Genomic DNA, 125527 nt, shown 5'->3' on the forward strand with positions numbered 1-125527 from the left:
CATTTTAAGCTATTGTGCAACCACCTCTATGTATACTACATAAACACATGTAAGTCAGGGCAAAAATATTTTTTGAAATCAAGTTAACGAGCATTTTAGATGCTTGCTTTTTAGAATATAATTTGGTATTTTTCTGGTTCCAAGATGGCAAAACCCCTTGCTGAAAGGAGTACTTTCAGGGGCAAGGGGAGGGACTTCTGGTGGCAAAGGTCAGGGGTTAGGGAGCGGGACTTCTGGTCCCAAGATGGTGATGGGAGGGGAGGGGCACCTGTCAATGGGTGGGGCTACGCATGCCGCCCTTGACAGCTTGCCAAAACTCGGTAAGCAGCCCTCTGCCCAAAATAATTGCCTGCCCCTGAGCTAAGCCTACAGAAGCACTCTTCTGTAAGCATAGACACATCCACGTAAGGGTTTGGACAGCATAGCTTTCTCAGCTAGAGGGTGTGATATTTTTTTTTTTTTTTAATGATCTCAGTAATAGATCTGGTCTGCATACGCTTTTGCAGACATGCTCCAAATGCATTTTAGAGCAGCTGTCCTAGAGCTGGAGCTCAGCCAAGAATTCATTGTGGTATCTTTCCCTCACCCACAGGACTATATAAGGAAGGGTTGATCCACAGGATCAAGAAGGGCATTGATACCTTTTCTAAAGAAAAAATCAGTTACGTTGGTGTGACTTGTTTTGGGACATGAACACTGTAACGTCATTCCAGTTATCCCTAAGCTTGTTTAAGGTAGCTCTTGAAGGCCACTGGACTGTTGTGAATATACAGCAATAAGTGGAAACAGTTCTTGAGTCAGGACTGTACATTTTGCTTAAGAAGTGGAAAATCTATGCAGCTAGTTTTTTCTGCAGCCTGATTTTGTGTCTGTCTTTTTACAGGAAAAGCTTCTGGTAAACATTTGTGGGAAAGGGATCACCAAAAGGCTTCCCATAAAAAGCAGATAGCTTTAGAGAAGTCTCCCATTAAATCATCTCCACTGCTGGTAGCAGCAATGAGAATTCTGGTGTAGATGGGCACTGACATTCTCTGGTGTTTTAACTATTGGGACTCATAAACTTGTTTTAATCAGGTAATAATATATGAGAGCTGTATCTAGACTAATAGCCTATTTCTAGCAATGGTAGAGCCCCACTGAGAGATTCTGGACCTTGTTTTATTCAGGAACTCACTCTTCATGCCTGTGGTTTTCTAGAGATTGCCAGACAACAGAATATTTTCAGGACTTTATTCATGTCTGAACAGATAAGGGATATGGAAGTAGGGATTTGTTTTGTCCAGAGGGCTAGCATTTGGCATTGTTTACTCAGTGGTTGGATTGGTCCTTTTTCTGTGAACCATTAATTGTTAACTTGTATTGTGTTTTTTACAGCAGTAGGTCAGCAGAGTGTATTCAGATCTAGTGACTGGAGGCTGTCCGTATGAATACATTTTTTAAAAACTCCCTTGAGATGTGGCTTAATTTTGGATAGCTTAACTGGATCTGTGAAGGTAGGGAAGCAGCTAGACATTTCTGTAGAAGTTATTTTTTGAAGCAACTTTGGGTACTAAATCCTTAGTCAACAGTCTTTCAGATATTAAAAGTTCACCTTGGATTATTAATTGCCAAAATTTCTGGAATGTATTGATTCAGTGCCAATACAGGTGGCTTGATGATTTAAAAACTAATTTCCTAATCTGTAAAAATAGGGATAATAATACTGATCTCCTTTGTAAAATGCTTTGAGATCTAGGGATGAAAAATGCTATAAAAAATCTGGGCATTACCATTTATCAATGTCAACAGTTGTTTCTTATAGTTTACTGAAATAATCCAAATCCTTGGAGCATTGTACTGGGTGCCTGTTCCTCCATTTCTAGCTCCTTCTCCTTCTGGAGGCTCACTCCTTTTCCCCAAATTACTCAACTTTTATATATATTTCTTGTTGGAGCCAGGAAGATGATGCCAACTAAAGTGGTAGCAGTCTACCGATGAGGCCCTGTTCAATACTTATTTAGATGAAACATAAATAGCACAAGATTTCCCACCTTTCCCAATGCCAAGCTAAGATCAACAGCTGGATGCATAGGAGCTCATTGCCTTGGAGACAAATCAGGGTGGTGGTAATTTGTTGTTTATAATAATTAAAAACTATTTCATTGTGATCAAAGGTGAAATTTGGGAACACATTTTGCAAAGTACTGTACAAATTCACAGGAAGACATATTGGGCTGCTGGTGGGCTCTTGTCTGCTTCACAACCTCTCTTTCTATTACAGTTATCTCCTCCTCCAATTACTGAGTTAGTTCTTTAGTCTTTTGTGGCAGGTCTACATCACAGTGGCAGTGAGTCCCAGCTAGATCATCTCCAAGCACACCTCATCAGCTGTTGCTCACATAGCCCATCCATATCTGAAAGTCAGCTAGTGAGGCTGTTCTATGATTGTCCTCAGCAGCTATTCTCAAGTACCCTCAAAAACTGAGATCATGGGAGTGTGTGCAAAGACATGCATCAGAGGGCCTTCATAGGTGTCAAAGCCCACAGGGGTGCCATGCTTAGTGGCTAGAGCTGAGGTGGACTGGACGTTGCAGAGGTAAGCCACAGTTTGGAGCAACAAAGGGCAGATCTGACTTATAAGCCAGAGGGTCAGAAGTCAGGAGCCAAGCACCAAGGCAGGGGACTAACCAGGGTCAGGTTAGCTGAGGACAAACTGGAGTTCAAACAGCACGCCAGAGGGTTTACAGGAATCAGAGATCAGGAAGTGAGCTCAGGTCAAACTAGAGCCCAATGTCCAAAGTGCTGGCTATGTGGTCAGGGGTACTAGGCAGTAACCAGGGAAGTCACAGAGACAGGAGCTACTCAAGGACTGAAACCAGTATGTTGCACAGCAGGGCCAGGGTGCTGCAGGAATTCCTTGAAAGGAGCACTAGAAGCAATCAGGGGGAGGGGGCTGGGGCTCAATTGGCCCTGCTTAGTGAACTGAGTGTGGCTGACCTCAAGTTACACAGGCTGTAGTGCAAGAAGCCTTACAACTGGCATACTTCCAGGTTTGGAGAATTCCTGTGCAAACAGTGGGTTGGGTGAGCTCAGGAACAGCCCAACTGGAATGCTCTACTCCTAAAATATAGGCATAGCCTTTTACTCCTGAGTGCTAGAATTGTAGAATTATAGCATTGGAAGGGGCCTCATCTAGTCCAGGGATGTCTAGGTCATTTGGGCCATGGGCCAGATCTGGACCATGGCACTTCTCCTGGGCCAGATGATCTACCTCTGGCAGTGGGGTGGTAGCTTGTTGACACAGCTTCTGGAGCTGCTGCTGTGTTAGTACAGTTCCAGAACCCAGGGGTGACTGCTGCTGCCACTCACTCTGTTTTTGCCCTGCTGCCTATTTTAGTGGCTAATGGTTACTGAAGACCCGGAATTTAGTAGCATACAAGGGGGTTGGGGGATGAGCAATGGTGGTGTTCAGTCCCCAGTTTCCAGAACTATGCTAATGTGGTGGCTACAGTAGCCACACCAACAGAGCAACTCTGGCAGTCACAATAGCAGATCCAAGAAAGAGGCAAGAGGGGTATCCCCCCCCCCTTGGCTGTGCTGTGTATATGCAGAGAGCTCTGAGCTTGAAGCTCCATGTGAGCAGTGAGCTCTGAGCTCACCAGCTGATCAGGACAGGGGCTGGCTAGAGCCTTTGTTTTTGTGAAGCTCTGGAGCCCTGGGGGTGAGCACTGCTGCCACCACCCACCCACTCATGTATTGGATGAAGCTAGAACACTGCTCTGTGATGGGACCCTGGGATTCATAGATTCATAGATGTTAGGGTCAGAAGGGACCTCAATAGATCATCGAGTCCGACCCCCTGCATAAGCAGGAAAGAGTGCTGGGTCTAGATGACCCCAGCTAGATACTCATCTAACCTCCTCTTGAAGACCCCCAGGATAGGGGAGAGCACCACCTCCCTTGGGAGCCCGTTCCAGACCTTGGCCACTCGAACTGTGAAGAAGTTCTTCCTAATGTCCAATCTAAATCTGCTCTCTGCTAGCTTGTGGCCATTGTTTCTTGTAACCCCCGTAGGCGCCTTGGTGAATAAATACTCACCAATTCCCTTCTGTGCCCCCGTGATGAACTTATAGGCAGCCACAAGGTCGCCTCTCAACCTTCTCTTGCAGAGGCTGAAGAGGTCCAGTTTCTCTAGTCTCTCCTCGTAGGGCTTGGTCTGCAGGCCCTTGACCATACGAGTTGCCCTTCTCTGGACCCTCTCCAGGTTATCCGCATCCTTCTTGAAGTGTGGCACCCAGAATTGCACGCAGTACTCCAACTGCGGTCTGACCAGCGCCCGATAGAGGGGAAGTATCACCTCCTTGGACCTATTCGGCATGCATCTGCTGATGCACGATAAAGTGCCATTGGCTTTTCTGATGGCTTCGTCACACTGCCGGCTCATGTTCATCTTGGAGTCCACTAGGACTCCAAGATCCCTTTCCACCTCTGTGCCACCCAGCAGGTCATTCCCTAAGCTGTAGGTGTGCTGGACATTTTTCCTCCCTAGGTGCAGCACTTTGCATTTTTCCTTGTTGAACTGCATCCTGTTGTTTTCTGCCCACTTGTCCAACCTATCCAGGTCTGCCTGCAGCTGTTCCCTGCCCTCCGGCATGTCCACTTCTCCCCATAGCTTTGTTTCATCTGCAAACTTGGACAGAGTACATTTGACTCCCTCGTCCAAGTCACTGATGAAGACATTAAAGAGTATCGGTCCAAGGACTGAGCCCTGCGGGACCCCACTGCCCACACCCTTCCAGGTCGAGACCGACCCATCCACCACGACTCTTTGGGATGCTATGGGACTGCGACCTAACTTGATTTGCAATGGGATCTGGTACAGACATTCAATAAAGTGCACTAACCTAAAGTGCTTTAGTCTGATACCACATTCATCCAGGATTATCTTACATCAGGATCTGCCATTTTTAAGGTGCTCTATGTGAACATCTGTTTGGTTATGGCCCTAGAGTGCTTTCTGCATGCTTACCATGTGGTAAGTGTTATGTCTGTACCTAGCCTAAGAGTGGATCTAATTCTAGGAACTCGAATCTGAACTTATGCATGCTGAAATTCACAATTCAGTGATTGCATTTTGGTTGTCCCTCTTTTGTAATTTACCATTCAGTCTCTTCAGATATGAACTAGAAAGGCTTTAATCAAAATCTTTTGCTTTGTTAGCAAAGAAAAGCTTTTTTTCAGACCAACCATTCTGAAATCAACTTTGTAACCAGAATCATAGCAAAATGTTTTTTTTACTATAGTTTAGTAAAACTTATAAAGGCACTATGAATTCACATAGAGAGATGATTGCAAGTTGTCTTAAATTTTGAAAAGGTTTTCTATGTTTATTTCTTTTCTATGGAAACAATGTGCTTCTGGTCCATAGACACTGTGTGCATTATAATAACCAACAAAAATATTGAATTTCAAGCACTGATAGTAGCGGAAACTATATACCCAGTATTTGGTTTAAATAATCCTAGGTTATAGGTCCCAATAACATCAGCTTTATCACTCTCTTCATAGTGCAAATAAGAGTCTGTCCTGTTAACACTGCTGTATCTCACACTGTTGAGTCATGCTGTATAGATAATTTGTCATGCACGTCTTTGCTTTCAGACCACAGATCATGTTATCACTTTACAAATATAGCATATTAGTACATCTAGAAGGCTAGTCACGCTGTGGGGTTCAAACAGATTTGGCTCACTACGAATTATGTTTCTGCTGTAAACAACCTCAGAGTCCCCAATTAAATAACCATAGTCTATACGTGGGAGCTCTGGACTCTAGTGTTCTTTAGTTATAGGTAAGTGGTGATTTTGTTGATTACTGAGTTTCATTGGATATGCGGGGTCAGGGAGGGAAGTAGGAGTGAAAAGTTGTCATCAGGTCTTCATTGGTGCTGCTGAGCTATGAAAGACTTATGTGCCAATGTATATGAGAAAAAATAACGGAAATACAGAGCATTACATCCTAAGAGATATATCTGTTTTATACTTTAAAGATAGTTGCTACACTCATCCCAAGTGTAATTCCAGTGACCTCAGTAGATTTACACTTGTGACAAATTCAGCCCAATATGTTGTATTTTTTTATGTATTAGGAAAGCTTGTAAGACACTGGCTGTCTGCTCACTCTGTGACTCCACTGTAATAAACGTTTGCTATTACATCTCAAGGACATATGTTGGTGTGAAAATGATTTTCAGCAAAAAAAAAAAAAAATTGTTGGAGAGATTGGTCATTTATCTTTGTTGTCTGTCAAAATTTAGAGTAGAATTTAAAAAGAGTTATAAAACTTCGGCCTCTGAAGGCCACTTAGAGCTAATCTAACACAGGTAGAGGAAATCTAACCAGCTAAATCTTTGTGAACAAAACATATCATTTCAAGTCAAATGTTGTCTTTATTGTTATTTCTACTACAATTATTTATTTGGTGTCCATCTCTTGTTGTTTACTCTATGCTAAAAGGCTTTCCCCCACCCCTCAAATATGGGGGTGCATCGACACAAGATGTTTACTGCAGTGTTGCCTAATTAGCTCCAGAGTAAAACATCACTGTGATACCTGCAGGGCTATTAGGCCAGAGTAAACTAATTAACTCTGCCATAGGATACTACTGCCTGACACAAGTATGTCAATTTACCCAAAGAACCTTGTTTGACTATGTCCTTAGACCAATATGTCTACAATCAATACCTATCCTATAGTGGAGTTATTTACTCTTCTGCAACACATGTGTGGATAATGACTGGGGCTGATGACCAAGGCTGGCTAGCCCTGCACTGTACCACCCTTGTACCTCAGCCAGCCCCTCTGCAGCACATTGAGCTGGGTTGGAGCAGCTCTGGGCTGGAAGCCTGACCCCCAGGTTCCCTGTCAGCTGGGGCTGTGCTATCCCAGCTCAATGTGTTGCAGTCCTGGGTGCATGTGTAAATGCTGCACCCAGAAGCAAAAAACGCCAGCGCAAACTGCGGCAGAGTTTATTGCATAGCGTTAATATCGTGTGTAGACATGCCCATGTTCTCTGAACCTCAGAAGCAGCTAACAGCATTCCCGGGAAGATCAGTGATGAATGTTAATGCTTATCTATCACTGAGCTTCTCATCAGTGGGGCAAATCCTAACTAATAGCTTCATCCCCTTTGTACCTCTCAGACAGCATAAAGGGAAGAAAGCTGCTATTATTGGGGAAGCTCTCATGACAGCATAAAACTGACATGGTCAGTACCATGCCAACACTGCTCTTCACACCCCAAGACACTGGGAGTGTTCCTGGGAAGGCTATAGCTAAAACAGAGGTTTTAGTGGAACCCACTCCACTCTCATTTCAAATAGTGTAGTGGGCTCTAGGGGATTGATCTAGCTGGCATAATTTAGGTATTGTATCTGCTGTAATTTGGAGCAGAGCTCTCATATATATTCTGTCTGTTCTTGATGCTTTTGCTGATTTTTATCATCATAATATCTAAATGCCTAGGAGCTGCGTAAAGGCAAACTGCTGCCCTGATGTTCAACCAGATACCTGAAGTATCCTTTCCAGTTACAGTAACTAAAAAGGACATGAGGCCTGATTCAGAAGTCTGACAGGCATTTTATTTTACACTCTCAAGGCAAGGTGAGAAGAGAGCAGGGTTAATCTTATCCATGAACATAGAACCATGGGGAATTTAGGGCAAAATTTAAGATATTGCAACCTTTAAAAAGGGACTGAACTGGACTCTGGCTGGCCCCAAAAATGTGACACCTGTTCATAGGTCCTGCATTAAGTAGAATATGGGCAGACTTGAGAATAAGATCCATACTCTTGAAGCAATTTGGGGTTAAGTCAATTTTCTGATTAAAAAGTGATGGCATAAAATAGGCCTGAGGCATCTGTTGCCTTAATGTTAAAGTTTTTTTATTTAATCAAAAGACATATTTTAGTTAAGGTATCCATAATAAAATCATCCTCAAAATATTCAGCCTTATTCTTCTATTTTTGTTTTTTCCTTCTGTACTCTGCTTCAGGTATACCAGGTGTCTCTCAATATTTATGAAAACTAGTCATCTCCTAAGTAGAATTCATGAAGTAAGAGTAGAAATTACATATATGAAAACAGTAAGATGTTTCCTTGGTTGCATTGCAGAAGAAAATATCACGTTGAGTAATTTGTCAGCTCATTGAAGTGTCAGGGGATGGATCTGAAATAAATTCCCTTACATTTGTAACATTTATCATGCTTGATGGCAAACATATTAGTGTTACAGGAGTTGAGAAAGTGTAAGGAATACTGTAATTCAACTGCTAATTAATCCATAATTAAAGACCTAATTAATGAATAACCCTGTAAAAAACTGTCTGAGAATCAGAATGTGAAAAATATAGTGATAAAGGGAATCTTGTTTATGAGATTGGTTAATTTTTTACTAGAATATAAACTGATTAATGAAAACTGTCACTTAGACATTGTACCGAGCGGATGGACAAATTAGAAAAATGGTCATAGAAAATTATATGGGAGTCAAGCCCAGTTTGCATATACAAGTATCTGAATGTTTTTGTTCTTACTTATGCTTAAACTAGCACTAATTTAATGTATAATGGATAAGCTAAAAGAAGATGTATTCTTTTTATTTTAGCCATGATTTAAAAACAATGGGTATTTTTACATGTGCTTTGAGGGTACGTGCTGTGGGGGAGGTGCTTTAACTAGAGTAGCTCTTGGAGTACTGATACATGAAATATGGAGGATAGTTGGAGCATATTAATTGCCACTCTCTGATGTACTGTAATTGTAATTACAGTGCATTGGAGCAGCCTCCCGACTCATGTACAGGTACACAATGATTTATATAGCTAAGTCATTTACATCAACTTTATCTTTAAATAAATGTATACTTTAATAATGTGGATTTTATTATTTGTCTAAGATTCAAAAGTGGTTTGACTCATTACAGGTGATTGGCTCTGTGGATGTGGGGAAACTGGTGGATGTGGTGTACCTTGATATTAGCAAGGCTTTTGATATGGTCTCCCACAGCATTCTCACTGGCAAGCTAAGGAAGTATGGGCTGGATGAAAGGACTGTAAGGTGGATAGATACCTGACTGGAGCATCAGGCTCAGATGTCTAGCTGGCAGCCGGTATCAAGTGGAGTGCCCCGGGGTCGGTCATGGGGCCAGTTTTGTTAAATGTCTTCCTCAATCACCTGGAAGATGGCATAGAGTGCATCCTCAGCAAGTTTAGGACTTAGGACAGAACAATCCCATGTACCATTACAGGGTGGGGGCTGACTGGGTGGGCAGCAGCTCTGCAGAAAAAGATCTGGGGGTGACAGTAGACAATAAGCTGAATATTAGCCAACAGTGTGCCCTTGTTGCCAAGATGCCTAATGGCATACTGGGCTGTATTGGTAGGTGTGTTGCCAGTAGGTCAAGGGAAGTGATTATTCCCCTCTATTCAGCACTGGTGAGGGCACATCTGGAGTACTGTGTTCAGTTTTCGGCCCCCCACTACAGAAAGGATGTGGAGAAATTGGAGAGAGTTCAGAGGAGGGTAACAAAAATGGTGAGGAGGCTGGGGGACACGACTTATGAGGAAAGATTGAGGGAACAGGGCTTATTTAGTCCAGAGAAGAGAAGACTGAGGGGAGATTTAATAGCAGTTTTCAACTACATGAATGGGGATTCAAAAGAGGATGGAGCTAGACTGTTTTCAGTGGCAGAAGATGACAGAACAAGAAGCAACAGTCTCAAGCTGCAGCAAGAAAAGTTTAGGTTAGATATTAGGAAGAATTTTCTCACTAGGAAGGTAGTAAAACACCGGCACAGGTTACCCAGAGAGGTGGTAGAAGCTCCATCCTTGGAGGTTTTCAAAACCCGGCTAGACAAAGCTTTGGCTGGGATAATCTAGTTGGGGCAGGTCCTGCTTTGAGCAGGGGGTTGGACTAGATGACTTCCTGAGGTCCCTTTCAATACTAACTTTCTATGATTCTATGATTAAGGGGTTTAGGATTCAGTATGAAATGCAAAGAGATTAATTTATGACTTTAGCCACAAAGAAAGCTATGCTGGCTAGTCCTTTAGAAAAAAACATGGTTTACCAACCTTTAATTATGTAGGGCCTAATTGTGACTTGTGGTACACACCTATCACAGGAGTAAGAAATATGCTTACACATCTCTCCATCCTTCTGTGTACCACTTCAGAGGACCTTCAGTTGTACAGTATACCTCTCTGCTTTCTCCTTCCTGGGACCAAGTTGTTATTTTCTCCTTGATTCATTCAATGGTGCACTGAAGAGGGGTTGTGGTGGTTACTAATTGATTGTTGAAATATTCCAGCCACAAATTATTACCCCTCTGAATAAGATCAGAAAGAGAGTTATGGTTCCTTGCTCCACACTTCCTTCTCAGAGATAGTCCTGAGATAGCACAGCAGCGCACTTTCCCCAATTCTGAGCTGCATTCTTTTGTGGCAAAATGAAATCCTCTTTGGATATGTGCAGATATATGGGGAGGTTAAATTGAGCTAAAAATGGCCACTGGATCTAAGGTAAGTTGGGATGTGGGGGGGGGGGGGGGGCTAGCCTGGGGGACTAGCATGGAGGGATTGGGCAGAATTGGGGCATCAAGCAGGTTTGAGGGGGGCAGGGGGCCTAATAGGGCCCATGGGGGTGATTGGGGGGTAAGGTGGGGTCCATGCAGGGATCAGGGTTTTGGGGGGCTAGCAGGGTACATAGGGGGGCCAGGGGGGCAGGTGAGATCTGCAGGGGGGCTATGAGGATCTGTAAGGGTGGGGAATGGGGAGATCAGGGTGTAGGCAGGGTCCATAGGTGGCTTGGGGAGATTGGAGGGGCTAGCAGGGTCCACAGGGGAGTCTGGGGGGGTGGCAGGGGCTCTCTCCCCCCTGGACCAGGGGCTATTTTTAGCCCCTTGACTGCCATCACCCCCAGATCAACAGCCCCCCACACTCTCCCCCACCCCTTCCCCCACCCCAACTTACCCAGAGATGCTGGGATGAGGAGCTCAGACAGAACAGGTCATCCTGCTTGAGTCCCTGAAAAACAGTTAAAAGGTTGGGTGGGTCATCCTCCTCCTTGCTGCTTTTCTGTGACTCAGTCTTACAGTTAAGATGATGGTGTGTTGCAGAAGTAGATCAATTGATGGAGATTTTCAGGATATAAACAGCATCGAATAGTATCACACTTGAGCGGCTAAATCCATTCTTGCACCCAGTAGGTGGAATAGAATCTGACCCAACTTGTCCTCTGGCAGCAGGGCTCTGAAGCTGATGGGAAAATGTACAGGTTAGGATTGGAAATTTGGAGCAGGTCTGTGAAGAACCAGACTAGCAAAGCCTGGAAATATAGCCCTAAGGAGAAGAACTGTGAAACTCTGCTTCACCCCAAAAGAAGGGGAATATTGGTTTAGAGATTCTAGATGCGAGTGGCTGATTCTGGGAGCTAAAAGGGAAACAGAGGGCACAGCTACACAAGGCATTATGTCAACACAGTGATGAGCTACATTGCTGTAGCTTGTTCTTACAGCACCATAGCGTTGGTGGGCACGAACTGTGATGTCAGTGCTGCTGTGCAGCAGCTTGTTGCTACCATGCAGTAGCCTGGGAAAAGACCTGTGCAGCATTCAGACTGCTCAGCAACATCAGTTACTATTCAGTTATTTAGTACTTGCTTAACAAGTAACAACTGTGCAGTCTGGCGCACACGTAGATGCGCCCAGTGGCAGGTTGCTTGAAGGGCCATCCTAGGCCATGAAAGACTGCAGCTGTCTTCAGTTCTAAAATGTCTGGAGGAAAAATAAAACAAAACAGAAAACATGAATTTAATTCCTATTATATCTGGAACACAAATATGAAAACAACAAAAGCAGAAAGAGTGAAAATCCCAGAAATTCAATTTCTATGGCCTGCAAACATGACATCTTTTTGTAAATAAATGTTTATAATGGCACTTTCAAAAACTTACATAATTTTATACTGGAGCTGACAGGATGTCTCAACTTAAGTATTTAAAAATCATGCACACCTCTTTAAAGTACAGTCCTTATTCAATGTCCTCCTGAAAATCAGGAGATGGTTATGTAAAGTTTTGAAAAACAACCATGAATTTTACTTAATGAGTCAGCTTCTTGCACCAGGGATGAATTTAGCATAATGTGTTACATCTAAGGATATTGATTAAAACCTACTAAATTATCTGGGTAGGGGTATAATGGGGCATGAAATTATCAGCTACCAAAGCACCCTGTATACAGAGCTGCTTTGTCCACAGGTAATGCTATTGTAAATCATGCCTTTACTTTCCCTTTATGGTCCTGAATCCTTTCTTCCCTGGAAGGCACTGTGATTTCATTATGGTATATTACCAAAAGCCTTGCTTTCATGATCTATCTCACTAATACATCATAAGACTGAATGAACATTATAACAATGCATCATCTGAGAAAGGTACACTGATGATCTACAATATAATTCAGAGGCAGATGTCATCCAAGGAATATGGTATTCAGCTGCAAACTCAATACAGTTATTAAGTAAAATTTTGCAGGTATGAGGGATATATGCTTCTCTGGCCAGGACCTCGGTTTAATGGGAAAAGAACAGTGAAAACCCACACAAGATGAGACATATTTTCATTATTGTTATTATTATTTCAAGATTGTTCTCCCCTGCCACAAAGGGCAGGGCATGTGACATTAGGTTTAAACTGCAGCAAAGCAGCAGCTTTGGAACAAATCAGGAAAAAAAAAATACTGCCTGTAAGAACAACAGTACAATTTAACAACCTGCCCAGGGAAGCTGGGAAACAATTGGAGATTTTTCAAAAAGGGGTGTCTGTCTGAAATGAAGAATTTGTTGTTCTTAACAAATTTTGTCAAGGAGCTGGACTAGATCACCCTTGAGGTCCCATCTAACCCTATGATTCTATGAATTGCATGATGAAGGGACAAGAGAAAATGCTGAGGATGAGGAAGGTACTGAAATGGGTAGGGAGTCGAGATTGTAACCAGGTAATGATCAGTTCTGATTTTGTGATATAGGAAGGTATGTGCAGATGGAATGAGGCCAAGGGGATGACTGTTGGGAGTGGGTGAGCTGAGGGGGCCCAAAGTAAGAGGGTGCTTGGTAGCATACATTCCTGAACTTTCCAGAGCATAAATTAATGCTCCACAGACTTCATTTTCCAGCATAGAGTTTAGTGCTTGGGAGTGCATGAAGGTAGAACTATTTGATCTCTCTGGAGCAATGCTTCCTATTTTAAGTTTTCATGAAGAGAAACTTTGACAGCATATTACAGCCCCAGATCATACATGCCCATTTCCCTGGATTCTCCCTCTGCATGTGTTGCTATGGAGCTATACCCCTTTGTCCCATGGGCTGGGGACAACAGGATTTAGATGTGTAATCTGATTTTCTTGATATTTGTTTTCCTTAATGCTTTTCTGAGCCCTTCTTTTGGAAATAGATATATATATATAATATCATATATAGTTTAAAGTTTTAGTTTTAGTCATATAGAGTTTAAAGAGGTCAAATAACAAACACTCTATGGACATTTCTTTATCTCAGTTTTTTTATGCTGTCCTATACAGTTGTAATATATATGCAGGCAAGATGCAAGAATGATGGCATGTTGATAGTGATTATCATGTTGAAGGAATTTTAATGGTTTCCAGAAGTAATATTTTCTTTAATCATGTTAAAATAACAGCAACGTGGTTCACAATACAGTTGCTAGATACACCAACATCCTTTGCAATCTGACTACAACCTGAGTAGGTACAAGAGGGGTAGAACAGTCATAATATGCTCATTTGGCCTAAAATGCTAAACAGGGGGTGCATCTACATGTGCAATTAATGCACCTTAAGGTTACTGTGCATTAAAATATAATGCAATAAACTGTGCCCAGGAATGTGTTTACGTGTGCACCAGTATGGGAGCAGTTGAGTTCAGGGCTGCTGCTGTCCCCCTGCCTTGCTCTGCCCCTCTGCAGCAGCTGTGGGAGCTCTAGGCTCCTCCAGGTGCCAGCCTGGGACTGGTAGGGGGCACAGGGGCTGGTCCCAATCTCCACGGGGTGGGGAAGAGCTGTTCCAGCAGCTGGGACCAGGGTTTGAATTATGGGAAAGTTGGGGGAGGGGGGGCTGAGCCCTCCCATAAGAAATGAGAGAGCCCCCTGGAAGATTTGAAAATCATCACCTGGGGGGGTCTCTGATTTTATTAGGGCATTGTGATGGGCAGCCCAATATTTTTGCAGACAAATTGGTATTTGTACCTTAGCAATAGATTAAGTTATTCCTGGGTATTAGAGACTGACCTTTTAACCCAGAGTTAGCCAACCTGTGGCACATGTGCTACAAGTGGATTACTGTGTCCCAGCCACATGAGGATTGGGTCGGGGCCCAATCTCCATGTGGCTGGAATGCAGCAGTCCTGGAAGCTGGGACAGCTCTCCCAGCCATGTGGAGATCGGGTCAGTGCCCATTCTCCACATGGCTGAGATGCAGCAGTCTTAGCAGCTGTGACAGCTCTCCCAGCCATGTGGAGATCAGGTTGGTACCCAATTTCCATGTGGCTGGGAGACTTGTCCCAGCTTCCAGGACTACTGCATCCCAGCCACATGCAGATGGGGTCGATTACTGTGCACTTGTCCTTGTTGAATCTCATGAGATTCCTTTTGGCCCAATTCTCTAATTTATCTAGGTCACTCTGAATCCTATGTATCTCCAATATGTGGGTGAAAGCTGGGTGAATGCAAATTTCTCCACTGAGATTATCTGCATTCTCCACAAGGTGCTCCAGGGCCTGATAGATGTTGATCAATCAAGACCAGTTGTTTTATACTCTGTCTAGGAAAGCAGGGGTGGTTGTGGCAGCAATGGGAAATACTTTAAGGGAATTGACAGTACTTTCACCACCATTAATTGAAGGTCTCAGACTAATGGTTACTTGTCAAGTTGGCACCAAGGCTCAAAATCCTCTTGGACACTGTACCTCCAAACTGCTCAAGTGACAGTTTCCACAGTCATTAAAGTTTGGCTCATTAAGAGAGATTAGACCTTCTGGAAGGACTCTGCTGTTGCTCAGCCACTGGGGGTAATGAGTCTTGCCACCTTGCTCAAGTGAAGCTCCCTAACCTAGTCCAGCCCATCTACTAGTACAGGAAAGGAAAGGATGGTCTCTTAAGCAGCAAACAGCCTACTATAAATTGACAGTCAAGTAAGTGTTAAGGCATTGCATCTGATTATAGACAAAACTTTCCATAAAGAAGGAAGGTCATTGTTCTCATTATTTTGCTACTAATGGGGTTTTGATTCTGTTGTTATCAGCAGTTGGCTGAAGAAATACTGGGAACTATTTGATGCTTCACTGTTAACACACATAAATACAAATAAACAACAGACGCTGCTTTATGATCAGTAAAAGTGGAGTTCATACAATCATCCAAAAACTGGCATACAAAACATTTGACCTATCCATATGTTAGCATTAAGAGTGTCCTTCATTTTCATAGTAGTATGTAGGACATCTGTTACTGACATAACAAGTAAGGAGTGCGAACAGGGATATATCCTTTCAGAATACATACTGATAATTCCTAACAGTTTTAGCAGGGGAGAGCAAGATATTTTACTTGATAAACCACTGATTATTGTATTTTATATGTTTTCTATCAGAGAGAGATTTTGTAGGTTAAGAGGAAAAATATTAAGAAAAAGCACAAATAAATGGAAAAATAGGAGGCGGGGAACACTTCCCCTAAGAGTTCTAACTGAAGGACGAATAGTAAGTGGCCCCCAAGGAAAAACTGGAGACTTGGAAACAATGGTGAAAGTCAGAAGTTGGGGAAAATTAATCACCAAAAGCTTGAAAACACTTACTAAGATAAAGGGCTATTTTTTCAACAGCCAATTGACAGCTCAAGTCTTTTTTTTTTATTTTACTAACGAACAGTGTAATAAAAGTGGCATCTAATGAAATCTCAAGTGAAGTTAAAAAAAGGGAAGAAACAGCAGTTTTTATCTTGGTGGAAGCAATTATTTTTAAAAGACTTTCAGATTTCAGTTTTATAAGATTGCCTCATATTGGCTCAGTGAACCATTTTATGAACAAGTAAGCATAACAAAAGACCTCTATAGATAGATTAGCTGCATTTCATGATAAAAATCAAGTCAAAATGATTACATCTTCAGCAATGACTCCAAGCAAGAGTGAATAGTTTTACTAGTTTTACCCAGATTTATGGCTCTACTTGTGTTAGTGATTTAGTAGGTAGCTTGCTTCCTTCTTTGACAGTACTGAACTAGTGCCCCAGAACAGTGCTAAGAGGCACTATGCTCTTGGATGTACTGTCTATTTAATAAGATGTAAAACCAAGGTCTTCACCCCCTTGTGGTCATTAAATATCCCACAGTGCTTTTTTGCAAGGATTGAAGCATTAACACTCATGTCCAAGTTCCAACACAGTTCCTATTAAAGGCAATGGGAAGTGTGCCACTGACTTCACCAGAAAAAGGCTGCAGATAATAACTGACTGTCTCTGTAGTTATAATCAAATACAGCATGCCGTACTTCCTGACTTCGGCTCAAATTCATCAGGGTAAGCACATGACTAAATACTTTTCCAAAATGAAGTCTCAAATCTGTTCAAAGGTATTGCTGTATTCTGCTAAACAATTGCTACATCTCACAAATTCTTATTTGTACCTCAGCAATAGATTGTTATTCCTGGGTATTAGAGACCTTTTAACCCAAAGTTAGCTAACCTGTGGCACATGTGCTACAAGTGGCACAGGCAGTTTTGGTGTGTGACACACAGCAGACTGGGGAGGGGACAGGGAGCACAGCTGCAGACAGAGCAGGAAGCAAAGCAGCAGATTGGGCAGGGAGCACAGGACAGGAAGCAGAGAGCAGTGCAGCAGTTCAGGCAGAGGAAAGGGATTGGAATAGCACTCAGTGGCTGCATCTACACATGAACTTTACTGTGGAATAGACTAATTAGCTCGGGAGTAAAATACCACTGTCTACATGTGCAATGCTATTAGGTTTCGGTATACTACTTTATGCGGCAGTAAGATAATAATGTTGGGAACAGTTCTATCTTCTAATTTACTGTGATTAAACACACATATAGATGCTGACCATGGGTGTAAATTGTTCCCAACCAGCCCAGCCAGTTGGGGGCTAGGATCTTGCCTGCTGCCTAGCCATACAGCTTCACACTTTCAGCACCCTTGTGACCCAGCCAACCCCCTCCTGTTGCTCCTGCTACCTGGAGCCCTGGGCAGAGCAGTCCTGGCATAAACTGCTATGCCCCAGCTCAAATTGCTGCTGTCCCAGGTGCACATGTAGATGCTGTACCCAGGAGCACTATACTCTGGATCAAACTGCTCCGGAGTTTATTGCTTTGCATTAATTGCACGTGTAGACATACCCAGAGAGGATTTGGAGCTAATCAGTAGCATGCCTGCCAAAAACGTTGGTTCCCACTGCTTTAACTCTCGTTCCCATGATGAGCCCTGACCCATAGAAATAGTTTCATTGATTGGAATGGGTCTATTCACCTGATATAGAATTTATTGCATGCATTAAAGTTAATAGAAAGGGATTCCACATATATTAAATGCTTTAGGATCATTCAGGATTTATATGCATTTTATAAATATAAATGTTGATGATGATTATTGATAAAAAACATTTCAAAGTTTCTTTTGTTGGAGGACAGTTAATTGGGTTCATATTTGGGGGTGAAGGGCAGAATTTTTACTTTGAAAAGGGATAAGAGCAGGAAACTCCATGAAGTCAAATAATCTTTTAACTCTTGTTAATGGGTGCTTAGGTAATACAGTGATAGGAGACTGGTATAAACCCCAAAACAGAGTTGTACAGGTGTTGTATAGGCAAGAGTTAATATTTCTTATTACTTTGTTTATTTTTTTTCCAACGAAAATGTAAGGAACTGGATGAGTACATTTCATTACTTGTGTTCATTCTTTCTTCCCTTCTCATGATGAAGTTTTAATGATCATTTGTTCTTTCAGGAGAAGCTTAATGTCAGCAATATGGGGCATCAGGTGATAATATTTGATTTTTCTGCCATAAGAGGCTTGTGGGAAATTCGAGTAAAGAAGCACAAAGACCGGCAAAAGGAAGAGAAGCAAAGATTAGAAAAAAGCTCATTAGAGAAGTAAGCTAACTTTCTACTTTCATATTTAACCAAATCTATTGACACGTTTGTTCTTTTCACTGTGTACAAAGTGTAGTCAAATGATCCACAACAAACCATTTTAGTTTGATTGGTTTTGATTTGTTGAAGCTATTTGCTACCTTCCCTTAAATGACTATAACAGAAATAGAGCATCAGCTCTATTTATATTGCATTGTCTTATTTGTCGCTGCTTTCTGTAACCTGTGATTTGCTAATGAGATATTTTGCTTGTCTGTTGCACAGATTTAATTAAAAAATTAGAATAGTTTTTTCTCTCGTTTGTTCTTGCTCATGGAAAGTGTAATATAAAAGTATTGTATTTATTATGCAATCATTATGAAAATATACCTGTGAAATTCAATCATAGGAAATACTTTGTGGTATTTTGCCATGCTGACAGCAGAAACAAAAGGGAATAAAATATACATACAGCTAGGGTGTTCCAGAGTTCCATAAAAAAGGAAAAAGAAAGCAGAACAAAGGAATTATCTAAAGAGCTTTTTCTTGTCTCAACCAAAATGCAAAACAAAAGGTCTGAATATAATACTCACATCTACTGATCATACTATTCCTTTATTATTCTTTATTAATGGTTTCTTTAAACTGTCTTTCAGTTTCTTTGTGTTCATCCCCCATTAGAGGCTGTGAAATATTATATTGGTTTGACAGTGCTGGAGATGTAGTGCTTAAGTACTTTTATTGGTTCTTTTTTAGCTCAGTGGAAGGAAAGAGAGACTAGAAAGGGGTGCTCTGTTTACCAGGGCCCCCCTTAGAGTAACTAGGAACAAAGGCCATAAACTGACGGAGAGCAGATTTAGGTTCGACATCAGGAAGAACTTCTTTATTGTCAGGGTTGCTGGAATCTGGAATGGGCTTCCAAGGGAGGTGGTGCTCGCCCCTACCTACTTTGGGGGTCTTTAAGAGGAGGCTAGACATGCACCTGCCTGGGGTCATCTAACCCCAGCACTCTTTCCTACCCAGGGCAGGAGGTCAGACTCAATGATCTACCAACGTCCCTTTCGACCCAAACATCTGCGAATCTATGAAAACAATTTCTCTACTGTAACGTACAAAGGTAAATGGTGCCCTTGCTAAAGGGATAGGATGGCAATTGGAATCCCTAGACTCTAGGCTATACCTTTTGTGTACACATCCCACCTGCTTCCCCACCCTACCACTGGCCTGGATTGAGTCTCCTGCCCCCCACCCTCCCTAGCATCCCAGATCCCTGTATACTCCCCAGTCCCACTTTGTGGCTGCCCATGCTGTCTATCCCAGGGGAGCAGGCAGAGAAGGGTTAACCTGCCTGCCTCACCACTGCTGCCACTGCTGTTGCTCTATGGATCAGGTTCAGTCTGGAGAGGAGCATCAGCCCAGCCATGGTGGCAGGGGCTGAGCAGGCAGGTTTACCTTTCGCTGCCTGCTCCCCTGGGATGCGCAGCTCAGGCAGCCACAAGTAAGCAGGGTAGGGGGCAGTGGGGAGCCCAGAATAGAAGGGGGAAGTATATTTTTACCTTTCACTCTTTCAGGCCCCTGCTGGCCTGAACACGTGACTGCTCCACACTCAAGCTAGCACTAACACTGATCAACATTTCTGCAGCTCAGTGTTAATGTGTAGCAAAGCCCTAATAGTACAGGAGAAGACAGACCAAACAGTTACCTCAGAACAGTCCTCTCTGCTATACTTTAGTTCAGCATTTTCCAAACTACTGGGTTTAGGACCTATTCTAGTAAAGCCAAGCACTCTTGTGCCCCCTCCTTCAGCAACCAGGTCTCCCTACTGCTGATTGCATCTGATTCCTTTACTGGTGGTAAGTGGCATCTGGGAAAAGTGGGGGTGGGGGGAGCAAAGTAAGGGGTGCCACTGATTGCCACTGAGATTTACACAAGCCCCTGCCAGGGACCTTTTGTACCTCCAAAGGGGGTGTGCCCCACAGTTCGGGATGCACTGTCGTATATGACTCAGTGGTGTTGAATGTCAGTTTTCTAAACCTGCCTCACTACAGATCATTTTCTGATATAAACAGGTACAGAAACAAACTAGAAATGGCATGTATTACGGAAATTCAATAGCACAGAAAAAGAGGGCACCTTAATATAGAAAGGGGTAGGTTTTTCCTGCTGTAATGCAGCTAAATTTAGCTCCCTCACTTTTTGCCAGTTGATTAGGGCAAGACACAGACCTATCCCATGAGTCATCTTCCAGCAACAACAGTCTCTCCCTCTTGTTGCCATCTGTGGTTGTTTATCATTATCATTTATTCAGCTCAAGTAGTGGCGCTGGGTGGGCTATTCTGTCTAATCATTTTGCACAGTATTTTCATTCATCAATGAGATTTCTTATCCCTTTTCCCTCTTTTCTGTACCATTAGGTGTTTTCCATTGTCTTCTGTAATAATTGACAAGTGCACTTCCTACATTCATATAGGTTTTATTTTTTCTTTTAGCCTACAAGTTGCATATAATATTTTGTCCCATGATACTGCACCAGATTCCATTGCTTTTACTATGCTAGGAAGCATAATTTGCTGGGTTTCTTGCATACTTAATTCCTGTGCAACCGAGCAAGGACATCACACTATTGCTAGATATATGTATTTTTTGTATGGCCAAATTCAGCTTTTAAATTTCACTGCTTATTGCAATCAATCAGCGACCTGCATTTGACTTTCCTAAGGCCACTTCACATGAGTCAATGTCCTTGTAGCATGTCTGTAGCAGTCACTGGGCCTTTGGCTTGGAAGGGTCAGATTGGAAGTGATTTCTTTCATTTGTTGTGATGCCTTCAGAGGCTGGAAATTATTTTGCACCTTTCCGAAGAACCTTCAAGTATAGCTAAAGACTTTTTAACTCAGATGCCTAAATGCCTAATGTAAGCCACCACCTTTTTGAATGGATTAAAAATTTAGGGCTAAATCCTATTTCACTTTTTGGCACCTAAGTGGCACTTACAGAGTGATATAAGTACTATTCTTGGTGCTTACGCACAGTTTGGATTCTGTTTGCACTTGCATAGTGGTGTTTGTTATGTACCTCACTTCTGAACAGACTCAGAAAGATACACTGTTGTGCTCATAGGCTCTGGGGAGAATAGAATTGCCTGGGCACATACTTTAGAGAACAACAGTGAGGGGGAAACTAAGAGGTGGAGGAGTTCTGGCCCTTGTTCTGGGTGGCTTTTCTGCATCTTGCATTTAACGTTAATTAGATAAAATAGATGAACAAGAATGGGATAATTTCTGCTCAACTGGGGAGAGAGATGGAACCAAGGACCCTGTGTCCTCCAAAGTAGCATCCACTTCGCTGAGCCATGTTTCCTTTTGCTTGCTCTCTTCCCTCTAGGCCCCATATTTCCCATTCCTGGCAGTCCAGTGCAGGGCAAAAACATTCATTTTATAAACTGGCCACTTCACTGGCACACTTTGCTTAAACTGGAGCTCAGAAAGAGCTGATGAGGCTGGAGACTGAGCACTGGGGATGAGGGGTCCTGTTCTGTTTTAAGATTCAAGAAATATGGCCACCCTACTTATGCATAATCATAGACCTCATGTTGAATGAGGGAAAAGATGTGAGAGACTTGAACAACTGTATTACTGGGAAAGTGGTGAAATTCCTATAATTCAGGGTGTTTAACATTAGGCTGGACAAAGCTCTAGAAAAAAAGTACTTTTAAGGGAACAACCTATTTTGGCAGGGGGATGGACTGGATTATATCATAGTCTTTTCATTTATAATGGTACTGTTTAATGATTTATATATTATTAAGGCTTCTGGTGGGGCAGACAACTTGAATTGCTTTTCCAACTGCCCTCTCTGTTTTCCCGAGCAAGCTACAGCTCATAAATGGTCTCAAGACCAACTCCTCGTAAGTCTCACTGGGAGTTAAAGTGCTAATATGCAGCTAAATAATGTGATCCTCACTTGCAAAAAGCTCACAGTGAGGTCAAGGGAGTTTTGTTTGGGTAGAGACAAAAAAATAATAACGTGAAGATTCAGCAATATTCTTACCGTGTTATAAATAAGATATTTCTACAGTTGTACTCCCTTGAAATTTCAGATTGTACTAAGAGGAAACCTTCCCCAAGCTATCTGAGTTTTGGTCACTGGACTCATTTGGGCAGAATTAACTCTGTGCCTCTCTGAAGTTATACATGTAAAAATATGATAGTTAAAGTGGGAAACCCATTCACCTCAGGTTCAAGTCATCCTCAGTGGTTTTCAGTTCAGGCTTCAGACCTGTAGCTCTATAGCAACAGAATGGTTATGTTCCCATGTAGCTGTGCTTCACAAACAAAGGACATGAGGTGCTGAGTATAAAAGGAAGGAAGGGAACAAGCAAGTGGGATAGTTATTACACCCTCAGTGAAAGGAAAGATTTGTTGTTTTATTTAATGTGACTAACTCAAATATAGATTTTGAACTTGTTTGGTTTGGATAGACTACTTGTTTCACTGTGGTGAGAGAGCCTCAATTGTAGCAAAGCTTTATTTTATGAAAATTCTTTGCTTTAGGGAGAGAATTCAAGGAATGGAAAGAAAATTACTTTCAGTATCCTTAGCAAGACTCCATATGTTTGCCAAGGCACTTCAAGATTATATGATAGTATTTTTTTGTACTTGGGCAGAAAGATCTATGTGAAGTGGCTCTAGAAATGAAGATGGGTGGCATTACGTAAGAAAAACTTTTGAATACCTGAATCCTGGAGCACTTAAACCAGTAGGTAGCTTCATATTTTGTCCCCAGTTTCACCATAACTTTTTTAAAAAGTTAAGCGTTTTTTTTGTATTCACGATTCCTCATCCCATCAGATGAGAGAACACTACATTTTCAAATTTGTTTTAAATTGCAAGTTAGAGGGAAGTAAGTATTCTATGTTTACAGCATGGATGTGGAAGACTATAAACATTCTAGAGACTAGAGTCACAGCTAATATATCCCAGAGGGAATGGGCTTGGGTTAATGCTGTGCTGATGTTTAAATAAAGAGATAATCACTAGGGCTGTGTGAAGCTTTGGTCCCTGATTCAATTTGGAGGAGATTTGGCCTAATTTGTTTGCCGAATCTCTGAATCAAATTAGGAGACCCTTTAATTGCTCTGAGTTGATTCAGAAAGATTTGGTGATTTGGACATAGACACAGCTTTTAAAAATGTTTTTTCTACATACCTCAAGGTAGCAGGTGGCTTGTGAATGCTGCGATGTTGGGGCAGATGGAGTGTCCCACAGGAGCACGGGGGGCTCCCCAGCGTGGTTGGCAGCAGACCTGGAAATGGACCAGAAGAACGTCCGGTTCACTTCCATGCCCACTGGGGAGTGTGCAGGCCCCCCCCTCCCCCCTGCCACCGGCTAGGCAACTGGTGACTCCAAGGTCTGGGGGGGCACCCAGTGTCCCCCTGTGGCCGATTGCCAAGCCGGGGAGTGTGTGGGGGGTGGGGCCCAGAGTGCTCCCTGGTAGACCCGGAAGTGGACTGGAAGTATATCCGGTCCACTTCCAGGTTCACCACTGAGCACAGTGCCCCCCCACCCCCACGCTCCTGTGGGACACTCTATCCATCAGCATCGCAGCATTCATGAGTTGCCTGGCACTTTGAGGTATGTAGAAAAAACATTTAAAGGTGTGTCTATGTCCGAATCAGAGGGTTCCGATTTGATTCGGAGAGATTAAACGGTCTCCTGATTCCATTCAGATTTGGAAATTTGGCCACCGAATCAGGCCAAATCTCCGCCGAATCAAATCAGTGACAGAAGCTTCACACAACCCTGCTCTCTACCTGTCTGCTATCTTTGGTGGGGATGAGAGGGAAAGTTTACAGCTTGATATCTCTTATCCCAAAAGATTCTAGCAGGCTCTACCTGTTGGATGAACAATGTGCTATCCCATTAAAAAAATTCTCATTGGCATTTGCTCACTTTTAAGTGCTTAAAAGTTAAGACTGCCCAAACCATCAAACTAATGTTCAACCATGTAGAATGCTATGGATACTTGGAAAACTGCTGCAATGCAATACTGCCTACTGCCAAAACAGGTTGTGCATTTGGATTGATGGATCTTATGCAGCATGTAATTTGCACAAATGCATGCAGCTGGGGGCTCCAAGGTGACAACTGTTCCTCAGCTGCAAATCTGCACAAGAAAGGAGAGCCATGGGAAAAGAAGATGAAATAACTATTCTAATTTAAACTAGGAGAGGAAACTTGTTAGTAAGCCATCTTTAAACTGGAATTTAGCCAAGATCAACAGATTTACCTTTGTGATCTTTTAATAACCCAAAGTGGTCAGGGTTCCAGTTCTAAACCTCATCCAAGAAATGAAATCCTCACAAGTACATGCTGGGTTATTTTTTCAGTACTGATTCTGAGAAAAGAGTATGATCTAATGAAAGACACCTCTGCCTAAAACACTTGTTTTCTCCTTAAAGACTCCCTATCCATCCAATTAGCTGGATTCATATAATGCTGGGGAAATATTAGCTGTTGAAACTTTTGGAGAAAACCAGTAGTATCCTGTCAGTAATAATTCTGAATTTCTTATAGACTCTGAGGAAGTAATTAGTCACAGTCTTCTTTAAAGTAGATTATTCTTCATTGCTTTAAAGTATAAAATAGAATGAAGCTTATATAAAGAATTGCTGAAAAATAAATTCAATTAAGAACTGACATGACTAGAGAATCTAAAAAGGCAGCTATAACAAACCTTTACGTCTGAATAAGGAAAATAAAATATTTTATTTAAATATTATATGTTTAACCTTTCCTCCCTATAAGGACATCAGAATAATGAACATGTTTGGGGAAGGCTCAGTTTTTTACTGAAAATAAAATCAGAAATAACTAGAACCATAACATTTAAATATTCAGAATCTGTGCTGTTTCTGTGCTGGCCCCAGCAGTATAAAAAGCTGCCCTGGCAAGAGCTTCTTAGGAGCTTCTGGGGGTCCATGTTAACTGGGAAGATACAAATAGACAGGAGCTTCTGGGGCCTGGCCAATTGGTATCTGGGGACACTAGCCCCTTGTGCCAGCTGGACTGCTGAAGCAACCTTGAGAGTTCCCTGCACCCTTTACCCACTGCAGCAGTCTGGCAGTGGGGGCTGCTGCCTGGATATGACCTGCTGCCACCTGTGACAGCATGTGGCCCCAAGGCTGCGTACCTCCCAGACCCAGACAGGGACCACATGGGCACAGAAGAGGTGTCTGTGCCTCTGGGAAGGCTGCCAGTGGGTCATGGCTGCACAGTTGCCGTTTGTGCGGCACTGCTGCCATGTGTGCCCCTGTCCTGCCATCTGGGCAGCAGTCACCTGGAAGATGTTCTCAGTGTGGTGGCCTGCTTTGAACAGTCAAAGCATGTCTTCCTGGCCCCAAATAGCCAGAAGTTCAGCTACCTCATTTACCCTCCAGCTGGGTCCGAGATGCCAGCCCTGAGCAGGCTATTTTGCCTGGGTCTTGCCACTTGCCTCACTATCAGGAATCCTCGTGTTACCTATTTAAAAACTACAAATTCTCTGATTAAAAAGTCCCAAATTCACTCTTTAAAATACTCCAAAATCCATATTCTTGCACAATTAAAACAAAAGACCACGAGAGAGAGAGAGCATGAGAGAGAGCAAGAGATATCAGTTGGTCAATGTTTTATTGCTATATTTACAATTTTAAAGCAATTTGGAACCCTACCAGTGTCTCTATAATCACAATAAAGTAAATTCTAAATATCTGTATGCTTTGATGTTTGCTGTTGGCTTTCTTATCATAGAAAAATTAGAGCTCCCCCTGACCCCTTCACAAACCAGGATGTGGGGACAGCTGCCCTTGCAGCCAACGATCCTTCCAGCAGGCCTCATCCTGTCTGGTAGCTGGGCACACTGGGTGTGTGATGTGGGGATGTGAAGTTTGCAGGAGGGGGGTGGGAAGAGGTATGGGGTGGTGTGGAGTGTGGGGATGGTGTGAGGTTTGCCAGAGGGGGGTGTGTGGGTGGGTGGTGTGGGGTTTGAAGGTGTGGGGTTTGGGGTTTGTGGGTGGGTGTGGGGGTAGTGTGGGGTTTGAAAGAGGGGATGTGGGGGTGGGGTGTGGGGGTGCTGCAGGGAGTGGGGGGTGGAGGACGGGTGTGGTGGCCCCCTCCACAATCCCGACATCCCCCCACACCACCCCCACAAATCCCCTGCCACTCCCCTCCAGCACTACCCACACCCCCCCACATGCTCTACATCCACACCACCCCCTCCCCCCCCCCAGAATCCACCCTCCAACCCCCGTCCCTGCTTGCCTTGGACAGCACCCAGGGTGGGGTCCTGCCACTGCCTTGTTGCACTTCTGTTTGCCCTGCGTGCAAAGGGTGTGTGCTGGGGCAACTGAAGCATGGTAGAGATGCTCTGGCCAGATACCAGAGCGTCTCTGGAGGACCCACCATTGGTTTACCTCAGGGGGACCCACCTGTCCTGCTTTTTTTCTATGGGTTATTTTCTGATACCTGGATTTCCAGGCATCAAATTTAGAGTTGGCACTGCAAATATGCAGTACAGGGAACATTTTTTTGTTCCCAGTGTGCCTCTTGCGGTGTCTCTGTTTGAGATGCCACAAGAGGCATGTGCGGGCTCATCTGGATGTGCCCAGTGAGGTTATAGCAGGGTAACAGAAATAACACTTGCTGTCAGGGCTGGATTAATGCATAGGCAAATTAGGCACATGCCTAGAGCCCTAAATGAGGAAGGAACCCAGCTGTGCTTATTTTACATGTTATAATTATTGAGTGAAAAAAAAGTAATATAAATATACAATATTAAGTAGGGGTCCACGAGTTTGTTTGCCTAGGGCCCACTAAAGTGTTAATCCAACCCTGCTTGCTGTAGTAGTCTGCATATACCTTTTAAAGCCTGCTTCATCAGGGTACTTAAATACAAAGTCTCCCTTCATTGAAGTCAAGCAAAGTCCTTACCAGCTTGAAGATTAGCACATGTTTAAGTGTTTGATCACTCCTGGACAACTTCCTTGCTCAAAAGAAATATTCCCCTTTTCATGCTCTATGTGCAACTGTAACAGCCTTAAGAATGACCAGGCTGGTTCTTTAGACCCATTAAAATGACAGTTATTTCTTTAAAACAAATTTAAAACATTCAGTTAGGGATTGCAGAAAAAAATAAATATCTTGCTTCAGGATAATAATTAGTTGATATAAATTAATATTAGGAATTTCAGGTTCGTCATCCTGTGACCCACTTAGCTGTCCTGTCCTTGATGAAATTGTGGTCCTGAAATTTCAAGGGCCTTTAAAGGAATACAGAATTTTCAGACTGGAAACTCTTTTACTTTAGAACAATGGCGGCAACCTTTTGACCCTGTACCCTCCCTAAGCACTACTCCAATACCCTACCCTTGCTGGATCTGCTGCTCTGCTTTCTCCTTTCTGCCTTGTGCTCCCTGGCCAATCTGCTTGCTCTGCTTTTGCTTTCCTGTCCTCTCTGCTGCTGTGCTGCGTATCCCTCCCTTGGTCTGCCATGTGCTACACATAGAGGTTATCCATGCTTCAGGGAATTGTTAACAGTTTTAGAGAGGATTGGATGTGCCAAACAGGCTTTTAAAATAAGGAAATAAAGATTTTCCTGCATCATTTTCCCATTCATATAGAGGCTTCTTTTCTTTTCTAAAGATGCACACAATAGCATTTTATAAGAGATGTCATAATACAGAATCATTTTTATATGAGGATGGTAACCAGAGAAAAAGTTGGATCTACTGATCACAAGGATACTATTTTTTAGTCCATTTTCCTAAACATTCTTTAAGAAATAGTGGCAATTCTACGCTTTAAAATTGACTAGTTAAAGTTGAATGATGAACCTACTTGGAAAGATCCCCTTGGTCTGATCTCACCTGTAGCATACAAATTGCCAATCGATCCCTACACTTAATGATGTATACCAGTTTATCTACCAAAGGTCCCTGAGCTTTTCCCCCTTGGCATAAGATTAGAAGAGCATGCTGAATAAACTAACCAACCACTGATTTATATGTCATTTTTCTAGGCCAGGAAGGCTCATATTGATTCATTTGCGATACACCCCTCAGGATAGAAGCAATGGTTGCAAGTGATTAGGAAATCAGCCCTTGGAATATATCATGTCTTTATTCTGATACATATTGTACAAAATCAGACATGTTTGTTGCCCCTATATTTATTTACTCTCCAGCCATATGAAATATATCTGAGTGAGGTCCTTAATCTGGTGAATATGAGATCATTTTTAGTAACTCAAAAGAGCAAAATCTCATAAACTGGCATTAACATTCTGTGTCAGTTTTTTTCTTTGTTCTTATATTCATGCTGATTTTCTCACTAAATGTGTGACCATCATATTTACTGTTCTTCTGAGTTCAGGAACCAGTTTGCTGATTTTTTTTTCAGTGATTACATTAACAGTGGTTTGGATTTTCTTTATTTAAATTTCATTTTACTTATCTAACAATCTACTGTTGTCCCTCTGGATTTGTATTTTGCACATTTTATCAGTAAAAGTGATGGAAAACAATAATTCCTGTTTCATTAATACTTTCCTTCTCATCGCAGTGTAAGGAGTTAGATCTAAATCTTCTACTTCTCAGGTTTTTACTGCATAGTCTTGGAACTATACCTGAGCTGGGAGTAAGGACTAGCAGGGAGGTATAGGGCCAAGACCTTGTGGCCTGCTCCTGAGCTAGGAATGATGGTCCTAATCTTTGTATATGGGATTTAGTCCCATTTCTGGAATTTCACCAGCTAAAAGTGAAGCAGTTGACCACTTCCTTGGACAGCTGAGTAAAGCAGGAAGAGTAGTCTAATGAAGTTTTTATTTCTGTGGTAGAGAATGAAGGATTTCTATGGTGGTATGAGGCACAAACATAGCAGTAGCATCTAAAGCCAGGATCTAAATCTAGGATTTCAGAAAGTCTCTCTCCTTTTAATGGTTCAGATCTTATTTTTCTTGTTCTTTCCCTTTTTTTTTCCCTTCTGGGATTTATTTTACTTTACTCTGCACACTTCAACTCCCACCCACCTCTTGCACAACAAAACAAAAAAAAGGCTTTTACAGTTAATTAGCTTCACTCACTGCTAGAAAAAAAATTAGAAACAACATGTAGGTGTCTAGAGTCTATTTTTCTTACAGTGTATTAAAGTGGTATTTCCTAGATTTTCTTAGTACAGCCTTTGTGACCTCTTTTCCCTAACTCTCAGTTTCACATTGTTTGCTCCTTGTTCTGCAAGTGATAGCTGGCTTACCTATATAGGAAATTGCATCACTATAACTTGAAATAACTTTTAAACGTGATACTCAACTTTCTCATATAGCTGTGTCGAAATTAATATTCAAATTGAAATTAACAATTTCAAAAGACACCCCTTCTGTCTTTTTGATGAACCCAATCTCTTCACTTGAATAAAAAAAGTCCAGAAGAATATGATACAATTCCAACTATTCCCACAGTCAGTAAAATATATATATCTGCAGTTGCAAAACTTGGACATATTTTCCAGGACATTTAAGGTGTTCATTATATTCATACATTTGTAATTTGTTAAGTAAGAGTCTGTTCAGATTATTTCCTATGTGTATAGGATCAGGAACTTCATGTGCATATTTCCTGGGCCTGACTGTATTGTCATGTGCATAAAAGATCCTGCTTAATGTTACCATTTAGCCTTACAAACTCAAGCACGATTCTCAGGTCAGACACTTTTAATATGGCCCATAAGCATACATTTTAAGATTCATCCAGTAAGTATATAAGAATAGCAGCAAGGACTTCAAGCTTTTGTATTCTCTTATTTTAATAGATTCACAGGAACTTTTTCTTTGTACCATTTCAGGATAAAGGAAGAATGGAACTTCATGCTAGAATGCAGAAAGAAAGGAATTCCACAATCCAAATACTTAAAGAATGGGTTTGTAGATACCAGTATGGAGATTTTGGATAAAATGGAAAAGAACTCTCAGCTCCGTAAGAAGCGTGCTTTGTCAGATGCATCAGACAAGGAAAGAAGCAAATATATTTTTCAAATTTCTGGTGAGCACTGGACGGTAAGTTTAGTCTGATCATCTTTCTGCAGTGTTTGGCTGATAAGCATAGCACTACAAACCCTGATGATCTAGCCTATTGTGAATAGTTTTCAGCTGTGTTAGTCTTGACAATAGCATTCATTTTTTTCTTTCTAGAAATAAATCATTATAATTTTAATTTTAAAATGTATTCATTTTCAATTCTGTACTAATGTGTATAACGTACACCTCTGAAAACCACAGTTATAAACAACTGTAATACTGTAAGAGAGTGTTCCCCCAGTGCCCACATCAGTATCTCAGCCCCTCTCTATGCATAACACTTAAGGCATGATGATTAACCAGTTCATCATACTTTAAGTTGTGACTCACCTACACATTCGATCAATGAGTGCGGTGATAAAACAAGCAATACGCTACAAAGTTATTCCACAACAAATGTGTAATAAGTTTGTAGCATGTTCTAATCATGCCATTAATTGCACAGAGTGGCCAAGTGCTCCCCTTGTGGCTGGGAGCCTCATCAGCTCCCAACCACAGGGGTGCACCACCTGCTGATAGCCCAGCAGCTGACAAGGCTTGCAGTGGTGGCAGTGTTCCCAGCACTGTCCCTGTTGTGAGCCTCATTAGCTGCAGGCCTTGCAGCGGGCAAAACACTGCCCCACCCCCCTCCAAGCCTCATTGGCTGCAGGACTTGCAGCGAGAGCAGTGTCATTGGCTGCGAGGCTTGCAGTAGGAGGCAGCAAGGAGAAGGCTGCTGCCGCTGTCAGCCCCACACCTCACAAGGCTCACAGCAGGGGCAATACTTTCCCCACTCCAAGCTTCATGAGGTGTGAGGATCACAGCACCAGCAGCAATGTTCTCCTGCAGCCCTTGCTATGAGCCCCGCACCCAGCAAGCCTATGTCAGCTGTAGGGCTTGTAGTGGGGGCAGCATTCCCCATGCTGCCCCCCACCCCACTGTGAGCCCATTACTTGTGGGGCTTGCAGCAGCAGGAAGCAGTGCAGGGGGGATCCAAGATTGTGATCCTGGGCTCCCCATGCACCAGTGATAAGGTGCACTGTCCTGTAATTGCACCTCCTGCCGTGCACATGTGGCATGGTAGGTGGTGCAATTGTGTGGATCATGCATTAGACCCTATTGGGCCTTTACCTGCATGTGTAGAGAGGCCCTTATTGATTGTCCTTAGATTAAGAGATGATAACAACACCTTTGTTAGCTTGTTGATGTCTTTTCATACCCAGAAATCTGCTTGTTTGGCTTAGGAGTGTAGATACTTTGTTCTGTTTGCTTAAAACAAAATCAGTAGCACTACTAACCAGTAGTGGCCTGGTGGAAACAATACCTGACACGGCTTTCTGTGAGATACCAGTTTAGAAGTAAGATGTGAAACAGAGCTGGTCTGAATTTTTTCTTGAAAAATATTTCAAGTTATTTTTGTTTTGAGAACATGTTGAATTTGATTAAACTTCTTTTACAACAAAGTGAGATGAAATATTTTAAGGCAAAAGTAAAAAAAAAAAAAAAAGGATATTTAATTTCAGAATGACTTTTGGAAATGAGATGCGTCGTTTGTAAATAACAGAGTGAAAGTAAAAAAGTTCCATCAAAACAAATTTTCATTTAATAGGACATTTCCAAAAAATATATTTGATCTGATTCAGAATTAAAATAACTTTGGTAGAATTTTTCAAAACAGTGTGTCACATTCCCAGTCATCTCTAGTCCAGAGTCCACTTCCTCTACTAATGCCCATCACTGAAGTGACAGTGTTCTTTGCAAGAGAGGTATGGGTATCAGTTTCCAAACTTCTTATGCACTGCCAATTTTGAGATCTGAAACTGGTATGATGTAGTGTGTCCTACTTTCACAACCAGTGGTAATTCTGTATGTATGTGTTTAAATTCAGAAAACAGTAGTTTATCAAGCTCCTTAGATTGAGAGAGAAACCATTTCTCCTGCCAAGGGCTAATAGAAAAAAACAGTTATTTTGAGGTGTATGTTATTAAATCGATCAGATGCTTGTAAGTACATAAAGCAGGCATAAGAAAATTAATCTTGATCACTGACAACTCTTATGAAAAACATTTGGAATGCTCTTAAATTGCTTATAGACAATGAAAAGATTTTTAGGCAAAGCATGTTGTTGTATAACTGTTATGTCAAGATTAAGGGCCATGATAACAATACTTGATATTCTGCTGAGGCATCTTAACATTAAGTAGCAGAGACCTACATGGTGATACAGGATTATTTAAAAATCCGATCAGCAGATTCTTATTAAATCCAATCCACAAATATAAAGGAGTTTCAATTCCTTGTTGTTGTTGTTGTTGCATGGTAGAGCTGTTTTAAAAAATGGCCAAAATATTTCATGGAGGTTATTTCAAATGTTTTGGTCTTTATTCATTGACACTGGAGGTACACCGATTCGTTGACCCCATATCAGGTTGGCACCGACATAAGAAAAATTAACAGTATTGGCAATCGGCTTTTTTGGCTGAGGTGGCCAATAATGTCACTGATAAATGTCCCATGCATGTGTGCAGCCACAGCACAGCACATAGGCAGCCAAGAGTACAGCTCAGCAGTATGGAGAGCAGCTAGGTCCAGCTGGTAAATCTGTGGGGGAAGGGGCATGTGTGTGGGGGGGCAGATTGAGGCCCCTGCGGTGAGGGAGGGAGGGAGTGGGGCTGGGGCAGGGGCAGGCACTGCACAGCTGGGACGCGCACGAGATGGAGCCATGAGCAGCTAGTCAGGGGGCCATTGGTGGGGGCAGCTTCCGCTGCTGTGCACACTCTGGGAGGGCATGGGGACAATGCACCCCTGGACCTACATGTGGGGTTTGGGCAGGTTGCTGGTGTTGGCTGGGGCTGGGGTAGCGCTGAGCTCTTCCCAGCAGGGGGCTGGGTCGGGCTGTGCTCAGGGTGGGTGGTGGTGGTGCTGGGAGGGGAGCTGTGGCAAATTTTGGGGTGGCTGAAGCCATAGTGTCCCATAGTGCCCTCCCAGTGCTGCTATTGCCCACCCCAAGCACAGCCTGGCCCAGCCCCACACTGGGGAGAGCTTGGTGCAGCCTGTTATACAGTTATAAAACTTAGAAATGAGAGGAGACCAGTAAGACACTGGATGGTGTTTTGAAAATAAACAACCCCAAAACCAAAAAACAAAACAAAAGAATCCCCCATGTATTTAGTATACAATAGAATAGAAAGTTGAAAAATTAAAACATCTCTGTTTACTTGTAATGTCCATAAAGTCAGTTTTTCTGTACCTTTTCATTAATATAGCTTTACAAAAGAAGCAAAAATGCAGAATGTCTCACACATCCTTCCTCATCTTTGCTTCAGCATTGTTCCAGTCTGACACCCCAAAACATGAATGGTGCATGCCCCCGGCAGCTGGAGGGGCACGGCTATGGTGGCGGGAGTTGCAGCGGTGAGCTCCCACAGGCACCAGCATTGTTGGTGGTAGGGGGGTGGCGAGCGCTGACCATGGGCTGGCGATCACCCACAGGCACTGCCAGCAGTGCCGGCAGCAGCCAGTGGAGATCATGGACTGGCGGCGGGGTGGCGACCAACACTTTTTTGCAAGGGGTGCACCGCCACGCACAGGGGGTGCATGTGCACTCGTGTGTACCCCCTACATGTCACCCCACCCCAAAAAGATGAAACCCAGGGGAACCATCAATTTTAGAATAATATCTGTATAGTGGTATTTGTATTTGTGTTGATCAATCTTTTGAAAAAGGATCTAGGAATCAAGCATTTGGTTTTTTTTCTACTTTAGACATTGACTTGGTACGTGATGTTGGGGTTAGCCGCTTAATCTGTCTGTGCCTTGTTGCCTATCTGTAGATTGTTAAATTATATTTACCTATGTCAAAGGAATTATTTGAAGTTTAATCACAGAATTCATTAACATGTACTTGGAGGGATAACTTTGACATAAACTAAGAATAATTGTTTGCTTACTTTATTGTAAATTAATCTGTGATCCATGCTCTTTGTCTCCAAAAATACCCACAAGTATTTAAGGGAATTGGGACACTGATGGAGAAAACTTATTTTAAAATTGTGAATTGAAGATCTGCTCAGCAATGCTCATGTCCTCTAGGAAAGAGTTAATTTTCTGTTATTTTACTAAAATATATATATTTAAAGATAGACAGCGGTGATCATAAAGATTATACCAGCTCACTCTATATCCTTACATCTCATCTGCTCCTTTCAAATCCTGATACAGCAGTCAGGATCTAGAATAATTTATAGGGCTACATTGTCAAAACTCACTGTACTTATGCCCTCTCTCCAAAGTAGTGCCCAGATGTAAACATGCATTCATTTTTATAGATTATGTACTTGGAAATGCAAAAAAAAAAAAAGATTTATCTGCATGCTGTCAGTTTGCATGTGAAAGTATCTGTTTACATATGTGGTGAGCCTCACAGACAATACTGTGTCAAGGAAGTTTGGTGCATAGATCTGGGGGGCACCACCCCATGCTTGTGCCGGAGCGCATGCAGCGGTGGGAACTGCCCTCCCCCCATCGCCATGCCCCTCTCAGACAAGCTGCTCGTAGTTTTGTCCCACAACCTGCCCTGGCTGGGCAGTGCCTGTTGGCACCCCTTCGCTTTGGCACCCAGGGAAGTTGCCCCACTCCTCGCCCCCCCCTTGCTGTGGCACTGCTTACAGATATGTCCATAGGATGTCACTGTGCACAACAAGGAGTTGATGAATAACTGCTTCTTAGTCTTATACATCATTGAAACTGAAATGTATTAAAGGAATAGGGAGATTGCCATAGTAAGCACTTGAAAGTTAGAAAACACCAGATCTAAGGTTACCTGTGCACTCTTATAGGAATCTTTTTAGTATGTCTTTCTGATAGCTGTCCCTTTACTGTTGGCAAGGGCAGGCAGTGCAGCACTGAAGTGGCCATTTAGTGACTGGATGGTGAATACCTTGCCTTGCTTGCTTGAGCTGATAAGTATTCCTATTGTTTTTCTCTTTTTTCTCATTACTGAGGCAGTAATGCATCCTCTCAGCCTACAGGCAGTTAACTCTATATGTCTGGTTGGCAAAGTCTTGAAAATGAGAACCAATTCTGAGTTCTGCTATATCTTTCTATGGTTGCTGCAAAACTGGCTTAGCCCTTCTCTACATTAAAGGTTCAGACACCAGAGTTGTCTGGTGTGGAAAGATTGCATCTTCTAGTTAATGTAGTTCTGCTAATTGCTATAGCTTGCTATTATCCTACTATGGCTTCTGCTGGCACAGCTTCTGTCACTTGGGTGAGCTTGTGTAGCTCTCACAGCAGAGCACTCTTCTTCTTATTCGTTTGATTTATATAATGCCCTCCCCAAAAAGGCCCAGGGTGGTTTACAACACAAAACCAATAAAAACAAATTTAAATATTAAAATAAGATAGTGTAAAAAGAAAACAGCCTCCACAAACTGTACCCCAAAAGTTAGCCCTGCCTGCTAAAAGCGTGCTTGAATGAAAAGGTCTTACATCGCTTCTGAAAAATGTCCAGGCCCAGGATTTAATAGACCTCAGGGGGGAGGGAGTTCCATAGCTGAAGAGCTTTCATTGAACAGACATCATAAGGTGGTACTTCCTGGAGGCAGTTCTCAGCTGAACTAAAGGATCAAAATAGAAGATAATGGAGGAGGTGGTTCCCTAGGTGTGAATCCACTCCAGGGGACTCAGCTGGCCTAGTACTGCTCCTTTAGTTAAAGTGGCAGCAGCCTCCACAGTATAAATACAACCTGATATTGATACTGCTAGTGTGAATAATCCCAATATAGGGAAGCTGAAGGTTCAGCATAGGTGGCTATTCACCATCTTTCCTTTTGGGCCTCAGCATAGCATCATGCTGGGGATAGGAGGAGTTCATTGGAAGTGATAAAAGTTGACAGGGTGGCCTGTTGGTGGTTATGGGAAGCCACCATAACTTAAAACAGCCTCTGGGCCTACTATCATTTATACCAGGTACCCACCAGTGGCCGGAGTAGATTTTAGAAATAAAGAATGGTATTAAGCATACCTTTGCCTTGTAGTCCTAGGCTGTGCTTTCTGTGAACATAGCAGTCTGCTCCAGGGATGGGCAATAATTTGGGCCTGGGAGCCACATAGGAAGTTTTGATGAGTTGTAGTGGAACGGGTCTGTACCCCGCCTGCCCCACCACCACTGCAACAACTCACCAAGACTCCCTATGTTGGTTGGGGCTGTGGCAGGTAGAGACTGGTGTTTGGGAGCGAGATGGGTGGGTGGGGCCATGATCATGGGGCAGGGTTGCAGAGCAGCCCCTGCTCTGTGGGGTGGGGGGAACACGTGTGTGTGTTTGGGGGGGGAGGGGGGAGCCCTGCCTGGGTGCTAGGTCCTTGGAGCTGGCCGGGGTGAGGAGAGGGAGGAAGGGTCAGGGGGTGCACACAGCACAGCATGCCCAGGTGGTGCGGTCCAAGGCTATCTTCACAGTACCCTGCATGGGTCCCAAGCCCTGCCTGGAGCAGGCTGTGCTGTGCTGCACTCCAGCCCGCCCCCACCAGCCTGGCCCTAGCCAGTGCAGACAACTTACTGATGGGGCTGCTCCCGGTGTGCTGCTGAGGTTCCCTCACCTCCAGTGGCAGTTCCTGTTCCAGCTGCACTCCTCTAGGCCAGGAGCAAGTTTCAGCCCCAGTGCACAGAGCTTTGACTCCAGCTCCTAGCTGCCTTCTACCCACTCTGCCTGCCCAGCACAGGTGGCCAAGTCGGTGAAAGACACTCGGGAGTTTCAGCCAGGTGGCTCCAGCTCCCAGCTGCCTTTAGGGATGAGGAGCAGCTGCTGGAGGCAAGGGGGACCAAGTAGCAGCCACACTGGGAGCAGCTCCACCAGTAAGTTGTATGCACTGAGCAGGGCGGGGTTAATAGGCACAGGCAGGAGCTTGTTGCATGCTGCCCTTGGTGAGGCTTGGCCCCATGCAGAGTGCTGTGGGGGCAGACATGGGCTGGATCCAATCAATAGGTGGGCACCCCCCACAGGCCAGGTTCAATCAGTTGGCAGGCCAGATCTAGCCTGCGGGCTGTATTTTGCTCACCACTGGGGTCTGGCCCATCACTTCCATGATGTCTAGTAGCTGACTAATTAACAGTAACATAAATTGAAAAACTTATCTTATAAATGCTTAATTTTATTTTGGAATAACCCTGACAAAAATAATAATTTAAAAGCAGCTTGATGCTAACTTTTGGAAAATAGTCTCATATCTGCTTCTGAAATCCTGTTGTAGTAGGGGTAGTCATAACATGGCATGAATTCCTAATCAGATAGTGTTCCCTTCCGTCAAGACCTGTTCTCATTTAATTTGCCTCAGACACATAGTTGTCATTAGTATTGAATATGTTTAGTCTCCTCAAATAGATTATTACTGTATTTCCTAATTGTAAAGTAATTATTTCTATCATGTCTAAGAGGTGGTTAAGATAAAGCACTGAGAAATACTTTAACTGAGTAGACCATGCAAGCTTAAGAGAGAAGAATAGAATTTTACACTGTATCTGTTTTACATGTCATATATGAGCTTTGAGCAAATGTATTCCTATGTATGTAGATATAATGTACCTTGTAAACCAGCAGTATTTTCTACAAAGGCTAGTCTAGATCTCTTTAAGGCTAGGTGTATTTGAAGCATGTGGTTTGAACCTGAATCAGAACTTGCAGTAGTTTTATAATGGTGTAACTCCATCATCTCAATGCAATTATTACTATATTACATCACTGTACGTAAGATCAGCATTAGGCCCTTTAAGTTGGGATAACTTACACTCTGTCTTGCTCTATTAAAAGAAGAGCAACCCTTACATAATTAGCTTGCCAGCTTGCTTGTTCTCTCTCTGAGTGCTGAACACTTGCCTTTTTCTCTTAGGGTAGAATTTTGCAATTCATTTATTCCTAGTAGAACAGGATCTGGTTCCTCTGTCTTGTGTATACCAACTGCTTACCCCTGTGCAAGTCTAACAGAGGCACTGGCTATCTGAATTTCCTCCCCATGGAGAAGCTTTGAGCAGAGACCAAAAAGCAGATTGACTAATAATCTCCTTATAACAGAGTGCTTTTATCTCACAGGTGGAGAAAAAACACTATGGAAAAAGGATTTTTAAAAAATAGCATGCAGGTACTCCTTACTTAACGTTGTCCTGGTTAATGCTGTTTTCTTATTATGTCACTGATCTATTACAGCAAATACTTGTTTAAACTCGTGCAATGTTTGGTTATAACATTGTTTGGCTGCCACCTGCCAGTAACTACTGTGACGTACTTGGATTCGCTTAACGTTGTTTCGCTTTAAGTCACATTTTTCAAGAATGTAATTATGACGTTAAGCAAGGAGGCTGTATATGCATAGTTAGTCCCATTTAATATGATGTTTCTCTACAAGCCAAGCTCAACAAGCTTTTTTTTTATTACAAGAACAGAACAAAAGCCACTTGTACACTAGAGGGTCTGGACTAGGTAGAAAGATGTATGTGAAACTCTTGCAATTTATCAACAGTAGAATGATGTACTGCTTTTACCATGCTACTCACAAGCTCAAACTTGGGCTCAGTCTGCAGACTTGAAAAAAATGCCTTCTCTTCCTTTTAAAAAAAGCTCTCAAGTGAAGCCTGATGAAAGAGAGTTGCATAGGTCATTTAGACTATTAAAACACATGCTTGTATCAGTTGCCTTGCAGAGAATGTCAGTCAGTTGACAAAACACTCGGGTGAGATTCTTTTGAAACTTACCATAAACATACAATTTGAATTTAGTAAATTCTTCAGAGGTAACACTTTCTACTAGAACAGGATGAAGACAGTCAAAAGTAATGCTATGAATATTCATGTGAATATTTTAATGACTTCTTTGACTCTGTTCATGCCCTGTGACTGTTTGCTTTCTGTGAATAACTAATAAAGGATTTTATTGCCAAGAAGGTTAGTGGAATCAGCAACTTTTAAATGAATTAAAAAAATATTGAAGAAAAGTAAATTTTGAATTTGTGACTGTCAATATTAACAATGGAAATTAGTTATGCTCTTCTAGAAAAGGAACAGAAAGAGATCCTGTCTATGCTGCTTTACACCAACTGAGATTGTGGACTTATGTTTCTATAGTACATGCCCAGTAAAAGCAGCTTCAATGTCAACTGTGCCCTACAAATTGCTGGCAATTTGCAAATGAGCTACTGTCCAAGTATTGTTCATGAGAAAATGTTGACCTTCTCCCATTTGAACAGAAGAAAGAGATGAACTTACCAGAATAAATAATTTGTTGCAATTATTTCTCTACATTTGTTTGCTCATTGTCACTTTGGCTCAGAGAGAGGGTACTTCCATTTATTATTCCCACTTGCTAGTGACAATGAGTTATCTGTCACAACAGGATACATTTCTTTAAATGAAATCACCATGGTGAACAGATAAAACCCACACCATTCTTACATCATCATTTTTTATCCCTAGAGTATGCCTGAGATTGTGAAATGTCTGACTTGGTTAGATGGGGTCTGACTCAAAGTTTGGAGCAAGTTTCAAACTTTCTCAAGGTTAAGGGGAATGTTTAGATTTAGGGTTTCGGTTTAATGGGATCAATCAGAAAGGTTTCTCAAAAAAGTTGTGTTTGGATTCAGAGTGCTTATACAAGCTCATATCTAGTAAGTGGATCCTTCTCTAATTAGAGGTACTAAAATTAACGGTGAGTGGATTTGGGTATTTATTGCTTTTTTGCCACTCCCCCACAAAAAAAAAATCAGAGTTTGCGATATTGTTTTGCCATTTAAGGCAAAGACTGGTTATTTTCCAAGTGCCAGTCTTCACGGAGTAATTTATCAGCAGCCTGCCAGCTTCAGTGTGCTGACTGAAGATTACAAAAGAACACCAGGGAATCGGAGAGTAAAGCAAAGAAAGCCTGTGTAAATTTCAGTATCCATCACTAACTAGTTTGTAAACCAAGTGAAATATCACATCAATTTAAGTTTTAGCAGCACAGACAAATGCATTGAAAAAGGAAAAATGCTGAAAAATAGCATACTGTCACACAATATTAGCTTGTTTGTCTGGTAAATATTAACACTTGGTAAAATATAGGAAGTCTAGGTAGGGGAAAAATAGAAGTCTAGACAATTAATGGGGGGCGGGCAAATTCAGACATGGTAAAAGTGGGTCCAATTATGTTGAAATCACATTTGAATTTGGCCACATCATAGCATTAAGGTACGCAAAAATATCCTAGGGCTAATAAAACAACCCTTAGTCCATAAGGACAGATAAGTTAAAATGTTCTAAGCCTTGCTGATTGATCCCAGACAATGGAATTGATACTTAAGTTTATTACGTATCTAAACCTCATTTATCATTAGTTATGAAGGAGACCGGTGGTTTGAACTGTGTGTGTGAGAGAGTATAACATGTAATAAGGAAAAAGATCTTGCCTGATTAATCTTTTCATTTAGGGTGAAAATCCTACCCCCTGTAAAATCTATAGGAGTTTTGCCATTGATTTGTCCCAGTTTAAGATTTCACCCTCAGTGTTCACTTTGGTCAATCTGGAATCACAAATATTAAGAGAATATGTACAAGGTAGAAAGAAATGAAAAACATTATGAAAAAAACAAAGCTAGGGGAAGAAAGGATTTAAATCTAATTTTCCCAACCTTTGCTTATTACCCTAACCAGGAGTGGGCTAAATATGGCCTACAGCATGGATTGCCCACCAACTGATTGGATCCAGCCCACCGAGGTGCCCACCAATTGATTGGATCCAGTCCAAAGCTGCCCCCGTGGTGCTCCGCATGGGGCCAAGCCCCGCCTGGGGCAGCCTGCACTGAGTTCCTGCATGCGCCTGCTGGTCTGGCCCTGGCTTGCATGCACAGCTTACCAGTGTGGCTGCACTGGGCAGGCAGAGCGGGTGGAAGGCAGCTGGGAGTTGGAGCTGGAGACTGGCACACTGGGACAGAAGCTGGCCAGCTGAAGCTCCCTCCTGGACTGCAGTGGCACAGCAGGAGCATAAGGTGGAGCCATTGCTGGAGGCGAGGGGAGCTTAACCAGTACCTGTATGGTTGCAGCAGGATCAGCCCTGCCAGTAAGCTGGGCGTGCTGGCCAGGACTGGGCCAGCAGGCCTGGGCAAACTCTGCATGTGCCCTCCTGCCTTCTCCTCCCATCTCCTTCCCCTCGCTCCTGGCCAGCTTCTGGGACCTAGCAACCAGGCAACCCACCCCGGGGCAGAGGCAACCTTGTGATCCCAGCTTCGCCCACCTGTCTCACTCCTGAACACTGCTCTCCATCCTCTATGGCCCCATCCGACAAAGGAAGTTTTGGTGAGTATTTGTGGCAGCAGCAGGAAGGGGATGGGGTGCTGCCCCGGCTCAAAACAACTCATTAAAACTCTCTATGTGGCTCCCTGGATCAAGGCCTATCAAAAAGGAGGAGGATAATTCTCATCTGTCATGTGTGGGAAGAGTTCAGGAATCAGGTAGGTTATAATGTGCCATGCAACCAATATCAGTCCTTGGTTAAGTCCTTAGTTAAGGACTGTCATGCCAGTTTATGAATTTTTGTTCCCAGAACCACAATGACCTCCCTCCCTCAGAGAGGAAAGCTATACAGTTCCTAAGATTCAAAAACAAAATTGTAATCAAACCAGTGGGCGAAGTGGAGTTATAGTCCTCATCAACCATCAAGAATACATTAATGAAGCCAACAGATGAGTCTCTGAGACCAAATGCTATAAAGAATTTAGGGAGGATCCCACACTAGAATTTGCTTTGGAACTGGAAAATATCATTAAATCCTTCCCACATGAGCTTCAGGAAAAAACTACTTCCACTTGTTCCCCATTCTCCCACCCCAGGAACTTTCAATATGCTCCCAAAGATCCATACACAGGGTAACCCTGGCAGACTCATCATATTCAACTGTGATACCCGCACTGACAAGTGGTTTTGAGATACATGGAAACTATTCTGAAACAACTTGTCAGTCAAAGAGCAAGGTTTCTATGAGATGCCACAGACTCTTTCAATGAAATCAAGAACATCAGCCACTTCCCCAAGAAGGCCATACTTGCAGTCATGGAAGTCGTCAGATGTTAAGGTACAGACTGATATCATGAAGGCACAGCTGCCTGCCTGAAATATCTACAAGAACCCTGGAGTACGCTCTGGTTTGCACCAACATATTGCACATATCATCCTCTTCATCCCCACCCACAACAATTTCATTTTCAACAACTGTCACTTCCTCCAAACCATGGGCAGCCGGAAATCTTCCACAGACGAGCCTATGAACTTCACTTCATCAATCTACTGGATACAAAAAATCATGGACTAAATATAGACACTGGATTTATGACACTTTATAACCTGCCTAACATCTGACTTCCACTTTTTACCAGCTATTCTTATTCCCTTCCCCACTACCCTCCTGTGTCTCATCCTGTGACTACAGCCAATTCCTCCTCCCCCGCCACCTGTCTCTCACCTACTGACCACCTCAATTTATATTTTAACTGACTTTCTTGCATACTACTGGCCTCTGGCTGGTTGCTTTACCACCCCATTCAGGAAAAGCACCGACAATCTGCAGATGCTTCCTCAGCCGGATGAGAGAGTCCAGAGAAGAGCCATGCGCATGATCAGAGGTCAGGGAAGCAGACCCTACGATGACAGGCTGAGAGCCCTGGGGCTCTTTAGCCTGGAAAAGCGCAGGCTCAGGGGTGATCTGATGGCCACCTATAAGTTTATCAGGGGTGACCACCAGTATCTGGGGGAACGTTTGTTCACCAGAGTGCCCCAAGGGATGACGACTAGGTCGAATGGTCATAAACTACTACAAGACCGCTTCAAGCTGGACATAAGGAAGAATTTCTTTACTGTCCGAGCCCCCAAGGTCTGGAACAGCCTGCCACCGGAGGTGGTTCAAGCGCCTACATTGAACACCTTCAAGAGCAAACTGGATGCTTATCTTGCTGGGATCCTATGACCCCAGCTGACTTCCTGCCCTTTGGGCAGGGGGCTGGACTCGATGATCTTCCGAGGTCCCTTCCAGCCCTAACGTCTATGAAATCTATGAAAGGGTGTTTGTGCCCAAAAGCTTGCTAAGAAGAATTTTTCTAACTATTTGAGTTGGGCTAATAAAAGATATTGGATTTACCCAAATAACCTTGTCTGTTTTTATACAACAAAGACACTCCAGTAGGAAAATAAACCATATGTCATCCAAATACCCTGCTACAATACAAAAAGAAACCCCACTGTGATCACACGATCTTGGTGGTCACCTACTGCCCCACCCTGGAACTGATCAGAAGAATTAATAAACAAGTACAGCCTATACCTGACAAAGATCAGAGCTTGAGAGAAATATTCCTAGCCTCTCTGCTTCTGGCTTTCAAGCAACCCCCTAACCTTGCCCAACTCCTCATCAGAAGCAAAGTATCCAACAGACGTCAAGTGGAACACAGCCTTGCCTCAGCAAGAAATGCTTCACCTCTCAACACATCTCCACTGCTGGAGATCAGCAATCAACACGCCAAACAACCATCCCACAGAATCCATAAAGCCTATACATGCGTCTCTCAAAATGTGCTATATCTGATCCAGTGCAGTGAATGCCATTGTCATAACTATGTGGGTGAAAATAAACAATGACTACATACCAGAATGAACTCACAGAAAATAAAAAAATATAAAGGACAGAGGGACACCATTAGGACAGAGACACCACTTCCTCTCTGATCTCATGATCCTCATGTTCAGTGAAAATCTAACAAATACCTTTAAAAGGCAAACTTGGGAACAAAAATGTATAAGATGGTGTGGCACTAAGAACCAAGGACTTAACACTGCTATGGTCTTTATGGCATATTATACCCTAACTGATTTCTGAATTCTTCCCATGTATGAAAGATGAGAATAACCCATCTCCCTCTTGATAGACCTTGATCTCCCAGAAATCAGCTTTTCTTCTGTTAACTATTTGTCTGCTGCCCTGGGAAATTTCTTTCCCCCGTTTCCGACTGGTTTTTACAATGCTGTGCTGGTTTTTACTCCTCAGGCCTGAAGAAGCAGGTCTTGCTTTCGGAAGCTCATCTAACTCCATCCCAACTATGCAGATAGTCCTATACAAGATGTTATCTTAAGAAATCCTTGCCTCTCGCATAGTTCCTGGACCATCATGGCCACACCATCACTCTAACGCTGCCTAAACACTGGGGCACCCAAATGCTTGTTCCTAAAGTCACAGTTCCTTTTTCAGAGCATCTCTTGGTCTGGTACATCTGTGTGTTGCTCCATCACTTGAAGTTAAGTCTCAATGTATCTCATAAAGTGTGGGGAAAAAAAAAATCAAGAAAGAGCTGAAGAAAAAGAAGTACTAGTTTGAACCATTAAGATTTATTTTTGCAACAGAAAAATGTACATCACATAATGTTGGAGGAGGGGGGAACCCCCTCCATAGGAAGCTGGAAAGATTTCTCATTACCAGCCCTGAGGCAATTCAGACATTTTATTTTCTTTTAACTGCCATAAACTGACAAATATATAAGATGGATCACAATGTAACATACACCTAGTGGGGAAAATGAAGCAAAAAAACCCGAAACAATCCTTATCAAAAAGAAAAGGCAGGGAGCAGGAGGAGGAAGAATTACATACAGATTTCTATGTATATAAAATCATGGAATTAAAACAACCTTGTCATTCCTTACCAAAAGGAGATAAAAAGGAGAAAAACCCAGAACAAGCAAACTCTAGCAACATGCCCAGCATTTCAATTTCTCTGTTTCAATATTCTTCTCTAGGTTAAGATGTATAACTTAGCTGCAGAAAAGTGACACTATTCTTGATGCTTAATTAGTTGGAAACTTTTGAAATATGTGACCTTGTTAATATTTTAGGGAAACTATCAAATCTAAAGGGAAGCTAAATTTCTTAATTTTGTATACAAGTTGTAATTGTGGCCGCTGCATTGAGAAAGTTATTTTTACTATGTTAAAGTTTTGTTGTTTTTTTTCTTTAAACAATGTTATACAGGGAGCATAGGTGGAAGCTATTAAATCTCATTTTAAGAGGCAGAGTTAGTCTGGTAGAGAAGATAATACCACATCAGATAGATTATTTATTCCAGATGTTACTGGTGCAGGGTGATATAAAGTCTAGGAGGAAGATTGCTAAATTATATATTACTTTATCAAGTGGAGTCGAAAAGTCTCCAACCTTCGTTTTTATTAATTGAATTTTGTTAGGGAAATGTTTAAGGGTTGCATAGTTCAAACCAAGATGTATGGCTCAAAACTGTTGCCCAATTAACAGAACCAATTTAGTCTGTATTTAAAGGCTTTAAAATGGTGCAATCCCCATAATTTACCCAGCCTGGAAGATATGGGTTAAACTCAATGGAGTTTCAAAAATTACCTCAAAATCAAATTCATCCTCATGTACTGGGAATAATTTTAGATATCTGGGGTGAAAAGGTACCTGTGAAGCTAAGACAAGGATTGTTTCTAACTAGAGCTCTGTTTAGAGACTGGAAGGACTAAATCCTATTTCATTTTACTTGCCTCCCCCACCTCCTCCTCTTCCCTGTGTGTACGTGATAAAAGCTGTACCCACTAAGTGGCATGGATGAACCTGTGTGAGTAAAGGGATTCAGTCTTAATGTTCTAACCTGTCTGGAGCTAAAAGAAAGAAATGCAGTAAAATTTTCAAAAAGTAGCTAAGTGATTTAGGAGCCTGAATCACATTTTCCAGACAGTCAGTGGGACTTGAGCTCCTAAGTGTGCTTAAGTCACACTTAGGAATGTAAGGGTGCCTGTAAATGTGCGGGGATACTATTCCGATGCATTGTAATTACAGCAGATCAGAGCAGATTCAAATAATTGAGTCTGCTGGGGCATGCTAATTAGCACACTCCAGCAGCCTCCACATCTTGTGTGTTCAATGTTCCCACACTTCAAAATGGCAGTGGGGACACTTTTTTACTAAAGCTCATTCGATGAGCTGTAGTTAAAGCACCCCTGTCACCACTTTGAGGCACAGGACACTGAATGCACAAGATGCTGCAGGTACTTTAATTAGTGGGCCTTGGAACCACTGTAATTAAAGCACCTGTCCCGCAACCCCCAGAGCATGTGTAAAGACGCCCTAAGTGGTTTAGGAAATAGAATGTTGGAACTATTGACAATTATACCCAGGATCTTGTCCTGGGAAAAGGCATGCTTTGTTGAATTGGGGTCTCTGACTAGACTTTTTTGAATTCAAAACAGAAATAGCTCAACATTGAGGTTAATATGGAAACTTTAATTAGCAATATAACATGCTAAGTACATGTTATTAGTATGGCAAAATGTTCACGTCTGAGTGCCTGAAGCAAGACCGCTAAATCCACATTTAGGCATTTGGGCAAGGGACAGACATTCACAAAGCCTGAGCCTGAATTGTTTCAATCTTTGCCGGTTAGTCTACCCTGGCTAGGCTGAGCCAGTTTGCAACCTCACAGATGTTCCCTCTGGACTGAAGAAATGAAGACACATGCTGAGTTCAGGGGGTGTGTGGCCAGGCCCTGGGAGGACAGGAAGGGTGTGTGTTAATGCAGCCTTCCCTTCCATTCTAGTGCTGAGCTCAGAGGGGGGGGGGGGTGTGACCAGGTCCCATGCATTGGATTTTGGAGAACACTTACATTTTATGACGGCAGCATTCTCAGTAAATAGCTGTCGTCAGCTGAAGAAATAACCTCTAACCTCTCCCAGTTTAAAATAATCACTTCCTCCGATCAACCATTGATCACCACTGTATCCTGGGTGGGTCCTACCCACTCCATTATAAGAATCACCAAACAGCTTCTCCAAATTTGGGAAGTTCTGGAAAGCCAAATCACATTTCCCATTTGGCTGGGTATCATAGCATCCAAACCTGCCATATGAAGGTCCTCTTCAATTCCAACAGTGTTTGCATGGACAAATCCATCTGAGATCAATGTGAGCTGCCTGAGTTTGCTAAAAGGAAAGGACAAATGATCATAAGTGATGACCTTTCTGCACTTCTCTGGAAATCTGTTCACATGTTAATTTTTAATTTCACTGCAATATTTTCAAACAAAATGCAAATCATCTTGTTGCTATAAAACAGAAATGATTCTGTATTATGCACTGCAATCCCATTGATCAAGTCCATTGCAAAAATACTATGAAAGAAAATTTGAAAATGTCTGAACAGGAGTGGTCAAACAAGCTGACTGTTGCTATTAATTAGTTGAGGATTCTGTGCAGGAAAGGACACTCCAGCCAGTGATTTGGAAATTGATCATATCTGGCTGGGCCATGACAAACTCTTCCTAGAAGAGAAAGTCTTAAAATGGCAACCAGTGTGAAATACAGAAATTAAGTACTGGCATAAGCATTACCCTTCCTTTTATTTAGGAATATATGTACATACATTGGTCCAATGCTCTTGAGTTATGTAATCTAATTTCATTTACAGGAAATCCCAGATTCATTGAAAGAACAGACACATCTGAAAGAATGGCATATAAACAACACAAAGATACAAACCATTCCAGCTTACATTGCCTTGTTTCAGGAGCTGAAAGTCTTGGAGTTATCAAAAAACCAGATCACGCATCTCCCAGTTGAAATTGGTATGTTGATTTGTATTTAGCTATTTAAGCTTGTTGGTGGTAAAAATGTGCAAATGCATGGTGTTGAGTTGGCATACTTGTACTATTTATTGATACTGATCTCTACCTACAATATCTTGTACTTCTTCCAGTAAACTGTTCTTTCTGGGGGTTTAGTTATTTGCTGAATTGGATGTGATACTTTGCAGTTAAATATGGCCCAAATACAGGAAAAAATTATGCTCATCTATTAAGAGGTTAGGGTAGCCAAATTGCCTTCTGTTGTGTCATGGTTTGTTTTCAAAAGACTGGGGAGTTTGGCTCAAAAATGGATAGTATTTTAGGTCTGTTGGTAGGTTAGCAACAGTATGAGCAAGATTTCAGAAAGCAGCCTGAAACCAGTAAATTCATGCCCCTCTGGCTCCAAAAAGTGTTAAAAAAAATTAGTTACAAGAAAATCTGTATTACATAATTTTCGATAAAACTCTTTTTTAATCCACTCATGTTACTTAACTAGGAAATAGATCTGCAAACAGAGGGTGTTTTCAACATGGGCAAAAAAAAACTAAAAGGGGATTTTAATTCCTTAACCCTTACATACTTTGGCTTTTATTATTGTACATTTTTTAAAATTCTAAAATTGCCTGGTTCTTTTGGTGTTTATAGTAATCTCTCTAAGTTTTTTAAGTTGTAACCTGTCTGAGAGATTCACTGCACTTTAAACAACGATCATTGCTGAAATTGGTAGCATCTTTGAAAAAGAAAAATCTCTGCTACTCTAGCCTTCTCTAACACATTCTCCCATTCTAGTGGCTAGACCATGTACAAATGTTTAGTAGTCTGCTCTTCATATCGTATCCTTTGGTAACAGAGACTAATGGTTTCAGATTCATCAATCCCTCCTTAGGTTCACTCCTTGCATATGATTCATTATGTATATAAGTAGTCAGTATATTAATTCAGGGTAGAAAAAAAAGCCTATGACTTGGCAGCTATCTATCCCAGACCCTTAGGTCTTTTAATTTTCTTATCTAGAGTCATGGTACTTGGAAATTACTATATTGGCCTTTTGTTTGATAGAATAAAATTGTTGCTTTTTATTTATTTATTTTCTTTATTACATTTTATACGGATAATTGCTTGCTGACTTGAAAAAATATATCTTATGGAGTGCCCGGCAGTTAAATATTCAAACAAATCATATACAAAACAGAAGCAGGAGTTAATTGATGTAAAATAAACAGTAACTTTTTAATCAGTACTTTGACCTTAGTACTGACATGGATCATTAGTCTTATTTGGCCGAAGGATTCCACCAAAATGCAGTGGAGAATGGGAAAGAAAATATTCTGAAATTAAATTCTGTCTGAGGGAGTGTGAAAAGAATGGAAAATGTTAGTTCCCCCAATTAACTAAGGACATGCTTTCCTAGACTACTGAATGCCATGCTAAAAATGTAATACTACTTGACCCTTTGATGCAGTTAAAAGACCTTTTTTTTTTTCATTTTCTTGTACTACTGGACTTTAACTAAGAAACTAGTCCTTAAAGCAAAGCTGGTTATGAAAAGAAATAACATTTGTTTCTAGCAAGAGACATGAAACTAATAATCCTAGCATGATCGGTTCTCTTTGGAGCAATTATTTGAAGGCCAATCTTGGGAAAAGAGGATAGGTTTCAAATACGTCTCCAACCAGTATTTAAAAGAAAAATCCATGCATGCATTGAACTCAGTTCTGCCTTCAATAATTTTTATACAGCTCCTGCTGAAAGCAGTGGGAGATACTCGCATGCATCTAAGGTTATGATTTTAATAAATTGCTTTTCAAAATCAAGGTGGTCTAAATTAGTGGTTCTCATCCTTTCTTTTTTTTTTTTTTAAACCAGGACCCAGTTGTAAACATCAGTGACTGGTCCCGACACAGTACCCCTCACTCCCAACCTGCTGTCCCTCCCTGCCTCCAGGTGCCTCAGTGTGTGGGTTAGGGGATGGGTGTATGGGACAGGGTGTGGGTGTGTGGGGCATGGGGAGCCCCAAGCAGCCCCTTGCAGGCTGGAAATCTGCCAGCCTGCAAGGGAAAAAAAGCCACAGTTTCCCACATTTTTCACCTTTAAAGGAGAAGCAATTTTTAAAGTTGGTTCACAACCTTTTCATAAATAATCCAGAAAAGAGGTAAGGGGCATGCGACTCCCAACTTCAGCTGTGCCACACGTGCGCGTGAGAATCTGAGCTTGCTGCCTGGTCAGCACAAGGTCCTGCTGGAGCTCTGCATGAGTAGTGAGCTCTGAGTTCACTTGCTAATTGGGGCTTAGTCTGGCCAGAGCCCCTCCTTTTGCATGATTCCAGAGCCATGAAGGTCAATGCTGTTGATATTTGCTCTTTCTGTCCCTTCCTATCCCCAACAGCAAGGGAATTCAGCAGCAAGGGAAAGGTGTGATGGTAGCAGTGCTCACACCTTGGGCTCTGAAGTAAAACTAGCCTGTACAAAAGTAGGGGTTCTGGCCATACCCTGTACTGAGAGTTTATACATGACACAGCCAAAGAGGGGTATGATCGCTTTCCCACACCTCCTCTGGATCTTCCCCTCGGTGGTCCACCTTGGTTGAGTCTCTGAATAACAGTTGACACCAGAGGTGGACGAGTGCTCCTCCTTCTCCTGGCCTTTTGAATACCTTAGGCCGTGTGTACATGAAACGAGGGGCATGTGTGCACGACCCTTTAAAGTGGGTTAAATGCTTTTGTATCACTTTAATGGTGTTGGTGTTTGTACGTGTTGGTGGTGTAATGCTCAGTAATTCCAGCCACTGTAGCAAATTCAGTGGTGTAATGTGCCTTAAATGACTTGGGGCGCAGCAAACTAAAACTCCACTGAGGAGTTTTAGTTTCCCACCCTACAGCTGCAGAGCGAAGCACTAGGGTCCGTGCATTTTAGGGCCTCTTCAGGAAGCCCATGCAGGCAGCCTTGCAGCAACCCAGAGCCTGCCTGCCTGGTAGTAGAGCCTTCCTGCCTGAGCTGCATGGGAGCCCAATGCTTCCCTCCACGGCTGTGGTACCCCCGGGACCACCTGACCAGTGTGCCTGTGGGTGGGTGCTGCCTGGGGGGGAGAGGGGGGCGCTGCTGCCATGGAGGGAAGTATCAGCCCCTGCTCCCAGAACTACTCTGCCTGCCAGCAGCTCGCCCTCCCCTCCCTGCCACTGGAGAGGCAGTTAAGTTCAGGTTTGTCCACCCAAAGGGCCCTAAATTGAAGTGGTGTTTTTGAAAACCCAATGCTTCAATTTAGGGCCCCCGTTTCATCTACACATTCCCTTAGTTTTAAGGCTGTGATGAAAGTGTATTAGAAAAGCACACATATTTTTCAGGGTCTGAGGCAGGGAAGAATAGGAATGGGTTTAGTCATCTCATAGGTGGAACCTATCCCTCTGGTTCTCTGTGTTAAATTATTTCTAAACAGGATTGAAATTAACTGTCAAAAGTTTCTGTTTACATGTATGAAATATAGCCTTGATTCAGCTAAGTACTTTGCCTACCTTGGCTTAACACTTGAATAGTTCCATTGATCTTAGTGGGACTTGTCTGAAATTATGCATAGGTTTAAGTGCTTTAATGAATCAAGGGCTAAGCGCTTGTATATCAGCTGCAGTTTCTCAACTCCTGTGGTGAAGTTCAGCCCCCACATACAGGTACTCTGGTTTGTATACCACATGTGTACAGCTAAGTTCTATTTAGTGTTTTAAGTGGTGCATGGCTCTGTGTGTTCTCATTGTACAAGAATAAATTTACAGGATCTAGGGTCACTACAGCAGAACAAGACTATCTGAACCATGTAAGGCCCACAGAGAGGATATATGCACATGTCCTGCACAATCCTCATGTGCAATGAAAAAACCTGTATGTCAGTCCTACCTTGCGGGTTGTGAGGCTCTGAGAATGGAGGGGTGCTTAATCATCTGCATCCTGGGAATAATCTGAGAAGGCTATACCCTTGTGAAGCTAAAGTATTAGGAGGACTATTCACAGAAATGCTGCAACTTCTCTAGTGCCCCTTCAGCCTCATCCTTCCTGGGATCTATGCACCTTTGTCCAACTTCCATGTAGGTTGCTGCATCTTTCTTTTTAACAAGTTTTGTTCTTGTGTCTTTGTTCAAGTGGTTTCTGACTTGATAAAGGATATTAGTACACGGCACACCAGGGGGACCTGGTGCTAGATTATATGAAAGACTTAGTTTTTTATTGGACTAAGTTGAGTGCTAAGTTAGTTCCTGGAACATTCTGCTCAGTTGCCACCTAGCTCTGGAGGTGACTAAGCTCCATATATGCAGCAATTTGTGATCTTAAATTCCCTAGGACCTTGATAGTTCTTCTTCTGCCCATGTACAGATGTCTCAGTTTTGCCAAGGCTGAGAAACTTGCACCAAAATCTGCCTGGGATCCAGAAACTAGGTGTTATTTCACTCATGTTCCCTGACTCAATCCAGTAAGTCTTCTCAGAACTTATTCTACCACATACATATTGGTTTAGGCTTCATATAAAAGCCTTTATCTTCCATTTTTTAGGATAGTGTTAGAATTACTTTGTTCATGGCTCTTCTGGGGTGAGAGACACTGTAGAGGAACCCAGGCTAAAGGGCCACACCAGAGCGGGGCCTGGGTGCTGTACTCTATGGGTGTTTTTGCCCCCTTTGTTTTTCTATTCTACTTGCCATGACTTGAGGTTAAATGAAAAGGATATCAGGAAGTGGCACTTGACCAGGGTTGCCAACCCTCCTGGACTGGCCAGGAGTCTACCAGAATTGGCATTGATCTCCCAGTGACTATGGAAAGCAATCTGGGAGATTGATATTGTGAATGGGTTGAACAGTACAATTAACGACTAGCGGTGTGCTGATAAATCAGTGCCGTATCAGATTGACACCGATATAAGAAAAATTGACAGTATTGGCAATCAGCTTTTTTTGACTGATGTAGCTGATAATGTCACTGATAAATGCCCTGTACATGCATGCAGCCACAGCGTGGCATACAGGTGGCCAGAAGCGCAGCCCAGCAGCATGGAAAGCAGCTGGGTCTGGATATTAAGCCTGCTGTGAGGGAATAGGAGTGGGAGGGGCAGATCGAGGCCCCCATGGTGAGAGAGGGAATGGGGCTGGGGCTGGCACAGTGGCTGCACAGCTGGGGCAGGGCGCAGGATGGAGCCATGAGCAGCTCTTCTTGGGGCATGGGGAGGGGGGTGGATTCCACTGCACCATGCAACCTAGGAAGGCATGGGGGGCATGCACCCACAGATCTGCGTGTGGGGTGAGGCAGGCTGGCACTGGGATTTCCTGGCGGGGGGGGGGAAAAGAGGGGTTGAGCCAGGGCTGCACTTGGGGCAGGTGGCAGTGGCACTGGGAAGGGTTTTATGGCGAATTTTGGGGTGGCTGTAGCACCCCCTTCATAGATTCATAGATGTTAGGGTCGGAAGGGACCTCAATAGATCATCGAGTCTGACCCCCTGCATAAGCAGGAAAGAGTGCTGGGTCTAGATGACCTCAGCTAGATACTCATCTAACCTCCTCTTGAAGACCCCCAGGGTAGGGGAGAGCACCACCTCCCTTGGGAGCCCGTTCCAGACCTTGGCCACTCGAACTGTGAAGAAGTTCTTCCTAATGTCCAATCTAAATCTGCTCTCTGCTAGCTTGTGGCCATTGTTTCTTGAAACCCCCGTGGGCGCCTTGGTGAATAAATACTTGCCAATTCCCTTCTGTGCCCCCGTGATGAACTTATAGGCAGCCACAAGGTCGCCTCTCAACCTTCTCTTGCGGAGGCTGAAAAGGTCCAGTTTCTCTAGTCTCTCCTCGTAGGGCTTGGTCTGCAGGCCTTTGACTATACGAGTGGCCCTTCTCTGGACCCTCTCCAGGTTATCCGCATCCTTCTTGAAGTGTGGCGTCCAGAATTGCATGCAGTACTCCAACTGCGGTCTGACCAGCGCCCAGTAGAGGGGAAGTATCACCTCCTTGGACCTATTCGTCATGCATCTGCTGATGCATGATAAAGTGCCATTGGCTTTTTTGATAGCTTCGTCACACTGCCGGCTCATGTTCATCTTGGAGTCCACTAGGACTCCAAGATCCCTTTCCACCTCTGTGCCACCCAGCAGGTCATTCCCTAGGCTGTAGGTATGCTGGACATTTTTCCTCCCTAGGTGCAACACTTTGCATTTCTCCTTGTTGAACTGCATCCTGTTGTTTTCTGCCCACTTGTCCAACCTATCCAGGTCTGCCTGCAGCTGTTCCCTGCCCTCTGGCGTGTCCATTTCTCCCCATAGCTTTGTGTCATCTGCAAACTTGGACAGAGTACATTTGACTCCCTCATCCAAGTCACTGATGAAGACATTAAAGAGTATCGGTCCAAGGACCGAGCCCTGCGGGACCCCACTGCCCACACCCTTCCAGGTCGAGACTGACCCATCCACCACGACTCTCTGGGTGCGGCCCTCTAGCCAATTCGCCACCCACTGGACTGTGTAGTCATCCACATCACAGCCTCTTCATCCATGTCACAGCCTCTGTTCAACAAGTTATAATTAAAGTGTCCCTGCTACCATTTTGAAGCACAGAGGCACTGAATACATGCGACACTGAGGCTGCTTGAGTGTGGTAATTAGCACGCTCCAGCAGATTCGATGAATCAAGTCTGCTCTGATGCACTGTAATTAGAACACATTAGAGCAGGCATTAGGAACATGTATTGGTGCCCCTAGTGCCTGGGAGGTGAACAAAGTGTGGCAAAACCCCTGCCTGCTTCTTGTACCAGGAACTCTTGTATGAAAAGCAGATGACGAGCAGCTGGGGTTCCTCTACCCCTCCTCTCCTGTCTATGGGAAGGGTGGGAGCAGCTGTCCCATGTTTTCTTCAGAAGGGGATGACCCTACTCTTGGGAAGGCACAAGAGTCTTTCCACCCCAGCTCCACTTTTCCTGGTCTCCAGAGGACTTAAGCCCAGGAGAAAATGTGCAGACATTCAGTCTCCCAAGGGAAGCTCTCCTGGGAGCAATTGAACTCTGGTTGTTGCTGGGTTATTTTTCTCCTGAAGAGACCATTTTTGCTCCAGGAGAGAAAGTTTGAATATCTGCACACTTCCATTTTCTATCAGGAGGAAGGCAATTCTCTTGGTAAAAACTAGATGTCTGTATGTGGTTTATGACTTGCCTGAAAGCAGGAAGATCTGAAGGTGAGTCCTTGCTCCCAGGAATTTTTATGTATTTTATCAAAAACAGTCATTTGCAGTAGTGTAGTTTGGCAGACGATGGCCATTAATATTATAGTTCTGAACCATCAGCAAGCACTCCAGATTTTACAGACAAGGCTCCAGCTTAAATTGACATATTAGCACAAAGACTGGAAAGATTCCCATTAATACAACTAGACACGAATGAGCACCTTCTTTGCTAAGATGGCTCAGTTCAAATACAGGTATAGAGACTACCTTCTGTAAATAATGCAGCTCTCTTTGTGTTAGTCAGATTATAAAAAGATTCCTTTTGATCTAAAAAAAATATAGATTGGCATCTGTAACAAGGTGCTTGTCCCATGGGGTGGTCATGATGCCCCCTGGTGGTCGCTCAACCCTAGCTTGTTCCACCCTTCTGGGGAACTCTCCCCTTTGCTCACCCACTATGCCTTGAAGGAAGGGAGGCTGCCCCAGGGCTTTCCAACCCTGGTCTCACTCACTGGCTCATGGGCTAATTATTCATCTCAGGGGTACCCATATATGCTTGTCGGTATGTGGCCTTCCTGGCCTAAGCCTCCTCTTTCTAGTGGCTAGCTCCTATGGCCTAGGTCACTGTACTGGATCTGGCTTCTGGGTCCTAGCCTTGTCCCAACCCTCCTTGGGCCTTGTCTCCATCTGGCTCCAGGCTCTGTGGCCCCAATCACAGTCCAGATCTGGGCTCTGAAACCTCAAGATTGGCCCAGCTCCAGGCTTTGCTTGCTTGTTCTTCCTTGAGCCTGCCCTCAGCAGGGCTCAAGCCATTCATGTGCCCCTAGAGCACTAATGGCACCTCCGAAAACACCCCTCACAGTCCCTACCACAATCACCAGTATAATTTAAGATGCAGCAAGCAGCCGCTTAACATAAACCTTCCCTTCTGGGCCAACAAACATCAACCAAAGTAAAACATCATACTGTTACTTTAAAAAAAGGAAAAGCTTCCACTCCCATCAGGGTAGATAAACAAACACCCGAGCCAGCCCTCCCTGGGTACCAACATAACCCCCACCTGTGGGTTATATCCTCCTGTAGGCTCTCAGGGTGTTGCAGCTCACTCGTCCACCAAGTACTCCTTTGCAGTTTTCCTGGCTAGGACCTCTTTTCCCTTGCAGCTTGTAGGGCCAGACTGCCTCCCTCTGGCTCTGGCTGGGTGTTTGTTTATATGGCTCCCTGGCCACACCCTCTGGTGGTCACCTGCCTCCCAGAGCTGCTGCAAGTAGTTTTTGCTTTGGCTTGCTAGGACAGCTTAGGGAAGGCTCCTTGCTGCTGGGACCTGAGTGGTTTCTATGCAAGTTGCAACTCCTGATGTTTCTGTCACTGCCTGCTCTGTGGTCAAGTGTTTGCTTGAGTCTTTTCCACCCCTGAGTCTACATCTGGCCAGTAGGCCCCAGGGTTTGCTCCCCCTTCTCGGTAATGGGGTAGGATCCTTGTTACAAGCATCCAAGTTTATATACTTGTTTGATTTACTTTATGTGCTATAGATGCACTAGCATGTATTGATTGCATACAGTTATTTTAATAGAAAAATCTTATAAAAAGCACTTGAAAAGCATCTGAAGCTTTGGATGTAGTTTCAGGCTAATGTAATCTCTTTAGCTGTACTCATATCTCACTGATAAATCACCAAGTTATTTTTCTGCATGGGTCCAACCCTGGGAACTTTGCCTAAGAAAGGACTGCAGATTGGGTGCTAAATCAGCAGCTAGTGTTCTGCAAAAGTTAAGCGTTCAGATATCTATCATTCCAGCTTCTGTTTACAAATCTACAGTACATATGTAAATAACACAGCTAAAGTATACTTGAGAAATTGATGAGAGATGGTTGAAGGTTGCATGGTACTGTGTCTTTAATTTTAATACAGACCTGAACCAAAGCTTGGAAATTCACTAGATTACAAGTGATCTAGTGGAAGCTAACTTGGTGTTGCACATTAAGGCAACTTTTGATATACTAAGATAATTTTAAAGATAGAAAAGATGAGTCTAAAGCTGTTTGCAACATTTCCAGTGAAATGAAGGTTTATCTACATATACTGACCTGAGGGATATGGGAACCATAGTCCCAGTACAACCTGTTTCAAAGTGATCAAGAATGAAAAACTCTGCTTTGATTCAGGCAGATGAATGAGTGTCTCTCATATTCGTGGCCAACATGTTGGCTACGTTAACTTCCAGAACTGGAAAGCTTGGATGTTCATCAGAAATTGGATATTTTAACATAATTTCAATGGTTTGGTTCCTCTTATAGTATGGAACAGAAAAAAGATCAGAAACCTTGAAAGTTGCTATGAAATGGAACTGTTATCTTTTGGTTAGCAATGGTCTGCGGATACATGGGGGATGTAGGCCCCAAACACCTCTTGGTCCACTGCCTACTAAGGACTTGCATTTCTAGCTCATGTTGACTATATAGTTTTACTAAAATAATCATGGAGAGTACATTTGGATGTCAGTATTTGGGAGCTTTAGACCTTATTTAAAACAATTCCAAATGACTAAGTGCAGAGAATTACCAATAAAATATACTTCTGATTATTAGTACAGTAACCTTTGTTGAGATCTTTGCACTTTTGCTGCTGTGGATGAAACAGAAAAGGCTTCTGAGATTCTGAACTATCATTTCCAGGGACAGCTAATAAAATCTTTGTATAGCATCATGCTCTCACTCATTTTGGATATACCAGTGATTTATAAGGATAACCTTATCCAGAAGTCTCCTTCAGATGTAGATCCCTTCTACTGAGAATGCTTTGTTCTCAATTTGTCCTTTCTTTTTAGTACTTTTGTTTTAGATCTTTCAATCTGTATTGTTCCAAAAGTATGCAATTATTTTGGTTGTGCATTGGTATTCTATCCTTTCTGCTCAATAAAAATGATGGGTACGTGAATTTTATGTGGAAAATTGATTCATCAAAATTCCTCCCAAACACTATTGCCCCTCCTCATAGCTGTCCTTTAATTTCTCTTAATTTCTTCCCTAGTCTTCACAAGGGGTCTTTCATACTAGGCTTCTTTCTGTAGATGGACTTAATCTCTAGCCCTTCAGCCCATATGGGCATCTTCATCTTCTCCTCCAACATATTGTGCTGGTTTCTTCATTTCTTTTTAACTCACTGCTATGTCGGTACTCCTCTGACCACAGGCTGCAGGTCTCAAGAATCATAACTTAATTTGTCTACTTGTTCATTTACAGTTTGTATTAATACTAGTATTCTGATTTTAAATCTAACGTTTTAGAAATGGACACATGGAGGGTGGATCAGTAACAAAATAACAAGCATCAGTTTCTTGATGATGACTTAAAAATAGTGACCCATCCTCTTTATGCCAAAATGCTAGATGGAGAAGATTGTAATCTTTCTCTTTTTTTTACATGCTTTGCTTAGCAGTGAAATAACTAACAATACAGTATTGACACTTACACTGTCATTGGTAAACTTCAGGTTCAATATCTCCTTTCAAATGAAACAAAGCTGGCACTGGTGGAGAAGAGAGGACTGGGAAAAAAGACAATTTGTTATTAAATGGGCTAATGACAAAGAGGCTTCTTTGTCCAGTTATTTTGGCTTGAGTACATCAGACTGATGCAGAAACCAGGCTTATGCCAGTGGATGAACATTACTGAAAAATAATGTCCTTAGGTGATTAAAAAACTGCTTTGTAATTTCATTTCCTTCTAGTTTCTGGAACCCTTGTTAAGGGCTCTAATGCAGGGTTGTCTACATGGTAAAGTTGCATTTCAGTCATTATGGTACTGCATTATCTATTAAAAATTAAAAATTACAGGGTTTAATTATGGGGTTTAATTTTTTTAATAATGAGTTTTAAAATATCAAAATGGGAATAAACAGGATCTTAGGCAACAACTGTGGTATTGCAGCTCCTAATTAAATATAAAATATTCTTAAACATGAAACTGCCAGAGAAGCTATGGATATCATTATCTCTTTAACTGCCTCTGCTTGGAAAACACAAAAGAGATGTTAGCCATTTCATTTTCTAATTTACATTTTTTATATAACTGGAAACTGTGCACTAGCTTTATAAAGAGTAGTTAACCACAAAGCTGTGCCAGCAGCAATTTTATTATTATTTTAAATTTATGCCTTAGCAACATTTATATTATTGGCAGGATTGGGGGTTGGGGAAGGGGGAGGGGTTACATCCACACCCATGTTCATGCAGTTGTAAAGGAGGCAGTATCTCTACTTGGCTACATAAACTGGTTGCACCATAATTGGTCAGTCCTTGGTATGGATGAATAAGAAAATGAAGATCATCTGCATTTGTTTCATAGTTGGAAGATGCCCCTGAGCAGAGATTAAGAAGAGTAAGTTCTTATATACTGTAGTATTGCATATGTTCCCATATATGGAGCCTTATGGGTGCCTGTAGATGAGTGGGACACCTGCTCTAATGTGCTGTAATTATAGGGTGTTAGAGCAGACTCGATTAATTAGCTAATTAGTACATCCAGCAGCCTCCGAAACTTATGTATTCACCGTCCACATGCTTCAAAATGGTGGCAGGGGCGCTTTAACTAAAAGCTCATTCAACATTAAAGTTTAGTTAAAGCACCACTGCCACAGGCTCCTGAGAGCTGCTTTAATTGAAGCGCTCCCTCTACCCTCATCCCAGAGCATGTGTAAAGATGCCCTATCTGTCCTGCACAGTTGATAGTGCAGTAAACTCTGAGCATGAATGAAGGTGGCTGGGGCTTTGCCTATGATTCGAACCTTGGAAACTACACAGGAGTCAAAAGGAGGGTTCTCAAATTTATATGGGGGATTCTGGGGAGATAGGCTCCCAGGCCAATGGGCTAAGGAGATTGGGAAAAACACAAGAGGGCAAACATTAAAGTAAATATGCTTAGAATATACGTAACTGACAATAACAATGACTCAAAGATAAAACCCTTCAGAGACAGATAGCAAGATAAAAAATAGGAAACATTAACATGATGTAAGACACTGAAGAAATCTTAAGCCCTCCCTTAGCTCCGAGGGGCTCTCAAGCCAGCCTTTAGTCTTGACTGAGTGCTCAATTACTGTGTAGTGTGTACCCAGGCTCCCCTTCTGAGCCCCGCTACTGTGGCTTGCAGAGTTAGCCCCACTGCAGCTCCTGGGTCTCAGCATGCATCTTGCCAGCTGCTGCTTCTTTTTTTCTCTCTGAGCCAAGATTTTTCTTTGTGTGCAATCACAGCTCCCCCTCTGCTTCCTTCCTCTTTCTCCAGCAGCCTGCTGAGAACAGTAGTTCCTGCCATGACAATACAGCCTATTACACCTATAAAATAAACAGCGGGGAGGGGGTCTTGAAAGCTGCTTGGGACCTTTGTGCTTCACCTTTTTCCATGGAAACCACATTACATAATGGGGAAAGTATGTCTCCTTTCAGTGGGATTTCGGTTAGGCGTTTTATGACCTTACATCATCCCTTCTGATCTACTGTTGGGGCAGGTATGTCTCCTTTCAGTGGGATTTTGGTTAGGTGTTTTATGACCTTACATCACCCCTTCTGATCTACCATGATTTACAGCAACAAGGTTGATCAAACCCAGGAGAAAGGAGAACAGTTAACGTAGTGTCTATATTTAAGAAGAGGAGGGGAAAAACACGGCTTAGGCTATCAATAACTTTGATAGTGCTCTGGGGTTTAGGAGGAAAAAATAATTAGCAACATGGAGGTAAATGGAAAATGGGATAACATTCAACATGAATTTACCAAAAGTGGATTTTGCCAGGCTAGCTAGAGATCTTTCTTTGATAAGTTAACTGATTTTTTTTAACACAAAGTGTATATGATAGACCTCATCTATCTGGACCAAAGAAAAACATTTGATATATGTAAAGCTGGAGAAGATAAGGATTAGTTTAAGAACTATAGGGCAAGTAAGGAACTGGCTAATGAGGAGACAGCAATAAATTGCATGGATCTATTAGGCTGGAATACATTTACTAGTGGAGTTCCTTGTTGATTGACTTTGGGACTGATTATTTTCCTTGTCACCTGGGCACAAAGAGAATGTGCTGACCAGAAAGTTGATAATGAAGGGAAATAGGAGTTCTCATCAATTCAGAGAAGACTTGAAATTTTGTACAGGAAAACTGAATGACTTTGAGAACTGGAGTAATAGAAATGGGATAGAATTCAATAGTATAATGCGCAAATTGTCCAGTTTGAGAAAAACAGCAAGAATTTCTGTTATAAGCTGTGTTGGCTCATCAGTTAGAAACAGGAAAAGAGCGAGCACGGCCTTAGCGTGTTATAAATTATGAATATAGCAAGACAGTTTAACTACTCTACTTCCATTCCCTTTTCTACTCTGAATGTTAGAAGATGTCTGCTAAATTATCATACTCGTTCTCCCATGATTTTTGCTCCACTGTTGGAAGAAATACTCATACAGACAGGCCCCCCGCATCTTGTGATCTAACTCTGCTTAGGGTAGGCCTGCAGAATAAATCATCAGCCCTGGTGGAGACAAACTGGGGATAGAAACCATGAGACCAGCTAGCAAAAATATCCTAATACAAGGGTAACAAACATCAGGCCTGTAGGCCAGATCCAACCCACAGAGCCACTCCATTCAGCCTGCCAGGTTACCAACTGGCTATAGGAAGTTAGGGGCATGGCCAGACTTGGGCCAAACACTTCTTCTAGTTGACCCAAGTATAATGATCCTTTGAGCTGGGGAGTGAATATGAGTGCTAGCCACATCCATTGTGTACCACACTAGCTCAGTGAAACTTCTAGGTTTAGTACATTCATCCCTGGTATAAATGAGCACAGTCGTTCTCTGACTTAAATGGCAACTGCTTCCATTTAAAGCCAGGAATTAATAGGGTTCAAATTAAGAGAAATCTTTCTCATCACACTGAATCTGTTCCATCTCTAGGCATCCACACTTCAGTGATTTATTTTTGTTTTAATGAGGTGAACTTAGATGTAATACATGGTAAATGGTGTAAATAATATTGTCATTTATCTACATCATGTTACTATTGATAGCCCAAGATTGTATTATTGTATGTGCTTGAGGACTTGAAATAAAGATAAAAACTTTGTTTGTTAACCCTCTTGAGCTACTACTATCATCTTCCTATACCAGATGAAAGAATCTCGTAGGATAATACTGCACAACCAGATCAATGTCTGTGGTCATCTTCTATCCCTGCCAGTTGAACTAAAATGTCTGTTGTGTGCATGGAAGTCAGTGGGAGTTCTGTGTATGTAAAAGAATTAGTTAAATTGAAGTACAAGTTATGTCCACTTAATCAGAATTAGCATGGAAGGGGGTGTTTTCTGTGAAACATCTCCTTCAGCTCCTGTTTCTTGAGAGTTCATTGAGGATATGGAGCTCATTAGCTGGGAGCTAAGTCACGCTGAGATGGAGGCAGGTGTATTATCTCCTCTTGGGATCTGTAGTCTCTCTCTGTACTGGGATAGTTCTCCTAGTCTTACTCAGGGATCTGGAGCTATCTCAAGTTTGGAAGTATCCTGCAGAATGGTCACAGTGGAACAATGCTGTAAGGTGGCATGAATCTCTCCATGGTAGCTCTTTGAGGTCTTTGTGAAATTTTGTATGTTTACAAGCTTTGAGGGCTGTGGATTTTTGTAATCATATTTAACTTCCAAATCTCCTTCACCAATAGCAAAATGCTGTGGAAATTCCTTGGGAAAAATATGTGGAATTGTCCTTCCCAGGCTTCTGCTTAATAACAGTTGCACAGTAGAGAGCAATATAGTGTCCGTTAAGAATTTCAGGATTTAGTCTATGTGTAGGTTCTTGTCTGAGGGAGGAAGGTCTTATTGCCTTGGCCTAAATAGATATATATGAAATACCTTGTCCCTTTTTAGCTTTGAGATGATATACAGAGGATGAGCAGCTGCAATACTAACTGTTTCTAAGAAGTATGTTTAGCTGACTTTGTATCAGTTCGTTAACGCTGAGCTTATTATTATGGGATCACTTTTGATACTCTATAACAGTGGTTCTAAACCATTTTAGATTCCAGGCACCCCTTGAATCTAAAAGCACGCCCTCTGGGCACCCTGCAGAAAATGCCAGCTCTTTGTTTTCACTCATTTTTTGACTAAGAAAAATAATGGAGCAGTCCTTCTGTTTTAGAGAACTCAAAAGACCACAATACGTCAAAATGTTTTAATATTATGGATTCCTGTTTGAAATCTTTGGGTTTATCTTGGGTGCCATGGCACCTTGGTTGGAAATCTCTGCTTTATAGGTATATTTTATTAAAACATTCCTTTTTCAAATATAAAAAACTAAGCCAAAAGTTAAATTAATACCACATTTGCATCCAGTTCAGGATTAAAACAATAGATTCCCCATCAAAATTTGAGATACACTATAGAGGACTTATTCATTAGATTACCATGTGGTCACATACACAATGCATACTTATAATTTTGAATTAGTTATTAACTAGATAAAGTGCAATTAGAGTTGAGTCTAGTGCTGATTCTAGATAACTTTTTTTTTTTTAACTAAATTCCCTAGTACGTGGTCCACTTTAGTGAGTTAGAACTTGTTGATCACATGGTACCATTCTTCTCATTATTTCCAACTGCTGAATTGCATTTAGGATATGATATTTTTCTTATTATTGGTTTTCCATGTAAGTAATTGCTGTATTTGTTACAGGGGTGTATTTAAGCACTAGTAAGAGGGGAGCTCATCCTGGCGATAATACATTAGGAAAGCTGTCTACAAAACAGTTTGCCTTATTAAAATGTGGTCCAGGCTATGAATACATTTAAGAGCAGCTGTGCCCTGTATGTTTAAGCCCTATGACATTCTTCTTTCTTCAAGCATGTCAAAATATGAAATATGCTTTAATGGTGCTTCAAAACCTTTTTTTTTTTTATTGAGGATTACGTAAAATGATAAATACATGCTGAGTAGGAAGTAAAATGTGAATGAACATATCCTAAAGTATTGTCAGACACATTCTCCTTATCTTTCTTATCCAGACATGATCACCAAGGGAACTAATTACACCAGAAGTGTATAATATTTACTATGGTCTGGGACAGAAGTTTCATAAACTGGTTTCACCCAAATCAGTTTCACCCAGTATACGTTCAACCAGGTTTATTTTAAACCAGTTTCAACCATTTTGAAACTGGTTTATGTGCACTGAACTTCTATTTTGTTACAGGTTTAAACAGGTTTCTGATCACTTAAACTGGTTTATGTGTAACTTCTGTCCCTAGCTTTTATAACAGGACTTTTCTTGGGAAAAGTCTATACTTCTTCCCTATTATGCTAGGGAGCACCATAGTGTGGCCTGCCACTCTATGTCACATACACTGTATCCCCAAACTGATGTAATGAAGCTATCTTAGTCCTGTGTGGGCAGTGCACCAATAAGGTTTTGAGAGACCTGTTTGGCATGCTTCTAGTGCTACACTAGGGTGGCTACATTGCATTGGTCTTGGGACAGCAAGCACAATGTGGATATGGGATGGAGTGAGAGGCTTTACTGCAGCATTTTACTTGGTGCATTGCAGAGGCTGTGTAAACATACTCCTAAATGTCTTCTAGTAAGTTTGGGTAAGAGAAATAATTCATGATAAGTAACAGCTGTCATAATTGTCGCTATAACTGCCAGGCAAAAAAGCAAGCTTTCTATCCTCTTTAAAAATTGCCAAAATTACTAAGGACCTGGTTTTGCACTTGCTCCAGTTCCTATTGAGGTATGTATGAATTTTGTCACTGACACCAATAAAAGGATTGGACCCTTTAGGAAGTCATTGGTAGTGAAGGGCATGCCACATCTTTCAGGAAAGGGACCATAATAGCTTCCGTAAATAATATTTTTTGAAACCGTGTCCAAATTCTTTTCTCACTAAACATCTCACTGGGTGGCTGTTTCTCTGCTACAATTCTTACTAAGCTGAATATACTTTTTATGTTGCTAGGTTCCTTTGTGTTTCTTGCTTTACTGATTTTAGCTATTTATTTTAACAGGGTGTTTAAAAAAACTCAAGGAACTCAATGTGAGTTTTAATAATTTGAAGAGTATCCCTCCAGAACTGGGAAACTGTGAGAATCTGGAAAAACTGGATTTATCTGGAAATCTAGAAATAATGGAGCTCCCATTTGAAGTAAGACTTCCAACTTTATTTCATATAACTGGATTATTTGATCTGTAAGATATGTTTATTATATTGCTGTAAGACGATTTTCTTACAGACTCTTAATGCACCAAAATACTACCACTTGCATAATTTAACAATACATTTTAGTAGCCATGGACCAGATTCAAAAGATGACTTCACTGATTCAGACAGGACTTAGGTGGACATGTTTGGTGCAGACAAAAGTGATAATTTTCACCTGGTCTGGCCACAGAAAGCAGTCTATAGCTGTGGCCACACAAGTGTATGGCTGCAAACAGCTTCGAAACGGCTGATCAGGTGAAAATTTGACCCTTCATTACATGAGTTATCAGATAAAGACATTTCAAAATGTAGCATCTTCTATAACTTGTGTCTGCAGAGCTCCTAGCCTGTCACTGTTTTCAGAATGGGAGGGGGAAGGGGAATGCAAGGAGTTCAGTCTGGGGGTTTTTCAGGCCCCCTGGAAGGTGGGGTAGGTGTATTGGAGACTCACCAAGGTGGGGGGGGTCTAATTCACCTCACCCTTCAGCACCAGCTGGGGAGCCCCAAGAATGAATTACCTCTGCTGTCTTCCCCCGCCATCCCATTCTGAAAACAGCAAGAGCTGGCAGAGAGTGCGGGCCATTGCTATGGGAACCTGGCTGCAGGCTCCCAGCCCACAGCTGGATTCCCCTCCCCGCGGGAATCAACAGTGAACTTCTGTTTGGTCTGGGGTAACATAATTCAGAACAATTTGCAGAAATCATTCTGAGTTACAGCTGTGAGCTGCATTTCTATCTGCATACAAGGTACTTCAAAATCCCTGTCTAGCAGCTCTTTAGTCTGGAGTTGTCTAAACATCCTAGGGGCTCTCCTTTCTTACCTAAAAATTTCCTGAAAGCTAGGCACCTGGTTGTACCGAAGCCTAGCCAGGGAAAAGAAACTAGCTCAAAGCACTGGCTGAAGAGTCAGGATCCCATATGCTTGCTTTCCTTCTCATCCCATAAATCTTGCATTTCTTTCTATATGGTGGTCCAACTTCAACATGCGCTGCCAATAATACTTTATTGTCAAGTGGTTTGGGCAGATGTGAGGTATGTAGGTCTGAATCCCTGAAGTTGAGAAGAGAACTGAATCCAATCTCCCACTTTCTAGATGATAACCAACCATTAGATTGTTGTATAAAATATAGAGATTATCACCATTTTTTCTGGCTGTGTTTTAAAAGGTGTGAGCCCTGTTCAGTTCTTTGGGACAATAATTATTGGTGTTTATCAGGAGCAGGTTATAGATTCTGGATCCCAGGTGGCCCAAGTCACCTCCCTGCAGCCCCCACTTACATACTACACTCAGACCAGTGTAGATGTTTATTTCCTATTGGCCAGTTCTAGGTAGCTTCATTTCGGTGAGTCTCTGTGTTGCCTGTACTTGCAAATACTGTCTTAAAGCAAAATCTCTTTTCAGTATGTACAGCAGCAAGTAGCCAGATTAACATCCAACTCGAGACATATTGCTATTGCAGGTCCCAATGTCTTTCCATGGACCACTACATTATTTCTGAGGTGCCTAAATCCTTCCATGTCCTGTATGGGGAGATTAGGTCTCTAATTCAGGGTTTTGCTTCCACACTGGGGATCTAGTACCTGTAAGTTGGGCATTACAGAACCTAAATCCCTTATTTGATCTAGCCCAATGTCACTGAAATGGCTTAATAGTAGTAGAACAAGACCAAGGCTGAGTATCAGTTCTGAAGTAACCAAATCCTGCTCATGCATGTGTAGTGCATAAAGGCAGGAAGAGTGCCAAAAGGGAATTTGCACAAAGTTGGTGGGAATTATGTGCCCTGAAAATGGCTTAATAATAGAACAGGATTGAGCTGCTGAGTGTCAGTTTGCAAGTACTAAATGCTAGTCAGGCTTGCTCTGCGGTATAAAAGAGGGAAGTTGCCAAAATGGATTTTACATAATATTGATGGGAAGGAGAAGGTTGTAAGTGGATACTTGTCTTGGAGCAGAAATGTTTGTTGACAACTGCATCCGAGTCATAGCCTAATTTGTATCTCCCTCTCTATGGGATGCTGATTTGTTAAAAGAGGCATAGTGAGTTTCCAAACCATTAACACTAGTGTGGCCATAAACAGATGTCTCTTGTTATACTACAGGATGAGGGCCCCTGCCACTGCATGGCCTTCAGGGGACCAATCTTGCGGGACAGTTGCAAATGGGGGAACCCCTGGAGTGCCCTGAATCAGGGCATAACAGCATGCTACGTGTATCCGAGCAATCCCCTGCTAGGAGATTTCCAGGGCACATGTCTTCAAAGAAGGAACTCAGGGTTCTCCTTTTTTCAGAGATGTGTCCTGAGATGGGCACAGCAGCATTATCCACACAAGGGTAATCCTCTGATAGTGGATTCTAGTGAGATGTGGGCAGTGGGGTACCCCAGGGCTCAGTTCTCGGGCCCGCACTGTTTAACATCTTCATCAGCGACTTGGACGAGGGGGTGGAAAGCATGCTGTCCAAGTTTGCTGATGACACTAAGATGTGGGGTGAGGTGGACATACTTGAAGGGAGAGAGAGGCTGCAACTAGATTTAGACAGACTACAAAAATGGGCAAATGAGAATAGGATGGGGTTCAACGTAGACATATGCAGGGTGCTGCACCTTGGGAGAAGGAATCCACAGCATACATACAGGCTGAGGAGTTCCCCTCTTGAAAGCACAGAGGCAGCAAGGGATCTTGGAGTCATTATTGACTCCAAGATGAACATGAGCCGCCAATGCCAGACCACAGCCAGCAAGGCCAGCCATACCTTGTCATGCATCCGAAGATGCATTTCAAGCCAGGCCAGAGATGTGATACTCCCCCTCTATGCAACATTGGTCAGGCCACAATTGGAGTACTGTGTCCAGTACTGGGCGCCGTACTTCAAAGGGGATGTGGCCAGCCTGGAGAGGGTTCAGAGGAGGGCCACCCACTTGGTGAGAGGGCAGCTGGACAGGCCGTATGAGGAGAGACTGAGGGACCTGAACCTGTTCAGCCTCGGCAAGAGGAGGCTGAGGGGGTACCTGGTGGCTGCCTACAAGCTCACCAGGGGAGACAATCAGAAAATAGGAAGAGCCCTATTCTCCTCAGCACCACCTGGGGTGACAAGGAACAATGGTAATAAGCTGATGGAGAATAGGTTTAGGTTAGAGATCAGGAGGCAATATTTTACAGTTAGGGTGTCCAGAATCTGGAACCAACTTCCTAGGGAAGTGGTCCTCGCTCTTACCTTGGGTAAATTCAAAAAGAGGTTGGATGATCACCTGTCTGGGGTCTTGTGAACCCAGCATTCATTCCTGCCTGTGGCAGGGGTTCAGGCTAGATGATCTGTTCAGGTCCTTCCTGACCCTAGCTACTATGAAATTATGGATTCCTGAGGTATGTGCCTACAAGTGGGGAACCAGGGGTTCCCCCATTTACAGAGGTGCACCCCAAGTTAGGGAGCAGCAGCATGATATTCATACTTGGGAGATCCCTTGTGAGGGGATTCCCAGGGCATGCCTCTGCAAGCAAGGGATCTCCAGGGCTTCAGAGGCCCAATCCTGCAGGCCCTGGGATTAGGAATTCCTGGTGTACTGGGCCTCTGAAGCCTTGGGAGTAGCTGGAGCAAAGCACCAGTCTCCATGCAGCTCCCTGGCTCTGCAGAAAGCCCCACAGGCAGCCTGACAGCAGCCCATGAAAGCAGGCTCCTCCCAAGAAAAGCTGTGAGCCTGATCTCAGCCCCCCACCCCTCCTCCAGAGCCTGTCTGCCTGCCTGAGCTGCACGGGGGCCCAGTGAGGGAAGAACCAGCCTCCTCCCCACAGCCCAGGGACCGCTCTGCCTGCCAGCAGCTCGCTCCCCTCCCCACTGGAGAGGCAGGTAAGTGCAGGGTATGTGCATGACACGGGGGTTTAATCAGCCCTAAATTGAAGTGGTGTTTTTTAAAACCTACTACAATTTAAAAACTACTTCAGTTTAGGGCCCCTGTTTCATCTACACATGCCTAAAAATACCTATAACATTGTCATTTTTTTGCAGATTCAGATGAAAATAACAGGGATGGTAGCCTCTTCTGAGGGCATGAAGCCTGCCACATTTCAAGGAGAGAGGTGCAGAGGTTTCTGTAAAAGTGCACCTCAAACAGTTAAAAGCAAAACTCATATCCCTTGTGTGTGTTAAGGCAGAGTGGAATGAATGCAGCAGCAATGGTAGCCCCTTGTGTGGGCATGAGGCCTGCCAGGTTGCAGGCAGAATGGTGCAGGGAGTTCTGTGAAAGTGCACCTCAAGGTTCTGAAAGCAAATAAAAAAAGCAAATAGGTGCAGAGTGAGGAGGGTGGCACTCAGTCTGTCTGCACGTGGAGCTTGGAGAACCCCAGCAGGGGGAGGTTCACCTTCAGGAACACCAGCTGCTCCATCAAACCAGGATCCAAGGAGGTGCAGTTGGCTGTCACAACATCACCAGCAATGCTGAACAACCTCTCACTCGGAACACTGGTCGGTGGACAGGACAGGTGCTCCCAGGCAACCGTGACCAGATCCTGTCACACCTGGCTTCAGGTTGCTCAATAGGCCAAGCGATTGCAGTACAGTGGCTTCACATCCTCAGTGAGATAGGTAGCCACTAAGGCTCCACACTACCTGCCTGATGGTGGGGTCTGGTGCCTCTGGACCACAACATGGAAGCCATGCCCTTGGCCCACATTGGCAGTGGCTTTGGTGGAGCAGATTGGCTCATAGTTGGAGTGCTGGCACGGGAAAGTGGAGCTCCCTCTTCCATGTCCCCCCACCTCTGCCCTCCTGCCTCCCTGACTCTGTTCACCAACACCTCCATCCAGTGATCAAAAGTTTCCTGCTGCAGATGCTCCCCTTCACCCTCGGGTCACACATGCCTGCCAGCACGTGGACCGTACTGGACCACAATGGATCCAGACATTTTTTGATGTCCTCCTTCAGCTGTTTTTCCAGTGCCTGCACCTCTGGTGAAAGGGGTTGCCCCAGTGAGGAACATTGATCTCCTGGAACTTCTCCCTTTTATTCTCAAGCTCCTTCACTATGGGAATCACCTGGCTAAGGACGGCATTGCCAGCGCTGAGGCTCTTGGTGGCCTCGAGGATCAGCTTGAGGACCACCGAGATCTGGGAGATGGTATCCCACTCTGTTTTGTTAATGGGGCCACTGATCCCAATCTCCCTGATGAAGGCCATCTCATGGATGGCCTTCTGTTGCTCGACCAGCCTTTCCAACATCAGGTATGTAACATTCCATCGAGTCTCCACATCCTGCATGATTTTGTGCTGCGGGATGCTCAGCTCTGCCTGTTTGTCCCACAGCATCTAGCCCCGCTTGATGCTCCAGTGAAAGTAGCCCACCACCTTCCTGCATTTCAAAATAAGCTGGCTGGTAGTGATGGCACCATGACTGGGGGCCCTGTCCCCCTGCAAGGCATCCCTGACTACGTGGTGCAACTGGTGTACCATACAGCGGATGCCAACAAAGTTGGCATCATGCATTACCTTGAACATACTGGCCCCATTGTGAGTGACCATGAACCCGCAGGTGAGCTGGCCCTGCCCAATGAGCCACCCCTGCACCATGCGGTTCATGGCCACCATGATCTCCCTTGCCCTGTGGGACCCATCTATCACCTCTGCTTGAAGGAGAGTCAACCAATGCCCTGACTGATCATACCAGTGCCCTGTGAGGGAGAGGTAGGCATGGTCTCCACCTCAGCTGCTCCAGACATCTGAGGTGAAATGCAAGGTGGACCTGCATTTTGTAGCTCCTCCCCCAAGTACTCCCTGCATGCCTCATAGAGGGAGGGCATCACCATTCTGCTAAAGGTTGTGCATGTAGGCACATGGTAGGATGAGGCCATGAGCGCCATGAACCTCTTGAACTCTGGATGCTCAACAAAGGAGAAGGGCTGGCCATCCAGAGCAAGCATTTCCTCAATGTTCTGGGTGACCTTGCTTGCCTTTGGAACATGCCTCTCTTTGTCTCTGCCTTTCCCCCACTGGTCCAGGGTGGCCTGCCTTTGCTTCTTTGGGCTGAGGGCTTTGGAGCAAGAGGAGGACTTCCCTTTGGGCATGCTACCTCTGGTGCCAGGCTGAGGAGGAACAAGGGCAAGGGGGTACTGCCTACTGAGTTGGAGTAGCATTGCAGTGGTGGCAAAGTGTTTTACATCCTTGCCCTGGCTGATCTGCCTTTGGCAGTGCTGGCAGGTAGCATACTTGGGATCATCTGCCACATTAAAATGATCCCACAGTACACTACCCACCCACTTCTGTGTTGAGGGTGGGGGATCCTACCTTATCCCCCTCCTCACCAGGCAGAATCACAAAAATAGGAGGAGCTGAGCCACCTGCCCCCACAACCTCCTCTGAAGTGCTTTCCAGAGAAGGATACCTGCCTCTAGGGGAACTTTGAGGGGTGTGGAACAGAAACTCAGACTCCCTCTCCTTCCCCAGAATTTCCTTTGTTATGGCCCTGAGCTCCTCTGCTTCTAGATCCAGCTTCTCCTCTGGCACTGGAAGGCTTATGCTAGAAACAAATTGGGATGGAGAATGTCATGCTGCTACTGATTAATGGTGTTAGTGATGATGGTGCAGATGCAGGCACTGCTACCACCTCCTTGCTTCCACTAGGAGCAGAAGACTCATCGCTGCCTGGAAAGAGGGTGCGTCTGTTTGGGGCAGGGGGATTTTGCAGCTCTCCCTCTGCCCCCTCCCCCCCCCCCGCCAGAAGATCTGGCACCTGCCTTTCCAGCATGCTTCATAATGTCTGGTGTGCTGTAAAATGTGTGTGTGTGTATACTATATGTTGTGCTTTCCTGCACAGTGCTGACACAGTCAGGGAAAACACAGATTTTTTTTTGTGGGGGGAAAGAATCAAGGCAGACTAACAAGGACAAATTAGAGGATTTTTGGAGAAGAATAATTTGAAAGGAATGGATAGGGATAACAATAGGGATTGTAGGCAAAGTTATGTAGGAAAGGATTGGATGCAATTTACAAAAAGAGAAACTAGCTAGCAAGAGACTAGATAGCAAGCCAGAGCCTTTCAGTCATTGATGCTCCAAGAGAGACACATATCACAAAAGGCATAGATAACTTCAGACACAACTTGATATGTTGTTTCTACATCCCTCCCCCAGAGCACTGTGATTGGAAGGGAACTCAGAGAAAGATCATTGTCACTGGCCAGCTACAGATATCAATATCAGAGCAGTCTTTCCCCCACTCTCAGCTTTTTCCATATATGGAAGATCACCTCAGTTTCCTGCAAGCCTTCCAAATCTCTGAAGCTCTCCAAATTGATTTGGAGGCTTCTGTTTCGATTTGGACCTTTTAATGGGTCTCCTGATTTGATTCGGATTTGGAGATTCGGCCGCCGAATCAGGTCGAATCTCCTCTGAATTGAATTGGCTACCGAAGCTTCGCACAGCCCTAGTCTGAACCAATTTTTCAAAGCCAGTTTTTTTGAACTACACACAGACCTAAATACCTGTTTTTTTTAGTTAATTTCAAAGTCCATTGAATATTTAACTGGTGTGGCTTACAACCGCGCCTTTTTAAAGCAGTAGTAACAGTATGTTTACTAATGTAATGTGTCTGATATCTGTTTGTTAGGTGTGAGGTAGTAATTGTCAGGAACTGCTTCTTTGTGATTGAAAAAATACTGCAATAACATGAACTGTGTTTGGAATCTAGGAGAGCTAGGGAAAAGAAAAGAACAATTTTGAACTCCATGCAGTACCTCAACGTGATGAACACATTTATGCCAGAAATCTACCACTCTGGAGACATGAGCTATTTCTTGGTGACACAGTGTGACCCCAGTATGACTACAATTATCTGGGGTATGTGTTTGTGTGTTTTTTTTTCCCCAGTAGCTGGACAAAGTCTTCTAATAGTAGCAGGAAGGCAGTAACACTGGCCTGTTCATTAATGCGCAGAACAAAATAAAAAATAGAAAAAATAGGAAAATAACTCTCCAAAGATATTTCTCATGAAAGGATTTGGAAAGTTCAGCTGGCATTTGACTTTCAAAACCTTTAAAAATTCCTGTTTGGAAGGTTAAAGAATTGTGTGACTTGAAGCAAACAGGCTATATATTCCCTTGTAAAACTTGCCTGAAGAAATAAAGGCAAACTTCCACACAGCAGAAATGATCAAAGTCTAATTTTATCTTGGTTTTGTACATAGAATAATGACTAGGGAGATGCTGGTAACATATACAATAATAGATTCAAGGAGATTGATAACATGCCTGTAATTCAGTCAAGAATTTCTGACGGTACCATAAAGGTTTATGAGATCATCAGGACTCTGAGACTGAATTACATCTTCAGTAATCAGTCTCCCTGTTCTCTTTCTATCCATTTTTTATGACAGGTGTAGAAAAAATAGACCTTTTGAGCTTCTCTAGCAATTTACTGAGGGCTTTCTTAAAGAAAAAATTCTACATCTTTGAAAAGATGCAGAAAAGAAATGTTATAAGCTGACTGAATTAGAGGAGAAATAATTGTGCAGGTCACAAAATCCTTGCTGGCAATTTTTACCCCAAAGTGGCACTGCGTATAAACCACCTACATTTCTATGCATCGAACACTCCCAGAACATCCGTTTGATATCCAGTTTCTAAGTCTGTGGGGAAAACTGCTGTTATCTGGCACTTCAGGACGCGTACCTACATTTTTGCAGATATGCCATTTGCTCCCAGGTTCACATTATTACACAATGAGAAGGGTTGTTCATTGGCTCAAAATTTTATCAAGTCAGCAAAACATGAAGTCAACAGAAAGATGATATGTATCAAGAGTTTTCTGTATTTTTTATGGAGTCCAATCATAATAGTTGCTGAGCACTAGTTACTTATATTAGCTGTAGTGTAAGCTACAGATGTGTCCATATTTTAAGGATTTGGCCCATTAAGAATATATGCTGATTTACATATTTTGTTCATTATATTTATGCCTATATATCATACATTATAATATATTATAATATAATATTCATACAGTGAAGTAAATTTTCCTCAAATCCACTTCATGCTAAAATGAGGTATATGATAGCCAAATTCATTATAATATGGTGTCTAATGAAATAATTCCAGACTTTTATTCTATATCCATATTCTATATCCCCTCCCCTAGCAACTCAAGACATCTGGTAAAATAACATTATTGTAGCAAACTCCACCATTCAAAAGGTAAAAAAATGCCAGAAATAATGCACCCTTAATTCTGCTGCCTTTTGTCCATGTGTTATGCTATAGACATTAAGTATATGAGCAGTAGGAATCCTTAAAGAGTAGCGAGTAGAGCTGAGCAAAGTTCAGAATTTCTCATAGATTCTGACATTTTAACAAGTCTTGATCCTAAAATAAGTTGTTACTGCTGTTGTTATAATTATTACTTGCAAAGTATAAATTCCTAAGAAATCAATTCAGAAATGACAAAACATTTTCTACATTTTTCAGTAAAATATTTCTATATTCCTGAAATTGAAATGCTGTTTTCACTTTTATTATAGACACCCACATCTTTAGTTTCACATCGGATTAACATTACATTGTATTTCTCTTGACTTCTAAGAGTTGTAGTTTGGGATGGGCTTCCATTTTTCTATGGGCTGATGTCCCCAGAGGACTACATTTGCCACAAAACAGTGTAAATCTAGAGGACCAGGCTGCTTGATTAATCAGGTGGATCTTGTGGTTCTGGGTACATCATGGAAGATGTAGCGCAACTACACAACTTGATGCCATCATTCTTCCCTGTGGGCTAGTCTCCCTGGCTAAACTTTCATTGATTTTTTTTTTCATTATGCACCCAGAACATGATTCTGACATCGTTTGGTAGCCATATTGGAGATAGAGTACTTCAGGGAGCTCAGTCCATAGAAAATAAGGTGGCTGAAAGTACCCATATGGCAATGTACTTAAAAAGTAACAAAACAAATAACAAAATACACATATACATTGATAATATAAAAGGAAATATTTTGAGTCAGTTAAGGAAAATTCAATGTTCCAGTTCAACTCAAACTGACCCAAAATTATATTTCAGATTTGTTATGAAAAATATGTTTTTTTTAGCCAAATTGACCATTCAGTGCAACTATATCAGTTTTCCTGAATCACATTTTCTATTAGAAAATAACTCTGAATGAAAATTCCTGACTAGGTCTAGCAGTGGTTGTTTCTGTGATGACCTGTGCAAAATGTAATGTTTTTACATGTGCTACAAATATTCTGCCAAAATGCTGAATTCATATTTTTGTTGGCACATGGTTACTGAACAACAGTTGTGTTGCTTCGTCTCCTTCATAGATCATAACAGAGCCTCTCTCCCTGCTTCTTCCCCCTGCCCCCTCTTCATAGATTTTATAGATTCTCCTCTGAGGAGTTTTAGTTCCATAGATTTCATAGACATCAGGTCTGGAAGGGACCTCGGAAGATCATCAAGTCCAGCCCCCTGCCTGAGGGGCAGGAAGCCAGCTGGGGTCATAGGATCCCAGCAAGAAAAATATTCCAAATTTCTCTTGAAGGCATTCAGTGTGGGTGCTTGAACCACCTCTGATGGCAGGCTGTTCCAGACCTTGGGGGCTCAGACAGTAAAGAAATTCTTCCTTATGTCCAGCCTAGAATGGTCTTGCAGGAGTTTATAACTGTTCAACCTTGTCATCCCTTGTGGGGCTCTGGTGAATAATTGTTCCCTCAGATCCTGGTGAACACCTCTGATAAACTTACAGGTGGCCATCAGATCACCCCTGAGCCTGTGCTTTTCCATCGCTCCCGCCTGTCGTCATAAGGTCTGTTTTCCTGACCTCTGATCATGTGCGTGGCTCTTCTCTGGACTCTCTCAAGCTTCTCCACATCCTTTTTGAATTGTGGAGCCCAAAACTGGATGCAGTACTCTAGCTGTGGACTCACCAAAGCCGAGTACAATGGAAGAATGATGTCCTGGGATTTGCTTGAGAAGCATCTATGGATGCAAACCAGCATTTTGCTCACTTTACTAGCCGCAGCATCATATTGAAGGCTCATGTTCATCTTGTGGTCAATCATGACCCCCAAGTCTCTTTCTTCCGTAGTGCTAGCCAGCGTAGCTCTGCCGAGCTTATAAGCATGTTGCAGGTTTTTCCTCCCAAGGTGGAGAACCTTGCATTTTTTTGGTGTTAAACACCATCGGGTTCTCATCCACCCATTTTCTGAGCCTGTCAAGGTCGGCCTGGATTGCCCTCCTGTCCTTAGGTGTGGATGCTTTACCCCAGAGTTTGGTATCATCGGCGAACTTGGCCAGTCCGCTTCTGACTCCAATGTCCACATCATTCATGAAGATGTTGAACAATATAGGTCCAAGGACAGAGCCTTGAGGGACCCCACTGGTCACAGGGTACCATGACGATTGACTTCCATCAACCACCACCCTCTGGGTCCAACTGTGGAGCCAATTTTCCAGCCAGCGGATCGTGGTGGACCCGAGGCCGCAGTTGGTCAGTTTTGCCAAGAGGTGATCATGGGATACCAGATAGAAGGCTTTTTTGAAATATACTTGATGTACTGAGTCTCTGTTTCCTAAGGAAACACAGGGCAGAAGACTAATATAACAGACCTTTAAGACTTCCTTTCCACCGCTTTTCCCTACAACTGTTACAGAACTGCAGAGAGAATTGACCCTTTTGACTTTTGCTGATGCAGCATTCCTCTGTACTCGGCTCAGGTTCTGGCCCTTTATTTTGGAAAGCACCACACAGCAAGATAATGAACAAGAATTTGGCCTGCCATCTTTTTCCAGTATTCATGCTGGAGGAAGAGAAAGATTACTGATATTTTCCACATAATTTTTATTTCCAGTTATCCTGGTATATCAGGGCAACAACTTGTTTTCTATTACAGCTGAGAAGCTAATAATCTCTCCCTCTCTCTCTTACTCCAACTACAAGAAATAATCTTAATGAAATCTGGAAGCATGCTAATATGTTACTGTAAACAAGGCTAAAGCTTGGATCCCAGAGAAGACAAACTGGCTACTTTCAGACTGACTGGCTTGAAAGAGCTCCCATTCTGCAGCACTGTGAAAACTTGTAACTTGTCTATGTCACCATTTCCAATGCATCTGAGATTATATTTTCAAATTGCTGTGATTAAATTTATGGTGTTACTATTAATAACAACAATAACAGACTGCTGTAAAGGAATGTTGTGATAAATGACAAAATGATATTCTCAAAGTACATTTGGATCCTCAGATAGAAAATATAATATAAGTGCAATATTAAGATGTTAATGAAACTCAAATAGATCAATGCAGTTACTTAAGATGGGTGAAATTTAGATAGTTTATTGAATTTACCATTCCCCAGTTTGTCATTTGCAAATAATTTTGTGTTTATCCAAGTCACTGATAAAAATGTTAAAGGACCAAGAATCAGTCCCTGCTTAAATACCCCTGCTCAATGATGTTTTCCCATTAACAGTTTCAGCTTGAGATCTTACATTTAGCTATCTTAAAATTCATCTGAAGAGTGCCATGTCAGGTATCCTAGTGTCTTGATCACAATTATGTGTGATGTTAGTCACACGCTTTACAGAAGTTGGTTATATCAGCATTATTCATTTGCTCAGACTCGTATTCTGATTAAAAAAAAAAAAAGATGTCAAATTATCTTGAAAAGTTCAGTTTTCCATAAACCTATTCGGGCTGGTGTCAATTTTATTACCATCCTTGAATTCTTTAATTCTTGTGTGTCATATCCCATTATTTTGCCCAGGATCAATATCAAACTGGCAGGTCTATAGTTACCTGGATCACCCACTCTTAATGAAAACTGAGACAATATTCGCCTATCTTCCAGTCTTCTGGAACTTCCCTACTGTTCCAAGATTTAATGAAAATCAATATTAATAGCTGAGAGACCATCTTGGTCAGCTTTTTCCAAACACTTTGCCAGTTAGCTAGGCTTGCTGATTAAAAATTTTCCTGCTTTAATTGCTGCTGCTTAACCTCTTTGTTATTGTTCCTGTGGAAAGTGGGACATGAATGTATCATTTGGCCTTCTCCCAAACATAGTAAAGAAATAACCAATGCACACATCTTCCCTTTTTGCATTACTATTGACCGTTGTATAATTTTCATTTAATATTGATCTGATTCATTCTTTTTGTTCCTAATTTACTAACCCTCCCATTCCTTATTCTTAAGCCTGTTGGTGATAAACATCTCTTTGTATCCCTTTTCAACTTTATACCATTCCTAGTTTCTGATGTGTATTCATTACTAGCAACTGCCTTTTTCCCCATCTGTTATATTTTGTTTTAAAAATATGTACAGTTACTTCTACTTTTCTTGTAGGCCAGATGGTTTTTTAGGAATTTGTCCTTATGTCTCAATCATGGGATTGTGACTTTTTGGGAGTCTAGTTAAATGTTCTTAAACAGTTCCCAATTATCATATCATGCCAGTAGATTTGTCTCTTAATTATATTAATCTTTTTGAATTTTTAAAGCATTAAGTCCATATATTACTGGTTTGGGCATTATTCTGTTTGCATCTAATGAACAGAATTAAATCATGATTACTTTACATAAGTGAATGCTAATTTTTTAGTTCTGTGATTAGTTCTTCTTAATCTGTCAGGATGACTTCTAATACATATTTCTCCTGTATTGCATGCAGCACTTTCTGGATAAGGATACTGTCATCTTTAATTTCTAGAAATATAAGGATCTTCGCTTGTGGCAGCATAAGAACCACATATGCCATTCAGACTGAAGTCCCACATGATTATGCAGTTTTCTATGTATTGTAGGTAGATTTGGTGGCCAGTAACAGACGTCTGCTTTTGGTGTTAGGGCATTGAACCCTAGGCATTAAAGATCATTTGCTTCTGAGTTGTCAGTGATTTGGAAACAAGTAATGCTTTTTTATGTAGAGTGCTACTCTTCCTCTCCCTTTCCCACTTGATCTTTCCTAAATAAGTTATAATAAGTAGTTTTAACATTGCAATCATATGTAATCTTCCCACTAGGTTTTAGTAATGCCAATTAGGTTAAATTTGTGGTCAGAAATGAGCATTTTTAATTCCTCCTTACTTATTACCATGATTTAGTAATTGCAGTTGTTTTTTTTCATATCCTTTGGTATCTTACTTATATGGTAGGTGTTCATAAATGTTCACTCTATCCATCCTCCTTTTTGGCATTAGTTTAGCAAATATTTTAATCATTTAGAAGCCTGCCCCCTGGAATACTGGTTTAGCTTCTGCTAAGATGGAGGCCATCCAAGTTGTATAGCTTTGTCTGTGACTGAAGGTAGAATAAAATTGAAACCCAAACCCTTCTGCCATATACCACTTACCTGGCTATCAGTTCACTTCCAGAATCAGATGCTTTCCACCAGCCTTTGCTTCTGGGGCATGAAGAAGAGTCTCTAAGAAGATCTCTTAGACTGTCTTCTTCAAGCTGCCTTCTGAGTTCCCTAAAGTCATCAATAATCTGTGAAATATCCTGGAAAGCAACATCTTAAGTGCTACTAAGTTACATTACCACTTACTTGATGCCCTGACCGCAAAAGTCTTTTCAGTCTTAGAGTACTTGTTTGCACTAATGTAACTAAGGGAAGGCAACTGAGGCAGCTGTCCTAGGTGCTGACTTGGGTGGGTGTGGAAAAAAACACACTACCATCGCAGCTGCGCAGTTGTTGGAAGTTACCACTGCCCGTGTGTCACAGCTGAATCAGGCACCCAGCTGCATTGTTACAACTCACTTTGTACAGGATTTTGGAGCAGTGATCAGTGTTGCACACCTGCTCCAGGCCTTCCCTCTAAGGTGGGCAGGCCATGCTGTGGGAGCAGCAGTGGGGGACTCTTTTTAAGCCCTTCAATCAAGTAATAATTTTTCCTCCCATTCTCTCCTCTCCCTCCTTGCTTCCTCTTTCATCTCCTCCCTCCCCTGCCCACTGCAGCAACTGTCCCAGTTGATCCAACGGTGGGAGAGAGGCTCCAGAGATGCTCCTGTCCTGCTCCAGCTGGGTTGTATGTGAATCCAGGCTCAACAATGGGAAGCAGTGGTGGTGGCAGTATATGGGTTTCCTTCCCTACACCTGCTCTTGGGCTGGTGGGGAACACCCAGAGGGACTGGGCAGGGAAGAGAAACCTGCTCACCATTGCTGTTGTCCCTGGCTGAGCCTGACTTGCCACAGACCTCAATTGCAGCAGGAACAGCTCTGAAGGCTCCCTCACCCCAAGGTCAGCTGGACACAGGGGGTAAATTCCCATATTCAGGGACATGCTTTTGCCATAGCAAAAGTAGCAGTGGCACAGATTTGTGCCACAGTTTTTTGCCACTGTGCATGCCCATGGGGTTTGGTTCAGGGCAAATTGTCTGGGGGCGGGACATAGATTAGGCTGAGGCTAGCATCTGTACTAGCCCCAGCAGGCTTACCTGGGGTGCTGGGGACCTCCAAGGGCACTAGTGGTGCTGCTGTGGTTGATCAGAGCCTGGCTGGCAACCAGAGTCACACCACCTTTTTTTTTTCTGTAGCCTTTTTTGACCCTGGGATATCCTGGTGTTAAATTTTGGCACCACACTAAAAGTTAGCAGTGCGCCAAGCATTTGCACATGTACCACATGTGGTTTGTGTCACCTCAAACAACTTTGAGGTGCCACAAACCACAAATGTGCACTCATCTGGATGCATCATGGGGCAGCAGTAGGCAAGGGAGTGTGGAGAGGGAAGAGAAATGAAGGGGAGGGGAAACATCACTACAGAGGGGAAGGGAAGCGGGAAATTCTTACCCAATTCATGGACTTAAAATAGTCTCAGACTGTTGCTGCCTTTGCAACATGGACTGAAAGGGAAGGTGTCCATGCCACTGTACCTTCTCTAGATCCACATCTGCTGTTTCTGTCTTGCCTTCGGAAAGAAAGTACACTGACCTCCTGTCCCTTATGGAATGTTCTTTCTATTATTTCTTAGGTGACTTTTGTTTTTCAATCTTACGTTTTGTTTTGTTTCTATCCTATTGATTTTAAAGGTAATCTGCTATAAGTAGACTATGTATTCAGTCAAAAGAATAAGTGAAAATAATGCTACTGATATGATTGCAATTGCTTAAGATTCCTTATTAGTGTAGGAAGAGCTGATTTTTTTTTGCATTGTTTTGCCTTCAAACATATTGTTTGCACTATATCCTGATAGTGATATTAAAATCTTAAAACAATTTTTTTTTCATATGGAAAAAGCATTTACTTTTAAGTTTGGATCAAAACCAACACCTTGTACCTAGCATTAACAACAAGTATATAATATTTTGATCAAGAAATTTTGTAGATTTTCAGATGAAACTTGCCTCCTTCTCTGGATTAAAAGTGTCTATGTCTTGCCATGAGCATAGACTTGACTTGAAATTGAATGTAAATTACATGAGAAACAATTTACATGGTGTTGTATTAATATAGCCAGTTCTTAGTAGCTACATAGTGACTGCAGTTGCTTGATCACATTGACTGGGCCAAAGAAAGATGTACCAGGAAGCTTACCTAGACAACACAGATTGTCAAGATGTATAAAAAATAAGGAGTAGCTTTTTTGTATTATTAGGGTTGGAGTCAGGTGGAGAAGATGGTTGGTTTTTCTATAACAGTATAGAGGTCAGGTTTATCAGTACAGCAGTGAATACATTAGGAGTATTTTGCTAGTATATTATGCTGGTATTCCTGTACCAGTGAAGAGCTCCTAGTGTAGATACATTCCTGGGTTTATAATATCCATTACCTTTAAAGGCACTTCTGTTGTTGTTTATTGTTTTTTAAATTTCATTTGTATAGCCTATCTTTGATGGGAACCATTTATCACAAGCCCAACAATGGGGGGAATGCAGAGCCTCAGGTGGCCACTGTGATGGGTTATGAAATATTTTTTTTTTTTAGGTTTCCCTCTCAGTGGAAAGGGCGAGCCTGAAATATTACTCTTTCCACAGGCAATTAGTATGGAGCCAAACAACAAAAAGATTGATTATGTAGGATAAAAGGTTTACACAAGCCAAATGGACTATAGATTCAGAGACAGGAAAGCAAAACAAGAGAAGTTTCTTAGCCTTGTATCTAGCTACAACTAAGCATTCCTGAAAGTCTTGCCAGCATCACTAGAAATCATCCTTCCTGTTGATTTTTTGCCAACCCCTACTGCTGGAGTCTTTCTGACCCTCCAGTCCCACAGATAACTGCCTAATTCCTTCCAGCCAGCCCCCTCCCCAATCAGCATTGTCAAAAGTTCTAGTTTCCCTGAGATACCTAGCATGCCTTTGGCTGGATGGGCCTTTCCTCTTAGAAGCCTTTGCTATAAAGGAGTTGATTTCTCCAGTCATACAAACATTACCTTGGCACCTAACCCCATCTGTCTGTGTCTGGGAGTGGCAAGTCTTCTTGACCTAGAGTCACAAGAGCAAGAGAGATCCAGGAGCTCCATCTACTCTCTTTCCTTGACCAAACCATAAGCAAAACAATAAAGATATATACAGACAGCATAATGTAATCTTGGAGACCCCTGTGGTAGACTCCTTGTCTACCACACAGGAGGTCTGGGTTCGATTCCCAGACATTTATACAACTACAGCCATGGAGGCATCAAACATCCGGACTCAGTCTCAGTGCCTTGAAGGAAGGGTGGAAGGTCTCGGCAGCTTACGCTCCTCCAAAAATTCCTGCCCAGGCATATGCATCAAAGGTCTGGGTGGCTGTCATGCATACACAATGATCCAGGAGGATTGATGGTTGCCACCACCATAATGTAATTTGTACAACAGTAACATAAATAGATGGAGGATAACATTGGCTTTTCAGTGAAATCACACATGCCATATCAGTATAATAAAACACAAGACAACATTCAACACACTGTGAACCCCCAAAAGATGGCAGGGTTCATGATACTATTTAAGAACAGTTCAAATGAATGTTTTGGATTTGGTATCAAAAATCTAAATTAAAAAAATAAGGAATGGTGTGGCATAACGTTTGCAGCTTGTTATGCAGTAAACAATTTCTGTAGTTGCTACTGCCCCAGCATCTTAGCTTGAGCATTGCAAAGTATGCTGAAAGGGGTAGAGGATCAGCGCTCAGCATTTGTATATTTTGCCAGAAATAGTTTCTCAATGTCACAGAAAATGTGTGCATGTGTGTGCATATATTTTCTGAGCATCTTGAATATATTTATCCAGTAAGTTCTGCTAGAAACAGCATAAGAATTTATAGTGTGCTTATATGTCTTCAACATATGCTTTAACATGTATACAAGTTTTGAGTGTGGGCTGGATTTTCCATATATTAATACATCTGAATTTTATTACACAACATCCAACCTCCAGAGTTCAGAAGGTTAGGAGGATCATGTTTTCTTGTCATTTTGCATGGCATAATCTCAGTGTCAGGTGGTAATTTTGTTTTGCATTAATATTGTATGGGAGACTCCAGATAAAATCCCAGTGTAAGTAAGTGCAAACTTGAAGAGCTTTTAAGCCCAAAAGAACATATGAAGCCACATTTGATACAGTTTTTCTGTTTTATTTATGGCTGACTGAAAAATATTTTAATTAGTCATCTGTTGTCACATTCCGATCATTTCTGACATGCTTGATACTAAAAAAATGGAGTTTATTTTCTAATATATTCTGATATGATTGTATCCAGAACATATGCCCAAGAAGCTCTCTGAACATTCATTAGCAGGTGGCATCTACAAAGATTTTTAGTTATTTTAATATAAAGGGTGAACAATTAACAATGAGAATGAGTTTCAGGTATCTCGAGGTCTGGCTCTGTCATTGTGACTTGGCAAGTCACAGCAACAGGAATATGTTGGGAACTACTCAACATTTTGACAGCTGACAGATTCGGTCCCTGTGCAAGTGTGGGATCAGCGGGGCTTCAAATATTGTCCCAGTGATGTGTTTTATTTGGGGTATCTTTCATTCTTATATTTGAGATGGGAGACGATGTGATTCTTTTCTTACATATTCAGTGTCATATTCTCTTTATTCAGTCAAAACTTTCATTAATGTAAAAATGGGAGCTCAAGCCAAGAGGTGATTTCACAACTCAGGGAACACACACAGACCTCTACACCTCAGTTCTTTCCTCAGGGCTTGTTTTTTGTTTGTTAACTTTATTAGTGCAAAACCATTTGATCTTGTTTTTTTACAGACAGGTTCAGAACCCATGTTCCCTGGCTTTTACTTTAATGAAGACTTGATCCTGCTGCCATTAAAATCAATGGCAAAATACTGACATGTATGAAATCTTGATTCTATTGAAGTCACTGGCAAACATCCTATTGACTTCAATGAGACCAGGATTTGTGTGTGGATGTTCGCAGTTTTAGAAAGGTGAGGTTGCTTACCTTTGTTGTGTTTCTCTTAGAGAGAATTTCATTTTGCCTTTGTTCGTTGAATGCTCACGTTCACTTGCAAGGATTAGAAGTTCTGTATAGGGCAAATTCTTGTATTGCTCATGCCAAGTTTCAAAGTGTTTGCCAAAATGCTGTCAATTCAATGTAAGGAACAGCTGCTTTGTGAGATTGGCATAAGATATAATATCAGACATTAGCAGGAGGGTGTGAAAAGTGAAAGGGCAAGTGCAAAGGTGTCAGGTGTCACAGGAGATACATGGAAGCATTAGCATTGCATGAGTTCTTATCAGTGATTTTAAAAGACAAGAGAGTAAGGAAGAGGATGGAACTATATTAGGAAAGAGGATTATGTAGTTAGACATAGGAAAATTTGTGCCAGTTGATATTATTCTTGACACTGTGCTTCAAAAGTCCTATAACTAATATGACACCGTTCAAAAACACTCCATTCTGTACCAGAGCAAGTGAGTTGCTAATAATAGCTATACTTTATTAGAAAATTGATCTCTGTGTACCTCGTATTGTGATACCAGTGACCTCTACTTTACCTTTAACTTGAATATTCAACAAAAGTAGCATCTTCTTCCACAAGCAGAGTTTGTAAATAGCATCAGATGGCACAGAAGTACTTGCAGAAGTACTCCTGTGATTACAGTATAATCAAAGAATAATCAGCAGTGACCATATGCTTCCAGGAACTGAGCAATATGGAATAATGTGAACACTAGAATGTAATTAATTTTTTACAAAAACGTAGATATAATTTTTAAGTTTGTGATTGCGTAAATTCAGGATAAGTTTTGATTGGTGAATTATGTTCAGCAATGGACTATTTCTGCTTTATTTGGAATGAGAAGTAAAACTCCCATTGAATGAAGTGGAAGTTGAGCAAGTTCACCTTTGAAAATCCCACCCTAGATTGTTTCCATTCATGCTAACCAGAAAATCTGAGCCAGATTCTATCTAAACTGTAACAGGGAAAGAGAATATTGGATTTTCTTGTCCTAAGGAGAGCAAAGGAATAGAGCTCTCTCTCCACATTGACCCATACAGTCCAACTAGTACAGTGGAACAAATACAGCTGGCTCAAATGGATTCTGATCTTAATTTGAGATAATATATTTAATTAATGACTGAATACACTCATAGGCCACATCCAGACAAGCATGGCCATGTGGTATATGGTGCCGCAGACGCATCTGCAGTGCCACATACCGCACATTCAGTTGTTCTCCACACTGCAAAGGAGCAGTGCAGAGGGTTTGGGTTTTTTTTTACCTCTGGATATACAGGGGATTCAATAAAACCCATGGAGAAACAAGCAGAATGGCACATGTGGCCACATTTTGTGGAATAAATGTGGAGCCGCACTCCACTACTGGCCAGGCTCAGTGCGGCGGGATTGCTGCTGCTGCAGCCCCAGGAGGTCCCCAGGACCTCAGGTAAGGCTGCTGGGACCAGCTCAGTGCTGCCCCCAGCCTCCCCTACCCCACCCAGTGTAACTTGCCATGTGCCAGCGCACACATGGCACAGGCATGCTCTGGGGACAGCTATTGGTGGCACAAGGTGGGCTGCTGCTAGTTGTCCCCAGATAACCAAATGGCCACGGACATCTGGATGCATCCAAATAGGTTATCTGCTAATTAGAGACTAGTTACATAATTAGATTCTTTATAGCTGTCAGAAGCATATAATGATGTTGACTAATTTTTCATATGTCATGAATAGAGGCTGCATTAGTTTGGTTGCAGCTTTATCAGTCTGCAAATGACACAGGCATATACTGTGTTTCCATCAGACCAGGACAGCACAGCATCTGCATTTTCTTTGGCCTCTGGCAGATGTGACACTTAAGACATGATTTATCAATTAAAATGAAGTGACCCGGCCAGACTTTCATGCAATTAATGGTATGCTAAATGCAGAATAAGCCACAAAATTATTCTATAAAATGTGTAATAATTTGAGGCTGTTATCCATTGCATCTTAAACTGAATGATTGGCCAATGTGCTGGGACCACACCAGAGGGTGAAACTTGCTCCTGTTTAGTCCTGGGGCTGTGATCACCAATCAGCTGATGGGTGGGTCCAGCCATGGGACTGCGCTGGAGTCTTAAACCAGCTCTAGTGTGGTTCCAGGGCTGAGACCACTAACCAGCTCATGGGCAGTTCTTGCTGTGAGACAGCACCTGAGTGTCAAACTTGCTGTGGTGTGGTCCCAAGCCTGGGACCACTCATCAGCTGATTGATGGTCCCAGTTGCAGGACTGCATTGAAGTCTTCAGAAGTCTGACCTCAGTCCTAGGGTTGAGATCCACTGATTTGGCAGTCTTATCCTGGGATCACACAGGTTCACTGGCTTTCTACTTGCTGGTGCAGGGAGAGCCTGGGATCTTGATCCTGGTCTCCCCCTGCATTAGCAAGTAGGACATGATTTGAGTCTGATCCTTGATCTCAAAGTTGCACATCCCATCATGCATTGTGTGGCATGGTTAGAGGCATGATTGTTGGGATCAGGAATCAGATCTCATCATGCCTTAAAATGAATGTTAGTGGGCTTGGTGTCAGAGTGGGACTTATTAGTGGACAGCTTGGCTGAGCTGCATCCTACATAAAATGATGTTAGTGGCTTGATGAAGTAGGCTTAAGGATATTTCAGATGTGATATGGAAAGCATGGTGAATCTCATGTTATAAAATTAATGGCTGGTAAATTCAGAACCAATATGAAGAAATACTTCTTTATGTAGCATGTAGGTTACCTGTGAAATTCACTGCTGCAGCTTGTCATGGAGCACCAATGGCTGGATATTACTTAGGATTGGATAATTTTATGAACAGTAACATTTATAGTTATATAGATTATTATAAGGTTAACCAAATGTTGTGCTTCAGGGAGCAAACAGATTATTGTGGGGATCTGGAAGGCCTGGTTCAAAAGTAAAGATTTGCAAAATTTGGTTGGGATGGTGGTGATTTTTTTCTTACCCTCCCTGGCCACTACCAGAGGTGGCATATTAGACTTGATACAGATATTTTTACTAGAGTTAATTAGTGGTTAGATATTGGAGAGTGAAGTGTACTTATCTTTATTTCATGAAATACAGGTTGTGAAAATCTTCTGTTCCATCATGTGTTTATTGGAGTGTTGGTTTATGTTTGGATTGTCTCTCTGAGAAGGAGAAGGAAGATGGTTAAAAGTAAATATGGTTTCCTAAAATTACTTTTAATACAGTTGAAAGATTTTTGTCTTTAGAGGCTGGCACCAAGACCTCACTTAATTATGTAATGCAAAATACTCCTTTAAATAATAGCCAGAGGCAGTAAAAAAAATTAAGAAGAAAGTATACTTGATTAAAAAATCTAATATGGTGGCAATTCTGAACAAATGGGATCGGGGAGCTGAAGTATAATTTAAATAAAAGAAGAAATAATGAGGTGGTTAGAAAACAAGTAATCGTAATCTTCTCCCATGATTACATTATATTATCAAAGAAATGCTTGGAGGTTGATAATGGCCATTAAGAATAAGGTTGGAAGCAGAGTGGTCTATAGGAAGATGGCGCTAGGCTAAGAATCAGGAAACCATGGAAGTTTTTTCTAGTTCTGCCTTTGTCCTACTGTGTAACTTTGGTAAGTCACTTCACCTTTCTGTGTACCCATTTCCCTCCTCACTTTCCTAGTCTCAACTACTCAAAGTGTGAACTCTTTGAGAAAAGGAGTCCTTCAATATGTGTTGTACGACACATGGAATAACGAAGGCCTTACTTTGGTTGAAGCCTGTGGAAGATTCTGAAATACAAATATAATAATAATAATAACAACATAGTGTTGTTGTTGCTTATATTAAGGATCAGCTTTATAAAAGAGCTCAGTACCTAACAACTCTTATTTAGACAGCTAAATAACTGGCAAGATTTTACAAAGTTTTCTGAATTCTTCCATAGAGAATGTTGAAGTCTTTGTGTCACCTTTGGAGGATGGGAACAACAGGAACTACTGGACATCATACCCTTGTTTTCATTTATATGCCTAAGGGGGAGTTAACAATCTGGCCTTGACTGTGGAAAATGAGCTTCTTTGAAAATCTGGTTCTAAATTTAAGAGTAGAGAGCTTAGCAATTGATTTGAATGCTGACAGTAAAAATGTTAATGACTGCATTGACAGGAGTATCATATGCAAGTCCTGGGAAGAAATGTTTCCATTCATCTTTGGTGAGGCCTTACTTGGAGTCCTGTGTCCCACTTTGGACACCACACTTCAAGAAAGATAGAGACAAGTTGGAAAGAGTCCAGAGGAGAGCAGCAAAACCACTTAGAGGTTTAGAAAACAAGATATATGAAAAAAGTTTGGAAGAATTGGGATCATTCTGTCACCAGAAGATGGAGAGGAATTAGGTAACAGCTTTTAAATACAAAACAGGTTGTTGTAAATAGGATGTTGATAAATCGTTTGAAAAAAAAAATGGACTTAAGTAGTGACAATGGAAATTTAGGTTAGCTATCAGGAAGACCTTTCTAGCTATGAAGATGGTGAAACATCTAGATTACTAGAGAGGTTATGGAATCCCCCTTATTGAAAGTTTTTAAATGCAGGTTAAACAGACATTTTTCTGGGCTGGTTTAGATAGGGATGATCCTGTCATGAGCAGAGGGTACATAGATAACTTTCTGTTGTTCTTTTTGGCTTCATTTTTTATGATTTTATGGTTCTAATAAACATGTGGGGATTCACACTACTTTTAGAATTACTGTTCTGGCTGCAGTGATGCTATCCTATATGAAGAGGGCTGACAAAAAATCAATGATGTACAGTTTAATTACTTTTGTTTCTGTTGATATTAAAACTGCATGAAGGAGGTTGTGCATCTGTTGTGAGGAATCCTTGGTCAGTCTTTCTTGACTGCTTTTTTCTTTTTGCAGAAAGGAATAAGGTAATGGGAATTTATAAAGGACTAAGCGCTATCAAATATGATTTTATTTTGTTAAGTTTTGATCAAATACAACATTTGAACATATTTATTTTAATAGAACGTATCTTGTTGCTGTTAAAAATGCTTATGTTCCTTGTTGGTTCAGGGTCGTATTTAATAGGAAGTTTCAGACTGAATATTAGTCACATTTATATGCCCTCCCCAGAAGAGGCTTAAAAGATTTTTGAGGAATGTAGACCTGGGATCATAGTAGTCAGAATTTAAACATATATATCTACAGACTGGGGAATGACTGCCTATGCTGCAGTACTGCAGAGAAGGACCAGGGGATTACATAAGCTGAATATGAGCCAACAGTGTGCTCTTGTTACAAAAAAAGGTCAATAGTATACTAGTTTGTATTAACAGAAGCATCACTTGAAAATTAAGGGAAGTGATTCTTCCTCTCTGTTCAGCACTGGTGAGGCCTCTTCTGAAGCCGTGTCTAGCTTTGGACCCCACACATCAAGAAAGATGTAAACAGATTGGAGAGCAACACAAATGATTAGAAGCCTGAGAAGTATGATTTCTGAGGAAAGGCTAAAAGAGCTAAGGTTATTTAGTTTGGAAAAGAAGAGACATGGGGGGTGGGAGGGAGGATTTGAATACAGTCCTAAAATACCCGAAGGGCAGTTATAGAGAGGATGGACATGAGCTTTTCTTTATGGCCGTAGGGGACAGCACTAGAAGCAATGACCTGAAGCTGCAGCAGAGGAAATTTAGGTTGGAGATTAGGTGAAACTTTCTGACAACGAGCGTGGCCAAGCATTGGAACAGGCTACCTAGAAAAGTTGTGGAATCTTCATCCCTGGACATTTTCAAGAGCAGGTTGGACAGACCCTTGGCTGGGATGGTTTAGTCATGAATGATACTGCCTTGAGCAGAAGACCTTGTGAGGTCCCTTCCAGCCCTACTTTCCTATGATTCTTTGATGCATGTTAACTTAGCTCTTACTGGGCATGTCTACATGTGTACTTTAATGTGCAGTAGCTTATTTTACTGTGCATTAAAGCGTCACATAAAAACCGTGCATTATGCTAATGCTCAGTAAAATAGGTGACTGCGCATTATACATCACTTACAGACTGTGCACATTTGTTATTGTGCATTAAGGCATTTGTTTAGTATCTCACATTGGAGATACTAAATTTAATGTGTATTAGGAAAATTGCTGTAATGCACGTGTAGAAGTGTCCAATGTGGACACTACCAGATATTTCATGGGAATTTTGCCCTGTTGTGGACCATTATAGAATTAATAGCCCATAAAATAAGTTTTTTCTCATTAATACCAGAAAGGCAACAGCTGGTTTACAAATGTTGGATGTTTGCTTGTTTTATTCCATGTAATGTAACTATGGATGTGTTCAGTATCTAAATAAATGTGGTCTTTTTCTGAATCTTGCTTAGTTCTTAGGTTCAGTCGTGCCTTGCAGCAGCAAGTTCTACAGGCTAAGTATGAAAAGAAAAGTGAACCCTATCCTTTTATCAATTTAAATTTATTGCCTTTTGGTTTTATTTGGTGTTGCCTTGTTTTTGCATTATGAGGAAGGATTTACCATCTTTTTATTGTTCGTTGTTTTGGCTATTTTTCTCTTGTTCATCTTAATGGTTCTAATCGTTTCAACTTTTTTCATCATGACTGAGACTTCTGTATGCTACTACAATGCAAAAAAATCAAGAAAACTATTAGATGTCTTCCATTCCTCTCTCTTCATATTTGTGGTCAACTCTTCACTTGCTCTATTTCTGTTGATGCTTTCTTTGTGATAATGTGTCCAGAGAAGATATGGCATTGCAAATCAAGTTAGCCTACTGATTTATGTTATGACATTATATTTTTAGTGTTATTTTGTAACACATTAGTTATGTATCCTTAATTTATACATTGTTTTATTTGCTTTTTTGATCACTGCTGTATCTAAAATAAAGGTTTTCACTGAGATATACACACTTTTTCCTATTCACTTCTCTATATCCCATGAGTAAGCAGGATGGGGAAGAGGAAGAGGAAAGTGAAGAAAAAGGGAAAGGGGGTGGTCAGTTTTGCCTAATCCATAGACTAAAAGACCCCCTCTGCTCCTGCTGTGTCCATGCACTGGCTCCTGTGGCCAGGCACTGTGAGGCTGCTCCTGATACAGCCAAAACTCTGGGGCTTTCCCTTCCAGTACCCCCTCTAGGTTGGCACCTCTTTTACCACCCCTCTGGCCCCCAGTTACACTACTGAGTTATTCTGTAACATATGAAAACATATAAAAGCTGATTTATGATTAGCTGAAGCATCCAAAAAGCCTGATTATTTAGTTAATGAGAATACAATTATTCAATAGTGGTACAGTAAACAATTGCCATTATACTGCACCAGTATCCATCAGACAAAATGATTATGTCTATATCATATCAGTCACTGAATATTGCTATTTAACAATACACAGCCACAGGATTATTGTCTTTCTGCTTCATCTTAACATTTATTTCTTATATTTTTTCTTGATTTTTATTTGACTTCCAACACTATTCTCCTATTATTCTGCGCTGCCAATATTATCTGTTTAAAATGTCTTTGATATCTTTCATTCTCAAGTGAATGGTTACTATCTTACCAGTATAAAAGAAAGCTGTCATCCAGTGTTTTATCGTTCTTTATCCCATTGTCATCTTTTTTGTTAATACTACTCTTTTATAGGAACTTGAAAATAAAATTTCCTTCTCTTCTGATTATTTTTGCTCTCCCTTTGGCAAACATTGATTTATTTTCTTTGTATTTCAGAAGGAGCTAAAATTAACATGACTGTTTTTAACAAACAGAATGACAACTTCAATGGATGTAGTGCTTGTTCATGTCAAAATGTTTTTGTTTGTGTGTTTATATCATTATTAAGTTTTCACTACTAGAAAAGTGTTTCTTCAATAACTGCTGCAATCAGAAGAGAGAGCATAACAAAATATTGTCTTTGTACTGCTTCATTTTAAAAGTAAACATATTTTTCATTTTCTGGGTAATGAAACAGAATATATTTTAAAATAAATCTTTGAAAAAGAGAACATTTCCTGCCAGTATATTGCTAGGAGAGGTCAAATAAGTATGGTTTTTAATTAAAATTAATAAAGATTAGGTACCTGGAGTGAATGTCTGGGCCGATTTAATACGACGAGAACTTCGCCATTGACTTCAGTGTAGCTGAATCTTTACTCCTAATGTGAGTTCCTGTGCTACAAGATTTGGAGAAAGAAAAACAACCAAACAGCATTCATCTGTAGAGAGAGGTAGTAAGCCATATTGGTTTGAAGATGGGTAGTCTACTAGATGTCGCACTGCCCTGACTTCTAACTCATTCAGAAAAGCATACACAAAGGCATATAGACTAATTCCAGGTGCCATGCTGCCCTGCCATCTGCATTGATACGTGTTAAGGTTGCATATAGCTGGATTTCCAACACCACAAAAAATTAGTATAAATCTCATCAATAGGAATTTATCTTTGGGATGCTGGTACTTGATGAAGCCTCTGTCCAGCAAAGCACATAATCACATGCTTAATTTCAAGGGCATGAGTAAACCATTGACTTCAGTGGAATGATTCACTGATTTGGCTTTGGTTCCTTGTTGGAGTTGACCTATAGGCAGAGTAATGCTGCTGCTGTTATCATCCAGCACTTCAATTGTAGGTGAACAGTAAGGCAAGGGACAGACATTCAAAAATTCTGAACCTGAATTGATTCAATCTTTGCAGATTAGTCTGCCTGCCTAGGTTGAACCAGTATGCAACTGCACAGACATTCTCTCTGGACTGACGAAATTCAGGCACATGCCTGCAGTGGCTCAGGTTAGAAGCTGGGGTGGGGAGGGGGCGTTAGAGCAGCCCTCCCTTCCTTTTTACAGTGCTGAGCTGGGGGCGGGGGGTGGCATGGCCAGGCCCCAACCCGATGCTCTAATTAGGGAGGGCTGTAAACCTCCATCCTGCCTGCACCATCCCAGGCTTTCTCCTGCTCGCTGCTCAAGGGATGGGAGTGCTATCAGACCTCAGGACCCGGCTAGCACTTTGAGGCAAAGGTTGGGCGGGGAGAGGGGATGTGCAGTGCATGCATCTGTTGATGATACTGAGCTTTGCAATCTCCTTCTCCCTGCCTCTTCAGGTCTGCAAACCTGATAGATGAGGGAGCCAGCAGGGGGCTGATAACAGCGTTTATTAGCCCATTAACAAAACAAAAGCCTCTCTCATTAGGTCAAGCTCTTCTTAAATAGCTTTTTCCAGGGAAGAAATGGAGGGACATTACCAGCTGGCCTGTTGATTAGTTCCAAAAACCCATAAGCAGACACTGTTCTGTACGCCTGTCCCAGTGAAACTGGAGACACACGTACACAGGCACCTCTTAGCGTTAGCTAACATACCACATGCCTAGGGTGGTGTCCATGCTGTGGGAGATGGGAGGGAGGGGGGAATATCTGCTTGAGCATCGAGGGGGGAGGGGAAGGGGGAAGCAAGGTAGACCCTGCTGTGCCTGCAGCCTCTGCTGGAGCTGTGGCTAGGAATCAGATGGGTGAGGCCCACCCTGTTCTCTGGAGCAGAGATCCCAGCCTAGGCCAGGGCTACAAAGCATCTGGGATGCTAGGGGCCAGGAAGGGGTCTGGGGAAGACATTGCATAAACCAGTTTGACCCAGATCAGCTAAGTCTGATACTACATTCAACCAGGTTTATCTTAAACCAGGTTCAGTCATTTTGAAACTGGTTTATGTACACTGAACTTATGTTCTGTTATAGGTTTAAACCAGTTTCTGATCACTTAAACTGTGTAATGTCTGTCCCTAGCCTAAAGGTCTGCAGTCAGACAGGATTCAAGGAATTAATAAAACATGTAAAGCCAATTAAAATGCATCTACCATTTTGGTTTTTTTAAGACTATTTACTTGCACATTCCATAATATCAGTGGCATTTCTGCTATTGACTTCAGTGGAAGAGAAAAGCCCGCTAGAGCTACAGATAAAAATTGATACATATTAAGGAAACCACCATGTTATGCATCATGTACAGAATCTAACATAATGGGGCTGGGATTACTGGCTGCTGTTATGATCTTTGCAAATAGAAAACAACAAGAATTAGAAGCAACCATCTAGGCCTGCTGTCATGTTTCTTTCTTCTCTAGGTCAACTCCCAGTAACAATAAGTATTTTATATTCAGCTAGTTTTCTCATTTTTCAAAACATTTTGGTATTTGGCCTTTTTGTTTGCTTTTTGAATCAGCCATTACTCATTCTATTTCACATTCTTCTTTAGGTGATGTATAATATTTTAAAGACAAAAAACTTAATCCATATTTAGGCATTGGAATAAATGTAGCTTAATTTTCAAAGGCACTCCTCCAGTTGAATTCAGTGTAGGCTCAGGATAAGGGCTGAATAGGTATGTGTCTAGGGTGGTATAGGAACAGTGAATTCTGCCTCCTTTGTACAGGATTAGACATGACCCTCAAAGTCCCTTTCAAGTCTGTGATGCTAAGATTCTTCTCAGGGTCAGTGAAATATTCCTTCTTCGATGACTAGAATTGTACTGCCTAGGTAAGAACTTGCACATATCTTGTAGTTTGTGGAGAATGTTCCTTTGCCGCCTTTGATGAGGAGAGATACTGTATGCTTCTTCTATATTTGCATGAAAGACAATGACAGCTCTGAGGGAATGCCTCCCATGTCTCTTTTAGCTACAATACTCTTCTGAAAAGCATTGTTGTGTTGATAAAAAAATTACATTTAAAGCTAAAACAAATGCATGCAAAAGAAATTGGAAAATAAAGTGAGCCAGCAATCTAATGGTTAAAGCAAAAGCACTGACCAGAATTGTCTTTTTTGCAATAAGGACTGTGCGAAATGACTAGTATTTGCTTTGGATTCAGACGATTCGGGGGACAGTGATTTGATTTGGTGATTCGAATCACTTTCCCCAATTGATTCGGCCAAATCAGATTAGGAAATTCACCTACCACTGAATCAGCCAAATCTCCAAATTGAACAAGCTCCATCTCCTGTCTGCTCTCCCAGCCCCATCAATGGCTGCCCCACCCTGAACTCACTGTCTCCTGCCAGGCAGGGGGGTGCAATCCCTGCTGCCTGCTACTACCCCACACTGCATTGGGGGCTCTGCCATGAGCCCCCAGAGACCCTGATGGCTGCTGCAGCAGCCAGTGAGTGCAGGGCTTTTTTTCTTTTTTTTTTTTTTTTTAAGTGCCAGAATGCTAGGGCCGGGTGAGGCAGCCATTGACGGGGCTGGGAGAGTGGGTGAGGGTCGGTGGGGCACTCAGGGGGGCTGGGGGAGCAGGCAGGGGATGGGTTCCCGCAATGATCCCCTTTCCCCTTGTAAACCTCCCATGTCTTTCCCCCCGGGCATCATGTGCATGGATTCTTCTCGCTGTGGCTCTTCAGGCTGAACAGCTTGATTATTGGGGTGACTTTAGGTTGGTTCCCCAGGGGCCTTGTCTGCCATGTCTTTGATGATTATAATCGGGAGGAAGATGTTTGGTCCCACCTCCCTGGGTGCCTTCCCTTGGTCGTTCCCTCTGTTCCTTCTTTATGCGGCTCCACGTCCCCTACACCTCGCCTAACGTCAACTGCAATGTTGTCACCTGTGTCGTCGAGGTTGATGTTTTGAACCTTCATGGCGCTCAGTCTCTAGGGATCTTATGGCCGCAGACTAGTGATGATGTTTCTATGCTGAACATCTCCTATGGCCCCCACCTTTCTCTCTGCCTATACGACATCTGGCTTCAACACCATTACATTTCCCAGCGTGTCACCTCTCCCCTGGGTTTGGTACCTGTCTGCTGACAGTCATGTCCAGATCCTGCTGCTGTTGGGTCCTGCTGGGCTCCAGTCATCACTGCCGCCTTCTTCGGTCCACATCGATCCTGTAATTAGATCCTTGGGCCCTCTCTGGCCCTGCGTTCTTGTTGTGACCCCATTCTGGGGTACCCACCAGTCCCATTGCTGGGACCGCTCATGAATTCTGGCCCCTCCGGGCTAGTTGGGGACTCCACTTCTGGTCCCCCTAGCCTGACTTCTGCCGGGTCTTTTATCTTGGCCCCGGACATCTAGCCAACCAATCAGCCCTGACACGCTCTTATAAAGTGTGCCCATGTAGACGTGGGAGCCGTTCCTGGCTCCTTGCTGCTCAGCCATTCTTTTTTCTGTTGATCTTCTGCCATAGCAACTCTGCCCACTGCGGTTTCACTTCTGCCGTGTTTGGCTTCCGGCGCGGCATCCTGCCACATCCACATCTCTTCTGGTAAGTCTTTTCCAGACCCCTCCTGCAGCCCCCACCCCTCGCTCCCTACTTACCAGCATGGAGTCCCGGTCCAGCTCCCTGCGGCAGCAAGCAGGGACTGCCTGAATCTCTGAATCTTCTCTGAACCTTTTCCGAATCAATTTGGAGGCTTGGAATCAATTCGGACCTTTTAATTGGTCTCCAGATTTGATTTAGATTCAGAGATTTGGCCACCAAATTGGGCTGAATCTCCTCTGAATCAAATCAGCAACCAAAGCTTTGCAGAGCCTGATAACACAGATATATCTCATTCCTGCAGGTTGCTGAGGGCTTCTTGCAAGATATTGAGGTACCAGTCTTCCACTCTATGGGAGACATTTTGGCTCTGTTTAAGACAATAGTGCAAAATGGCCACTGAGTTCAGTGGAGCTAGGTTTTTCTTGCAAAACTGAGCTTTGCTTATGTTAGATTACCTTACCCCCTCACCCCCCAGAGGACAGGACTGGTTCAGTTCTTGGTATTTCCTGGTATATGTTGTGTTCACTCAGACTCCATTTCTACCATGGAATAGTTGTATTTACTTGAAGATAACCGTGCCTTTGACTAGATATTGACATAATTTCAGACCTTAGCATTTCCTGATGCTATGCAGTGGGCTGCTCATGCTAAAACCACATGCAACAGACCTTATCAGCAAATCCCTATTCAATGTTGAAAATAAAGCAGAAATCAAAACACACCCATTAATCAAAGAACTCATTCAATTCAGGGACATGGTGTCCTTCTCTCTCAACTGAAACTTTAACTGCCAGAGAGAAAAGAAAAGCAGTGGAGTTACAGAATGCTACAGAGATTATTTTTTTTACAAGTAAAATTATTAAGATAAGAAGCAATATGGGTAGTTTGTCAAATAAAGATGACAATTTTGATTAAACTTAAGGACCACAATAACTGTTTCCAGATAGTTAGACTGTCAAACAGAGCTAGTGTTTAAAATGGAACTTGCATAAAGCCTATATGTTGACTGATTCAAAGTAAGATAACAAAGTAAAATAGCAAAAATAAGCCTTAGGTAAAAATAAATGCTTAGGTAAAATGATAAGGTTACGATACTTGTTTAAAAACAAAATGTTACAGGAGGTGCAAAAATCCATCAGTCCGTCAAAAGGAAATAAAACAGACAAACTTTCTTTCAGTAAATATAATACATAGATGCCATAATTTCCAAGGTGTCATATGCCCCAGGGGTTTGGTGGTAGCATTTCAGAGATGGATTAAATAATTTTTTTTATTTGGGTTGAGCACGATGTAGAAACCAGACAGATTTTACTACATATTGCCCTAAAAGAAAGTCCACTGAGGGCTTGTAGTCTCCACAGTATAATCAGAATTCCATATATTTTGCAGCATGCTGAACCAAAGTTTTTTTAATCAAGATCACCGATCCATCAGATTTCTGAGGCAAATTCCAATTTTTGTGGGATTATAAACATACTTAAATTTTATTAAATTAAATAATTAAAAAGGTCTTTATGCAACACCATATAATAAATGGAAAAATAGCCATACTTATAAAACACAGCCATACTATACTAATATTCCTTTTAATATTTAATTCAATAAAGCATTTTGGTTGTGTAGGTTTTCTTGTTTACTTTAGGCTACTGGTGCTGAAATTTCATTTTCTCACAGTATTGTGCATTAACATTACAGATCTATTGCAGCATTGCAGTCATTTGAGAAGGTAGAAGTGCTTCAAAGCTTGTAGAGTTGTGATACCAGTTTGGACTTCTTGGAGGTGGGAGATGAAGGATCTTGTTACTCGAAGGTTTTGGCAACCTTTGCGTGGACATCTGGTTGTTTGGGGCATTGTTTTTACTCCATTCCTGCCAGATCTTGCGTGGGATCCATTTGTCTTTTCTTTGACAGAAGTATACACAGGATATTAACTATTTACTTGCCTTGAGAACAAATTCAAAAATTTGCTTGCAGTTTTGCTCTTTGAAATGTTTACCGCCATAAGGCTAAATATACAGAATACAAAGATCGTGCCTCTGGCAATTTGTATCTGTTCAAGCTGCTTACATTTATTAGAGGTGCTGTGTTCTCCACATTCAATGAGAGGCACTTGCTTGAGCCAGAATAAGCAATTGGTTGGAAAATTTGCAGAGAAGGACTAGATGCTGCAAACTGCCTTGCTATTTGTCAACCCTCAGTGTGACACATAGTTTGGAAATGAGATGTGTCACTTTAAGATGTGCTCGTGCTTGCTTTGACTCAGTTGTGAGAGGCTTCCACTTCACTACTGCATCAAAGCATTTTTAATGCAGGAGTGGGCAGATTTTAAAGTTATAGAGTCTTGACTCAGGCAGACTGCGCCTCTGTCATAATTCTGAATGTTGCATTTAATACTTTTGTCCAATATCTTCAATAAATCTCTCTGAATGGATTCCCCAAGTTCTAAGGCCTGGTCTCAGGAAAGCTGGCAACAAGATGAGGTTGTATCTGAAAGGAAAGTAAGGCTCTGAACCTTCACGTTGGGAATATGAACATTTTAAAGAAGTAGTGTTAAATTATATGTGAAATTCTAACTCTACTGATATAAATACAAGTTTTACCATTTAGTTTGGTGGGTCCAGGATTTTACCCTAATAAAAAAATACCCTAACCTATGCCCCTTATAATAATCTGCATTAAAAATATTAAAGATGAAAATACTTTTCATAGTTTGGGTTTGCATACACTTTGCATTCATCTCAGATTGGACAATAAAAATAGACAAATTTTGTTTTTCCTTCTTAAATATTCTCTAAATTTTAAAACATCTTAATTCATTTCTAGATGGAATTGTGTGCCCATCAAAAGATAGGATCATGGCCTCTGGGGAGAGGTTATCATCACGTACCACATACATGCTTAGAAGCTTAAAGACACTGCTTTTACAGTAAAATATTTCTTTTTGTATTAACAGTTCTAATCCTTTAACAGTCACTTAAGATAGTTGCATAGTTTTATGAATATTAGTAACGTGAATAATTGATTCAGCACACAGAGTACTTTATTTAACACATTTATTTCTTTTATGGGTATATTTTATATTTGTGGTTGCACTAGAAGTTTAGTATGTAAACAAAAATACAATTCCTCTGAGAGGTATTCAAATAAAAGGCTCTAGTGCATTTTATTACATATTTGGTTTGGAATACAGTTTTACTTTAAAAAATATTGGCCCAAATTCTCAGCTGCTTTGAACTGGCATGGGTCCATTTCTTAAGTGGTCTCTTAGCAATACATTTTCAATACATTACACACATTTTTAGTCAAAGAACTCTATTTAAAGTAAATGGAAACGAAGTCTCGGTGGTGCTTTTAAAAATAGCAATTTAGTTTATATTAGTTATCAGAACTGTGTTTTATTACCTGGTTGGTAGTTTTCTGTACCATCTAGGGGAAGATCAGAGCCAATATCCGGTTCTAATATCTGCTTTCCCAGACTTCATGCTTACTTAAAAGGGAACTAGCATTTCATAAAATTTTCTAAAGTTTCCACAGGTTGATCTAGGAGACGATCCCTCCCTTTTCCTGAGCGCAAAGTAGAAATATAATGCAATCCTCACTTTTTTCAGGTTGCCTGGGAAGCATAATATTGATTCAAAGAATAATTTTGTTGTAAGGTATTCCACAAACTGTTACTAAAATGTTGCATTGTTCCCTTCTAGCTAAGTAACTTGAAGCAAGTCACATTTGTGGATGTTTCAGCGAACAAGTTCCCATCTATTCCCATTTGTGTGCTCCGCATGTCAAGTTTGCTGTGGTTGGATATGAGCAGCAACAACTTGAAAGATCTCCCACAAGATATAGACAGGTAATCTTTTTTTCCACTGTCATTCACAGATAAAACCAGGAACAAGAAATGTTGTGGAGAAAGAAACACAACTTTTAAATGTCCCTTGCTGAAAGATATTATAGAAAAAATGTCCAATCACAAAATGTCCCTTACTGAAATATATTATAGGAAAGAAACCTTTCATTTATTCAATTTTCTGGCACCTGTGCAGTTAGCATGTTGTACTTCCTGCCTTATATATGAGCAGCATGACATCACACTTACATAATGCTCCATTCACGTTTTTCCTGGAACCAATAACAGGGAGCTTATTACATGTATAGCAAAATTGCAACTAAGAAAGTATGCAGCCCCCCAGAAAGGAAGATTCATAGATTCATAGATGTTAGGGTCGGAAGGGACCTCAATAGATCATCAAGTCCGACCCCCTGCATAAGCAGGAAAGAGTGCTGGGTCTAGATGACCCCAGCTAGATACTCGTCTAACCTCCTCTTGAAGAACCCCAGGGTAGGGGAGAGCACCACCTCCCTTGGGAGCCCATTCCAGACCTTGGCCACTTGGCCACACAAGATAAAGGACAAGTCGCAACAAATTTAAAATGGCTGAAAATCCTAATATCCATCAGTAGGGAAGCAGAAAAAAAATTGCAAGATCAAAAACGAAAATCACAATCCTTTTCTCTCACCCCACAAACATAATAAATGCAATGTAAAGGTGAGTGCCTCAGAAAATCATATTTTAAAAATATTGGTTAACTGCAAAAATTGTAAGTTGACAATTTCTATTGAAAGGTGTTAGCTAGCTGGAGAAAGAATTCATCTGTTATTGTCTGTTATCCTCAGGACAAAATGTACCCACTTTGAATTCTTGTAGCATTAATACTTTATTTAGGCTTCACTAAAACAAATATATGTTGGCTACAATTTATAAAAAATAGTGATTATCCATTGAGCTGAGCAAAGACACCTCACAAACAGAACTCTACACCCAGAAAATGCATTAGTATTAGGAAGAGTGACCATATATCCCATTTTTGCCTGGGCAGTCCCCTTTTTAATACTTATCCCCGGTGTTCTGTCAGTTTGGGCAAATTTATGCGTTTGTTCTATCTGCTCCTCAAACTTTTTTTTTGTTCTGAATGTAGCATTGCCACCCTAACTTTTAAAATGATGAATACAGCCTCAGAAAAAAAAAACAGGCAATTGAGTTAAAGGCATGGAGGTTGCTCTTTAAAAAGAAATGTTTCTTTCTTTTTCTTTGCTTTCTGGCTTCTGAACGTTTAGAATGCACTTGCTTCAATCTTGCTCCATAGCGACAGAAATGGAAACTCCCTGCTTGTAGCAATGAAAACAGATATTTTGATGCAATCTTTTGATTCTAGCCTCTGAGGCTTTAAGAAAAACACCAAAAATGAGATTCATAATAAAAATCACAAAAACTGTAAATGTGCTGCAGCATCGCTTATCAGCTCTTTTAGAACTCAAAGGAACATGAGCCTGCTATACAATAGAATCATATCACTGTTTTAGCAGTGGAACCAGCACACCTTCTAAGAGGAAAAAACCCTGGTTTTGACACTTTTTGCCCTATACATTCATTTCCAAATATTTACCCCAAATGCTTGTTGCATCAAGGAAAGGTCAGGGCAAAGGAAACAAAATAAAGGAAGGAACCTTTCCTCATCTATAAGATACTGGCATTTACAATAACTTCAATGGGATAATTTGAGAGAAACACATGAACTGGTTTTGCATGGGTGACTGGTGCCTCCCGAGTCTGGGGGGGCACCAGATTGCTGATGGGAGGGGGAGGGAGGCGAAACCAGAAGTGCACTTCCAGTGGCACTTCCGGTTTCACAGCTGGTGCTTCCAGGGGGTGTACCGCTGACCTCAGGGGGTGCACATGCACCATGCGTGCACCCCCTATGCGTTGCCAGTGAAGTTTTGGTTTTTATTTTATTCCCCATAGTATTAATTATTAGTGAAAGCAACTGCATGGCTCAAACATATATATTTCATATGTATAAAATTGAGTGGGGCAAAATCATGAACTAGTGGGTCTTACTTTTATATTAGTTTCTGAGAGTGAAATGATTAGAATAAAGTTTTACATGATGTTACCTTACATGGCATCATGTACCCATACTCTCACTCCAAAAGTGCTGATTGACCATCTGTCTTGGGCACTCTTCTCAATTCTCTTCACAGGTATATTATTAACATTTCATCTCTGTTGTCAAACTATGCATGAAGCTTCCCACTGAAGTTAATGAAGAGTACTGTTTAAATATATGACAGTTAAAGGAAAATGGCTTATGTGAATATTTTCCTGCTATTTCTAGTAGATGATGGTAGGCGAAGATATTAGCAGGTGGTGTTTAAATAAGATACATGTGGCTAATAAAATATGTTTATAAAAATATATTGTTTTTGAACCATTTTCCCCTGTTATGCTTCTTTAGGCTAGATCAACTTCAGACACTTCTCCTGCACAGAAACAGGCTGACTTATCTTCCACATGCTTTGATCAATATGAAAAAACTCAGTATGCTGGTAGTCAGTGGTGAAGAGTTGGTTGAGATGCCCACAGCTATTTGTGAATCAACCACAGGTTTGAAGTAAGTAAAAGTGGGTGTATCTACACATGCAATTAGTGAGCCTCAATAAACTCTGGTGTAGTTTGTGCCAGAGTCAGCTGCTCCTGGGTGCAGCATCTTCACATGCATCCAGGACCAAAGCAGTTTGAACTGGGGTGGAGCAGCTCCAGGCTGGCAGCAGGCTCAGGGGGTCAGCCCCAGGCTCTGGGTCATGGCATTGGGTGGCAGAGGGGCTGGCCAGGGCACAAAAGTGCCCAAAGAGTGGAGCTGTATGGCTAGGTGGCAGGCAAGGGTTTGCCCCTCTGCTGCCAGACAGAATTTACTCCTGGGTTAGTGTTTAAATGTGCATTTAGGCACAGTTATATTTAGCACCAGAAGATAGTACTGTCCCTGACAGTACTGTCTTACAGTGGCGAAAATGAGTTTGCTACAGACTAATAGCATTGTACGTAGCCTATGACACTTCACACCTCAGCAAATTAGTGTATTGTGCAGTTAAGCGCATGTGTAGATGCACCCAGTCAAGGAGAAACAATCTGCTTTAAAAAATAAGAAGAAAAAAGATAAATGTCTGTGGGTGATATTTCTATGATATTTCTCAAAAATGATTGCAGGTTTTTTTTTCCTTTTTAACTTTGTGCCAAATTCTGATTGTACTAACTAGAACCATCTTTTAAGGGCAGTGCCGCTGGTAAAGTAATTGTGGATTAAATGAATGTAAGACAGGGTGCACCTACATGTGCAATTAGTATGCAGCAATAAAATGTGGAATTTATTGCTCCAGAGTTTATTGTTCCTGGGAAGCTCCTGGGTGCATGGTTTATACGTGTTCACACTGAGCTTCATTGGAGCAGTCCCGGCTGGCAGAGGGCCCTGGGGGTTGGCTTGATAGCCTGGGGCTGTTCTGACCAGGCTCAACGTGCTGGAAAGGCCTGGCTGGGGTGCGAGGTGTTCAGTGTATGGCTAGGGTTAGGGTTAGGGTTAGCCAGCTGGGTCAGTATCTACATGTGTGCTGCTGTGCATAAAAAAACCTCTGCAGCTGGGTAACACTTATCAATACAAGTACTACGCTGCTACACAATTTATTGGTTTCCTGTACCCTAATAGGGGTGCACATGTAGATGCTGAGATGTTTACTACGCAGTTCATTAGTCAACTGTGCAATAAATGTCTTGTGTAGACGTGTCCACAGGGTTCTTGATTTTTACCTACCACTGAGGCATGCTACTGTATGATGGTATATCTACATTGCACTGACAGCAGGTTGGGTAGTAATATTAGACTTATGTGAGTTTGGCAACCCATACGAAGCAAAGTAAATACTCACACAACTGCCCTCACTGGGTTCTGTGCGAAACAGCTATCCCTTTAGCAGAACCTGAATTAACTAGTTTTACAGCTATCTTGTAGATGTGTACATGAGCTGCAGACCTAGCAGCTTGACATGCTCCTAATTACCTTGTATGCTCTGCCCTGGAGATTTTATTGTCTCACCAACACTTTCTTTTCAAGGTTGTGGTAAATTTAGTGATTGATTTTCTTCTTGCTGTTTTTGGCCCCTGGCAGACATTGCACTTAAGATATGATGAAGTGATTAATCATGTCTTAAAGTGTAATGCAGCCACATATTCAGGCAATTAACGGTCCAATAAAAAATAAACTCAGCCACAAAATTATTACACAAAAAATATGTAATAATTTTGTGGCTGGTTTCCATTGCACCTTAAAATGAACATGTGGCATGGGGACTGCACTGGGGATCAAATGTGCCCTGGTGCAGTACCTTCCCACTGATAGGGACAGCACGAGTGCCCTGGATGGTTGACATTGGGAAGGGACTGATTAGGGACCACATGAGCCCTGGTGTAGTGCACATACTGCCCTCTGATCAGCTAATTGGTGGCCAGCTCCAGAGGCTTAGACTAACCTGGAGGGTCCCTGGAGCCAGCTGACAATCAACTGATTATTGGCCATCTTTGCCAGTGCAGAGAAACCCCAGGATCATGATTCTAGGTTCCCCCTGTACTGGCAGGTAGGGCACGATTGGGGTCTGATTCCCCAGTCGCCAAATTCTATGTCCTGCTATGCATGTGTAGCATGGCAGGAGGTGCAGTTGGGATTGTGTTTTAGATCCCATCACGCCTTTAACTGAACATTGCAACTGAACGCAAAAGCCCCCATGGCTCACCAAAAGCATATGGGAACATCTCCTAGCTAAAGGGGAGGCATACACCCAATGGAAGGGAGGGGCCATCACCAGAGAAGACTATACCTTGGTTGCTCAGGGCTGCAGGGGGGCGGTCAGGAAGGCAAAGATGGAGATGGAACTGGGACTAGCTCCCTAGATTAAGGACAACAAGAAGTCCTTTTTTAAATATATAGGGGGCAAAAAGAAGGTACCTGGTAATGTGGGGCCTCTGCAAGACATGCTAGGAAATCTGGTTGTCACACCAGATGACAAGGCTAACCTATTTAACGATTTCTTTGCCTCCATTTTCCTCAACAGGGACCAGATCAGCCCGTCTGCTGGGACCCCCTCAGGCCCCAGGGGAGGTGCATCCAGGCCTAGGGTCAGTGAGGACCTAGTCAGGGAACTTCTGGAGGGACTGGACGTATTTAAATCAGCAGGTCCTGATGACCTCCACCCCAGAGTGCTGAGGGAATTAGCAGAGGTCATTGTGGGACCCCTGGCACAGCTTTACAAGCACTCTTGGTGCTCTGGTGTGGTGCCAGAGGACTGGAAAAGGTCCAATGTGGTTCCCATTTTCAAAAAAGGGAGGAAGGAACTATAGGCCAGTTAGTCTTACTTCAATCCTGGGTAAGCTTTTTGAGAGAATTATCCTGGCGGATGTCCACAAGGGGCCAGCAGGGGAGGTTATGCTTAGGGGCAACCAACATGGGTTCATTAGAGGCAGGTCCTGTCAGACCAACCTGGTGGCCTTCTATGACCAGGTCACAAAATCCTTAGCGACAGGTGTTGCAGTGGACGTAGTCTTTCTGGACTTCAGGAAGGCCTTCGACACTGTCTCTCACCCCATTCTCATAAAAAAACTAGGGGACTGTGGTGTTGACACCTACACAGTCAAATGGGTCGCTAACTAGCTGGAGGGCTGCACCCAGAGAGTGGTTGTGGACGGGTCATTTTCGACCTGGAGGGATGTGGGCAGTGGGGTCCCCCAGGGCTCAGTCCTTGGACCCGCACTGTTCAACATCTTCATCAGTGACTTGGACGAGGGGGTAAAAAGCACCCTGTTCAAATTCGCAGACAACACTAAGTTGTGGGAGGAAGTGGGCACACAAGAAGGGAGGAATAGGCTGCAATCGGACCTAGACAGGTTACAGGGGTGGGCGGATGAGAACAAGATGGGTTTCAACACTGACAAGTGCAACGTGCTGCACCTGGGGAGGAAGAACCAGCAGCATACCTACAGGCTGGGCAACTCCCTTCTCATCAGTGCAGAGGCAGAAAAGGATCTTGGAGTCATTATTGATGCCAAAATAAACATGGGCCGACAGTGTGGGGATGCAGTCAGTAAGGCCAACCACACCTTGTCATGCATCCAGAGATGCATCTCAAGCAGGTCCAAGGAGGTGATCCTCCTCCTCTATGCAGCACTGGTCAGGCTACAGTTGGAGTACTGCATCCAGTTTTGGGCGCCGCACTTCAGGAGGGATGCGGACAGCATTGAGAGGGTCCAGAGGAGGGCCACTCATATGATCGGGGGCAGCAGGGCAGGCCCTATGAGGAGAGGCTAAGGGACCTGAACCTGTTCAGCCTCCACAAGAGAAGGCTGAGGGGGGGATCTAGTGGCCTGTTACAAACTAGTCAGAGGGGACCAGCAGGTATTGGGGGAGTCCCTGTTCCCCCGAGCGCTCCCAGGAGTGACAAGAAATAACGGTCACAAGCTGGCAAAGGTAGATTTAGACTAGATATCAGGAGGCGCTACTTCACTGACAGGGTGGCTAGGATCTGGAACCAACTTCCAAAAGAAATGCTGGCTCCTACCCTGGGGGTCTTTAAGAGGAGGCTGGATGAACACCTTGCTGGGGTCGTTTGACCCCAGTGCTCTTTTCTGCCATGGCAGGGGGTCGGACTTGATGATCTGTTAAGGTCCCTTCTGACCCTACAAACTATGAAAATATGAAACTATTTGTCAGCAGTCTTGGAGTGATAACCTGTGTTCAGAATTTCAAAATTTTGTAGACATAATTCATACATAGCATTGCTTTAGTATGAATGCTGTGTGCAACCATATGGTTTTTACTTTCAAAGCATTGGTTTGAGAAATTTGCATAACAGTGATTGTTGTATGTCTTTCAATGGAGGCTTGGAAGTTTACATGTCACAGGACTTCTGGTACAATTCCAGAATTCTGTGCAATGTAGGAAGGATGAGTTCAATTCTGGGATTTCTGGTAGTAAATGTATGGTTGTGGGGACTTATATTAGAGAGGTACAGATATTGTGTTGTGTACAGACACATCTAATAGCTAAAATACTGCTCCTGCATGCAAAATACCATTGTATGAATGTACTAAATTTTATAATGAAAAATTGTGTGTAAAAATAATATTATCTAGAATATTTATGTAATCCTTAATTGATGGCTCCTGAAACACATTTCATTGCCAATATTGGCAACATTTTTTATACATGCTTCACAGGTGTGGGAGGGGTACACTTTAATTAGAGCTGCTCTAATGAAATTAAAGTGCCTAGAGTGTCTCATGTATCAGTATCCCTGTGCTTCAAAATGGCAGCAGGAATGCTTTAAAGCTTGTTGAACGAGCTTTAATTAAAGCGCTCCCGCCAGCATTTTGAAGAGTGGGGACACTGACACACAAGACACGAAGGCTGGCTGGAGCATGGTAATTACCACACTTCAGCAGACTCAATTAAGCAAGTCTGCTCTGATACGCTGTAATTATAGCACATTGGAGCAGCCTCCAGGCTCCTGTACAGGCACCCTATATTTTTAATGCTTCCATTTTCATCTCCAATTGGCCACTTCTAAATTAACATTGCTGTTGGCCAATGAAACTCAAAGGTGTTTTGATTCATTCATAGACAGTGCTGGGTGGTCCACTTGAAACAAGAAAAGTTAATACATACCATGCCTCTCCATAGATCAGTTCAAATTATTACTTGGAAAGGGGGAAAAACTACAATAAATCATTTGAAAATGAATTACAATCAGCTCATGTTAAGAAGTTATAATCCCTTCATGTTAATATTTCTTTCTCTGCAGATTTATAAGCCTCAAGGATAACCGTTATGAAACAATCCCATGCCAAGAAACTGAAGAAATAGAAAGTGAACGTGATCGGGAGAAATTTGAGAAAGAATTTATGAAAACCTACATTGAAGATCTGAAGGAAAGAGGTACGTGCTAAGCTTCCAATAAATTTCTTATTATTTCTGGTATAAACACAGATTTCAACAAGCTTTCCAGGCTGCATCAAGATAATGTGCATTGTTTATATATAGAAATAAGCAATACCATGAATTTTTATGAAAAGTGAGAACAAGACTAAGAGTACAAGACATACAATGTTTTTTAGAATGGTTAAAGTGCTTCATTATATTAGATTTATATTATAAGTGCTATATTATATTAGATTTATTTTGTGTCTTTTTTTTCAAAACAATAAGCTGTATTTTTAGGTATGTTCAGATAAACTGTAAGCCAGAACCAGAGTTCTGGATCTGAAAAACATATACAAACTCAGTTGTGGGATCAAAATTCAATTTTGGTCATTCCTATTATGGTGTGCCAATAAATCCTTATTAGAGAGTAGGTCTGCATTACACTATATGCTGCATACACATTAAAGGGACTGCCCATGCCTCAAATAATTTAATGTATGTATATTTGTGATGCATTACAAATAGAGATAGATGGATAATACAAATAAATAGGAAAAGATATGGTAAAAAGTAAAACACTCCAGATTTCAATCTTAGTTTTGACAAACAAAAACTAGGATGCTAATTTTGCTTTGTTATAGCATGGTAGAAGTTTTCAGACTCGGTTCACTAGTTTTTCCATCATGATAGCAAATATATCCTTTACTATATGATTTTATACAAAGTAATTCCTGCCAAAATACTGTTCCTGACTGTTCTAGATCACTATCAGAAAATATGTTATGCTTTTAATGAATAGAACAGAAGTTGAATTCTTAGAATATGAATAAAATTAGAATGGCACTTTCAGCATCCACATGTGAATATGAATAGAGTAAATAATCACTGTACTTGCTTTATATTTTTTTAGAGTGCTAATATTACTTGTGGTATCTGTACACTAGATTTCTTCTGGTTTACAATACTCAGTCTCTGTACCATGCAGACATTACAGATGTGGAACATTTCATTTTGTGAATACTGCCCTTTATTAGTTTAACTTTTTGACTCGGGCCACAGTGGCAGAGTGCTTAAAGCATCTTGATGCAGATCCAGAAATGTGAGTTTGAGTGCCTTGCACTTGCTCTGAAAATCAGATCCTACACATCCAGTTGTAAGCAGACTCTTGCTCATTTATGCAGGGAGTCAAAGGTAGCTGGATGTGATGCTAGCCCCATCACTCCCATGTGGTGTGTGCCTTTGGCACCTTAATCATGCAGTATATTACCTTGACTAGGGAAGGACTTCTGCCCTTGACTTTGAATAGAATGTGGTGCAGGTCATCGTATACCTGACCCTCTGTGATCTCTACAAGGGCACCGTGGTCTAGCCTCAGGCTTCCAGCTTTCATTTTTCCATTCAGGACTTACATCCATTTGGGTTTAGGGCTGTTGCTTCCTAGCAACCCTTGTGCTCCCATTAGCCTATCTGACTGCAGCCCAGAGTCTGAAATTCTGTTCTCTTTGGAATGACAATGGTGTTAAGCAGTGAGAAACCAACTTGCAACAAACATGGTACGGTTTGTTTTAGGACAAAAGCAGCACAGAAAAAAAGGTATCATATTGCGTATAACCCATAATCTCCATGAACCTCTGGCAAGTATGTTACCCAAATTTGTCAGTTGACTCTTCCAGTCTGTCACAGTTTTGTACCTGATCATCCAATAAAAATGACATTGTCCCTGGAGCACCTATTCATATTGTACCCTTTGGAGTTCATTGTTTGGAAGCTGTCAGTTCAAATCAAGAAATGTAATTGTCCCAGGTTGGGGAAGGCTTTTTCCCAAGCTTGTTTACCTGTTCAGGAAGTTGTATCAATTATTTTTAGTTTCTGCAGGACCTTCTCCCTGTATCTCCAACACTGAAGTGGAATACAAAGATATATCTAACTACTTTTGCCTTGATACAGCCACTTTTATGCCACATGCCAAAATAATAGGCTTTGAAATCACTGTGTTTCCGAAACATCGCTTTTGCCATAGTGCATACACAGAATACCTGAAAATGTTGTAGGAACTGTCGTTCATTATTTTTGAATAGCACGGTTTACTAAGTTAGACATCTATTTTTGTGTTCTATGCATTTGGACATTTCAGGGAACTAATGTAAAATTCCCCCTGGACCAGAGGACCTGAACGTTTCTGTTCAGCTTAGTGAAACTGTGCAGCAATGAGTGGTCAGTGGAGCGACTCTTACGATACGTCCTTATTCCATGCATATTATGCTGGATGATGCATATCATATTGGCTGGATAACAGCCCTTCAAAGGATAGCAGAAAAGAAGTTCCAAAGATGACTGTGGGTTTTGTGATCATCACATAACTTTAGTGATCCTTATATCTTGCACAATAGGCAACTGGTGGGGCGGGGGGGAGAGGGGGATGGTACAGGGCCATCTCTGCTGCCAGCGTCTCTAAATGCTTGCCAGCTATGCCCCCACCGCCGCCACTAGCGTCTGCAGGTGCTCACCAGCTCCACCTCTGCCGCTGACCCCCCAGTGGCTTCTGCAGGTGCCCCCCCCAGACTCAAGAGGCACCAGTTGCCCATGTCTTACACAAGTCTGGATAGTTTGGATGCTAGCCCAGAGTGGTTTAGCATAGTGGCCATGTACTGAATTTCATCCTGTGCTCTAATGCTGGGCTTTATTTTTCTACACAGTAAGAAAAGTATAATTGAATAAGCCTTCTGTTCATGAGTAATTATCATTCTAAAAGAATACAGTTCAGGCTTTAGTAAAAACAAGAATGTGAATCTGGAGAAAGAGGAAAAAAGGGAGAAAATATGAGATGATATTTGAGAATCTGGCCTTATAGGTCATGAAGATGTGTATGAAACAGTATGGAGTGATGTTTTATTCCCTGTTTGTTCCTGAACATTTCAGCACATCCCAGTAGTTTCAGTATGGCATCTGGTATGCTCTGCTTACTACCTAAACCACCTTTCCTTTGAGGCTATTTGTCTTGAATGAAGCTGGGGAATTACAGTATAGGATTGTGATTGCTAATTTGTGTGAGGAAGTCTATTAAGTTTTTTGTTTTTCCTGGGCTATTGATTTTGTCTGGTAACTGGCAGATAGGTTTGTTTCTTAGTGCATTCTTCAAAAATTGTTATGGGGCCCCGGGCATTGGATTTTTGCCACAAGTGTGAGTGAATAAATAGAAGCAAAAATAAATAAATAAACAGTCACTACTGTTTTTTGTAAAAGTGAATTGCAAATAAATGTATAAATTTAAATAATTGTTTCTACCTATTACTACTAAGCTCATGAAGTAAAACTGACACAAACCAGAAAACCCCAGTTACTCAGTAGGTTCATATATTTAATGTTAAAGTAAAAAAGGCATTGATCATTTTGTCTGATGTCCTGTCTAGCACAGACTAGTAGAATCTATTAAATTGGCACAAAAATCACTTATTTCTGTAGTTCAGTATTAAAATTAAATGGAAACATTGAGGCATTTCTATGAGAATGATCATAGTTCTGAAATTTGAATGAATATACTTTTTCTCTTTTCATAGATTCTGTTCCTGCCTATACTACTAAGATATCATTTAGTCTCCAGCTATGAAGATCTGAATTTTCGAATCACTGGTAAATACCAGAAAAACCCCACTATTACTGCCCCTGATCAGCTGATTGGTGGCCAGCTCCAGAGGCTTGAACTAGCCTGGAGGGTACCTGGAGCAAACATCAAAATGGCAAACATCAAAAATATAGACTGAAATAAGAGCCTTCTAAAAATATTCATAGAATTTCTTGTTTGTTACCAAATTTGCTTTCAACAGGTATAGACAAAATGCAAGAACTGAATAGTTTTCATCAGAAGCTATGTCACTTTTCAAATCATTAGCAACTTTTAAAATCAATGGCATCAGATTAGGCCCTTTTAGCCTGCAAACAAACTTTAGCTTAATTTTACAGCTGGGAGTAATACTAGTGAAATTAAGGGGGTAATTCTTGGTAGTCAAAATACTATGTGCATGTGTGTTTGCAGGATCAGAGTGTTACTCAATGGGTGCATCTACACGAGATGTTTACTGTGCAGTTGACTAATTAGCTGTGCAGTAAACATTGCACATCTACATATGTGCCCCTACTAAACTGGAGTAAACTAATTTACTCTGGTGCAGGATAGTACTTGTAAATACTCTTTAAAATACAAGTACTAACCTGCAGCTGAGTAAAAGCTCCAAAGCAGTGTATATGTAGATGCTGCACTGGCTGGCTTGAGCCTGGGGGTGCTTCAGTGTGGGGACTGCCTTCAGGCTAGCCCCTTACTGAAGCACCCTCATGCCCCAACCAGCCACTCTGCAGCATGTTGGACCAGGGGCAGCAGCCCCAGACTGGTAGGCTGCCCCCCCTGGACCTTCTGCCAGCCAGGACTACTCTGACCAAGCTCAATATGCTGCAGTCCTGGATGCATGTGTAAATGCACACCCAGGAGCAATAAACCCCAGTGCGACAAACATTGGAGTTTATTGTAGCATATTGATATGCACATGTAGATGCACTTAGTAGCTGCTTTATGTTTCATTGTGGTTCATTTGACAAAAAGATTTGATCTTGTAATAAAACAGAAAAGTGCATTTAAAAAGTGAATGTGATCTATTCGACCAAATGACTAATTCAGTTCTTTATTTCTTTGAAATATAGGCATACATATGGCTATGTGGTTGAAGAGTGATATTGTTTTCTTCCTGCTGTTCAGACATTTCTTTCTTCTCTGGTTTTTCAATTTAAATAATTTCTAACAAGTAGATCTCATTCTACACTTGACTGGAAATATTTGTGGTAAACAGGATTATCAAGAATGACATGGCAATGATTTTACAGGTCTTCAAAAGAAAAAAGAAATAAACCAAAGTTTGACTGAAAAGACAGTAGCTAAATAGTTTAAAATGGAGTATTTCTACTAATATAGATAGCTATGAATCACAATGTAGTATTTTTTTATTGAATGCACATGTCTTAGCTATATAAGTGTCATGATTTTGCTGGTTATGAAATTTTTGTTTTGTGTGTTATACAGTAATTTGTTATACATAATTCTGTAAGTGTACATACTTCAGAGCGCTTCAGAGACTTAGTTTTGCATATATTTTTCATTTAATAAATCAATTCTTTTTAATCAAATAGCATTTGAAACTTGAAGCCTTTAATTTTAATAATGCTAAGCTATGTGTTTTTGCAGAAAAATGTAACAATAAATAGTAAGATTAAAATGATCGCATGTACAATTCTTGTACTGTACAGATGACATCTAGCAGACCTAGTAATGTGGGGAAAAATAGAGCAGAGGGGTTTTTTTTCCCCATTTCCAGATGCAAAAAACACTGTTGCTTATTTAAGCACTGTGGGTTATCTAAGCCTTTCCTTTCTCAGGTTAACTTTTTTAATAAATGAAAGGAATTTCAATTACTAATGGCTACTATTTATTTTATTCCTGAGATGCTGCAGTTAGCTTATTACATGGAAGGAAAACCCATCTAGAATTTCTCTCTGGACTGTTTATGTTGATATTCAGTAGATCTTGGAACAATACAGAAGACTGGAAGAAAATTAATGCTTTCTATTTTAAAAAAAAAGGAAGGGGGTGATCCAGGTAATTATAGACTTGTCCCAACTAATGACATTCATCCATAGCAAAATAATGGAATCCCTAGCATCTGATGAAGTAGGCTGTGGTTTATGAAAGCTTCCATCTTTCTGAACCAGTTAGTCTCTGAGGATTCACCCTACCGTGCCTTCTGCTTAGAGAAGTAATGGGATACGTAATATGGGACCTAATTAATAAAGAATGGAAGTATGATAATTAAGTCTAAATGGATTTTTAAGCTTTGTTGATAAAAAAAATATTGTGTTGATGCAAAAGGCTTCTAAAAGCATTTGATATTGACATTGTACAACATTTGGATCTAGAAACAAGAACAATATAAAATTAACGAGTCACATTAAATGAGGTAAACAATAGCTAACTAATAGGTCTTATAACATAATTTTAATTGGGAAATCATCGAGTATGTCTGTTTCTAGGTCCTTGTTCTTGGCCCAACTCTTTTTTCTTTCAATGACCTGAAAGAAAACCATAAAATCATGACTGACAGGGATTGGGAAAGTGGTAAATAATTATAAGGACTGATCATTGCAACAGAGCAATCTGGATCACTCGTTAAGATGAACAGAAGCAAATGATGTATATTTTTAATATTGCTGCACTGAGGCCTCTGGAAGATGTCATGTCCATCAAGCAATGTAGCTTTATGGAGATTGTTATCCCATATGGCCTACTTCACATTCATAGGGCAAGCTATCCAGAGGGGAAAAAGCACCCTGGAAACTTGCTCTCCCAGCACTTGCCAACAAGAGGAGCTAGAGTATTGTTGGCAGGGGCTGTCATTTCCCACCTCTTCCTTATCCCCACTCCTCCTGACTGTTTTCAGCTGTGTTATTAATAAGAAGTGAGTTCTGAAGTCATCATCTGAGCGGATGGAGAAGCTGCCCTGAGCAAAGGATGGGGGAAAGAACAGGAGCAGGAGTAGCACAGCTCATTCTCTCCCAAAACACCTTAGTACCGCGGTTCCCAATCTGAGGTACATGTACCACCAGCGGTACGCAGACAACCTGTCAGTGGTACGCAGCAGTATGAAAAATTTCCTGGTGGTACTTAAGCTTGTATCATTTCCAATTGGTGGTGTGCAATCTGTCAGAGTTTGGGAACTGCTGCTTTTGGAGATGCTTTTGTGTATGTACTTTTCAAAGTCCTGAATTTGGGACAAAATAATTGCACGTAGAAATGCAAATTTGGGGAATGATTGTTTAGGTTGTAGGACATAGGGGTTACAGTAGACTATAAGCTGAAAATGAGCCCAAAGTATGTTCTTGTTACAAAAAAAGCCATCAGCATATTGGGCTATATTAATAGGAGTGTCACTTGTAAATTAAGGGAATTGAGCCTTCCATTCTGTTTGGCACTGGTGAGGCCTCTCCTGGAGTATCGTGTCCAGTTTTGGGCCGTGCACTTCAAAAAAGATGTCAACAGATTGTCACTGTCTACTGGACTACTTGCAAAAGTGTCTGGGAAACATGACTTATAAAGAAAGGCTGAAAGAGCTACGGTTATTTTGTCTGGAGAAGAGGAGACTGAGGGGGGTTTTAAATTTTCAAATAAAAGTCATCTATCAGATAACAAGCACAGCTGGCAGCAAGGACAGGGGTTTATCCCCTGGACAGGTGCAATAATCACCCCAGAAAAGAAAAAAAAGATGACAGGTAGTAAAAAAAAATCATTTTTAAATCTTGGCATAATTATGGGTGAAATTTATATATTATACTGCAAAAATACTAAAAAAGCACATTCCTGTTGAGAGGATGTTAGCTGTTAAAATAGAAATTTGTTGTTGTCAGCCTATCTCAATATTGGGTGTGTCATAACATAAATCACTACTTTTTGAGTTTAATCCAGTGTTGATATTTGTTCTTAGTGCAATTCAGCCTAATAATAATTTTACTTTGATCTATGCTTCTCCATTTTAAAACGACACTTCCAGAGGCAAAAAATACTGCTTCTGGTGGTCTGAGAAAATTTCTTCTCAGTTTTTAAAATTAACAGTATCTGTGATTCGAAAGAAATTTAAAATACCGACAGCCACTATTGATTCTATTTCTAAGTTGCAGCAGTCAGATTCTTAAGCATCTAAAACAAAGCACCTTCTCTGTTTTCCTGAACTGTGAAAGGAACATACATGCATGTGCATATGCACTATTCATACAGTGATTTGTTATGACTAACTATGAAATATAATATTATACTTAGCCTCTTCCCTCTTTCTGGTGGACAGCCAATTTTCAGAAGCAACAATAATATGGGTAACACTTCTCAGGACAATTATTGATTGCAATATGCAGAAATAAATCACATAGATGGGCATTCAAAGTATTCCTTGGCCTAAATCTGAATTGTTCTGGCATTGTTTTTAAGGACAGCTATCTGTAAACAGTGTGCAAAGAGTTGTTGTATCTTCTGTGAACAAAATAATTTGAGTGACAGTCATAAATAAGAGTTATGATAAGCACAGTTATTGTGAGCTTTAGCTTACTACTACCTTGATCACCAAGCTACTATTACTGGGAGCATCTACACATGCACTTTACTGTGGAGTTGGTTAATTAGCACCTCAGTAAAGCAGCACTGTTATTAGAGAGCAGTAAATTAATTAACTTTGCCATAGTCTCCGACAGTACTATCCTATGGTGGGTGGCGGAGTAATTATGCATGCTGAAATGTACATGTAGATGGTGGCAGGGGCTGGCTGGGGGGCACAAGAGTGATACAGTGCAGGGGCTGCCTGCTGCCTAGCCCCACACTTTAGCACTCTCATGCCCCAGCCAGTCCCTCCACTGCCTGATGCTGCCTCCCGGAGCCTGGGGCTGAACCCCCACACCCTCTGCCAGTCCAGGGCTACTCTGCAACAGCTCAAAGTGCTGGGTTCCTGGGTGCACATGTAGACATTGCACCCAGGAGCAGCTGAAACTATGCTGGAATTTATTGCTTTATGTTAGATGCACCCACCACAAGTAGATGCACCCACAGTTTAAGTACAGAGAGTCAAAAAGCCTGAGGCTGAATTGATTCAGTCTTTGCAGGCTAGTCTAACCTGCGTAGACTGAACTGAGAAGCAAGTAAACAGACATTCACTTTGGATTCCAGAAATACAGCCACGTGCCTGCAGTGGTTCAGGCTAGAAGCTGGGGGGCACTAGAGCAAGCCCTCCCTTCCCTTTGGCAGTGGCCAAAAGGCTGGAGGGAAGCTGGGAGAGAAGCCCTCCAGGCTTTTCCCTCCTTCCTGCTTGAGCTGAGGTGGGGATGGGTTTACCTAGGCCCTGGCAGGCCCTCAGTATGATTGGGGGATTTAAACCCCCACCCTGGTTTGTATGGACCCTAGCCAGGGTGTGCCTGGGGAGGGAGGAGGGAAGCAGCCCTTTGCCAGGCTTTTTCCTTGGGGGTCCCTACAGTCAGTACGGTATAGACCCCACCCCCCGGGATCCTGCCTGGGGCCCCGCATACCCCTAGGGATGGCTCTGATTATATGCATATAAAAGAATACGTTAAAAGAACATTAAATCCGTGATCAGATAAGCAGGAGCGTGCACTTGCAGTGGCACAAATAGCAGTGGCACAAATTTGTGCCATTACTTTGTGCCACAGTGTATGCCCCTGCACGTGCTGTTTGTTGTGGGACACATTCTTCTGATCTGGGCAAACTGTCCATGCCCCACTGCTCCTGGTTCCTGCCTGGTCTCTATGGGCACCCATACATGAGCACAGAGGATGCTCTGACATGCTGGAATTCCAGCATGTTGGAGAAAACTCAATCAAATCTGCTGAAGCATGGCAATTACCGTGCTCCAGCAGCCTCCTGCATCTCACATATCAGTGTCCCTGTGCTTAAAAATGGTCAAATGAGCTTTAGTTCAAGCACTCACGCTGCAATTTTTAACTGTGGGGATGCGGATACATGAGATGCAGTGGCCCTTTAATTAAAGTGGCTCTGAGAGCTGCTTTAATTAAAGTATTGCCCCGCTCCAACCACGGAGCACATGTAAAAGTCCCCTGTGTGTTGCAAGGGGTGGGGGGCTGGCTGGGGCCCAGGGTGCCTCAGTGTGGGACTAACTCAGTGTGAGGCCCTGGGATGCCTGCTCCCCCCTACCCACACGGTGTGGAACCCTTGCACCGAGGCACACTGTGTACCAGCCAGCCAGTCCATGAGCAAAAAGCTGTGCAAAGCACTCAAAACAGTGTCCGTGTGTGTCCCAGTGCATGCTATTTTTGAGTGCTTTGCACTTTTTGTTCTGGGGTCTTTTTTTTGCTACCAGAAAATCTAGGTAGCAAATTTTGCCAGTGCACTGCAAATTAGCAGTGCTGCACATGGTTTCACGTGCAACATGTGCAGTTTGTGGTGCCACAAATAGGTCTGTTGTGCCACAAGGGGGTTTGTGGCACCACAAACTACACATGCCTGCATGCATGGATGTGGCCTAAGGTTGCAAAAGCAAGCACTCAGCTGTATTACTTTGAAGTCAGGCAAAAGGCAGGGCAGAGTTAGCTTATGCTTTTCTGATTTAGCCTGTAAGGTGCCACTCTGTCAAGCACCCAAAGGTTAGGAAATAGTAAGGAATCCCATAACTGAAAATTGCATCAGGATGCGTACTTGTAAGGAGGCCAAAATAATGTTGTACAGTGAACCTTATTTCTGACATTTCACAACTTCTGAGTGCTTGCTTTTGCACCCTTAATGTTTTCTTTCAATGTAGATTTTTGCCTGTGGTCTCCTAGGTTTTTAAAAATGCAAACTGAAAACACAGAAATTCCATCATGTGGAACCATAATTGGCTCCCATATGACTTGTATGGATGCAATTCAGGCTTTGAAACTACACTAAAAACAAAATAACCTTTGTAAAATAACTGAGCTCATGCTTCTTAAATAGTTATTTATAAGTGTAATGTGCTAAAAATTTGAAGTTTTATCATTACAATATAGTATTTCAAACTTAATAAGAACATTCTGCTGCTATGTTGCCAACACAACTACATTAAAAACCTTAAATTTTGGAAACCAGTTTGGACTTCAGAGTTTCTGAAAGATCAACATTTGATTTTAAGGTGCATCTGTCCAACTTAAAACATGCCCATCACTGAGATCTACTCATTTTTCCTTAAATTTTTTACACTTTCTGGTTTTCATGAACACTTGTGCCCTTTTCCGGAAATCAGCAGTGAAATCAACAAAATAACAACTGAGCTCACAGGTACTCCAAGTTTAGCAAATATACATGGAAGAATGCCGGAAATATGTCAGTTGGAGGACTAAAATTGTATTTATTACATTTCCAAGAACACTTTTTAAAGGAGGGTTTTCCAAAATTAAATTGTTTTACTTCATGATAGTGGTTACACTGACATAGATCAGCTCAGATTGAGCTGTTATAGGTTGAAGCAATAGTTTACATATATTATGTGAAATACCTTTCATCAATAACCTGGTGCACTAATAAAACAATGTATTATGCTTTAAACACAGTACAGTCCCATGACTATGCATTTGGGTTACATATGGATCAAATAGGTCCACCACTAAACAGCATCCTGCAGAGGAAACTGCATGCTATTGGAAATTGGGAATAGGGCTAATTGTGTTGAGTTTATATAGTCTTGAATGGAACATCATAAAACACAGCAATACTATGTCATATCTCTCGTGTTTACTGATTTCTTGTAAAGTACAATTGTATCATGCCTGTTTTCAGCAAACATATTTGTATTGCTTTATCCTTGTTAAATAGATTGTTCTAAAATCAATGTATTTTCACATTTGAAGACTCTCAGGTGATAGAGGCAATTTTCCTTTGCTGTTATGAAATAGAAAATAATATACAGAGGTTGTGTCTACACCTGTATTTAGGCATGCCTAAATTTAATGTGTATTACCTTAATGCTCATTAACGCAATTTAGGCTTGCGTCTACATATGCATGTGTTAAAGTGCATTAATGCCATGTGCGCAGACTGACATGGGACCAAGACAGTCCATATACAGTGTTAATGCACTTAAACATTGGCTACATGTTCATTGATGCACTTTAGCTATTTGTGCCTAAATTTGGTACCTGCTTTTGCAAATTTAGGTGTGAATAGCCTAAAATTAACATTTTTAAGAGGCATTAAGGGTGCACACATGTAGATGCGTGCCTTTAATGTGCCTTAAAGCAGGCTAAAGCACCTTAAATTGGCACATGTAGATGCACCCAGAATGTACTACTAAAACTGAGATGACTTTGCAAGGTAAGGCTTCTTTGTATTTCAGTAACTTAATATAAAGGCATAATATTTTACTAAATGCCTCCTCAATAGAGGAGTAAATCTCTGTTCACACTGGGCAGACACGAATATGGGGAAGGTACTAGATTTGCATCAGTTTCCTGTCCTGGGCCCTGCATTGGTCCTTAATTTTTCATGCCAACTGCGAACATTAAGTTTTTTCTACCTACTCTAATTGCTAGGAACTTTCTGTATGTTCTACTTCTCCAGAGCCACCTTATTGCTATGACAGATGAAGAAGTATCTATTACTCACCCTCTCTCTCCTGTTTCATATACTTCTGGATTCTCATTAAAGATCATGAATAACTCATAAGCCTACCCTTGCGACTGTTCCCACTGAAAAGCTGCAGTAAGTTGAAACTGACCCAGCTCTAGGCTATCTTAATACAGGAGACCCATGCCATTCGTGGGGGGTACGTTCCAGGGATCCCCACGAATGGTGAAATCTGTGAATACGCCATGAACGGCATGGGCCCCTGGCAGCTCGGGGGGCACGGCTGAGCTGGCAGTGGTGGGAGTGTGGCTGCAGCAGTGGAAACGTGGCGGCGGGAGCATGGTGGTGCCAAGTGCGGAGCTCCCACAGATGCCACTAGCACTGTAACAGTGTCATCACGCTGCCACCGGGGAGAGAGTGTGGGTTGGTGTGGCACCACGAATATTCAAAATTGTGAATGCCAAACCCCCGAATAGTGCGGCTTTCCTGTATTGCTCACCAAATCAGCTAAATAGCAGCAGCAAAACTGTGCAGTATCACAAATTTCCCTCTCCTGTTCAGAAAAATTCTGAGTAGCAATAGAACATTGTCTGTATCCTAAGGGAGATAATAGTGTATCAGCTACTCTCTGATCATCCATGGTTATCTTTATAACCATAATGACGAGAAACTGATTTTTTATTTTAAATTAGATCTTAGATTCTGTGGAAACTAATGATGTAGATCACCTTCCTTACTGCACAGATTATTAAGCTCTACTTACTGTGAGAAATCTTTGTGAATGGCAGTCTCCCATGGCATACTGAATCTATATTTTTCTGTTTTGTTTTACTCTTTCCTTAAGCTTGTATCCTTTTGTAATTTAATTAGATTTTTTTTAAATGGGCCAAATTCCAATGTCCTTATTCCTCTGTGGGTTTCTTAGGTTTTGTGCTAACCTAGAATCTTACCAATAGGCCCAGTAAATACTAGGCTTTGGGCCAAACTGTATGAAAAGGTGCTGTCCCAGCTGGACTGCTTGGTCTTGCCTTGGCAAGATCAGTACTACATACTTTATGAACTATGTAGAGCTGACTTCTTCATGCCAATTATATATTTGTTGTGGTGCTACTGCTTTAGTTTACATTAGGATGTCTTCCCCCACACTCCCCCTCATCCCCTGTGCCAGCACAGAAACTAGATTTGTTCTCTAGAGGTGCGTCTATGTGAGCTTTAATGTGGAGCAGATTAGTCTACACGTGCACCACAATTTGGGTACAGTAGAGAAATTTACTCTGGTGTAGAATAGTCCCATTGGACACAAGTACTATCCTACCCTGAAGTAAATAACTACGTTTAAACAAACGAGTAGACAGTGACACAATCACAAATTGCACTTGGCCAGCCCAGTCAATGGGGAGCCAGGCTCCTGCCTGCTGCTGAGCCTAAACTGCTCTACCCGGGCTCAGTTTGCTCCTATCACGTGGTGCACATTCAGAGCCTGGATTCGTTTACTCCAGCGTAAGCTGTGTGAGAGTAAATTCAGTTGCATTAATTGCACACTTAGATATGCCCTGGGTGTTTGGCTTATGGAGCCTAGCTCCAACAGCAACCAGGCGCCAGTCTCAGGTTTATGCTTAATGTGCCAGGATTGGCAAGTGCAGTTAAAAAGTATCTGTTACCTATCTATCCCTTTCTCCTACTTTCTATACTTTTGGATTCTCTTTCAATATAGTGAAGAACACACAAGTCTGCCCCTGCTACTGTTCCCACTGAAAAGCTGCAGTAGGTTTAAACGGACCCTGTTTTGGGTGTCTCAACGTTGCTCACAGGATCAGCTAAATTGCAGCAGAAAAACTGTGCAGTATCACAAATTTCCCTCTCCTGCTTAAGACATTTTTGAGGAATGGCAATACAGCACTGTCTACACCCTCAGGGAGATAAATCCAAATAGACTTGTTCCCTAGTCCAGGGAAGCTCAAGCCCCAGCCTGTAGGCCAAGTCCAGCTCATATCTTCTGACCTGCAGGGCTCCCTGTGCCTAGCAGTTTGATGGTGGGAGAGTGGTGGCATTGCTTCCCAGCTGCCAAATTTCCAGACCTGCATGGAGCCCCAAGCCCTACACACTGGTTTGGGCACCCCAGAGCTGGGGGTGGTGCCAGGCCCCAATCTGGGTGTGGAGGACCACAAAAGGGGTAGTCCAGGTCCTGATCCCAGACAAATCCTGGTGTGGGCTCAATCTAGCCTGTGCAGTATCATACATTTCCCTCTCCTGCTTATGACATTTCTGAGGAATGGCAATTAAGCAGTCTGCACCCTAAGGGAGATAAACCCAATTAGACTTGTCCTTTGTCCAGGAGTGTTCAACTCCCAGCTTGTGGGCCAAATCCAGCTTGTATCATCTGGCCTGCAGGGCTCCCTGTGACTCCAGCAATTTGATAGTGGGAGAGTGGTGGTACTGCTTCCCAGCTGCCAAATTTCTGGACCTAAAAGGTCAAGCACCACTGGCCTGGTCTGATTGGAGACTGGAGCTAAGACTTTGGAGTCTGTTTTAACCTGGGAGCTTACTCTGCATTTCCCCCAGTGGGCTGTGCCTTACGGGGGCTAACTGGGGAATCCTCCTGGAAGCCCACATGGGTGGAGGGGAGCAGCAGGAGAGAGCCTGGGTTGTCTATTCCAGCAGCACTTGGTGTTCAGGCCTCAAGGCTGCAGCAGGCAGCGTTGCCAGGTCTTACATATGAAATTATTGTATTGGAAGCTCAAAATTATTATATTTGTTGAAAAACTATCCTACACTAAAAACCATGCAAATAAGCGTGCAAATAAGACTTCTTCCTTTACTCCAGGGGTGTCCAACCTTTTTGAATGTGGGGCCAGATCATGAACTTTTTATCACCCAGTGGGCCAGTGAGCCATATTCAAAGACCTCACAGGAAGTGGTATCACATCAGGAAGTGATGTCACGTGACTTTTGACACCAATGAAGTTGCAGGAAGTGACAATGAAATGGGTCTAACCAGTTCAAAACTCTCCCTCTATAGCATCCACCTCTACCACTGTTCGGGACAGGATACTGAGTTAGATGGACCATGAGGCTGACCAAGCATGGCACTTTTTATGCTCTTATGTTCAGAAGCTCTTATGTTCTTTGGTTGAGCTTCCAAACTATGGCTGAGGTTTGCAAAAAGGGGTAGATAGGCATGTTACAAAGTTGTCATAAAAGATTTGGAACACTCTAAATCCCATTCATTTTAATGGACGTTGGCCTTTTGACTCAGCTTTGAAATTCTCAGCCCAAGGTGCCAACCAAATAAGTCAAAATATATTTTGCATCTCTATGTAGTGCATCTATGTGGGGCTCTCCAAGCATTTTACAAACATGAAATGAACCTCAGGATGAGCCCAGCCAGAGAAACAGGGGCTCAGCTGCACTTTCCCCCTACCTGCGCTGGTCAGTCCGGAGTGGCACATGGCTCCGCCACCGCTTCTGCTGGCTGGTGCTGACCCAGGCGGGTCTGCCCATCTGGAGCTACACGCAGCTGAAGCTGGCTTCCCACATGCTACTGGGGACGGGAGGAGCCCGGCCAAGTCTGAACCAGCCAGCAGAAGCGGCAGCGGAGCCGTGTGCCGCTTGGGATGGGACAAGCCCAGCCGGAGTGGCAGGGGCTCAGCTGCATTTTCCCCCTGCCTGCGCCCGTCAGTCCTCAGTGGCACATGGCTCCTTCACCGCTTCTGCTGGCCGGTACTGACCTGGCCGGGCTCCTCCCAGCCCTAGCAGCATGTCGGAAGCCAGCTTCAGCTGTGTGCTGGTCCGGATGGGACAGACCTGCCCAGGTCGGCACTAGCCAGCAGAGGCGGCAGCAGAGCCGTGCGCTGCTTGGGACTGACTGGCGCAGGCAGGGGGAAAATGCAGCTGAGCCCCTGCCGCTCCGGCCGGGTTCATCCCATCCTGGGTGGCACACAGCTACTCCTCTTCCCACACGTGCCGCGTCGGCAACGTCAAGCTGACGTGGTGCGTGTGGGAACCTTGTCCCTTTCCCAGCCCTTCAGCAGCCATTAGGAAGCTGCTGAGGGGCCGGGGAGGGACAAGGGGAGGGAACGAAAGTAAACACTGTTTACTTTCATTTCCTGTTGCAGCACTGCAGGCCACAGAAAATGACTTCGCGGGCTGTATGGTGGCCCGCAGGCCGTATGTTGGACAAGCCTGCTTTACTCTATATTGCTCAGTGAGTGAGTGAGAATGGGACATCAAAGTTAAAGCATTTATTTCGAGGCAAGCTGTCATAAGAAAGTGCTGACAGCGAATGTAAATTGTTAGAAATAGAATAGGTTGAGACATTCTCACTGGCATCCTATCACACTTTTAGCTTCTTTCATTTCTTGGAGTCTCAAAACAACAGACTTCCTATGCCTGAAGAAGGGTGATAGCACCTGAAAGCAGTGTTGTACTGTGGGTTCAGCACCCAGGCCAAGGCTTGCATTTGCAACCCCCCCCCCAGTCCTTCTCATAGAAATACTTAAAGTCACTGGTGATGCGTAGGGGGTGCACGTGTACCTCCTGAGAGTGCTGGTGTGCCCCATCAGGCCTCCCTGTTTAGGTGACGGGCAGGGGGGTAGGCGGGAGTGCCAGTGCCCCCCCTGCGAGCACCAGTCGGGGAGCAGGGCCGTCAGCAAAAGCAGCTGTGC

General features: G+C 42.2%; 1 protein-coding gene across 2 annotated transcripts; it reads left to right on the forward strand.

Annotated features, from left to right (window-relative positions):
• The first annotated feature begins 18071 nt into the window (after positions 1 to 18071).
• Positions 18072 to 114086, forward strand: LRRC2 (leucine rich repeat containing 2). Of its 2 annotated transcripts, XM_014608647.3 has the most exons (9): positions 18072 to 18212; positions 30068 to 30278; positions 47752 to 47908; positions 65127 to 65263; positions 100643 to 100788; positions 103232 to 103387; positions 108615 to 108748; positions 112291 to 112363; positions 113426 to 114086. In XM_014608647.3, the coding sequence occupies exons 1-8, from the start codon at positions 18088 to 18090 to the stop codon at positions 112338 to 112340; spliced, it is 1116 nt and encodes a 371-aa protein (XP_014464133.1). In that variant the 5' UTR covers positions 18072 to 18087; the 3' UTR covers positions 112341 to 112363; positions 113426 to 114086. The 2 variants fall into 2 exon arrangements, with proteins under 2 accessions (XP_014464133.1, XP_059579479.1); XM_059723496.1 differs by having other exon boundaries at positions 112291 to 114086.
• The last annotated feature ends 11441 nt before the right edge of the window (positions 114087 to 125527 follow it).

This window comes from Alligator mississippiensis, chromosome 3 (assembly GCF_030867095.1).
Source record: "Alligator mississippiensis isolate rAllMis1 chromosome 3, rAllMis1, whole genome shotgun sequence".
NCBI classification, from domain to species: Eukaryota; Metazoa; Chordata; order Crocodylia; family Alligatoridae; genus Alligator; species Alligator mississippiensis.

Coding starts and splice junctions, on each gene's coding strand:
- LRRC2 (XM_059723496.1), top strand. CDS start 18,088: ATGGGGCATCAGGTGATAATATTTGATTTTTCTGCCATAAGAGGCTTG. Junction 18,213..30,067: donor GAAAAAAGCTCATTAGAGAA/GTAAGCTAACTT, acceptor GTACCATTTCAG/GATAAAGGAAGAATGGAACT. Junction 30,279..47,751: donor TTTCTGGTGAGCACTGGACG/GTAAGTTTAGTC, acceptor TTTCATTTACAG/GAAATCCCAGATTCATTGAA.